We start from the raw sequence: 144,179 nt of genomic DNA, 5'->3' as shown, positions 1-144,179 counted from the left end.
GGATCTTATGACTAATTAGAGAATGTTTTTTTTTTTTTTTTGTTTAGCCATTTTACTCATGGTGCAAAATGTAAAGAAACACTAGAACCCTTCCCTGGACCTGCAGGCTATTACAGGCTGGACACACTGGATATGTGTGCAGTGCTGCTGCATGGCATCACGGCATTATCTATTTATAATAGTATAAATAGATAATCACCTATCAAACTTCCATTTTTAAGCGATATCCTAGGCTGAGGGATACCACTGATTGTCGTGCATAATTTGGGCATGTGAAGAAAAAAAATTTAACGTTTCTCGTGCTCACGAGAAAAGTTTCTCACTGCAATGCAATGTCATCACAATAGAAAAACAAAATGCTAACAGCTAACAGCTAGCTGCTGTAGTTAACTTTTTAAGGTAGCTGCTGCTAAGTGCTAGACAGAGTTTTCACACATTCAGAGGGGAACTCAACATAAAGTAAACATTAAATGACCATACCTCTCAATCGGCAGATAATAGCTTTTATCCGGTCGATGTTGTCATGAGACCAACACCATCAGAAACTGTATGGTCACCGTCCTCCTCTTAACGACCGGACCATCAGTAGCACACAGATACAGCGAGCTCTGATCTCAGACCTGTATAAACGCCCACTGACCACAAATCAGCTCTCACACAGCCTCAATCCCACCATCACTGTAGTAGCTGGAAATGATAAACTGACCCTAAATCAGCGACTCAGCGATGATTGATTGACAGGTGTTTTTTCTTATTCTTGTTTGATGAACTACCTATCAGATTTGGGGTGGCCACCGGGGTGGCCAATCAGATTTTGGGGGTGGCCCTGGCCCCCCCCTAAAATCACCATTGTTCACAGATGAACACCACTTTTGTGATAATCGAAGAGTAAATTGATTTGCTATAAGCAAAAAGCTAATGTTAGGCTATAGACATTGTGGACAGACTAGTGAGTAGATTAGTGTCCATGTTCGTCATGATGATGTTTAATGTTCGTCACAACCTCTGTAGTCTCATTTAGCTGCTTGTTAGCAACCGTTGTTTTTAAGACACTTAAGCACGTTATAATTAAATTGTGAGACATTTAATGATGTATTTAATATTGTACAGCAAAACGTGTAAATATCTTAAGCTTATGGTAACCACAGCCTTTATTTCAGGCGTTTAACCGAAAACCCATTCAAAAAACTCATTGACTTTGAGACGTGGGAACCGGAAGTGCAAAAATGCTAATTGATTTCCATGTTTCAGGACACATTACTACAGCACATACAGCGCAGATTACAGTAGCTTCACCACATTGTCCCTGTCCAGTGAAAACCACTTATCTAAAAAAATAGTAACTTTTCATGAGCCAAGAAAAACAGATATGTTTTCAGCATTTGTCAGATGATTCGTTGGCTTTCTAAATCATTTGTTTGGCTTAAGAAATAGGAGAATTGTTTCTTCTCATAAAGGACCACTCCCTTCAGTTTTATCGAAAACTTCAAAAACACCAAATTGCAGTTAAGTGGTTTTCACTGGACAGTAATGAAAAGAGTAGACACAGCCACAGTATATAATAAAAATAAATAAATGTCTCTACCTCATGAAGGTAACATGCTGAAGGAGTCTGCTCTTCTGCTCGACCTGGTCAATTATGTCCTCAGTCATTAATATCTCTTTCGCGATCGAGCATCAGCATGTTTTTGAAAAGGAAACCAAGCATTGCATTGAAACAATTCCTGATTTAAAAAATGAGAAAGCTGCAAAAACTCTTTATGTGTGCTCCTTATTTAATGTATTCATTTGAGAACTCCCCCTGGTTCTGTTCTAAACTTGTCATTTTATGTATTAGTGACAAACATTTAAAAAAAACTGTACAATTATACCATGTTCAATTGCTTTGGGCAGTATGCATGCATAAAATAGCTTATTGAATCAAAATAATCAAAGAAATGTGTATTTTTGACCTGACCATTTTAAGCGGCCCAATTGGCCCAGAGTCGTCTGGCCTTTCTGGCATTTGCCTAAATTCCAGATGACCAATCCAACACTGGGGATGATTGGAACTGGGTTACACTGACCCACAACATAAAATGGGAAACAGTAATCACCAACAATGACTTTTGCTTTTTTCTATTTCGTGAATTCCACAACTCACACTATTATAAAGTGCCCAGTTGTATCATCTAATGTAATGATAGCACTGCAGCAACAGTTAAAAAGTTTAAAGGTCCTATTCATAACAAAAGTAGATTTTTGAGTGTCATTCCCAACTTGTCAAATACTGACGCTTTGAGATCGTAGGTCGGTTTGGCCTCCATCCCAAAGTGTCAGTGTTTGACAAGTTGGGAATGAGACTCAAAAATCAACTTTTCTTACAAATAGGACCTTTTAATAATAATGATAAATGAAATCTAACATTTGATGGTCCTCAATTGTAGGTATTAGCTGATTTTTTTTTTCTCATTTTACATTATAGTACCTTGAATGTCTTTGGCCATTGGACTGTTGGCGGTATCCAAAGGAGACATTTACACAATGATCATCTTGGCTCTAATAAAATTATATATTTATTAAGTTATTATATAAATAAAAATGATAAATTATATAATATTAAGTTATTTTGACTGTTCTGATGTTTTATAGACCAAATGATTAATCTATTGATGGAAGAAATGTCAGAATTGAATAATTTTCAAAGTGCTGCTTTACCAGAGACACAAGTACATTCAGAAACAGAAAGAAATAGGAAGAGTGTTCATTTAATAAACTGATCACACCAACACACACATTATTTAGATCTACTTAATATAAACATTTACCTCTGACTTAATGAAAAACAATGTTCTTGATCATCATCACCAATAAAATTACAAGCACATGTTCACTTAAATAATACCACAAAACAGAGATGGTCTTTTGTAATGCAGCTTTATTCAGCAGGATAGTTTTCACTATCAAGCAATTTTACATTTTTCAACATCAATTGGAGCTGTGACTAAAATCACTACATCTCAAAGGCTTCATGTTTACTCATCCAATTATTTCTTGCTTTGCAAAGCACAAAGATATAGCTCAAACTATATCTTCAAAATCAAGAACAGACTCAGGCTTGATAGTATCGTCTCAATTTATCTTCGGCCACTTCATCTTGGGATGTTCCCGTACCCCCACACTTTCTATACCAAGTTAGAGAAGGGGGGAAAATAGAGAGGAATCAGTTAGTCAAATTATCAACAGAGGTCGATCAACAGAATCTTAAATGACAAATATTCCAATAATGTAATACTTTTGCAATATTTTTTTAAGCAAAAATGACAGAAATTCAATGATTCCAGCTTCTGAAATGTGTCGACTTGCTTCTTTACCCTCTATTATATCATTGTGAATTTAAATGGGTTGCACAAAATAAGGTACTTGAAGACATCAACTTGGGATCTGGTTAATACTGATGCTTGCTATGTTTGATAGGTTTGAGGCATTTCACAAAATCTTTTTATTCTTTTATTTGTCTGTTTGAAATCAACAGAAAATATTCAGCATTACTTACCTCATGCACTCGAACTCTAAAGGGACAAAAAGCGGAAAATGAGATAAATAAACATTAAAATATTATTATCATATTTGAAAATCTTTGTGTGGCCGGAGCACTGTGTACCCCCTCTCGCAGCAGGGCGCTGTGTTGTGTTATCGGGAGCACTGATTGATGGGCGGCACCGCGCCGCTATATAGAGTGTCCATACCTGGCGCGCCTCTCTCTCTCCTTTTCCGGATCCGCTGGTCCCTGGTGGTGGCTGTGGCCTGCCGTGGTGGAGCTTGGGTGGCGTGGCTGTGGTTTGGTGCTGTCGTGCCTGTTGGCGCATCTGCTGTCGCGGTGCATGTTTCCTCCCGCAGCGCACAGGTAAAGCGGACAGTTGTTTCTTTCTCCCATTCAATGTGCCGAAATGCGTAATGGTGACAGTCTTCTCTTGATGCAGACTGTGGTGGCGTGGGGCCGGGTTGTCCCGCTGGTAGCCCCTCTGGGTGTGATTGTGCCTCCATGTGGTAAGTTGGCGTTGTCCGCCTTTTCTTTTATAATCCGTTTCTCCGCTCCCGGCTGATTGTAATGATTTTATGCTGCAGCCTGGAGTATCCCTCCTCTCGTCCTCTGTGATGCTGTGCCGGTGAGGCCGAAGTAGTTTAACCCACTGCTGCAGCTTCCTGGACGGCACTGCTGTTTTGGCTCTGCTCTCTTCTCTTTGACCCGTTGTGGCCTCTTCTGGACTCTCCCTGTTTTAGCCCTTGGGTTTGTGCGGCGCTGTGTGGCCCGGTTGACTCCCCGTGGCCATTGCGCTCTTCAGTGAGCTGGCGCCTGGACTCGGAATTGCCATTAAATTTTATTGATTTATTAATTAGGTTGTTAATGTGATTTATTTCATATGTTTGTAGTTTATTATGTGTACTGGTATTTTGGTTTCTGTTTCTTTTATTACTTAATTGTTGTTTGGGTGTGTGTGTGTATGCGTGCGCGTGTGTGTGCGTGTGTGTGTGTCAGCTGTTGATCACTGAGGCCGTTTTCATTTTCCCTCTCTGTTTGTGGACAGGCGCTGTGGGCCCAAGGCGGTGACCCAACCCCTGGTGGTGGGTTTTTCTCACCGACCCCCAGTTGCGTGTGTGTGCATTGCCACGGGTGTTTTGATTTAGTTTCTCCTCCTCCCTTGATTTTGGTTCTGGGCCGCCGTGGTAAGCCTCAGCTCCGTCCACTCATCCATCCATTCCCCCTCCATTGGCCCAAATGTTTTCATGACGTGCAAACAGCTGTCAATTTGTGAATTTTATTGATTTGTAAAATAAAGTATTTTTGTATATTTTCTACAACAGTCTCTTGCCCTGTGGTAATTTTGGGACCTTGCGTGACCTTACAAAAATTATTATATTAGAATTATTATAACTATTCCCTGGGGCGCAACTCCCCAGGTGGCGTTGTTGGTACACACACCTTTTTCCACCCTCCACTTGCCACATTTGCATTTAGAACATTAATGATGCTCTCTTTACTAAGTTTTAGGTTTATTAGCTGAGATACCAGGACTAAATAAAAGATTTTAGCGAAACACAAAACTAAATGAAGTTGTATGTAGTAAGTTAGTACAGTCAAGTGTGATTTGTTGATCACAGACTAAAGTAGCCTGCTGTTTGTGTAAATCAGAGGTCAATCTGTTAACATCAACTCAGTATGTATGAACACTTGTGACTTACTGCATCGGGATGGAAAGACGATACCTCTAGGAGGTTGTCGTCCACGCTGACTCTCCCCGGGTTCAGCCATGAGGACGACCAGCGTCAACACCACAAAGATCATAACACACTTCATCCTGAGGAACAAATCACAGTGGCCACATCCAGAATCATTCACTGCCTTCATTCACCAGTGTCAAAGCTCATCACATCTCATCTAAAAGACTTTGCATTTATTAAAGTAACATCAGGATTAAATTGACTTCTCACCTTTCCACAGCTTGTTTGTCAGAACCAAAAAAAAAACTGGTGTCACAGACAGCAAAGTGAGCACTGTGAGGTCTAGAGGTGATGTGGACGTCTTTGCTGAGCAGTCGTGTCTCTTTATAAGGATGGAGATGGAATAATCTTATCCAGTCATTCTGTATTTCTCAATGTGTTTTGCAATCACTTTTTTTTAATTGAATGTGATGATGATGAAAGATGAAAACATAGTCACATAGTGCAATTTTTTTTAAACAATATCATAAAAATCTGTTGATAAGTTGTTGAAAACACTTAAACAATTATGCTAAAGGCATTCATTTAAATGTTAATTATATTTTGGTACAATTTAAAAATAGTTTTTTGTCATTTTCAATGACATTATCAACATATAGATTAATTCGATATAATTTTTATGTATAATTTTTAACATAAAATAAATAAATAAATACCACCTGGACAGAAAATGTACATGTTTTGTGTCTCACAAACGCAGGCTGAAGGAGTGTGTGTGTGTGACGTGATGCCAGGTTATAGAAATGGTTAGTTGCATACAAAGACCTTGAGTCTGTGTGACGCATAATTCAACATACGTCAAATTAGCAATGTAGCAAAGCAAACCACCAATAACCTGACTACACAGAGATCACAATAACACCCAAACTGTGACCAAACACATAGATGCAACCCATGTGCATTACAGCAACAAGAATTAAAAAGGCCTGTGCTAAACCGTGTTATGCTATGCTGTGTGATATCTAGGCCCAGTTCAACGTTACCAGTCTTTTAAGAAAAGGTGCTGGTGGTCCCTTGGCTGATGAGCCAAGCAGGTGAAGGTTGTAATTCCAATGTTGAACAATGCTGTTCTTGCTGTGCAGGGTCTGATGAAAGATGGTGGATGGAGGAAACTGGTCGCTCCTTTCCTTTGCAAGGATAGCAGCTCGGTGCTAACTTGCTTCGTGTTCCTTGGATTGTGTAGTTAGCTGGTAAGCTTTGTGTTGCAGCTGCTGGCACTAACTAAGCTGGAATACTAGCAGGACCTCATGCCGCTGCTGTGAGGGGAAGTTCTTTGGGCCTGCTGGAAATGCAGCTGGCAACTCTCAGCAGCTGTTAGGCCCAGAACAATCCAGGAGAAGAGAACTTGAGGGCAGGCAGCCCCGTAGGGAACAAGGTGGGGAAGAGAGAGAACAAAGGAAGGAGCTGGAGTTTTGACTATCTGGTGAAAGGGGGGTCTGACAACCTGACCAATAGTAGCTCAAAACTGAATTCGCACCTAGTTGGGAAGACTGGGGAATTCTGGAAAACTGAGTTCAGTTCAGAGTCCATTTTGAAATCCACAATGAACGACTTCATCTGTGGGTCCCAACATTAGCTGAGATGCCAGGACAGAAAATGTACTTTTCTTTTGGTTTGAGCCACACATGTTTGTAATGACAATGCATGATGTTTCCTAAGAAAGGAAGTGATTTATCAGTTTTATCAGCAAACGAAGAACAAACAAGGTATTTCAAAACTCTGTGTCATGGTGCTACTGTGGCAGTCCTGTTGTTTTTCTGTTTTTCTGTGTTCTGTTCTCTCTACCTGCTTTTCTCCCCTCCTTTTCTCCCTCACCTGCTCCTTCTCCTGTGTGTGTGTCTGTGGGTGTGGCAGCAGCAGCAGCAGAGTGGCACACCTGTTCCAGATCATCTCATCACCCTTTGGCTTTATCTACCTGGTCTCTCCACCATTTCGGTGCTAGATTATTACACCCCATACGATGACTGTAGTGCTGCGTTTTTGTGTTCTCCATACTCTCAGAGTGTTTTGTGTTTTCTGTGTTTTTGCCGTTGCGCTAATGCCCTTGCTCTTTGGCTGCAGAAATCTCCAGCGCCATTCTACACTACTTCCAGTTTGCTCTCCTGTGTTCCTCCATGCCGGCTCCAGCCAACCCTGCTTGCCTGCCTGCCTGCAAGCCTGGTCTTCTCCTCACCATTACCCTCTGGAAATCAGTTTGTAAAATAAAGTCTTTTATTCACTGACTTCCTGTCTCTGATGTCTGAATTTGGGTCCTAAGAAAAAACCCCACCATAACAGAATAATCTAGCCAGAATGGACCCAGCAGACATCAGCGCACAGTTTATGGATATTTGGGACAATTTATGGGCGGTTTTGAATGGGAGAATGGACGTGGTGCTAATGCTACAGGCTGTAGCCGACACCTGCCAGTGGTTCTCCGTCGGCGGCCCATCCGACTCCTGTTTCTGCTCCTCCATCGGCGGCCCGGCTAACACCTGACCCTGCTCCTCCGTCGGCGGCCTGGCCGACACCTGGCCCTTTTCCTCCGTCGGTAGCCTGGCCGACACCTGATCCTGCCCCTTGGTCGGAGGCACGGCCGAGTCCAGTCCCAGTCCCTCGGTCGGAGATCCGGCCGAGTCCCGATCTTGCTAGTGTTTCTCCATCGGCGTCTCGCCTGACCAGCCCCAGACTGTCTCCGTCTCGGCCAACACCCACTGGTGTTTCCCCACCCGCTCATCTTCCAGAGGGTTCCAGCCCTCGCCGCTGGCCCCCAGAGGGTTCCAGCCCCACCACCAGCCTTCAGAGGGTTCCAGCCCTCGCCGTCGGCCTCTAGAGGGTTCCAGCCCCCGGCGCTGGCCTCCAGTGGGTCCCAGCCCACGCCTTCCAATGGGTCCCAGCCCACGCCTTCGCTACCGGCTTCCAGTGGGTCCCAGCCCACACCTTCGCTGCCGGCTTCCAGAGGGTCCCAGCCCATGCCTCTGTGGCCAGGGCCACCCCTGAAATTTGATTGGCCACCCAAGATCCGATAGGTAGTTCATCAAACAAGAATAAGAAAAAAACACCTGTCAATCAATCATCGCCGAGTTGCTGATTTATGGTCAGTTTTACATTTCTAGCTACTATAGTTGTAGGAGTACATCTCAATGTGTTTCACGCCTCTACTCATAAATGTAAATTGAGGCCTTGTTCTCTGCAAGGTTTCAAACATTCCTTTCATCATAGGCTGACTTTGTTGTACCAGGAGGCGCCATGTAGTCTCGACTTCCTCCATCTAGCAAGAAGAACTTTATTTTCCTTTGTAATAAAGCCGTCAAATCGGACACTTCCCAGATACCACTTCTTCTATCGCGCTCATCTTTAGGGGCTCTTTTTAGTTGTAAACTGAATTCACCACTGATCCCCTCCGGAGACAGTCACACCTTTCCTTTAAGGGTCAAGCGAGGTTCAGTTGATCACAATTGAATCTATGCTTGCGAAACATCAGAGGACCGGAGGACTTCCTTTTGACAATTATATGTTGTAATTGAATGTCTTTGTATTTGTAAATGAGACTAAAAACTGCTATCATTTTGTTCTCTCCTATCTAATTAACAAACACACACACACACACACACACACACATACCCAGAGTGAATTTACTCCCCCCTTTCTTTACCTAATCCTAGGCTGATAGCCAGAGTGAGTTATGACTTTGACTCCCTTGCATTCCTTAGAGTTTTCAACACTCTTCCAGATTTTAACAAAGTTAGGATAACTATTAAGCCAGAACCTAATCTTCTGGATTTTACCATATTATTAACCAGGAAGAAAAGTTAATAAAACTGATTCTGCTCTCATTTCTCTGCGATGAAAATTGACTGAGATAAATTTAATGTGTGAAAATGTCCTGTGTATGGAGCCACAGTGTCCTCTAGCGGTGAGCCCTGGTATTATTTGGACAAGTTTCAAAAGACTTTTACTAACTCATTTGTATGTTACCAGTCAATGTCAATTAAAGTATTCCCTGTTATAATAAGTATTAGGTTAGAATTAAAAGAAGTGTATAAGTAATTAGTTCTACGTTATAATCAGGTGTGTTTGAATGTTTTGACCAAGTATTAATTTTCTTTTGAAGGTTAATGATTTAATGATTCATGTGTTTTGTGTTTAAAACTGTCCACATTAAGCCATGGTGACATTCTGGGAAAGGTGAAACATGATCTTGAAACAATAAAAATGTTTAGTTTTAGTTAGTTTCTGTGAGTTTTAGACTTATAATCTTCTCTAAAGTGCACACTGGCAGCCCTGCCCCTTTGAGTCATGCCTGATATCAGTGTTAATCAAACTGAGAGGCATTCCCCTCTCTCACTCTCTTTGTTGTTACTCTCCTTTTTACATTCTTTTGTTTTACATGCTCTTCGCTAAAAGACAGCACTCTCAGGAGAGTTGCTCACGCGTTAATTTTTCTTACTTTTATATTTTTCACCATATTGTTGGGACCGTCTACATGGTTCTGACATCAGATCGGCCTGCGTGTAGCTCAACGCTTAAATGCTGCCTCCTTGCACTAACAACGCCTGGTAAACAAAAGAAAGTGCACTGACCTTAATGTCCAGTAGGTGGTGCCTGCTTGTCACAGGCCCCCCAGGTTTGAAACTCCCATCTCCCAATTTCTGTGAGCGCACCTGAACGTGTCAGTTCCGCCGCCACAGGAGGAGAATAAATACAGCTGCAGACTCATGTCATCGCAGTCCCAGAGTTACGTGTTGCTGGAAGCATCAGCTTTTGCCTACGCAACTATTACTCTAATGGAGCATACAGATATCTATTACACCTCGCTGGACGAGCCAAAACTGCCCCGTGTTTACCAAACACGCTCCGGATCCAGAAAAGACGCTGTGCAACCAGCCACTTTCACCGCCTGCAGAAGGAGGATTTTTCCTCAGAAAACGCCCGCTTTTGCCCGTTTTCTTGCCCACGTCGACTACGCTGTTTTAACAGCCAATGCAGGACGCTGCAACTGCCTTTAATCCACGCCGAGGAAGCGAGCTGGATTAGGGAAGACACGACTACAAGCATGGGTTAATTTGTGCCGGAACAGGATCCGGCACCTCTTGGTTTTGGCCTGCCTGTGTTCCGGGACTTGTTTGGGCAGATCCGGTACCTCTCGTATAGAAAAAAATAATAATATAAAAATAAGGTTTAAAAAAATGTATACAATAAAATAATAATATTCATATATTAATTTAAAGAACAAATCCCAAGAATTTCATGTTGTTTATTAAGATTTAACATCATTTGAAAGAGTCGGAGATCTGTTGATGTACTGAAAAACTTACTGGGTCATCAAACCCCGCCTCTGACACAGAAAAAAACTTTTGAAATTTGCCGCATCTGGGGAGCAAGCAGAGAGGAACAAAAGGTTACTATTTCAACGCAAACAAAAAAAGCCTTGACAAGCGAAAACGAGAGCAGTTGCAGTGGTCATGTATACTGTAAGTCCCACCTGTGGTGATGTGGGCATTTGTCTGTGCTGTGCAGAGTATAGCCTAAAATAATTGTAAATTACTGTCATAACATTTATACCATGGATATTATTTGAAATTGAGGCTTGTAAGTTCCACAGCATGGTAAGTGGGCATTTCCATGTTGTTGTCAGCACCGTTTTCTGTATGCGTTCCGGGACCTGTGCCCGTCTCGTCATCCCTGCGCTGTCATATGTATTTTGCGTTCCGGCAACTTATGATTTACAAATTAAGCACTGACTACAAGTGAGGCTTAATTAGTGTCTGGGCAGATACTATAAGTTAGCGTGTATTGTATGCTTGTGAGCTACATTGTTTGTTTGTGAGTTTGTGGACCGCTGTGTCCCTTTTAATTGCTGTTAGCTTTACGTTGTAAAACATGCTGTTTGTTTCTCCTTTTCGCTCATTACAAGCTGATTTGAGTCCCTCCACTCTGTGGAGCGAGTTGTTCAAATCTCGCGCGTTCGTTCAATTGACTACCTTTAGGTGACGTATTCACGTCCACCATTTTTGGAATTCTAGACACATGAGTCAGCAAAATCATTATCATTTTTGAATTCGTATCCACGCGTGACTTCTCCAAGTCACGTTTCGGCCATTTTTGTAGTCGAGCGAACGTGAGTTCCCCAAAACCCTGTTTTTGTAGTGCTTTCGACGGACCACTCCGTGATGTAACCCTACAAGAGGGCGTGACCGCCATTTTGTCTCTCCGCCATCTTGTTTCTTTGACTATGACCGCCATCTTGGCTCCTCTTTCTTTGTCTCTCCGACACACACACACACACACACACACACATCCATGCTTGTTGTTATTTGTGCTTGACTTTGTCTTAGTTTAGTTTAGCTGCTTTAGTTGGGTGATTGATTTTTGTTTATTGGAAGTATTACTGATTTAATCAATTTGCTAACAATAATAAAGTCTATAGCAGTTTTCTGTGATTATTTTGTGCTAAATCTTGTGGTATTTATTGGTTGTGATGGCAGTGCTCGGATTCATTTCCTTCACTGTTCCTTTAATTGTAAATATTTTACAAGTATTTACATTTAAAGTGAACCCTTCTTTTGAGACTAATTTTGGTCTGGTTATTGGTCCCTGATTCCAGGGTGGTGCCCTGTTTTTTTTTAAATACTTTATTGCAAAGCTTCTTACCTTCACAAACATAATCAGTCATTTCATTCTCTTTGCGATATTGTACCTTGCATTTTTTTTCCAGGTATATATTCACAAAGTAAATAACAAACCATAAAGAAAACAGACAAACATATATACGAGGCAAACTGGTATTTCTCAAATGAGGATCTCAAAGAAAGAAAATTAACAAAAAAAAAAAAGGGTGGTGCCCTGTTTTTAACGATTTGAAAATGAATTGTATTATTTTTTATTGATTTAATTTTAATAATTATTATCAATAATTATTAATTTCTAATAACCACACCTGCCCTACCATCAATTCCCAACAGTATCGATCGATTTCTTTTAAGTACTTCAGCTTTTGTTAAGTTTCTACCAGAACAAAGTTCTGTTTTAATTTGTTTTATCCAGTTAAGTATCGTGACCTGACTTCATGAGGAAGTGAACTTTAATTTGAAATTCTCTCATGTTAAGTAACTAAGGATAACTCGATAGGCCACCAAAGCATCCTTCAGTTATTTTAGCGAAGAAGTTAAATTACTTTATCAGTCAGAGCCTAAGAACCACCACTCAAAGCGACAGAAGAAGATCATCATCATTAATAAAGACGTTACAGCTACCGGCTGTTTAAGAAACCGTGTGAGCGGTTTCCAACGAAAGAAAGACTCTTTTGCCAAGCCGAACTGACTCTGCCCCCAACGCTCACAAGCATTGCCATTCCGCTGGGTATTGGACCGAGACAGTCACCCGCTGGGTACCGGACAAGCTGTGTCATCCCGCCGGGTATCGGACCGAGACTGCCAGCCTGCAGTTGAGCGACAGAAAGGCCGCTGGAGACAAAAGTCGCAGCCTGCTAACTCCACAAAACAATGCTTCAAACTGAGTAGGCTTAATCATCAATCCTGCTGGTTTCACACATGAAATATGAGTTGGTGTCTTTAGCTGTGATTTAGATTCTTTGAGCTTAGGAGAAATTTGGTTAGTGCTCCGTTAGCGTTAAATTATTCTCGTAATATTTAAAGGCTTTTACCCAACCCGTAATTTCACCATCCGCACATATTTCATTCATAAACTCATTACATTAATCATTACAGACTCAGCATCTTTCTGTTATCTTATCATTTGTTTAATTTGCCATTAAATTTATTTACTCTAAATTTATTTACTCTAAATTTATTTAACCGTATGTCGTTGTCTGTGGAGGTTTGTTGTAATGTGGAGAACCCATGGTAACTGTGTGTAGAAGTCACTGCTTCATTTATGAGATTGAACAAATTGATCTGAAATTGATTAGAATTGATTGATATTGATTCAAGTTAACCTTGTCTAGTTGAATTTGATTAATTTCCTCCGGATTAGTCAAAGAGATAAAAGAACGGAGGTGGTGCCCCTATGTTACGAGTGCTTTATTAATTGCAAGTGATTAATAAATTACATTTATTAGTAGTGTATCTCCTACACAGTGATGGTGGGATTGAGGCTGTGTGAGAGCTGATTTGTGATCAGCGGGCGTTTATACAGGTCTGAGATCAGAGCTCGCTGTATCCGTGTGCTACTGATGGTTCGGTCGTTAAGAGGAGGACGGTGACCATACAGTTTCTGATGGTGTTGGTCTCATGACAACATCGACCGGATAAAAGCTATTATCTGCCGATTGAGAGGTATGGTCATTTAATGTTTACTTTATGTTGAGTTCCCCTCTGAATGTGTGAAAACTCTGTCTAGCACTTAGCAGCAGCTACCTTAAAAAGTTAACTACAGCAGTAGCTTGCTGTTAGCATTTAGCATTTTCTTTTTCTATTTTGAGGACATTGCATTGCTGTGAGAAACTTTTCTCGTGATCACGAGAAACGTTTACGTTTTTTCTCTTCACATGCCCAAATTATTCATGCCTTTGTTTCGTCTAGGCTGGATTATGGCAATGCCTTATTTTCTGGTCTTCCATATGAGAGCACTAAAAGTCTTCAGATGGTTCAGAATGCTGCAGCTAGACTCTTAACACGTAGAAGAAAATTTGATCATATTACACCAATCCTAGCCTCACTGCACTGGCTCCCAATACATTTAAGATCAGACTTTAAGGTGCTGCTAATGACATACAAAACTGTACACGGCATTGCCCCGTCGTACATGTCAGATCTCATTATACCATATATTCCAACTTGTGCATTACGCTCTCAAAATTCACGGCTCCTGACGGTTCCCAGGGTTAAGAAGATGTCAGCTGGCTGCAGGGCTTTTTCCTATCGGGCCCCCTTCCTCTGGAATAACCTCCCAGCTGACATCAGACAATCTGGCTCTATTGACACTTTTAAATCTAAACTCAAAACTCACTTCTTTGACTTAGCCTTTAATTAGTCCTTGTCTTCAATTGCTAGCTTCTTCAGTGGGTTGGTTTCAGTCTCAATGAGATACCTATAGTATTAGAATATACATTGTCCTGCCGACAGGAAACAATCTGTTTATTCTGATTAAATCACATTTCTCTAACTTTTGTTTTTGTTTTCTGTCCCCACAAGCTGCAAGCTGTGTCGCTCACTCTCTATAGCTTCCTCCTCCTCCTCCACCACCTTCTCCTCCTCCTCTCTTTTCATTCAGGCTCCCTTCTGATCGACCATGGGGCCCCTGGGACCATCTACCTCTCCTGGCTCCTGCTGCCTAGCATACTGTCAGATCCGGATCGTAACACCTTGGGCTCCGCTGGATCATTGCTCTCCTCTGTTTCACTATCTCCTTATATCTGTATTTCTGTAAAATTTGATGCCTCTTCAGTCTGATCCTCTCTGTTTTACTGCTAATTATCTTGTGTGGCCTGCCCTCTTCCAGGTCACCACGGTGGACAGGAGGTCGTGTGGCTCGGGCACCACTTGACGATGCCTCAGCCTGCTCAGTCATCTCCTGGATCCACACACTTTACATATATTATAATTTGTATCAGATATTCTGTCAATGCAACTTGTAAACTATGATTTTGTTGTTCTGTTCTGTACATGCGACATCTGTTGCATGTCTGTCCGTCCTGGGAGAGGGATCCCTCCTCTGTGGCTCTTCCTGAGGTTCCTTCCATCTTTTTTTCCCCCCATTAAAAGCGTTTCCTTTCCAATCAGCATGGCAAGTTTTTCCTCACTCGAATCAAGGGTCTAAGGACAAAGGATGTCGTTCACTGTACAGATTGTAAAGCCCATTGAGGCAATGTGATTGTGATTTTGGACTATATAAATAAAACTGATTTGAAATTGATTTGAACCCTGTGACATGCAGTCATTTAACTTCTGAGGTGCATACATGAGAATAAACTGAAGGCGAGTTCAAAGATGGATGTGGTCCAAGCCAGAGTACTGAGTACTCCTGTGATAATGTAGTAATTACTGCTGAGTAGTCACGGGTCGGAACGTGAACATGTTTACAGGCCTGCCATTGCAAGATGGTCACTAAGCTTATATTTAATTTCAGAATGTACTGTTATGTTGCAAGACTTAAGAATAAGAAGAAGAAGTTCAGACCCACAGATGAAGTCGTTCATTGTGGATTTCAAAATGGACTCTGAACTGAACTCAGTTTTCCAGAATTCCCCAGTCTTCACAACTAGGTGCAAATTCAGTTTTGAGCTACTATTGGTCAGGTTGTCAGACCCCCCTTTCACCAGTCAAAACTCCAGCTCCTTCCTTTGTTCTCTCTCTTCCCCACCTCGTTCCCTACGGGGCTGCCTGCCCTCAAGTTCTCTTCTCCTGGATTGTTCTGGGCCTAACAGCTGCTGAGAGTTGCCAGCTGCATTTCCAGCAGGTCCAAAGAACTTCTCCTCACAGCAGCGGTGCGAGGTCCTGCTAGTATTCCAGCGTAGTTAGCGCAGCTGCAACGCAAAGCTTACCAGCTAACTACACAATCAAGGAACACAAAGCAAGTTAGCACCAAGCTGCTATCCCTGCAAAGGAAAGGGGCGACCAGTTTCCTCCATCCACCATCTTTCATCAGACCTTGTGCAGCAAGAACAGCATTGTTCAACATTGGGATTACAACGCTCTCCTGCTTGGCTCATCAGCCAAGGAACCACCAGCACCTTTTCTTCAAAGACTGGTAACGTTAAACTGGGCCTAGATAGCATACAGCATAGCATAGCGCGGCTAAGCACAGGACTGTTTAACTCTGGATGATGTAATGCACATGGATTCAATCTATGTGTTTGTTCACGGTCTGGGTGTTATTGTGATCTCAGGTCAGGTTATTGGTAATTTTCTTTGCTACATGGCTAATTTGACGTTAGTTGAATTATGCTTCACACAGACTCAGGGTCTTTGCATGCAACTAACCATCTTCTCTAACCTGCCATCGTGTCACACACACACACACACACACTCCTTCAGCCTGGACCATGTCACACCTACGTGTGATATCAGTGAGCACATGATGCAAGAACCACCATTGTTTCTTTGTTCTCTCCTATCAAAGAAACAAGTGGTGATCCACCATCTTGGACCTGAGTCCAACCGTTCCATCAGCCATTGTGTGTGAATTTTGAAATACCTTGTTTGTTCTTCTTTTGCTGGTAAAACTGATAAATCACTTCCTTTCTTAGGAAACATCATGCATTGTCATACAATGCATGATGCACATTGTCAAACATGTGAGGCTCAAACAAAAAAAAAGTACATTTTCTGTCCTGGCATCTCAGCTAATAAACGTAAACTAAGTAAAGAGAGTGTCATTAATGTTCTAAATGCAAATATTTTCAAATGTGACAATAATATTCTAATGTTTATTTATCTCATTTTCCGCTTTTTGTCCCTTTAGAGTTCGAGTGCATGAGGTAAGTAATGCTGAATATTTTCTGTTGATTTCAAACAGACAAATAAAAGAAATAAAAAGATTTTGTGAAATGCCTCAAACCTATCAAACATAGCAAGCATCAGTATTAACCAGATCCCAAGTGGATGTCTTCAAGTACCTTATTTTGTGCAACCCATTTAAATTCACAATGATATAACAGAGGGTAAAGAAGCAAGTCGACACATTTCAGAAGCTGGAATCATTGAATTTCTGTCATTTTTGCTTAAAAAAATATTGCAAAAGTATTACATTATTGGAATATTTGTCATTTAAGATTCTGTTGATCGACCTCTGTTGATAATTTGACTAACTGATTCCTCTCTATTTTCCCCCCTTCTCTAACTTGGTATAGAAAGTGTGGGGGTACGGGAACATCCCAAGATGAAGTGGCCGAAGATAAATTGAGACGATACTATCAAGCCTGAGTCTGTTCTTGATTTTGAAGATATAGTTTGAGCTATATCTTTGTGCTTTGCAAAGCAAGAAATAATTGGATGAGTAAACATGAAGCCTTTGAGATGTAGTGATTTTAGTCACAGCTCCAATTGATGTTGAAAAATGTAAAATTGCTTGATAGTGAAAACTATCCTGCTGAATAAAGCTGCATTACAAAAGACCATCTCTGTTTTGTGGTATTATTTAAGTGAACATGTGCTTGTAATTTTATTGGTGATGATGATCAAGAACATTGTTTTTCATTAAGTCAGAGGTAAATGTTTATATTAAGTAGATCTAAATAATGTGTGTGTTGGTGTGATCAGTTTATTAAATGAACACTCTTCCTATTTCTTTCTGTTTCTGAATGTACTTGTGTCTCTGGTAAAGCAGCACTTTGAAAATTATTCAATTCTGACATTTCTTCCATCAATAGATTAATCATTTGGTCTATAAAACATCAGAACAGTCAAAATAACTTAATATTATATAATTTATCATTTTTATTTATATAATAACTTAATAAATATATAATTTTATTAGAGCCAAGATGATCATTGTGTAAATGTCTCCTTTGGATACCGCCAACAGTCCAATGGCCAAAGACATTCAAGGTACTATAATGTAAAATGAGAAAAAAAAAATCAGCTAATACCTACAATTGAGGACCATCAAATGTTAGATTTCATTTATCATTATTATTAAAAGGTCCTATTTGTAAGAAAAGTTGATTTTTGAGTCTCATTCCCAACTTGTCAAACACTGACACTTTGGGATGGAGGCCAAACCGACCTACGATCTCAAAGCGTCAGTATTTGACAAGTTGGGAATGACACTCAAAAATCTACTTTTGTTATGAATAGGACCTTTAAACTTTTTAACTGTTGCTGCAGTGCTATCATTACATTAGATGATACAACTGGGCACTTTATAATAGTGTGAGTTGTGGAATTCACGAAATAGAAAAAAGCAAAAGTCATTGTTGGTGATTACTGTTTCCCATTTTATGTTGTGGGTCAGTGTAACCCAGTTCCAATCATCCCCAGTGTTGAATTGGTCATCTGGAATTTAGGCAAATGCCAGAAAGGCCAGACGACTCTGGGCCAATTGGGCCGCTTAAAATGGTCAGGTCAAAAATATACATATATGTATATGTGTGTACATATATATATATATACATATATATATATATATATATATATATATATATATATATATATATATATATATACATATATATATAACAGTACAGTTTGTTTTTTTTCATTTTTGTCATACATAAAATGACAAGTTTAGAACAGAACCAGGTGGAGTTCTCAAATTAATACATTAAATAAGGAGCACACAGAAAGAGTTTTTGCAGCTTTCATAATTGACCAGGTCGAGCAGAAGAGCAGACTCCTTCAGCATGTTAACTTCATGAGGTAGAGACATTTATTTATTTTTATTATATACTGTGGCTGTGTCTACTCTTTTCATTACTGTCCAGTGAAAACCACTTAACTGCAAATTTGGTGTTTTTGAAGTTTTCGATAAAACTGAAGGGAGTGCTCCTTTATGAGAAGAAACAATTCTCCTATTTCTTAAGCCAAACAAATGATTTAGAAAGCCAACGAATCATCTGACAAATGCTGAAAACATATCTGTTTTTCTTGGCTCATGAAAAGTTGCTATTTTTTTAGATAAGTGGTTTTCACTGGACAGGGACAATGTGGTGAAGCTACTCTGTAAGGCCACAGAGCTTATTTTCTGCAATAATCAAAAATTTTTATTTACTATTCTCGTGAGCGACCGAGCGACACACAAACACAAGAGGGATCTGCCTGTACTAGTGATTTGAAACTTTGAAACTCACAGCAGGATGTAAATACCGGTGTGTATCTATCGCGAGTTCTGTTGATCTTGTCTGGCGCGGCTTCCGTAGTGCAAACGCTGTGAGGGAGACTCGCATGCACGCGGGAGTGTGCCTCCAGGCAAATATAGTATAGTGACTGTTTAGGCTATAGAAATGTACTAAATGACGCCGTTTCAAGTAAACTCTGGATGTTGCCACTTCAGGACACTTGGATTACAGCGGACGAGCAGTAGGGAGGAATATTACAAAGTTTTTGTGTAGTTTTATGGACCTTTTCGTCTCGGGCACATTGACGCCCGTTATATGGATTTTTGCTGCAGGAGGGTACCCCCGCGGGTCTCCAGCTGCACTTTGAGGAATAAGAAACTACACTGGACTTCTCATCAGCATGAGGGTGAGTTGATAATGACTGAATTTCGTTCTAGAGTGAACTATTCCTTTAACCTACATAAATGTGTCATCCCTACACCACTCTATTCCGGTGAAGCTGTTGTATCATTATGTGCTGTGTCTTAAAGGGGCAATATGTAAGATTAATAGATAGGTGGCAGTTGTACTGGAGGAACCAGTAACTGCTGATAACTAATTATTTCAGTTAGCAATGCAGCTAGCAGTGCTATCAGCTGACTCAAGTCTGTTGGAGCACCAGGGGTGTGTTGTATTTTATAACACTAGCACGAGATTCAGACTACAGGAAGGAGGAGGTTTTCAGGCGAGAGGTAGTAGGGGAACCATGCTGGGAGCTAGCTTGTTAGCATGCTAATTTTAGACTTCTTTGACATGATGTTAACATTCAACAACATCACATTCTGTTGATACTTGTGGTTAATTTTTTGATTTTCAGTTCAGTTCAGTTCATTTTCTTGACTGCTTTATCCGTGAGGGTCGCAGGGATGTTACCGCTTTATCCCCCTTTCGGGGGGTTGCGGGGGTTACTGGGACCAAATCCAGTGTTCATATGGGCGGAGGCCAGGGTATATCCCTGGACGAGTCGCCAGCTCATCACAGGGTCCTCTGACGGCAGAGGCTGCCACACAAGGTGCCAACTGCGCGTCAGGAGCAATTTCGGGGTTCAGTATCTTGCTCAAGGATACTTCGGCATGTAGCTCAGTTCCGCCCAGGGGAGCCGGGGTTCGAACCAGCGACCTTCTGGACCCACTGAGCCACAGCCGCCCCTGGTTGCCTGTTTGGGTGTTTTTTGCTTCAGCAAGGTCCTTTGTTGCTCTGGCCCTCAGATTCTATCTAAATTTCACTTGCTCCAAGGTCCTCTTCTGGCCAGACCCCATTGCATTTACATTCTGGGTGATTTCAACCCAAATGTCTTTCTTTCTTTTGTTAGTCACCATTCCACCCACAACAGAGCTTCCTACTATTGAGGCATAATGGCACTTAACACCCTCCAGCAGTGCATGGGTTTCTGCAACAGTGAAATTAGGTCCTTTTGAGACCATGGTTCCACCTCATCTGTTGTAGTGAACATAGTATTTAAAGGCCTTGGGCATGATTGATTTAATTGAACACAAGCCAAAGCACGTCAGCTAATGGGTGGGTGGGTAATTGACAGCCGTCTTATATTCAGCCTTTCTCAGAGGACTTAGAGAGAGGCACTGACATGGCAGGTATTGTCCATCGCTACCACCATTTTAGTGGAAGAGGATACTGTCAAAGCGTGTATGTTGAGCGTGCAAAACCACTGGAGCAATACACCACTGAAGAACTGTATGCTCGCTTTGGGAATGCTGATATTAAGTACATTGCAGACCTTGTCAGGCCAAAACTTCAACGGAGAACCCGAAGGAGTCACAGTCTGTGGAAAAACAGGTCCTCATTGGTCTGCGCTTCTATGCATCTGGGACTTTCTACCAAGTTGTTGGTGACAATATAGGAGTGGACAAATCAACTGTGAGTGATGTAGTGAAAGCTGTGTCAATTGCATTGGCCAGCCTGGTCAATCAGTTTGTTTCACTTCCAAAGGATGACCAGATTGCCCAGACCAAGCACAAGTTTTTTCTTTTGGGGAACATGCCCAATACTATTGGGGTTATTGACTGCACTCATGTGCATATCCAAGCACCTCATGAGAGGGATTGGGAGTACATCAACCGAAAGGGGAGGTGCAGCATCACGCCCAACTTGTGGGCGACGCTGACCTCATCATCACAAACTGTGTCGTGAAGTGGCCTGGGTCTGTTCATGATGCACGTATCCTGAGAGAGAGTGCTTTATACATAGAGCTCCAAACCAACCAACCGGATGGCATAATATTAGGAGACAGTGCCTATCCACTCCTACCATGGCTGATGGCTCCTTTTCTTGCAGCAACCACACCTGCGCAGGCACGCTTCAACACTGCTCATTGCAAAACAAGATGTGCAATTGAGCGTTTAAATTGGGTTCTGAAGAGACGCTTTGCATGCCTTAACTACTTGCGAGTGGAACCACAGGGAGCATGCAACATAATACTTGCGTGTATTGTCCTGCACAACATCGCTACCAGGCGCAATGTCCCTCTCTGTGATGATGTTTATGATGCACCTGAGCCTGCTGAAGAACCAGACCAACCTCTGGCGTTCGGTCAGAATGAGGGACTGACTGGACTTGTAGTAAGGGATGCAATTGTTAAAAATTATTTTTGACAGGTTCATCTCTGATGATTGTTTCTTTGAAATTAATATACAGTGATGAATGACAGAAAAAAATTAATGTATTATTTTTGTTTGTTATTGAAATCTGTTTGGGGGATTGTTTCATGGGGACAAGATCATTTTTATTTTTATTTTATTTTTACTTGACTATACTGAAAGGCTTAATTGGTGGCCTATGTCTACTTTATCTACTTTATCACTGTAACGGTTAAACAAGTCAAGTGCAAAATATAAATAAAAGTATATACACTAAATGATACAAATGTATTATTTGACCAATTTTAAAGTTTTACTACATTTTCTTCCTAAAATCCACCTTGAAATCCTACCCCCTGTTGGGATCAGAATAATCCTGTTTTTTTGGATCAAAGTTATCCAAATCCCACTGAAACGTTTTGAACAACACAAACTGAAGGTTTGATCCATATTAAAACTAGGATTGGATTCCGTGATCTAATCTGATTTCAGATTCCTTCTTTCCCTTTTGAACAACCCATTCTCAAGATTTGATCCAATCCGATAACCAAAATCTGATCAGATTACCTGAACAACTGGACCCTAGAGATTCGAAGTCTCGCCAATTTCTACTGCGACACACGCAGTTCTCAGCAAAAGTAGACCTGAAAACGACCTGTAGACAGTCATATCCACATCATGCCAGCGTTTCACTACAGTTTTAATGTCTGTATCTGTAGAATATGTCACAGACATGAAGAGAATACACACAACAGGTGAGGGGCAGTTTCTTTCTTTCACTTTCTCTCCCTCCCTCTCGTACCCCCTTGTGCTTTCTCGCTCTTTCAAAGAGGGTAATGGGAAATCACATCATCATATTTATTGATAATTATCCAAGTCAAACTCCATGTAAACAGATAGGGCAGGCAGGAGCCGCGCTGCAGCAGCAACGCAGCCTATGTTAACACAAACACGTGAGTGAGCAGCAGCAGCTCAGCAAGACAGCAGCCACACACTAAACAAGCAGCCAGTGTGTCCAGCCTGTAAGGGGTAACTATACCCAAAATCCCCTTAGTTAGTGCAGGTAGTTTCCTCATAAGATGATGTCAGCAAACATTAAATATATTTTTCGCACTTACTGTTATAGTATTCAACAACAAGCAGCCACTGCCTGTGAGAAGATCCACTCCATCACAGCAAGGCTGCAGACACAGCACCCTGAGGCATTTATGATAATTTCTGGGGACTTTAACCACGCAACTTTGGACTCTACTTTGGCTGTTTTTAGCCAGGTTGTAGACTGTCCTACAAGAAACAACAGGACAATTGATCTGCTGTATGCTAATGTGAGTGACGCATACAGAGCCACACCCCTCCCCCCACTAGGGAAGTCTGATCACAACCTAGTTCACCTACAGCCACTGTACACCCCCCTGGTCCAAAAGCAGCCGGTGACAACTCGCTCCATCAGGAGGTGGTCCCCTGAGATGGAAAGTGCCCTGAGAGACTGTTTAAACACCACGGCCTGGGACGTGCTGATCAACCCGGATGATGAGGACATAGAGGGGTTAACACACTGTCTGACGGACTACCTGAGCTTCTGGGCAGACGTGGTCTCCCCTGTCAAGACTGTCCGCTGTTACCCTAATAACAAGCCATGGGTAACGCGGGAAGTCAAAGCTGTCCTCAACAAGAAGAAGGCTGCCTTCAGGCGCAGAGACATGGAGGCCATGAAGGCCGCACAGCAGGAGGTGAAACACTGTGTGAGGGAAGCTAAGGACAGCTACAGGAGAAAGGTGGAACAAAAGCTAAGGGAGAACAACATGAGGGAGGTCTGGGAAGGTGTGAGGACCATCACAGGTTACAACACAAAGACCAGAGCTGAAGGGGGGACAATGGAGAGGGCAAATGAACTGAATGACTTTTTCAACAGGTTCAACCAGCCCATGTCCCCCCACCCCCACCCTCACCGCAGCCACCTCTCCTTCCTCCGACAACACCCTCCCCCCCCCAGACACCACAACATCCCCACCCCCCACCCCCCACCCCAACACAATCTCCGCCCCACATTACCACAGACCAGGTCAGAGGACAGCTGAGGAAGCTCCAGCCCAGGAAAGCAGCAGGTCCGGACAAGGTATGTCCAAGACTACTGAAGACCTGCGCTACAGAACTGGGGGAACCACTACAACGGATCTTCAACCTTAGCCTGCAGCTAGGGAGAGTGCCCACCCTCTGGAAGACATCCTGCATCGTTCCAGTCCCGAAGAAGAACCGGCCCAGGGAGCTGAATGACTTCCGACCGGTGGCACTCACTTCACATCTAATGAAGACGTTAGAGCGGCTCTTCCTCAGTTTCCTCAGACCCCAGGTGCAACACGCCCAGGACTGCCTGCAGTTTGCATACCAGCCAGGTGTTGGTGTGGAGGATGCCATCCTCTACCTGCTACACCGAGTCCACTCCCATCTGGATAAGGGAAGCGGCACAGTGAGGATTCTCTTCTTGGACTTCTCCAGTGCCTTCAATACCATCCAGCCCCCTATGCTTCAAAACAAACTGAACAGGATGGGAGTGGACCCCTACCTGGTGGACTGGATCTCCAACTATCTCACCGACAGGCCACAGTACGTCAAGCTGAAGGACACCACGTCTGACACTGTGGTCAGCAGCACTGGAGCCCCCCAGGGAACAGTGCTGGCCCCCATTCTCTTCACCCTGTACACCTCGGACTTCTGCTACAACTCGGAGCTGTGTCACATACAAAAGTACGCCGATGACACAGCCATTGTTGGATGCATCAGGGATGACAGAGAGGAGGAGTATCGGAGTCTGGTGGGGGACTTTGCTGTCTGGTGTCGCACCAACCACCTACAGCTCAACACCTCTAAGACGAAGGAACTGGTCATTGACTTTAGGAGGTCTAGACCAAAACCGCGACCAGTCCTGCTAGAGGGACCTGAGGTGGAGGCTGTGGACTCATACAAATACCTTGGGCTGTGGCTGGATAATAAACTGGACTGGACAACACACACCAGCCACCTGTATGGGAAGACGCAAAGCAGGCTGTACTTCCTAAGGAGACTGCGGTCTTTCAACATCTGCAGCAAACTGCTGTGGATGTTTTACCAGTCTGTGGTTGCCAGTGTCCTCTTTTACACTGTGGTGTGCTGGGGGGGCAGCACATCCAAGAAGGACACATCCAGACTGGATAAACTGATCAGGCGGGCCGGCTCTGTGGTCGGCATGAAGCTCGACCCTCTGGTGACGGTGGCAGAGAGGAGGACACTGGAAAAACTGCTGGATATTATGGACAATACCAGCCACCCTCTGCACACCGTCATCAGCGACCAGCGGAGCCTGTTCAGTGAAAGACTGCTCCTTCCCAAGTGTAGGACCAACAGACTTAAGAACTCCTTTGTCCCTCATGCCATCAGGCTGTACAACTCCTCACTTGGGGGGAGGAGGAAATAGATAGCCAGCAATACTGCAATATTGTGTCACTGTGCAATAACTTATTTATCTATTTACCTATTTATTCACATACATACATGGACATTCTTACTTTCGTGCAATAATTTCTGTACAATAACACATATACAGTCCTCTACATTTATATTTATTTTATTTTATTTATCCTATTTTATTTTATTTTATTTTATTTTTATTGTATTCTATTGTATTTTGTTCTATTCCTATCTTTATTTTCTATTTTTAGCTAAGAGTTTATTGTGAACTGTATGCTGCTGGAAATTCAATTTCCCTGAGGGAGTCATCCCAACGGGATCAATAAAGTGAAGTCTAAGTCAAAGTCTATAAGGTTTCTCAGTCATGGTGGATGGTGGGCATACAAAGTGCTGACACCGGAGTTAGCATCTTTAGTACCATGTTTTTTTTTATTTAGGTAACAGAAACCCAACTTTGCATGATCATTCATTCAAACTTTTTTACATTATGATTAAAAAGATTTCTTGAAAACATATGTTCTAATGTAATTCTTCGGTATATCAACACTGCAACAACAATTTCTAAAAAACAAGGTTGGTTCCATGGGTCTCCTGCCCCACAGCATGCTGTGAGGCTTCCTCATATATTAGCATATATTAGAAATATAAAAGACCAAAGTACACTGAAATACATGCCAGTGTGCTGTCATTTTCTTGTAAACACAAAGTAAAAGAAGATATATTACATGCCAGAAAAACTCGGAACCAAACCAACATTTCTGTTGGATCAAGATGTATATTATTGTAAAGTTATTATTTTTAATCTGTAACTTTGAGACATGATTCCAAATCCTGTTATGATGTCTGAAGGGTCAAGAAAGCTTTCTGACCTACTGTACATTTTACAGCTTTTGTTAAACCAGAAAGTTAAAGAATTGTTCAGTGTTGTGCTCTCCTCGTACCTTTTATCAGTTTTACAGTCAAATTACAGCAGTTGTTTATGTTGTCAGTGCTACAGCTCAGTTGATGTGGCAGCTGTTTGAGTTTGAATGCAGTGCTGAGACTGTTGTTACGTGAGATCAGACTGGAATTGTAAAGCTGTAAAGGGCTAAAAATGTGTAATGCATAAATTGTGAACTGCATGTAGGAATTTCCCTGCCCGCCTCTGAAGACGAAGACTATCAAATGAACCATAATTTACCACAAACTAAAGCACAGCCTTCAAAATGCTATTGATTTTTGTCCGAGGGACTACTTTGATTTGCATTGACTTCTGGGTACAAATTGCACAGTCAAATGCATTCTTACATTGTGAGAAGCCTCTCGACAAGATGGATATCAGGAGGCAATCATTAAGCGTAATGGAGTGGAGGTGGTGAACTCACAGCCAGGACTGATTGCACTGGAGCTGTGAGAGGGATTCCCTCCGTACAGATGCTCAGGATTTGGACTTAAACTAATTCTGTTTCACTGTTGGGAACGAGAGAGGTGATATACTATCACCTTTACATTTTCCAAAGGGGGGAAAAGCAATTCAGACACATCCGACCATTACACTCACAAGACGGAAGATTGATTAAAACTGTATCAGAGAGTGTATGAGAAAGAACTTACAGGAAAGCAGGAGGAAAAGATTTATTGCCTTGTGAGAGTATAAAAGACAAGGGAGTGAGTTAATCAGAGCAAAATGAGATGACCTTTAATATCATGCTGGATCTTCACTCAAATTCCCCTGAGACGCTCAGATTGTGTTTGTCGTGTTTTTGCTGCCCGGCGGCAGAGAGCCCGACTTCAGGAGAATGAGGTTGATCATCGATAAAAGAAGCGGGAAGATGAGATCTCATCCTTTCAGATAAGATCTGCTGAAGCTAAAGGAGGCTATTTGTCACCGTGTCTGCAGCTTTTGTTTATGCCTTTCCTGGTTCCAAAGTGTCATCTAATAGAGGGCTTTGTTTTTCTCATGAATACTATATTTCACCTTCAGCGGGTTTTGAGCGCCATGGTGAAGTCTAGTAAAACTGTGTCCACCAGGAATGTGATCAAATGTGAGTCCTTTAGAACCCTTTATTGAATCTGTTTAGGCAAAGCTTTCTACGTTTTTATTACTTGACAGCTTAGCTTAAACACGGAAAACAGCCAGGATCAGATCTGGTTTGAGTGGTTTCAACCCACCTTGCAAAATTGTTTTTGGTGCTTGGGTGCCAGTGACAATTTGCCAGGGATCCGGGCCAGAATAGGGTCAGCTAAAGTCATAGATTTGGCTGAGATATTGCTATGTCATAGGCACCTGTGTTCTGGCTACCAGATCTGGTCCACCTCAGGACTTTATCATATATATATTTGTGTTTCAAAGGATTTGAATCCACTTATTAAAAGCAGCCAGGTAAATCCAAATCTTGGGTTCCCAATGGGCCAATCCAATTGCCAGAATAAATGTTCTGCAAACCACGAACATGTTGAAACTTCACATTTCTTTCTTTAGCAACTTTACATTTCTTCAGGCTCAATTTTAAATTTAATTTTGTGACAATGCTGTGGTGTGGTTAGGTTTAGGCACAAAAATCACTTCACTAGGTTAAGGAAAAGATCATGTTTTGGCTTACCAGGTTTTGTTGCCACTAACACGGAGGGAAAATGTCCCAACATTATAATCAAAAATATCCGATGGTTTCATGCTACCAAATGTTGAAATGCCATCTGGAACATGGGTCTCTTGCTTTCCTTCTCCACCTCCTGACATGAAAGTCAGTTCATACACATGTAATGTGAACGTGCTATGACACGTACTATAGATGTTTATGTCATTTTCAGAACATAAAATGCCAACATTTTATTCCGGCGACTGGGCTGGTTTCCACTGTTTCCCATCTGAATGCTAAGATACACAAATAAGCTCCTACAGTAGCCTCAGCTATGTACTTAACCCACCAACATGAGAGTGATATTGATCTTTTATTTCATCACCTCACCTAAATATTCTTTTTTCTGTTTTGCCAGATAGATGTACACCTGACTACCTGAAAAGCAAGCGTAAATATAAGCTTCATTAAGGTTACGTTCTCATGCTGCTACATCCTGAGTTGAGGACCAAGTTCATTTATCTCAATCTGGCCCTCGATGCAAAGCTCATCCCCGCTCATCATTTATTGATAGAGTCTGTGCCATGAAAGAGCAGCTAACCCCAAAAAGTCCAAATGTCACTGGTGTTAATGAGAAATACACTCTTGAGTGTCTGGAGAAATATCACACTGTGGAGGTCAGATTGAAGCCAAGTACAGAGCGCAGAGGGCTTGATCTCATTTGCTCTGATAAAGGTGGAAAGTTTAGATTTTTTGAAAGTCAGCGTGTGTGTGTGTGTGTGTGTGTGTGTGTGTGTGTGCTGATTGTGCCATTTCACTGGGTTTTTCTTTTTTCTGTGGAAGTAAAAATACAGACATTATAGCAGTCCAGAGATAAACCACATACCGTTCTTCATTCTTCTGATTTAGAGTCTGTCCTATAATTTGATTAAACCCTGTCTGTAGGATGCTGGCTCAGCATTTTTCAGCATGAATAGATGCATTATTTTTTTTAATTAATTGGCAAGATAAAGTGTAAATTTCTCCCATATGATAAATGTACGGAAATGTTTGGGCTTTTAAAAAGGCTGTGTAGGAGATACACTAATAATAAATGTAATTTATTAATCACTGGATTAATAAAACACTCGTTAATGGGGCACCACCTCCGTTATTTTGTCTATTTGAATAATCCGGAGGTAATTAATCAAATTCGACTGGACAAGTTTAACTTGTATCAATTCTAATCAATTTCAGATCAATTTATTCAATCTCATAAATGAGGTAGTGAATTCTACACATATCCATCGGTTCTCCACATTAAAAACAAACCTGCACAGACAACGACATACGGTTAAATATGTTTATTGACTAAATAATTCAGGTTAAATAAATGAAATGGCAATTTAAATGAATAACAACAGGTAACAGGAAAAGTGAAATAACTAAGTAATGGGTTATTAGTGGAATATAGGCTGATGGTGAGATCATGAGTTAGGTTGAAGCATTTAAATATTACGGTAGTAATTTTAATACTAACGAGACCCTAAACTAATTTCTCTTAAGCTACAAGATCAGAATCAGAGCCATATACACCATCTCATGTATCATGTGTGAATCCAGCTGTTGTGAGTGATGGAGAGCCTACTTTCTTAGCAGAGCTGCGGAGTCCGCGGCAGCAGATTCCCTCGGGTGATTTGCGGCTCCAGCTGGCAGTCCCGGTCCAATGGCCGGGGGTCAGCTCGTCCGGTATCAGTCGGTTGGGCACCTCGGTCCGTTGTCTTAGGAAGAGGGCAGCTGGTCCCGTACCGATCCGGTGCAGATCTTGGCTCAATGCCCAGCGGGATGATACCGCTAGCGAGCGCTGGGGGCTTGTTAAAGAGTCTGTCTTTCGTTGGAGAACCGCTTGCACGGTCTCGGACACAGCAAGTTGCTGTAGTGTCGTGATGATGATTGTGATAAGGATGTTCTTCTTCGTTTCTTCGAGTGGTTCTCAGGCTCTGACTTTGTAAACTAAATTTAACTTCTTGAATAAAATAACTGAGGACGATACGTTGATCAGGCGGATCTTCCGTTGTTAGTTAATGTAAGGTAATCTAAATTAAGTTCACTTCTTCAAAAGCAGGTTACGATACTTAACGGTATAAAACAAATTAAAACAGAACTTTGTTCTGGTACAAACTTAATAAAAGAAGCTAATCAATACTGCGAAAAATATAAAGTGAGAAAAATCAACGCGTGAGCACTTCTGTTGAGATCGCTGTCTTGGAGCGTGTTTCAAAGTAAAGTAAAGAGCTTCAAAATAAGTTACAAAAGAAACTTTAAAACAAAACTTAAACAAAAAAAACTGAAAACTAAAAACTACTTTTAAAACTGAACGAAAAACCTACTCGAGAGACGTGATCTCTCCGTTTTATTATTTGCAAATCGAGGCGTGTCTAGGCGGGGCTTACCGGCTTTTGTCTCCAAGATTTAAACGTTACAAAACAGTACTTCACCTTCTCACAGATTCTCACCATGGCTCAATAGATGTACTTTGTCTATCATGAAAAGGATTATGACGTGATTAAACATTAATTATACATATTCAGCTTAATACTTGTTAAAACAAAGACATATCAGAGTCATTTACTGGTTATAACCATGAACATATTAAACAGAATATTTCTCGTCCAACTGTATCAGGACTCACCATCAGGAGGTGCTGTGGTTCCACCGAACACAGTACAGATTAAACATTAAACTTGATCTCAGTCAATCTTAATCGTAGAGAAACGGGAAAAAGATCAGTTTCATGAACTTCTCTTACTGTTTCTTAATGTGTTAGAAATAAGATTGTGAGATACTGACTTAATGGTTAATTAGAAATGGTCTGAAATCTGGAAGAATACAGAGGCCATTTGAATGGAATGTGACCAGATAAGGATACCAGGCATGTCGTAAATAATAGAAGACAGAGTAACAGCATAGAACAACACGTCAGAAGGTGTCCGATGTCCACTCTGTGAGTGTTTGTGGATCAGAAGTCATAGAGACAGAGAGAGAAATAGGTAGAAAGTGATCAGGCGTGTTACTTAATCTGCAAATGTAAAGACATTGTATTAACACATTCTGATGACCAGTTCGTTCGTCCCTCCTGGTGAACTGGCACAGGACTCAACATGACCTGTGGGAAGAGTTTATCTGTTCAGAGGGGAAAGAGAGTTCAGAAATGGGAGAGAAAGTTCATCCACAGGCTTTGGGTTGTAAATTAATTAAAACTGTCCTCATTTGAAGTCTTTATGGTCCAGGAGAACACTATCCTCTCTGCCAGGAGATAAGATGGTCAGCCTGGAAGACGCCTCCTTCCTGTAAATCTTCTTCATCCAGATGAAAAGGGTTAACAAGAACAACAGGGCCTCTGGTAATGCAGAGGCGATGGACAGATATGTTCCTACAGCTGGCAAAAAAGGGCTCTATTGTAATGACTTATAATACTGTATGACTTTAATCTATTTCATCTAAGTGCTGAAACACTTCCCCACCAGGCAGACCAGGCTTTGACATTCTGGATGTGTCTTTTACAGAAAGTTTCAGGGTTCAGACCATTAACACAGCAAGACAGAGCTGCACTGGAATGACCCCGACCAAGTTTAAAATCCACATTTGTTTACAAATTATTAACACTTAGAGGATATTAGAGATAGAGCAACTATTTCAGGATAAAGGGGAAGGAGCAGTAAGTGAAGTCCATCATTCAGTTTCTCTACATGCAACACTCAACAGCAGCTTCTCACCTTTAATCTGATGTAGGAATGTGCATCTGAGTTTGGTCAGTACACTGTGACATCGCATTTGGGTATGTCTACAGGTGCTACAGAAACACCAACACTGATTTTCCATCTGGTATTGAGCTGCATTTCAATATTATCATAAATAACCTACAGGTCATTTTACCTGACACTCATGGTCCCATCAAGCAGTTCTGCTAATTTCTTCACTTTCATGTAAATAACTGTTCAAATGCTGAGGCTATGATGACATGTCCAAATATTTCCAGGAGCTAAAGTGGATATTTTTGGCAGAAAATGTTCATCAGCAAAAACAGAAGAAACGTTTTCCTGTGTAAAGTGGTTTTATACTATTTATGATAATAGTTTATGTGGTAACTTGGACAATAACCAGGACCACAAAGGATGGTGTGCCGAGTGGTAGCCTTTATATAAGATATATTCAGAATAATAGTGTAACATTACAGAGCTCATGAACAGCAAGTTCTTCTAACAGGAGATGCTGATTTGTACACATCTTAGAAGGAGGAGGTGCAAAACTATATATCTCTATGTAAGAGCTCCAACTAGTGGTATGAAAATGTATAGACTTGTTGTAGCATTACAACACTCCTCCTCCACTAAATTCCAAAATTCTCCTAATGCAAATAAACTGGAAAATTTTAACTAAAGTGGTGTTATTTCTTTCGTACACCTTAACTCATTGTACCTCTTCAAAAACAAATAATTACTCTTTGGCATACACACTTACAACCTAGCATATGCATATTCCCTGTAACACATAAACTGATTAATTAAACAGTCAGTCTGTCTGGAGGCTTCTGAGCATGCTGTGACCTGTGCATCTCCGGTGCTGTAGTTGGCACAGCTAGTGTAGGTGTTTTGGGTGGTTCTGGTACAGGAGCCACAAGAGAGGTCTGTGTGTTCATGATCAATTATCCATCCTCTCCAGGGGGCACAGACACTTTCTCAAGTGACTTTTCTTCTGGTGATGCTCCCACAGTAGCCTGGCTCACCAAGGGCAAGTCTGAGGTGTTGATGATCTCTGGGCCTGCATTATGATGCAGGCGTACGTGGTCCTGATGTCTGCGGAACATTCATCCATCAGTCAGTTCGACAACATAGGAGAGCAGACCTCTCTGCGTCAGGATAACCCCAGGCAGCCATTGCTGATTAGAGCTATTGCTGAAATTCTTCACATAGACATTGTCACCTGGTTTCAGCTGTCTCCGTCGTGCATGTTGATCGTGACACTCCTTCTGCTTTTCCTGATTTCTCAGCACAGCGGCCTTAGTGTCTGGACGCAGCAGGTCCAACTTTGACTTAGGCCTACGCCCCATCAACATCTCTGCTGGAGTACATGCAGTAGTGGTCTGTGGCATAAGGTGGTATTTAAACAGGAAACGTGAAAGTCTGGTACTGAGAGAGTCACCTTTCATCCGCTTCAGACCCTCCTTCATCATCTGGACAGCTCGCTCCGCCAATCCATTTGAGGCTGGGTGGAAAGGAGCTGTACGAATGTGACTGATGCCATTCTGTTCCGTGAACTCACCAAACAGCTCGCTGGTGAACGTCGGACCATTATCCTTGACCACTGTGTCAGGCAACCCGTGTATTGCAAACACTTGTCTGAGCTTGTCTATGGTTGAGGGGGCTGTTATGTTGTTCATGATGTGAGCATCTATCAGCTTGGAGTGCGCATCTACCATTATGAGAAACATCTGCCCCATAAACGGGCCAGCAAAGTCCAGATGTAGCCTTGACCAGGGGTGGTCTGGCCACTCCCATGGATGCAAAGGGGCTGGTGGCGACGTGTTGATTTGACTGACATTGTGTGTGTGGCAACACAAGGGTTATTACTATGTTATGTACCAAATACCAACAACGCCACCTTGGGTTAGGGCCCAAGGACCCGTACTAAAGGTCAGTTATTACCTACAAAAAATGGACACTCAGGTTCGTTCACTCAGGGAGGGCAGGAGACGGAGTTCAATGATCACATATACAAAATTTTATTGTTAAAAAAAACCACAAGGTTTGGCAATGTAAACAGAAAAAAAGGAGAAGGGAGCCCAACTGGAGAAAAGGGGGGGGATACAGGCTGAGGCTTACCGGCTGGAGGAGGGGTTGTGACAGGGGAGGTGACATCCAAAAGAAAAAGGAGAACACCCCACTCACACCGCAAAAATGTGACGTGCAACAAAGAAAATCTTGAACAGGGATCACACAGCACACAAGGGATCACCACCACCCAGGGGAACCACCACCACCAACACCGTCGGCCTTCAGCACTAGGGAAAGAGGAGAAACACGATTAGGAGGGCCCACAAAGAAAACCAAACAATATTTCATAATATATACCAACAAACTATAGATGATCAATTATTAAACTGAAAAGTATTGAATTGGATTAATCATAAATCAACCAACCAAACAAGACAAGAAAGCGAGAGTGTCTGGCCAGAGATCAACTCAATGATTAACCATACTTAATTGGGTTTAACACAAATAAAGGAGGGCTCAAGCAGGTGCTGGGAAATTCCCCTCCCAAACAAGAAAAACTTTAATTACAATAAACTCGCAAAATAAACAAATTACCCCAACAAAAACAATAAACACCCAAACTACTAAGAAATTACCAAAAGAAATTCAACCATTAAACAGAAGATAAACAAATAAACAATAACACCAAACCTTGGCAGATTGCCTTTAAAGCACACCCACACACACACACACACACACACACACACACCAAAGCAGCACCACACGTAGCAGCGGTACGCAGAGTCAGCAGCAGGAAGCAGGCTGACCAAAGGCGGCCGACCGGACCCAAACCAAGCCGTCGGAGCAGCGGCAGCAAAGCAGCAGCAGCAACAGCACAGTGGCAGAACAGCGGCGAAGCAGCGGTAGTGACGTAGCAGTGGCCAAGTAGCCGTGATTGAGCAGCAGCACTTACTTAGCTTAATTAGCTTTAGCATCCATAACTCCGGTTATCAGTCCGGGTGTATTGGCGTCCCATCCAAAGAGGGAGAGGGGTGAAGAGAATCACACACAGCGGGGGAAGACAGCCACCATGCAGCACACGACCAGCAGACTGTTAGAGGGAGAGGAGCGGAAGGGGAGCTTAGCACCTGGCTACAGCAATAAACAGAAGTATGTCGTAACTCACCAATGCTCTGGTCGGCAGCGGTAAACATGCCAAATGATCGCCTTGACCGCAGTGGAGACGCCGGATCTATTAAAGAATCACAGTTTGATTTACATGAAACACGGACTAATGTATACAAACAGCATGGCAACGTGCACCTACCTGTGCTCAGATGCTAGCGGCGAGTACCACAACCCGGAAGTGGACGGGCTGAAGAGGCAGGAAGCGAGAGGTCAGGAGGAGGAACACGGCCTACTTTTATCCCCTCTGTCTGAGCAACGATTGGCTAATAAGCCAGAGGGGCGGTGGTGCAGCAAAACTAAGTTTGATATGGCAGTGATGCCTCATACCACTACAATCCACCCCCCCATTTTCATCGTCGACCCGACGATGCGCTTAAAAGATCTCGACTCTAAGACCATGGTCTAAAGAAAGCAGACACAGCACTTGACTGAACGGCTGAAGGCCCCTCCTGAGCCACCTCATTGGCAGGCCTGGGTAAGTGATGAAGGTTTGAATGTTGACCCGCTGTAGATCGGGTCGTCCGTCGCCTGACAGCTTCATCATTCCCTGGGGGAGGGACTGCCAAGGGAGCGGCCCTGACAGTAGGAGGTCGTGCCATCGAGTGGGCAGGAAGTGCTGAGGGTAAGGGTACTGTATGTAGCGCAGTGGTGTCGCTACTCCCAGAAGAGGGAGAGGCTGAAGGAGCTGAAAGAGCAGGGGGCAATGGGGCTGTCGAGGCAACGGGTGTCGCCGATTCAAGAGCCGGTTGGACTTCTCCAGCAGCATGACCAGCGGGGGGGAGGATGGTGTCTCTTACCACAGCCATCAAGTCCTCGTCATCAGATGAGCTCGCAGGCGCTGCTGGCCGGCCAAGTGAGATGGGAAGAGGAGCGTGGTTGTCGCCTGAAGCAGCCATCCCAACTATGGCTTAAGCAGTGTTCGATGTACCCGTTTGACCTTGGCAGGGTCGTCCTCTGGTGCAACTGTATACACCGCACCATTGCCAGGGGGAGCTTTGATCACCCGATGCACCACAGGATTCCATCTGTCTTGGATCTTATGACAACCCTTCCAACCAAACTCCTTTAAAAACACTGACTGGTCCACCACCAGTGGTTCTGACCGGACAGACTGGTCATGGTTTTCCTTCTGGCGTTGAGCTGCCTCCTTCAGCCTCCCCCGGACGCCTTCAAACGCCACGTGTAACCGGGTCTGATGCTCCCGGACCCAGTCATTCACCGTCCCGTCCACAGGATCCTGCACTCTTCCCAACAAGAAATCAACAGGGAGCCTTGCTTCACGACCAAATGAGGAAAAATGGGGATTCCCCAGTGGATTGGTGTGGTGTGGTGTTATAAGCGTACAGTATCTGAGGTAGACAGGAGTTCCAGCCACGCTTTCTAGAGGGAGGCAAAGTGCGCAGCAAGTCATGAAGAGTGCGATTGAAACGCTCGCACTGACCGTTACCTGCCGGATGGTGCGGTGTGGTGCGGGATTTCTCGATGGTGTAGAGACCGCACAGCTGCTGAATGAGTACACTTTCGAAGATGCGACCCTGATTGGAATGAATGCGGGCTGGAACACCAAACTTCGAAAACCAGTCCGTGACAAGCACTTGTGCCACAGCAGAGGCGCACTGGTCACGAGTGGGGATGGCAAGGGTGTATTTGCTAAAAACATCCGTCAGCACCAGGACGTTCTCCAGCCTGTTATGGGTGGGTTCAAGCAGGGTGAAATCCATTGCCAGGATTTCGTTAGGCTCTGAAGCAAGCAGATGTCCCATAAAGCTATGAGCTGGTGGCCGGGAGTCCTTAGCCACTTGGCACCGCTCACACGTTTGACACCAACGCTTCGCATCAGACAACATCCCCGGCCAATAGCACCGCTGCCAGAGCAATTCCAAAGTTCTGCCCACCCCCTGGTGGCCGTGATTTTGATGGACCTCCATGAGGACTTTGTCCCTCAGAGCGGCTGGCAAGAGCACCTGGAGAACTACTTCTCCCCCGTCGGAGCGAGAGGCTTGCCGGTACACCACTCTGGCCTGCTCAATCAATCGCTCCCACTGCTTGAGAAGCACCAAGGCTGATGGAGATAACTGCTTACGTTCGTCATGATTCGGGTATCGTTTCTGCTGCCAAAACACAAGGACTTCCTGGGTCACAGGATCAGCTCCCTGAAGTTCTCCAATGTCTGCCGGCAGATGCTGAGGCAGGGCCTGAACAGCAGCCTGACAGGCTCTAGGCCAATTGTCCTGGAGAACCTGTTTCAAGGGCTGAGGAAACGATGTGCCGGAGACAATCGTCTCAAGATCTATGGTTCTGGGAGGATGCAAGCGAGACAGAGCACCCGCATTCGTGTTACTTTTGCCAGAACGGTAACGGATCTCAAAATTAAATGACGCAAGTTGGGCTGCCTAATGCTGCTCCAGGGCTCCAAGCTTAGCCGATGTCAGGTGGCTGAGCGGGTTATTGTCTGTGAAGACAATGCATTTGTGGCCAAGCAAGTATTCGCAAAATTTATCCGCCATAGCCCATTTTAAGGCCAGAAACTCGAGCTTCATGGAGCTATAATTGGCGGCGTTGCGTTCAGTCGGCCTTAAACTTCAGCTGGCGAAGGCTATGGCCCGCACCTTTCCTTCTCGCTCTTGGGAGAGCACTGCACCCAGGCCTCCATGGCTTGCGTCGACTTCCAAAATAAAAGGAAGGGAAAAGTCAGCATATGCCAGCACGGGTGTGGTGGTAAGCTTAGATTTTAAGGCCTCAAAGCTCCGCTGATGTTCCCCTGTCCATTTTTCCACCATTTGTTGTTCAGACCGTCTGGACTTGGACCCCACAAGTTCAGCTACAAGGCCATGTAGAGGGGCAGCCAACTTGGCAAAGCCCTCCACAAAGCGCCGATAGTAACTTGCGAACCCAAGAAAGGACCACAGCGCCAAGATGGTGGTGGGGGGCTGCCAGTTGGCTACCACCTCAACCTTGCTTGGATCGGTGGAAACACCTTCGGTCGAAATGATGTGGCCCAAATAACGCACCTCTTGCTGAAAGAAGGAACACTTTGACAACTTCGCCTTCAGACCTTCATGTTATAACCGCTGCAGCACCACTTCCAGCCTCTCAAGATGTTGTTGAAAGGTGGAGGAGAAGACCACGATGTCATCCAGGTACAAAAGCAACGACTGACATTGTTGATCTCCAAAAACCTGCTGCATGAGTCGCTGGAAAGTCCTGGGTGCATTACACAACCCGAAGGGCATACGGTTCCATTCGAAGAGTCCGAAAGGAGTGCAAAACGCTGTCTTGGGTCGGTCGGCATCTGCCACCGGGACTTGATTGTACCAGCTGGCTAAATCCATAGTGGAAAACCAGCAGGCTCCCGTGAGTGCATCCAGCGGATCCGAGGAAGAGGAAATGCGTCTTTTCAGGTCCTGTTGTTAAGCTGCCGGTAGTCTATGCACAAGCGCAGGCTACCATCCTTCTTCTTAACTAACACAATCGGTGAGGCAAACGGACTGCAGCTTTCCCTGATGACCTATGCACCAAGCAGCTGGTTAATGTCCTCCTTGACCACTTCGTATTCCGATGGCGGAATACGCCTATAGCGCTGACATATGGGAGTGTCGTCCAGAAGCGGGATTTCATGCGCTATCAGGTTGGTGCACCCCAGGTCGTTGTCGTGGGAGGAAAAGACAGAAGCATATTTCCAAAGAAGAAGTCGGGCTTCCTTCTGTTTGTCAGCTGACAAAACAGATAGGTCAACCGCATCTATTTGGTCTTGCAGCGTGGGAACCACAGTCTGGGATGCAACGGTGGCCAGGTAAGATGGAACCTCCTTAACACCAGAAGGTAAGCTCACCACACAGACCTCACGCAAAGCACCAACCTCTGTACGAGGGTAAAGCAACACATCAGCAGTTCCCACATTTACAACAGGTATGTACACAGTACCTCCCTCATCTCGAACCAGTGCTGGGGATGCAAGCAGTCCAGCAGGAAGGCCCCGATCCGAGGGCTCAAAGAGCATGATAGTCCCAGAGTACTGGGCAGAACAGGTGGTTGGAACAAACTGCATAGTGCCACCAAAGATAAGGCAAGCTTTCTTGCCTCGCAGCTTAACCTTGCTAATGACATCAGAAGAGGAAGTCAGAGAGGCTTGATGGCATCTCTGCAATGCCCGCACCACAGACTTTGGTGCTTCAGTGACGGTGGGCAGATTAAACAGGGCAGAGCCATGTTGCCCAAACAAGGTGCTGTAGCATCTTCGTAAAATGTTCATCCCCAAGACACCCGGGGCAGGAAGAGAAGCATCAGCTGGAGGGTCCTTGACCACCAGTAGCCCACACCCTGGCAAAGTCCTATCACACAAAGCTCGACTTCAAGTTCCAAGTAGCCGAGGTATGGGATGGGCAATCCATTGGCTGCTTGAAGCTGAAGCCAATGGCAAGACTGAAGTTTATCTTGGTCCCAAGTCGCGAAGTGTTGCCGGAATAAGCTTTCTCTGATAGTGGACACCATGGACCCAGTGTCCACTAAGCAAGGAACTGTTACTCCCCCCATAACCACGTCCATGTGTGGACAAGCGCTGATTAGCTTAGCCTCTCTCCCATCCCCCAACGTGACAGGTGAGCCAGTAGCAGCTCCCCTCGAACTTAGGCTCTGCAGTTCGACGGGCGCTAGTTTCCCGAATGCTGAGCTGGATCCCGCCGAGAGGCTGGCCGAGAAGAAGCAGTCACTGAAGGTTGAGGAGGGACACGCTCTCCTCTACACTCCCTGGCGAAGTGGCCAGGCTGCTGACATCGCCGGCAGATGACCGGGCCACGGTAAGAAGAAAGATTACGCTGCTGATTGATTTGCAGCTGAGCAAGAGTGTCTGTGAGATGGTTAAGCTGTTCCTGTTGGAGCTTCAGCATTTGTTTCACCTCCTGCAGCTCCGAAGCCTGGGGTGGACTAGCCACGGAAGGAGCAGTCTGGACACCACACTGCAAGCCCATCAATGAAGGAACTGAATGGCTTTGCCCCGCACCCCCCCGGCAATCCCTCTCGCTCCCACCTAATTGCCTCTGCCCTAGCATCCAGCAGAGAGACGTAGGCTGCCTGCGTACTAATTGTTTTAATTCTCGACGGAGGGAACCATCAATGACGTTTTCGATAAACTGATCGCGCAGCAACACATCTGCATTTGGCATCTCGCTTGGAGCGCTTTGTTTCACCGCAGACATCAAACTCATTAACGCGAGGGAGAATTCTTGGAGAGTCTCCCCATCTTGTTGTCGCCTCGAGAAAAACGCCTCCTGTAAGGCAACGTACGAGTCGGCGCAACCATACAACTCTCGCAAAACCACAATAATTTTAGCTGGGTCACCTCTGTCAGCGGTCAAGCGATATTTTATTTCTTCACGCGCCTCTCTCTCTCTAAATGGTCAAAAAGAAAGAACGCTTGATCATATGTGGACAGGTGGCGAGCCCTCATGCAAGCCTGAGCTTCCTCAATCCACTCCTCTAGCCCTATACCTGATCTACCCCTAAACACTGGGCACTTCCTATCTCGGGGTACAAGGACCAGTCGCTCTGTTACAGGAGCAGTAGAAGTGGACGGTGCTGGAAGAGGTTCAGCAGGAATGGAAGGTGCAGCACTAGGACCAGGCACAGCCACAGCCTGTTCCTGCTGCAATCTATCATTCTCTGCCCTCAACTGTGCCACCAAATCCCTCAACTCTTGTAGCTCTCCCTCCATTACTATACAGTTACGGCTAAACCGAACACTAGAGCCACGACTACCAAAAGAACACAATGGACTCACCGCTGGTTCGACTTAAGCTGCTATTCATTCACACACAAAAGGCAATCTGAAAATCAAAGGACAGAAAGAAAGAAAACATGGAACACACATCTCCACCTCCACTGAGTTTGTCCTGCCAACAACACCAAGTTTGTGGCAACACAAGGGTTATTACTATGTTATGTACCAAATACCAACAACGCCACCTTGGGTTAGGGCCCAAGGACCCATACTAAAGGTCAATTATTACCTACAAAAAAAGGACACTCAGGTTCGTTCACTCAGGGAGGGCAGGAGACGGAGTTCAATGATCACATATACAAAATTTTATTGTTAAAAAAAAACACAAGGTTTGGCAATGTAAACAGAAAAAAAGGAGAAGGGAGCCCAACTGGAGAAAAGGGGGTGGATACAGGCTGAGGCTTACCGGCTGGAGGAGGGGTTGTGACAGGGGAGGTGACATCCAAAAGAAAAAGGAGAACACCCCACTCACACCGCAAAAATGTGACGTGCAACAAAGAAAATCTTGAACAGGGATCACACAGCACACAAGGGATCACCACCACCCAGGGGAACCACCACCACCAACACCGTCGGCCTTCAGCACTAGGGAAAGAGGAGGAACACGATTAGGAGGGCCCACAAAGAAAACCAAACAATATTTCATAATATATACCAACAAACTATAGATGATCAATTATTAAACTGAAAAGTATTGAATTGGATTAATCATAAATCAACCAACCAAACAAGACAAGAAATCGAGAGTCTCTGGCCAGAGATCAACTCAATGATTAACCATACTTAATTGGGTTTAACACAAATAAAGGAGGGCTCAAGCAGGTGCTGGGAAATTCCCCTCCCAAACAAGAAAAACTTTAATTACAATAAACTCGCAAAATAAACAAATTACCCCAACAAAAACAATAAACACCCAAACTACTAAGAACCAAAAGAAATTCAACCATTAAACAGAATATAAACAAATAAACAATAACACCAAACCTTGGCAGATTGCCTTTAAATCACACGCACACAAACACACACACGCACACACACACACACACCAAAGCAGCACCACAAGTAGCAGCAGTACGCAGAGTCAGTAGCAGGAAGCAGGCTGACCAAAGGTGGCCGACCGGACCCAAACCAAGCCGTCGGAGCAGCGGCAGCAAAGCAGCAGCAGCAACAGCACAGTGGCAGAACAGCAGCGAAGCAGCAGTAGTGACGTAGCAGTGGCCAAGTAGCCGTGATTGAGCAGCAGCGCTTACTTAGCTTAATTAGCTTTAGCATCCATAACTCCGGTTATCAGTCCGGGTGTATTGGCGTCCCATCCAAAGAGGGAGAGGGGTGAAGAGAATCACACACAGCGGGGGAAGACAGCCACCATGCAGCACACGACCAGCAGACTGTTAGAGGGAGAGGAGCGGAAGGGGAGCTTAGCACCTGGCTGCAGCAATAAACAGAAGTACGTCGTAACTCACCAATGCTCTGGTCGGCAGCGGTAAACACGCCAAATGATCGCCTTGACCGCAGTGGAGACGCCGGATCTATTAAAGAATCACAGTTTGATTTACATGAAACACGGACTAATGTACACAAACAGCATGGCAACGTGCGCCTACCTGTGCTCAGATGCTAGCGGCGAGTACCACGACCCGGAAGTGGACGGGCCGAAGAGGCAGGAAGCGAGAGGTCAGGAGGAACACGGCCTACTTTTATCCCCTCTGTCTGAGCAACGATTGGCTAATAAGCCAGAGGGGCGGTGGTGCAGCAAAACTAAGTTTGATATGGCAGTGATGCCTCATACCACTACATGTGCATGCCTTTACCTTGTTCTCTAGGTCTAAATCCATTCTTGGCCACCAGACGTAGGACCTTGCCAGGCTCTTCATTTGTGACACTCCTGGATGAGTCTCCTGTAGTTCTTCCATGATCTGTGAGTGACCTGGGGGTGGTATAACTACCCTTGAACCCCAGAAAATGCAGCCATCCTGCAGGCTGAGTTCTCTCTTGCGTTTGACATATGGTTTCAGTTCCTCACTGACAACAACACTGGGCCAGTCCTGTAGCGGGTAAGTCTTTTCTTTGGACAGTATTGGGTCTCTCTCTGTCCACTGCTTCACCTGGGCTGCCTTTTCAGGTGTCTCTGACAATGTTTCTATCGAAAAGACAGTCTCTGGAGGCACATATGTTGAGACAGGCATCTCCGGCAATGGCAGGCGACTCAATGCATCAGCGTTTGCGTTGTCTTTTCCAGCTCTGTACTCTATGGTTTACTGGTAGGCTGACAAGATGAGTGCCCAACGTTGGATTCTGGCTGACGCTAGCGGCGGAATGCAGCGCGTTTCACTGAACAGACTCATCAGTGGTTTATGGTCGGTGTGGATTTTGAAAACACTGCCATATAAGTACTGGTGAAACCGCTTTACTGCAAAAACAATGGCTAGACCTTCTTTGTCTAACTGTGAGTAACCTTTCTCTGCAGCTGTCAGCGTCCGCGAGGCAAATCCAATAGGTTTCTCTTTATCTGGATCGTATTGAACTAGCTAGTTTTGCTGAATGAAGAAGTTCTTTCACATCCTTAAACGTTTTCTCCTGCTCTGTACCCCACTGCCACTTTGTGTCATTGTGCAGCAGCTTGTACAGTGGTGCTAACACCTTTGAGAGGTCCTGCAGGAACTTCCCATAATAATTCACCATACCCTGAAATGAGTGGAGTTCAGTGACGTTCTTAAGGCTTGGGGCTTCCTTGATAGCCCTCACTTTGTCCTCCACTGGGCGGGGCCCCTCTGCAGTGATTTTATGTCGCAGATAGGTCACACTTGGTGCCATGAACACACACTTCACACTTCAGATGCAGCCCTGCATCTGAGAGTCTCTTAAGCACCTGCTCTAAGTTTTCAATGTGCCTCGCCTCAGTAGCCAAATGTCATCTAAATACACAGCTACCTGTGGAATCCCATGCAAGAGTGTGTGCCTTGTCCTTTGGGAAATGGCGGGACTGGATTCCACTCCAAACACTAGCAAATTGTACTTGAATAATCCTTTGTGTGTATTTATCATGACAAATTCTTTTGATTTCTCCTCTAGAAGAAGCTGCTGGTAAGCATGGCTCATATCAAGCTTCATGAACAGCTTACCTCCAGCCAGCGTTGCGAACAGGTCATCCACCTGTGGCAACGGGTACTCCTCTAGCTTTGAGACCTGATTCACGGTAACTTTACAGTCACCACATATCCTTGCGGCTCCATCGGGCTTCAAAACAGGAACGATGGGTGCTGCCCACCTTGACAACTGGACAGGCTCAATGATGCCAAGCACCTGTAAGCGTTCCAGCTCTTCCTCCACTTTGCTTTTCATTGCATAGGGAACCACTCTGGGCTTGAAGAAACGTGGTGCTGCATCAGGATCAACATGGAGCTTCACAGTCACTCCCTTAAGTGTGCCCAGTTCGTCTCTGAACACGTCACCGTATCGGTGCAGAATGTCCTCTGTTGTGTGTTTCTTGTGTATAGAGAAAATGTTCCATTGATATTTGGTACAAGTAACACTTACAAACTTATTGTCTCATAAAGAATAACGACTGTGTAGAGCCTTATGTGAGTATAATTTACATAAGACAAAGATCCCTATGTGATCAGTCACTTTCAGGAACCATTATCCTGGAGACTGGCAGGTTTAATGCTACTCCAGAGGAGAACAGACTTTTTTGTGCGTGAGCTTGGTGAAACTGAGAATGAGGTTCATTTTTTGTTTTGCTGTCCTGCCTACGGGGACATAAGAGATGTACTTTTGAGTGGAATGTCCTATATATATGCTAATTTCTTTTGGCTGGATGACTATGAAACAATTGAGTTGTGCTTCAGAAATGGAACCTTTTTTTGAAGCAGATTTTGTTTGCCAAGCTCGGGAGAAAAGGCAGAATATATTGTTCAAGACTGAGCTGCAAACTAAGCTGTAATTTTGTAATGAAATAAACTGTAATGAAATGTTGACAGCTGCAACTGCACTGTTGGTGTCTTGTAAACCTATGAGGGTTGGGTACTGTGTGTGCATGATATGAAAATGACAGACATCAAATTAAGGAAACTTTAATTGTTTAGAACTTTTCCAAACAGAGTTACAAAGTGCAATAAAACCAGCAGTTAAATGCTAAGTATCTGAAAAAGTTAACCATATATTGAGATGTACAATAATGATGTAATAATTAGGATCAAAAGTTTGAAATAAGAAAATTAAAATTTGAGAAACAGTAATCTCTCTCAGGAACTATTCTGTCAGACCAAACTGCTCCGGTGGAGCTGTTCAGTCAGTGTTCAACAGACTGCAGCATGCATTCATTCAATTGTGACTGAGTCTGGTCACATTAGTGATAGAAAGAATTCATGCTCAGTCAACTTTCCCTGGAGAAAGAAGATAAGATAAAATAAGGTTTATGGATCCCTGAGGGAGAAAAGACTCGCTTCAGCGGCAAAGAATAGAGACGTCAGTTCACAAAGAAAAGATCTAAAGATACTCGGAAATAAGAATGAAAAGGCAATGAGGGATATAAAAGAATGCAATAAAGTAGAAAATATATTAAAGATCTTCCTGATATTTAAGAACTACAGGGGAATAACTAAATGTCAAGGTATGATGTCATCTTATACTGACTAAGAGGGTTCATATGAGGAGACAGAGGATAGAGAATGTGTATGTGTGTAGAGGATGAAACCCAGATTCAAAATGATTCCAAGTTGTCCTCCAACACCTTGAGCTAATGTGATTGTAGAGGCATGGTTCCAGGGATGGCAAACTTCATCGGTCGGTCAGTGGACCACTCTGGTCCAGAATGAGATATCTAAACAAGTACACGATGGATTAACATTGAAATTTGGTTCAGATATTCATGGTTCCCAGAGGATGAATCCTGCTGACTTCAGTGATCCTCAAACTTTTCCTCCAGTGTCACCTTGAGGCTCGAATTTGTGGTTTTGAAAGAAATGTCTTCAGAACTACTGGATGGATTGTCATGAAGTTTGGTTCAGGCATTCATGTTCCCCTCTGATAAAACTAATTGTAATAACTTTATTATGATGTGACTTTTCTTCTAGTGCCATTAAATGGTCAGAATTTGGCCAGCTGCTCCTGGCTTTGGATCGCTGTTGTGCCCAGATCTTCACAGAGACCTGTCTCCACCACATCCACCGGATCAAGCTGTTGCACTCTGTGTGCGGACCGTGTTCTGAGCTGATGGAGCCCAGGACTCAAACACAGCCGATGGAAAGTCTTTCCTAAATGCTAAAAATGTGAGGATGATATTCATATTATCAACATCTTGTTGCTGCTGTTACTACAGAATTATTTTCTAGGTGTATACGTGTATATACGTATTTTACTTTCTGTATCCATCCCATTCTTGTCAACATAATAGTTTAAGTAGTCTCTGAGAAAATGTCTTCAAATTTCGCACAAATGTCCACTTGGATTCAAGGATATACTGATTGGAATGTGGTAGTCAAAGGTAAAAAAAAAAACATTTTTGGCCATTAATCAACAATTCATGTGATAATTATGACAATTCATGTGATAATTATGGCAACATTTTGAATCAATGTCTAGCAGGATAAAATGATGAAATTATGACATTTTATATCCAAAAGGCCAAAGGTCAACTTCAATGTCACATCATAATGCAAAATTGTTCTGGCCATTATTCAGCACCATAGCTCAGGAACAGCAACTTGAATGGTCCGCAGAGGCATACAACTGCGAGGCGGTAATTCTTCTGTTATTTCTTCTTATTCTATTTTTATGTATTTATTTTTACATTTGTTCTATGTTTGTTTTGCATGAAGGGACTACAACTTTCACTTTTTGTATAATGACAAATAAATTACCTTGATATCGGCCTCAGCAATTTGTGTTCACTGCAAAATTAGCAAATGCTAGCATACTAATATGCTAACTAAGATGGCGAACATGTAAATGTAATACAGACTAAACATCAGCATGTCTGCACTGTGAGCATGTTGATGTTAGCTACTTTTAATAATAAGAATAACTATTAATGATACATTTAAAAAACACATTGACGTTATTTTTGACTACAACCTGGGACGACTAAATGTGATCTCATCCTCTCGTGTCTCATTACCTGTGGAAACACTCTCTGCAGGAATGTGTCTGCTGCTGAGTCTTATCAGCTCTCCTGTGTTGGTTTGTGTGGGTTTTAATGTTGTATAGCTTTTTACTCCAGTGAATGGAGGTTTGGAAACACCTCTGCTCTCTGACATCATTCATCTCTTCCATTCTCCACGGCCACAAAAGACATTTCATGTTACATAATATCTCGCTTCAACAGAAGACGCCTGAGGATATTTTCTTCTTACGCCTCTTCTCAGAAGTAAATCAGGAAAATGGGATTGATAATGATTTTCAAAATAAATATTGACTGAAAGGAATGTAAAAGTCGCTTGGAGCAACAGCTCCATTTAATAGCAAAAGGCTAAAGGGATTCTGTAGAGCTCAGCACAAAGGGCAAAGGTAAAGGATTTGATTCAGTGTGTGTCTAAAAGTAATAATGTACAACATGTTCACATCAATAAAGGTCTGTTATATGGCAGTGATTCAACATGTATTCAATTCCTGACCATCTTGTACTTGTATGCATATTTACTATTCAAAACATTTTCATTAGTCGTGTCTGTTTCACAAGAAGAAGTGAAGAATGTCTTTCCAATTTATTAAAAAATTTAAGGGTGAACATAAAATAGCGATTGCTGAGTTGACAAAACGTTTTTGCCATTTATAGGAATTCAGACTTCATCCACCACAAAAAATGAAGGAACATATCAGCTGCCCTGGGTGACTGATTGTAGTTTTCTGTGATGTGCAGTGCAGAACATCACAGACATGACTGCCTCGCACCAAAGATAAGAGTCACAAACAGAAAATATGATGAACATGATTGATACATCTGTATGTCATTTTGGTTTAAATTGCATGTAACAGAAGCTAACTAGTTCTCTCATCACATTACTAGCTAAGTGAGGAAACTAGTTAACAAGCTCATCTGCAGAAAAAACATTTAAAGGTGAAATATGTAAGAATTTTACTTTACAAAATAGAAAAAAATAACAAAGTCATTGACAGAATGTGAAGAAAAAGAGTTTTGACATCTGTGTATTGTGTTGAAGTGACATCTACTGAAGAAAGCATGTTAACCAGCTAATGTCCTTTCTCATAATGCCACTCCAAGCTCCCAGTCCAGACGGCTAGCTGCACGGCTAACTGAGCTAACTAGCAAACGGCAGCTACAGTTATCAATTACTCTGGTGATATGCTGCCCCCCATTCAATTCTTACATATTGCACCTTTAAGAACACTGCAACACAACACACAGCCCCTCAGATGTCGCGGTTGCAACACAGTTTCTTGTTGATCGAAGGCATAAAATTACTCATCAAAGTCCTCCAAGGATCAAAACCTCCACAACGACTGACTTTGCTGATGTGACTAAATCCTCTGAATGTGACCATTTCCAATCTATGAACTAAATTTGGTGTAACATTTTGCTGTAATGACTGAAGACTCAATGATTCTGAATCAAGGACAACTTATATTATAATATGTTATACAGGATATGAAATACATTGAAAACATCCTGTACTCAAGGTATCAACCAGGACTCTGTAAATTAGTGTCTTATCCTCCACAAGTCCTTGAGCTTTAAATAAAGGCTGATCAGTTGACAGAGCAAAAAGAATTAAACAGTGAGGCACATCAGATAAAGACATCCTCTTAATGACTTTGTGTAACATTACACTAAATTAAACTGTCAGATATTTTCTGAAGCTTCAGGCAGATTCTGTCTTTCTATCAGTGATTAACATTCAAGCTGCAAAAGCTTGAAACAACAGAGCGCAGCCTGTTTCATCCGTTTAATTAGCCCACAGTCAAATGTTTATGCATCAGAAACGTTTTGATATTATCCTCATGCTTCTCATGACTTGGCCTGTGTTTCACCCCTCACAGATCACAGAGTAACACCCCCATCTTTCATGTGGAAAGCAGTATGTTACTTTTTTTTTTACTTGAATTAAATATGAATTACTTGAATTAATAGAAATAAACACAGGAAGAAAACCATGCATGATTCATAAACAATAATGCACAATCTCTAATACAAAATCTTCTGCAATACAGAGTTAAAAGTGATTGTTTCCAGTCAGCTCGGAGACATATATTAGATTTAGTGTAATGTGATGCTATAGTGTGAGATCACATCAAACAGACCAAATGTCTGCGGCTTCCCCGGCTGCATCAGACAGCTGTGGAGGATAATACCAAATGATGCTGCAGCCGGTAGTTCTCTTTCTCCTCACGTCCTGCTGATCGGGCTTTGAAGCTCAGCGATGGAGTAGGATTGACGGATGCTCACACTCTGCTTTCTCTGCTTCACACTTCAGTCCATCTGAGCATGTGTGTGTGTGAATCTGAGTGTCTGTGTGCGTGTGGATTCACAGGAGAAAAATTTGCAACTGTGTGCATGTGTCCGTGTTTTCCTTGGCAGGTGTTTCCTCTGCATCAGTGAGCATTCATCTCCATAATACAGCAAAGAAAAGTGTCTCCTCCAGTCAGCAGCTGATTTTACATTTCTGTTTTTGACAAAAATGGAGTCGTATGCTGATAGTGAATTCACACAATAGGACTTTTTTATATTAAAAGGGACATAAAACCACATTTATAGCCCTCAATTAATGACCGATAGGTTGTTGTGTCCTTGCAGATGATTCAATGGAGCTGTATTTTCAACTGGATCATTTTACCTTATCTAGTTGCTGTCAATCAGGAAAATTCGGAGGGGAAAATCATTCTTTGGCAGAACTGCATATGGTTCATAGACATATGTAACCCGTGACAATGGGTCCTACTGCTTCAGTACTGAGGACACAAACCAAAAAGGTCAGCATCAACTGATAGCACATAATACATCCAGTCTTAAAGCCAACTAGTCGCCACAATTATGTTGACTATACATGACTGAACTGATACACTTTACAAACGTTATATTTCTTTATGTTGCAACTTTACATTTATTTATGGTTAAATTGTCAGATGACAACGCTGTGCATATGCTCTGGTTAGGTAATGGCACAAAACCCACAACAAGGGTTATGTTTTAGGTTAAAATACCTGTTTTGCCGCCAAAAACTCTGTCTAAAACTGCGGGCACTGGCTTGTCAGCCTCATCACCTGTGACTCCACCACCATCCCCTCCATCTCCAGATATGAAAGTTCACTCAAAAATATGTAATGTGAACATGATATGATATGTTTTGTTGAAGTATCAATATGGTATGAGCCTATGGCAGGTACAAATTTGAACGTATCAGTGGTTTCCAGGGACGTTAACTGCCAACATGTTATTCTGACAACTGGGCTCTTCAAAGGTATTTCTATTGAAGCAACATTACATAGATAAAACTGTACCAACAAAAAAAAGAAAAAGAAAATCAAAAAGTTGAGTTATTGTCATTGATTGAATAGATTTTGATAAGATATTTATATGCCATGTGATGGACTGGCGACTTTTCCAGGATGTACTATCTCTTTTGTGTGCACTGTATGTTTCTGCAAACCATGGATATGAAAAACTTTACATTTCACACGTATCATGTCAACATTTTTACAATACATGTCATATGAAGTTCAGATTTCATCTATATGAGTTGAATTTATCGTCAGGATGGTGATAGGATGGCATTGGCATGGCAGCTCAAAGATGGCTGCCACGCAAGAGACCACTGTTTCAGATAGTGTTTCACCATTGTAAACGCAAAACCACTGGATATTTTTTATTAGATGTCGGGACAATGCAGAAGTGTACATTGCCAACATTTGTTCTGCTGATTTCATTGGAATCCAGCAAAGGTAGTAGGAAATGGATAATGGATGATATTGACAGAAATGTAGAAATGGCCTGAGATGACAATGGCAGGAAAAGTCAAGGGTTCACCTGACATAAATCTTAGGATTCATCCCTGAAGAATACAAAAAAAATCACTGCAGTGTGGACAGCAGTCACTGAGATATGTTATCAAAATGAGAGATTTTATATCATTCTAAATACACCATTAATACACATAATTAAGTTTTTATTAAAGATAATAGTGCCTGTAATAGCTCTTAAAGGGGTTAGACAAGAGGACACATACATTTTCTTTCTTATTATGTATCCGGGCTTTAAGGACTTGCTTGTGCATAAAGAATACATCCATCATGATATCCTTGATTAATATTATGTCCTACAAATAGTTGGCAGCAGCATTATTAATCCAGACAGGTTTCTTTTTTGACCTTTTCTTTGCACACTGGAATGTAAATGAGTAGAAGATCTTGCTGACAAATGTTGAATTTGAAAGCATGTGTTGGGAACAATGTTCATGTTACCAGAAAAGGTATTCACTCCTGCTCACTCTGCTATTTAAAAGGTACTTTCCACCAAATATGCAGTGCATCACCTAGGAAATTAAAAAATAAATACATATTTTAGTATAGTTCTCCAGTGTTAAAAATCAGACTTCAGGTCATTTCACCGTGACGGACACTAATTATATTTTATCATATCACACATCATAAATCATACATTTAAAATGCAGATATGAAAAAGGCCACCCGGCTCTCATTATCAGGATGTGACCTTTGCAGATGGGTCCTTCCTTTCCTTTCATTCAATTGTGTCAGCCAGCCCCATTCTTATAGAGACAAAATGCCACTGAAAAAGTCATATAACACAGAGTGGTGCTATAGGACAGATGAGGAGAGGCAGTGACATTTCAGATTTCTTGTTCTATTTCTGCAGTTGCCCCCTGAAGAACCCACGAGTGGTTTTCAGCCTGATCCAATATTTGAAAAGGAACCGTGCATGCCAGTCCTGCCTCTGAGGATGACAACTGCCATGGGGCACTCTGACAGTCCACGGCCCATTATTTCAGTTTGAAACAGGCCCCATGCTGGGACATCTACTGTTGAACAGTGAGAATAGCCCCAATCAGCAAAGAATGAAATGTCGAGGGCTTCCTTTTATCGGGGTCTCTGAGGCCAAGTGGACAGTTGACATGTATGCTAACATGCTTCAAAAAAGCCCCATATGAAATTCAGGTAGGGGCCTATGGATTTGAAGAATTAGGCTAATTTCTACTGAAATGCATCATACAGTATGTCTGTATTTTGGTCCTGAACCACCCAAACACCAGAACAAATTTGTTCATGTAATGTACAAATGTACAAATGTACACTGGCAACATTTATGTTGCCAGTGTACATTTCTGCAAACCACGGTTGTGATGAAACTAAATGGATAGATTTCTTTATGTTGCAACTTCTAATGTTTCTTTAGGTTCAATTTTATGTATAATGGCGTGCTCATGGTCTAGTTAGGTTAAGGCACAAAAAACACATGGTTAGGGTTTGGAAAAAGATCATGTTTCTGGCTTAAAAATGGCTGTTTTCATTGCCTCAAACACAGAGTACATGTCCCAATGTCTCGTCAAAATTATTTGGTTTCGTTGCAACAAAAATGGCTGGAAAATGTTCTGACGTCTCATTAAAAACAACCAGTTTTGTTGACACAAACATGGCTGGAAATGTTCTGACGTCTCATCAAAAATATTCTGTTTTGTCATCACAAACACAGCTAGAAATGTTCAAGCGCAGTATCAAACAGTGGTCAAAGTCATGACATGAAAGTCAGCTCATATACAAGTAATGTGAACATGACATGACACATATTGTAGAAATTTCAACATGGCATGTATAATGTACAAATTCGAACATATCCATGGTTAGCTCTGTTGCCTGGCCTGTCTTTTTCATGTCTTGTGTATGCTTATGAGGGACAGTACATTAGCTTGGGTGTATATTTCTCTTTAAGTGCACTTATGTTTCTGTTTGAGTGTTTGTGTCCCATCAACTAGCTTTGTTCCACCCCAACAGCACACGTTAATTAACCCACCACGGATGAATTTATTCTATTATTGGATTCTCTCTGCTTGTGAGTATCCCAAATGTGTCTGAGTCCTCTTTTCACTTCATGCATTGGTGCGGCTCAGTTCGGCATGTTGGGACTGTATAAGAGAAAACAATACGATGGTAATGCTTAACAAAGGATGAGAAAATTGGACCTGAATATGTTGCCCTCTTCCCCTCAGGACTACATTCCCTTCAGCAGCGTCTGACAGAAGATGGATTTACTTATTATCGTGCCTGTGCATGCCAATGAGAGAGACACGGAATCAATAACTCCCCTGGAAGAGTGTGAGGGCCATATACAGTCAGGCCAGGTTACAAACAGTAAAAGTGAGCAGAGAGGTCTAAGTATCCACATTCTTCGGCTACATAAATTATTAGACAGTTACTAAGAAAATTAGCACATTAATGAACTGTAAATAGCCTCCCTTTGTCTTCTATGTTTTGCATAATAACCTCATTTCAACCTGCTGGATCTGCCTACTCTGAGCTCTTCTGAATGGCTTTCTGAACACAATTAGGTTTTAATTGTGAGCCTCAATAGAATGATCAAAGCCTTTTTGTGCCTCTGCACCTTGGAGAATTTTACAGTGTCAGTGAGTGCGTAGTATGATTTCATGAAATGTGAGAAATCCTTACTGGCCTCCACACAGGTTTAGTTAAGATTACTTTTAAATGAAAGAAGAAACATAAAAACAAGGTATAACTCCTTACCCCTGTCCATATTGGCACTAGGATTATGTCCAAAACAACATTCCTGGCCTGACAGGTGATGTAAGGAGTCAGTCACTTAAAGGATGTCCCATGTGCAGTAACGTAAATTTCAGAAGTAACCAATCACAATGTTTTCCTTAACCTAACCAGTTTTAGTGCCTGAACCAAACCAAACTGCGACCACACAGTAAAGGTCTGGTATGTGTGTTGCTGTTACATTGCAATGGTCATGTTGTTTTGGGGATGGTGATACACGCCGTTCTGGGAGACACTGGCAATCAACTTATTTAGTCATTTAGATATGAGGATGTGATGCGTGGGGTTCTGCTTTTTTTGTGTGTATGCTTTTATTGCTGCTCAAAGGCCACACGGAGGACTTTACTCCTCATGCAAGAGGAGCACTTACTCAAAATGTTCATCTTTCATTCTCAGTGTAAATAAAAGGGATTAAAACTCTGCTATCCATAAGTCATCATTTAAAAGCAAGTAAAAGCAAATATTACTTTCGCGAGGTTGTCCAAGAAACCCTTTATTCTTATGAGTTAAATTGGAAAGAACTTAACCTTTCATGAATTCCAAGCATTAGTGAAAGTGAGGTTTACAGGGAACCAGCCTATATGCAGATGATGTCATTCTTTTACGGCCATTACACTGTGCAATCAGTATTTACTTCAGAATGATACATTTAAGCAAAAAAGTTGCCTTTTGCCAGTTGAATACAACATTGGTTATCATGAAAATGTAACAAAGTAATCCTTGACGATTTTTATTATTCAATTACACATTTTTTCAAATGTAATCTGGGCTGATTATAGTTACTTTTTATTTCGTAAATAATCCCGATTACATGTACTACGGTACTACCCAACCCTGCCTTCATGCAAGACATGCAAATGTACATAGTTCATGTGAGGTAAACCATAAAATTAAGAGTCTTAATCTTTTCAACACATAACATTGTGAGACCTAATCACACAAAATGCTAATTTCTACAGAACGTTGCTTAGAGAAGCTAACTAGAATGCTAAGGCCGACATCAAGGTGAAATTGTGGACTATGATCTGGTATCCTCATCCTCATTTCTGTTTTTTTCTGCCATGCTTGAAATTTTCCCTTGAAGGATCAGAAGTTTTGCCTGTTTGGTTGGCCAGAGGAGGCAGTTGCAGGTTTTCCACCCCACTATTGATTAGGAACACGTATAAAGACTATTATATGTGACAGCGCACTGAGGCCTTAAGAATTTAATCTAGTTAGTCTAAAGCAATAATGAGTTTTCTGCAGCCTCACAAGGACTCTGAAAGCTTTGAAGCTATTGATGTTTTTTGAGCTCTTGGTCCCTTCACTACTTTTTCTTTCTAGCCCATAACGCCTGCAACCACAGACTTCCACTCAAGCTTTTATTTTCCCTTCAACAACTAAGAACTGGCTGATATTTCACACCTCAAAGCTCATCACAGCCTTTGCAACCCTCCGAAAGCATGCTTTTCATCCGGCTGAAAAGATGCTGGTACGTTGCATGACTGTCCATAAAGCCCTCCAGTGAATTCCCCAACAACGTTACAAAAAGGACGCCTCAAGTTGTAGATGTCAGACTTACAAGAATGCAGACGCTGGAACAAGCAGAGATAGAGCGGTAATTGAAAAGAGAGAGCTTACCCCACTCAGAACCATCCACTTGTGTCAGCACTTTGTGGGTGTTTTTTCTTTTTTTTCTGTAAATACAAGCGGCCCCGGGAGCTTTTCAGCTGAGGGGAGGCAGCGGGCATTCACCCGGTAAGTGGATAGGCTCTATTTACATTGTCACGGGTAGAAACGTGCCCTGCTGAGTGGGCTTCCTCTCTTATCCAGACTGCTCAGGGACTAACATATATCAGTTCACATGTGTGCTGCCTACCAACACAATCCCATCTCCAGCTCAGTGCTTTATCGCCTTGATGACCCTTCATTTATCGCGCTCCAATGCAAGCAGCCACGGCTTGAACAGACACAATTCTGTGCCTCTGTATGGGTGTGTGTACCACCTGAATGCAGCTCTGCAGCTACAGTGTTGCTCGTCCTTCCTGTTTACAAGAAGATTGACAATATCAATAAAGGCTTCTCAATGAGTCCCTTTTGGCTCTCTAATGTGTCCATTGAGAATAATGGTAATGCCAATAGGCTCCTCCACCTGGATGATAACCGGCACCGCCACCCCCATCACCAATACCTCTCACAAACAAACACACACAAACCCTCCACCCACCACCACTCATGTCTCAATGGCTGACAGAGAAATCAACCATTATTGAAGAGTTGTGAGTAACTTCTCGGCAGCAAGTTAATGGACCTTTGCTCATTGTGTTTGGCCACCGGGCACACTCAAGGGCAAAGCTATTAAAGAGACAGAAACAAAACCAAACAAAGCAATGAGGCTTTGTTGCCTGATTTAGCTGTTTTTATTCAGTTTTAGTTGTCTGGTGTTCTCAGCATCAGCTGGTTATTGGAAATTTTAAATGAGCTGTATGAAAATTACCTTTTAACTTCATATAAAAAAGATATGATAGAAGCAGGAACAGTATGATGGATTGGTGGATGTATTTGCCTTCAAGTTCAACAAATAAGATTTCATTTTCCAGCTGCTATGATTAGTCTGGTGTGTGTCTTCCTCCAGCAACTTGCCTGTTGTCATTTTATTTATAAAAACAGCACTGATCATGTTTTCCTCCTGCATTTAAAGGAACAGTGTGTAATATGTAGTGACATCTGGCAGAACAGACTTGGCAGAAATGGAATACAATATTCATAAGTATGTGTTGATTGGTGTGTAATCACCCGAAAATAAGAGTTGTTGCGTTTTTATGACCTTAGAATGAGCCGTTTATAGCTAAATAGGGAGCAGGTCCCCCTCCACAGAGGTCGCCATGTTGCACCACCATGTTTCTACAGTAGCCCAGAATGGACAAACCTGGCACTAGTGGAGGCCTTTCACGTTTTTTTTTTATTTAGTGGGCAGTCACCAGAAATGCACCAGTTGGAAGATGAAGAAAAAGAACAGCAAGTGGCTGCTGTTTCCTGCTGAAGTTGTCTGCTTTCTGCTGGAGAGGTCAGAATAATGTTAAAGATTACAACTGACTGTAATATATATTTCCCCCCACTGCTAATGGTACAAAACCTAGATAATGTACAATGTTTATTAGCAGTACATTAGTTTCAGTGAAAAGAAATGCCGCCATGTGTAACGTTAATAATAGCACAACAATAGCCTCAATTTGTGCCTCTCAGAGAGCTGGTGGTAAAGTAGCGTTAGCAAGATTTCTTTAGGTTTATTGCTTGTCTGTTGCAGACAACACATGGAGCGATCACTAACTAAGATATTTAGGACTGGGAGTGTGCCAAAAACAGTCGAAGTAATGACTTTAATTGATCTCTCTAATGGCAGTAACATGTTTTTTTCCATAATTCTGCCATGGTACAATAATGTAAACTGCAGACCATTTGTACTCAGGTTAGTGAATCACGCTGCACTTGTTTGTGTTCCTCAGACAGTGAGTAGCCTCTTACCACAGAGAGCACTGATCAATTCTCTCCTTTCTGTCATCAATGCTCTACACAAGGTATGTTGCGTAATGCTCCACTAGCTGTTCACAGTGTACAACTCGGTTCACACAGCATGTGAAGGTTAATATGTTTTCTTCCTTTGTGTAACATACAAATCAGATAAGATAATCCTGTATTGATCTTCAGAGGGGAAATTCAGGTGCTACACCAGCAAAAGGACACATACAGATAAATTGAGAGGCTCAAAGAGAATAAATAATTGATTGTGTATAAAATAAGAATAGAATCAAAAAAGCGACTTCACAAGGTCATGTAGACACAAAACTACAGGCGATAGCTGTACACATCAGTACTTGAACTAACACTGTCTAAAGCACAGTGACATATTGGTGTTATTAATAGCAACAAACTAGATCTGATATATTCAAGTCCATCAATCCATCATATAGTATGAACTGGAAAATGCAGCATCAGGTTTTCTACTCTGTTCTATTTCTGCACGAATCAAACATCAAACATCTACTCCTGAATCAAACCAGTAATACAAGCTTTTATTTATTGGTATCTGCACATTAATGTTTGGTGATGTGCAGAGCTGAAAAGCAGCACACATGCAGAACGTCTCTTAATAGCCAGTGCATCCTGCTCCAACAGCACACCTGTAATCCTCTCTTTGGCTGACAAGACATCGCAAAGCTTCACTATTATTTGTAATTTATTCTTATCTGGTTTTATTTCCATTAAAAGTAATGCCACTGGATCTCAGCAACGGCGGGTATTTGTCTTTCCAATGTGACTTTGTTTGCATTTCTTTGTTATAATTGGCACGCTCAGAGTCCTCAGAGACATTTATTATGCGACTGGGTTGTGTCATTAAAAAAATATATATATACAGCTGTCTGATAAAAGTTGTGATCTGTCATACATAGGACCATGTCATGACAGATCCAGCCACATTGATCCCTGGATCCTAACCCTCTGCCTCACTCAGATTGACTCATTCATCTATTCATCTCTTAAACAACCTGCCCTTGGCTCTCTGCTTTGATTTGTTATTATTGTCAGAGCGATGAGTATTCAGTGTGGCCAAATGGTCATTTCAGTTAAGCATTTTAAATGGTTTCCATGAGAACAGAAGAGATTGTGATTGTGAGGATTGTGCCAGAAATGCAGAATCATTAATGTTTAGCAGAAATGTGAACACTTAACAGGGTTTAATTCATTAATGTCAGGATTTGGTCATTTTGTCCAGAGTGTAAACTAATGACACTCTGAAAGTACGTTCTCCTTTGCTCTTTGGCTGGAAAACATTGTGTGAATCTGAGCTGGGAAGTGTTTTGATGTCAGACATTAATTCATAACACGGTCCTCCATCACTGAGCAGGTGGAATTTATGCTTGTTTGTGCTCACAAAGTGTTAGTTTCCTTCCTGACAGACCAAAGAATGGCTGAATCTCTTTGTGGTGGTAATGTGTTCTAATTATGATGGAGACGGCTAACTTTATTGCACACCATGAATGGCACCTCACATAAAATAGGATTTTCTTTGTTTTTTTGCGGAAGGATGAAGTGATTACATTACAGCCTTTTGTGTCGCTGTCATTCTTCCAGTGTGGTGGCGTCTTCCTCATTGGTGAGCATTCTCCAAACAGCCTCTGCTTTGTCATGCCAGAGGATGGCCAAATTATATTGACATCTTTGTTCTGCTCTTATGTTAATATATTCAGAATGACTGTGGTGTTATGGAATTGTTAAAACAGCACTCCTCCCCTCCCCATCCTATGTGTGTCTCCTCATCGTTTCCCAATATATTTCTCCATCTGCAGAGACAAATGAAACCAAACGAGGTCTGCTCTGTTCTTGGTGCCAAATTCATTTCCAATGTGGACGGAGCTCACAGTGGAGTTGTGTCATGATTGCCCAAAACAATCAAACCCCAGTCGCAGGAATGCAGACTGAAGTGGTGCTGCGCTGAACATCATCATCATTATCATAACCTTGAAAGACCTTCACTGGCAGAGAGAAGAGAGTCAAGGGGCCTCTGAGTGATAGCTGGGCAGGGGGCGCCCTCTGTTGATCATCCTGGGAAAAAAAACAAGGAACAGCACCAAAGTAGATGGGGATGTTTAGGCACATTAAGGCTTAGGAGCATTAAAGGTTCATAACAATCACATTATAATGAAAGACATCTCAGTGAAACCTATCTATGCTTTAATTGATGTAGAAGGAGACAGAGAGAAAAACAATCCAATCGAACCACTATTGACTAAATGGTCATCCTGACAGGGTCAATTGTAGCCTCTTCTAGGACTCTTGTTAGTCCCTGGACCTGATTTTGAGAAATAACTGATCGCATGTGTATATTAAATCTACATATATAATAATATAATAACTACCATGAATGCTTATTATTATTACTATTATATTTCTTATTATACTATTACTGAATGAAATTAGCACCTGACACCTGCCAAATACAGGGTAAATGGCAGTGGCAGGTATGAATTTTAGATCAGGTTTGTGACCTAAAACTCTAATAGATTTTTCTTAGGCTATGTTACCGAATATTATTTTGAAAAAAGCAATCTGCAGAGATTAACGTATCAGTGACTCAGTGTTTACAATTCTTAAGCGTTGTACAGAAGTGGCAGCCAAAGTGAAAGTGAGTGAAATGAAATGTTCAGTCACCTGCCACAGTGGCAGGAAAGGAAAAAACTTAATTTCAGCCCATGTATAAAATACATACATGCATTAAGTTATATTTAATATTAAAAGAAACTCACTTCTCACTTATTGATATCAAAACAATTTCATAGTCTGGATTGAAATCAACATTTGACTGTCTAAACAAACAAGGAAAAGGTTAGTGCACTTGGTAACATTGCTTTGCACAGATGTTGCCATATATAACCTTGTGTTCATATATAATATGTAATATTTCTGTATACAGTAATATTTTTACCTGCATTCATTTTCGGAGCCTTTTTGTATGTATTTCAAAATAATTAATCCGCTTTATATGGTGAGAGTTTTATTTTGAAGGTCCCTGACTCTTCCCACTACTTCCGTGTTTGCGTGTGTCCTGCGTGTCGGTTTCTTGCCTTTGCTACAGACTCCTGAGTGTGTTGTTGCTTCTGTTTTGGGACAAATAATCATGTCTTTGGAGGTGGAATCCGCAGAGTAAGTAGTATAGTTAATTACTCTTGAAGCAGGGTAGTTTCTATAATATATTACCGGCTAATAACGCCACATTATATTACCGTTTCTGTCACTGGGGCCTACCGCATCCTTTGCTGCAAACTGCTAGCGTTAGCGCGCTAAGCTAACAAGCTACCTTACAGAAACCCCCATGGATATTAGCTTCTTTTAAAACGAAGTGACTTAGAGTAATTACAGTCTTAAGTGTTTCGGTGTTATTTTGAGTATTCTATGATGTTTCCATCTTATCCACAGTCATTCTCTATCGGATAAACACAATTGGAAAAACGGGAGTTAGAATAAGTTAGCATTAGCTAACGTTACACTGCCAGTTGTCACCGATTCAGCTCTCACCGGGAGTGTTACATTTTCCAGACTAAGTTAGCAAAAGTCAACTGATTGTCACTTATTATTGTTGTCAAATGAACCACTAACATCCAACTATGACTCCTTATTTAACACATTGACATTTGAATTGCTTCAGCTGGGTTATCTTCCAGTGTTTGTATATCTAGATAAAATGAGTACTTTGTGTTATCCACAGCGTGATCCGTCTGATTATGCAGTACCTAAAGGAGAATAACCTGCACCGGACTCTAGTCACCCTGCAGGAGGAGACCACCGTGTCGCTGAACACTGTGGACAGTATAGAGAGCTTCGTGGCAGACATAAACAGCGGCCACTGGGACACTGTCCTGCAAGCCATCCAGTCCCTCAAGCTGCCAGATAAGACCCTGATAGATCTTTATGAACAGGTGAGCTTTGCATAAATTGAGGTCTACAGCTTATGTGAACATCAACTTTACATTGTGCTTATTCTGGATTTTGATATCCTCCTGTATTCCCATTACATCCATAAGAACTTTGAGGAAACATATTATTGCCTTATTTTATTTTTCCCTTGTCTGCCTTTTCTTCTACTTCATACACTTAATACAGCAGGTTTTTGTCTGTTTAAAATGCCAGTATTTTGTAGTCATGGAACTGACTTTGCTATGTAGCTGCTCATCTCTAGCTTTGTCTTTTCTTGGTGCCTGTGTAAAGCTGTTTGTGTTCGTCATGTCTATGCAAGGTTGTTGTATTATTTCATTTCTTAAACTATATTCTGATACCTTAAAACTTTTTTTAGATAGAAAGGCCCAGCATTTGTTCTGCTGTTTTCATTGCTCATGTCAACAGATCTTTATATGAAAAGAACCTCGTGGATCATGCGTTCCGCTAAATCCGATCTTCTGTGTTGTTTTTCTGACCAGGTGGTGTTAGAGCTGATCGAGTTGAGAGAGTTGGGTGCAGCCCGTTCACTCCTCAGGCAGACCGACCCCATGATCATGCTAAAACAGACCCAGCCAGAGAGATACATCCACCTGGAGAACCTGCTGGCTCGCTCTTACTTCGATCCCAGAGAGGTGAGTCCAAACTAAACTACTTATTCTCCATCCTCACTAGAGCAGAAGAATGACATGTAATACTGTACAGTCTGCATCTGCCTTCAAACCTCAAATTGGTTAAATTCCAAATGTTGCGTGAAGAGGACCCCTCAAAGATTCCATGTGTGTGGAGTTTCTGATATTTGTGTCACTTGTTGTCCAGGCATACCCAGATGGCAGCAGTAAGGAGAAGCGCCGGGCGGCCATCGCCCAGGCCCTGGCAGGGGAGGTCAGTGTGGTGCCACCCTCTCGTCTCATGGCTCTTCTGGGACAGGTAAGTGATATTGTGACTCACCAATGTGCATTTTAACCTTGACATTTGCTACATATTTGCATGGCCGTGTCTCGTGATTAATATTCACAACGCATACAAGTTATATTACCACCAAAATAAAGTGCTAGTTATGATTTTGCTCACTGTCTGTTTTGTTTTCTTCTCCTTCTTCAGTCTCTGAAGTGGCAGCAGCATCAGGGTCTTCTGCCTCCTGGTATGACCATTGACTTGTTCAGGGGTAAAGCTGCTGTTAAAGATGTGGAGGAGGAGCGTTTCCCCACCCAGCTCAGCAGACACATCAAGGTACCCACACTGTCTCACAGTTCTAAAAGTTGTAATCAGTCATTTTAGATTTACACCTCCTGGAGTTATCATACATTTCATGGCATGAATGTTTTGAGTGTTCTGACGTGACTTGTGTTTCTTCCCTGGACAGTTTGGACAGAAGTCTCATGTGGAGTGTTCCCGATTCTCCCCTGATGGCCAGTACCTGGTAACTGGCTCTGTGGACGGCTTCATCGAGGTCTGGAACTTCACCACCGGCAAAATCAGAAAGGTACATTATCTTAAGTAAAAGTCATGCAAACCAGATTTACTACATTTACACATAGTGTTTCCAAATGACTTCTGCTGACTTTAAGTAATTGTATGTATTGTGTCCAACAGGATCTTAAGTACCAGGCTCAGGATAACTTCATGATGATGGACGATGCAGTGTTGTGTATGTGCTTCAGTCGAGACACAGAGATGTTGGCCACTGGAGCTCAGGATGGGAAGATCAAGGTAGACTTGAAACATTAGCACACAGACTCTTCATTTACTGTCATAAATGACAAGGAGTCCTCACATTTAAGATGCTACACCCAGCAAATGTTTCACATTTTTGTTCTGAAACAATCAGTTGATTATCATAATAGTTGGCCATTAATTTTCTTTTGATCGACTAATCATTACACCTCTAGTGTCATGTTGCAAAAACAAATTAAAGTAAGCCTGTGTCTATGTTTGTGTGTAGGTGTGGAAGATCCAGAGTGGTCAGTGTCTGAGGAGGTTTGAACGCGCCCACAGTAAAGGAGTAACATGCGTCAGTTTCTGTAAAGACAGCAGCCAGCTCCTCAGTGCCTCCTTTGACCAGACGATCAGGTAAACTCATATCTGACCAAACACCCTCACCCTTTTTTACGTCTTCCAAACTCCAAATACACCTAATAATTAATTATTTTAATTGACAGGGCATGTGTTCTCTATATTATTAAATCATTAATTAAGTATTAAATTCTTCTTTGCCAAAGAATCCATGGACTGAAGTCAGGTAAAACTCTTAAAGAATTCCGTGGTCACTCTTCGTTTGTGAACGAGGCCACCTTCACTCCAGACGGTCATCACATCATCAGTGCCTCCTCGGACGGTACAGTCAAGGTGAGAGAAGCAGCTGCAAAAATAAGATCGCTCTGAAATACTACTACTAGCTACTCAGTAAATCTTTTACTGGCATTAATGTGTTTGCACGTATGCTGTGTATCTCTGGTGTCAGGTGTGGAACATGAAGACCACAGAGTGCAGCAGCACCTTCAAACCTTTAGGTTCATCAGCAGGCACTGACATCACAGTAAACAACGTCATCCTGCTGCCCAAGAACCCCGAGCACTTTGTAGTGTGTAACCGCTCCAACACGGTGGTCATCATGAACATGCAGGGACAGGTCAGTACAAATCATTACTGCACTCATCAGTCTACAGCCACTTTAAGCTCAAAATGTTGTTTTTTTCCCTCTTAAATTCATAGTAGTAAACATGGAATATTGTCGTTTTTTTTAAAGATGTTTGTTTATGAAACTAACCCTGCCTACCTGCCGGACCTTTAACATATATGCTTTGTGTGTGTTTGAATGCACTTGTGACTCTCTGTGCAGATCGTGAGGAGTTTCAGCTCTGGTAAGAGGGAAGGCGGTGACTTTGTGTGCTGCACTCTGTCGCCCCGCGGCGAGTGGATCTACTGTGTGGGTGAAGACTTTGTGCTCTACTGCTTCAGCACCGTCACCGGCAAGCTGGAGAGAACGCTGACGGTAAGTCATTGCACTCGGGAGCACAGATCAAAGTGTCCAAAAATATAACGGCACATTTCCTCCTCTGCTCATGCTACACAATGCTCTCACTGTACAGTTTTTTTTAAAGTCTTGATGTTGAGGTTGAAGCTCTTTTGTTTTACTTTTTAAATGAGTCGATAAACAAGAACAGACAAAGAAAAATCTGACCTTTACGATCTTTGCTGTATTTTGCCAGTTTCTAGAAAGTCTGCATAAGTCATATAACATTCCGTATCTCTGAAGGAGTATACTGCACTAGTATTCAAAGTCTATGTATGGACAATTTCTTTAATAATGTAAGTGTTTTTATATAAGTTCACATCATGCAAGGAGCCCATTTTAAGGATATTACCAGATTACTTAGCAAACACTTTCAGTTTTAATAACTGTGCAGTTATTACTAGAATTCTACAACTGCTGTGTGTATGAACATTTGTTTACGATCCTGTTTGACTCAGGAGCGAGGAGCTAACACTGCCAGGGGCTCAAGCATAATTAGTTTATCTAGAGATGCACATACTGATGTTGCTCTTCTTCATTTTGAGTAAAAAATAATTACCACAAGAACAATGTTAGGTTCTTATGTGCTTTTTGCTTTGATGGCCAGAAATTCTTTTTAGCATGATCTTTATAGCGCCAATTTTCACGTAGCTTGTAACTTACCTTATATACCACTTGGAGGGGGGGGGATTCCACTTTCATTTTAAATGGATTAAATGGTTCTTGCTCTTCCTCCCTTCAGGTCCACGAGAAGGATGTGATCGGTATCGCCCACCACCCCCATCAGAACCTCATCGGCACCTACAGTGAGGATGGTCTGCTGAAACTCTGGAAGCCTTGAGATGTTGAAACCGAACTGAGATTGGACGTTCTCACACAGCAGCTGCTCTCCTCACTCTGGACACTGTTTTGTTATATTTCCTTTTCTATCACTGGAGGAATCTTTCCCTTTAGGTCACTGTGAACATGTTGATGATCTCAATACATATTCAGCTGAATGTTTCAATGTCAAAATGTGTAAACCACTGAAGCCACACAGCTGAATATTGGAAACTAACAACAATTTGGGGTTTTGGAGTGTTTGCACAGAAGAGCCTTAATTAGTTTAAAAAAAGTTTGAGTTTGTCCACTAGAGAAATTATTTAAAGTGTATCTTACACAGCCACATCATTTTCTTTATATGATTTTGTTAGAATTTGTGTCATGTTAAGTGGTTGGTGTGATTTTTGAAAGAAACTCTTGTGAACCAGGCATAGAATTATTTCAAATTCTCTGTAACTGTCCATTACGCATATCAAGAAAGGTACTGTCATATTTGTCCAGATTTTTTTTAAAAAGAAGAAAATCTAGTTCATTCATAATCCATGATATTAAAGTCACAGTTACAGTTTAATGAGGTTCTTTTGTGCATCACCTGATCTCTACAGACATTCAATAACTTAACTTCAGAGAGAGAAGGGGAGTTGTCAGAGTTTGGGGGGGGGGGGGGGGGGGAGGAGTGTAGATACTAGACTCTGTTCTTGTTTTGAAAATTACACTTTTTTGTAAATATATTTTTTATTTTTTTTTGTTTTTTCCAAGAAGACCTGGTTAAATAGTGTGTTGTTGTTGGTTTGTTTCCAACAAGACTTGAACAACAACTTATGGCATATTATTTTATATACATGTATTTGTTTCCTGAAACTATTCAGATCTGTCAACTAGGAGAAACCAAATAATACATTAGGTCTATTAACAACATCATTGTCAGGCATTTTTTCCTACATTAAGCTCATACATTTTGAACTTTTCGGATGTACACATTTCAAATTAATGTAGATCTGTCTGTGCCATTAAAGCTGTTTAACCAGAACTATGTGAGCATGTGAGCATCTTTAAATTGTGTTAACCTTTTGTGTTGGAGAACTGGAATATGGACACAATTGAATATAAACATTTTTTAGACTGTCAATAAACAGGGACAACCAGATGTCAGTATACAGCCGTTACTAAACATCTTTGTATTTGGACGTCAGACTCTTAAAAACATCTGGATTACTTAATTTCCATCCATGCATGCTGCCTCTGTGTAATAGAAAGATGGAGAGTTGACTGAGCTTGATCCCTGAACAAACTGTGGTGTGATGGTTGTGAGTACAGCAGCTCTGCAGAGAAGAGCGTCAAGTCAGCCAGAAAGACAGATACCAGGAGTTTGAGTATGTCTTCAAAATAAAAGCTTGCTTTGGTCACTGATAATAATTGTATGACTTGGCACTTGAAACTGGTATGCCTCAAATATGTTTTCTGAATTGTTCTTCATGGAGGAAATCAATCATACTTTTTACTTAGGCTGCAACCAATAGCCATTTTCAATATTGATGAATCCACTTATATTCTCATGTAAGTGTTTTGTCTATAAAATAGTAGAAAATACAGAAAAATTCCTAGTATAAGTCTTTAAATTCCTTGATTTATCCAACCATCCCTCTTAAACTTACATATGTTGAATTTGTATCATGTATAATTAATTAAAGCAGCAAATCTTCACATTTGAGAAGCTTGAATCAGAAGATCTGGGGCATTCTGATTAAAAATGAATTGACAATCAAAGCATTTAGGCCAGTAATTCATTGTCTGGTGGTCAACTAATTTTCAACTCAACCTTTTCCGCACTACAACACAGCTTTTATTTTCTCAATCTGTGATGGGAAGTTGTTTCCACATTGTCGGTAATGTGACAGTTGCAGCGCAGCAGGTCAGGGAGGTTGAATTAGTGTTTAGTGTTAGAGGGGCTTCTTCTGGTTGCAGTTACTATGGCAGGAGTTCTGTACTTCAATCTACTTTTATTCCTGCATTGTGGATCATTTATCCTCATTTCAGCCACACCTGATGATGACGGGACTACTGTGAAATCACATGTAGCTTTTACTACAACCAAGAGCCTTTTTTCTACAAGGGAAACCAACACCACGGAGGTTCCCACCACAGGATTCACAGCCAAGTCAACAACTAAACCTCCAGAAACAACCACAACTACTGAAGCTCTGACCAAAGACACTAAAACAGCAGAGAGAACAGAGTCCAGAAAAGTAACAGAAGAAGAAGAAGAAGGTCCTTTAGAATTGGGTGAGTTTAGTCCCCCAATGGAAACAATATATTTCTGTGGAACTTTGCATTGTGTGTTTGGTATATATTTGATTTATATATAATAATATATAATAATAATATTTTATTCATTTTTAATACGGTGATTATATTGTAGCCTTGTGAAGTTGTTATATGATTTCTACTTCTTTAGAAAGAAATGTCAAAAGCACTTCTTTTTTTTACAACCTAACTAATTGCTCACTAGTTTTACATGTCTCATTACTTTTTTCAGAAACAGCCTTGCTGTTAAAGTTGACAGTGTTGTTTATCTGTGCAAACACTCATAAGCTCTCATAAGGAGTAAATGTGCAGTTGAGTTTGAGATAAATTAAACAAGCCTGCAAACTCAGGGCTGGTGGTGTTCTGGGATCAAGAAATGCCCGTCTGTATGTCAAAAGTTCAAAAAGTCCAATACCCATTGATTAAGGAGCTGCCATTAAAAGGGAATCCAGTTAAGGGTTTGATAAAGCCTGATAGATTTTCAGTGTACAGAGAGCTGCGTTAGTCTTTGCATATGTGCGGTCAGGGAGTCAGTGTCCGAGGGTTGGGGGAGGATGTTCCACATTCTAGCCTGTGTGCACTGAGACATTTAAACTGTGTGTTTTCTGCTGATGAAAACCAGATGGGCTGCGTGATGCCTCATACCAAAAAACCAAGAACAAGACCCCTCACACTCCTCAAAACCAACACTCCCTGAAGCTGTGGCTGCAGCCAAATGGCTATAATGTAAATACATGTAAAGCTCAGCAGTATTTACATGAATCCAGTCTCAGGTTTTTAAAGCTGGTTTGTGCTGCTAGCTGTAGCTCTCTATGGTATTCTCTGTTAGTGGCGATAAAGATGTCTGCCTTCTCTCAAATACAGTATAAAGAAAACAAGATGGCACTTAGCTAGTTGTGCTAAAATTGCAAAACATTTAAATAAAAGAAACTGGAAAACGTTACAGCACAGCCTTTGTGCTTTGATCACCACAAGCTAAGTGCCATCTAGTTCCATTATATCAGAGAGAAGGTAGGCATCTTTACAGCTGCCATCTCCAAAAACTCACACCAGAACAACCAAGATGGATAAATAGCACAACAGATGAGAGGAAAAATATGTATTGCATTGCATTTGCATTTGATTTTGGGGTGAACTGACCCTATTTCCCAAAATGTTGAATTATTTTACTTTAAAGTTGAGTTTTATGGGTTCTTCTTGGTATTTCTGTTTACATCATGTTCTATGAGGTATGCATATTTCCTACTATGCATGAAATGGTTTGCAATTTTGTAGAGAGAAGGTCCACCAGGAGCGTTAAGGTAGCAAAGAAGAAGCCCAAAACAATCCAGAGGAAACCCAAACTCATCGCCAAGAAGCCAAAGGTTGTTAAGAAAGCCAAACCTCAAGTCAAACAAAGAGTGAGCCCGCCAGTGGCCACGGAGACGGTTCCACGTATGTATAGGGGTCAGCCCTGATGTATACAGTATGTCAATCAGACAAGGGTCAGATATTAGTGGCAAATAGTTTTAAGTGCTTTCAGTGTTCAGTTGTTGGGTTTGCTGTGTCAGGACAATCAGAGTGGCATCCGGTAGCTTTTTGATACTTACTACACTCATTGTGGTTGAAACAAACCCACCCAAGAAAGCATCAAATAAAACTATTTGCTAATTTAACACTAGATTCAGACCCAGATCTGATTTTTGTGGGCCCCATGCTGAGGCAGCACATACTGTATATCTAAACTTGTATATCATGAGTAAATTAATCCAATCTGCTGCTTCAAATCACAAGCTTCACTACTGTCTTAAAGAGTCTGTACAGTCTGTTTGGTGTGCACGTCTGTGTTTCAGCCTCCAGAGACCTGCAATTAGTCTACCAGCTGCTTTGTGTGCATGCCTTCTCAAATATGTGTATGTATACATATTTGTGCTGGACCAGAAATTGAGTCGACTGAGGATGTGTGTGTACAGAGTGTCTGTATATCTAATGTGTGTATGTAGGCCTACAGCTGAGGGAAGCAGAGAGATCAGCTTGTGGAGGTCAGCTAGAAATAAATGCTGAGTAAGCAACTTGTCACGTCATGTCAAATCAGAGCTGATGCTCATTAAAATCCACTCAGGCCTGCCAGACACTGCTGGAGTTAGTTTAACATTGAGTGATACATCATGTGTGGAGGTTTGGTGACCACAGTTCGGCCTTTTTGAGAACACCAAGTCACAAAATACAGAGTGCCAGCGAGTCAGTGACAGGCATACGGGACCTTCGCTGTCATGTGGTAAACACTGTGATAAGGTTGCAGTTTGGTTAGGTTTAGGAGAAGAACACAGTTTGAGTTAACAAAAGTATAATACTTATGTACAAAACTCATGTTAAGTTACATACTGGACATGAGTTAAATTAAATCAGCATTGACTTTTGGTGGTCTCCTGGGTGAAAGTCTGGGTGTGTATTAATCCACCCTAATTTCCGCCCTGCACAGACATTCTTGCTCTTTATACTACGTCACCTGACTTCCTCCTTTGCTCCTGTCATAATAACTACAGCCACTAGAGGTTGCCATTTCACAATCAACTTCAATATCGGTCATAAGAAACGGCTTGCACAGACGACCAATAGGGCTGTTTTTCTGGTGAGGATGGCCTGGAATTGGAATCATTAAGCCAGGGGGGTCATGTCTAGAGACCCAGGGAGATGAGACTGTTTCTTTGATGACTCATCTCAGGGCTCCATCTAGCCCTTGTGGTTCCTGTAAAGTAGGCAAAAGGAAATGAAAAAGGTTTTTGGGGGGGAACTGATGTGAGAACAGAACAAGAGGGAGAGAGTTAAGCATACCTTACGTAGGTGAGTCATGGGCTTTGTTCCTTTATAAAAAAAACTTTATTTAGAGGAAAAGGCAGGATCCTCAGCTTCAGGCAGATAAGAATCAGAAGACTGACCATTCTTCTCCCCACTAAACCACATTTTTCTTTATTTGTATTTCAGGACCATCAAGTGCTTCAAGGTTTTGCCCCCATGATTTATTTTCTCTCACAGTGGACTCTTTTATTTATCCAGATAATCAGCTGGGTTGTGGGCCACTTTAATGTAAAATAAATTGATTTTTTTTCTTATTTTTTTTTTTTTTTGCATCATTGTCAGTTCGCCAAGTCTCTCTGGCTCAGCTTCAGTTGTTTCAAAAGTTTGGTGGTTTGGCAGGAATCCACTGCCTCAACAGCAACAAAGAGACATTAGTTTTTAGAGCTGAGCAACATTTTGAGTCACAAGTAGCTCAGCAGAGATGCAGCTGGACTACAAGGCAAAAGGGGGATATGGTCTTTAAAGGGAATTCCACCTACATTTAGCATCCATTTACCCTGCCTCTATACCTCCGCCTGAGACTTTTTAGCAGCCAGTAAAGCTTCCTGGCAGGAAGAGGCAGTTTGAACCGAATTGAACCCTCCAGACAATGTGAGTCTGTCTGAGGTGTTAATACAGCAGCAGAGGAGCCTGGACAGGTCTAAAGAAGTTGGGCTTTCTCTGTTTCCTGCTGGCACTTTAACTTCTCCTTCAGTTTGTTTCTTTAGCTCAATTTGTAAATCCATCAGTGTTGGTGGACGTATTTTAATTAAGTAGAAGTCACAATATTTCAATATGAAAAATATGAAGTTTTTAAACTTTCATTCCGTTATCATGTAATAACCCTTAAGCTGATGGAAAGTCAGGTAAAGTTCAATTCTCCGAAACAACTGAAGTAGATGGGGACAAAACAACTCACCCTAACCCTAACCCTTACCCATACAACCCAGTCCAGCGAATCCAAGTCTCGGGAAGCCCTGACATCCCAAACTAATTTACATTATTTACATCCTTTTACAAAAGATTTTGTCTCTATGATGGCCACTGCATATGATTTATAATGTTCATGCTCTTCACACATTTAAAAAACCCTCATGCCCTGTATGGAAGCATCTAAATTTTTTATGTTTCGACACTCATTTATTCATCTTTTTTTAATATCTCACCAGGCATTTGTCACATTGCTCAGATATGAGAAATCTTTTAGTGTTATATAATGTATGCACATTATATAACATCAAAATGTCTTCTTTCCTCTCTCCTGAGTGATTTGATTTGCACTCAAGTGCTTTTTAGAATTGCTCTTGTGATCTTTCCCGTCTCAAGAGTTCAATCATGCATACATATGTCAATATATATGCATATGTGAGTGTGTGTGTTTGTATAACTGCCGTATATGTTGTGTACATACCTGCATACACTGTGTTACTACAGTTTACCGAGGAGCAAAGTGGGTAGAGATGCTGGTGAGTTTTTGTTCCCAGACAAAGCTGGAATTTGAAAGTTAATTCAATAATAAAAACTGTATCATGCAACACAGACAAGAAAATCAATATTTCCAACAGGGTGTTATGTCTAATGGCACCAAGTTCCACTTATATTTGAGAAAGGGGCCGGTCCAAATTTTTTTAAAGCATATTCAGAATCAGGAACGGAACACTACACCAGAGGTGACACAAACTTACACATGAAATTATTTGAAATGATTCAAGCTGAATTTATTTAACAAATTTCACTCTGCAATTCAAGACACATGAATTGGATATTTTGTAACCTTGACTTTTTTAACTCGACTTCTCACGTTGTAATGATGACTCTGATGAATTTCACACTCAATTGGCTAGTCTTTCAACACTGTCCGTGCAAAAACTTATCCAGAGTTTTACCTCTGGAATACTAGCTTCTTCTTACTTTGCTCCTCTGCCCTCTAATGTCATGTTATAATCAAATTAAAATGTTGAATAAATCCCTGTTGACTATCTCAGAATGTCCTCCGCTGGGTCTGGAGTCACTGAAGGTCAAAGACACTCAGCTGAGAGCGTCATCATATAAGCGCAGAGGACTGGGCCCTCACAGAGGCCGACTCAACATCCAGGTAACAAGCAAACCAAAGACATAATCTATTACGTGTTATGTACAGAGCAGCAATATCAGTGTTTGTTTTTTTGCCTGTTTCCTGTGTGTGTTGCAGTCTGGTATAGAGGATGGTGATATCTACGATGGAGCCTGGTGTGCTCAGTACAGAGACAAGAATCAGTGGCTGGAGGTCGACGCCCAACGACTGACTCGCTTCACTGGGGTCATCCTTCAGGGTCGCAACTCCATCTGGAGGTCAGTGGTAAAGAATAAAGTTAATATATTGTCTGGGCAATGTAGTTTTATAGAGATGAATGAAAATATGTGTTTCAGTCCACTTCTTTCTGGTGATATTCCTCCTAAAATCTGTCTTTTAATGTAAATACTTTTCATCTGATGTGAATATTAACACCTTCAAATTAAAGTTAACAAAATTCAACACTGTATCTTTATCTATCTCTAATTACACAAAATGTAGTATTTTTGTCTTGCACTTTATATTTTGGTATATTTTCAAGATGCATAAATACCAGCAATCTGAAACTCAGGTTGAATAAATCCGATTAAATAAAAATATATAAATGAAAAATCTTTAATGATGGGGTTCATTTTTGGGACTCTCTTGCAAGGTTCTTCTGTTTTTTACAACTGATATGAACTAAATGTTTCCTGTTCCCACACAGCTGGGACGTGGTGCACACCTACAAGGTGCAGTTTAGTAACGACTCACTGGTGTGGAAGCCGTGTATGAACGGGACTGAAGAGGCTGTGAGTAAACACTGGACATTCAAAGTGAACTCCTGTCTCTGTATTCCTTTGCACATGTTACCGAGCTCGTCTGATATTTAAACCATTAACCTCATTGTCAGAAACCCCTTCATTTGTCTCTTAAGGCTATTGTTTTCATGGTGGTAACAGCTAGTGGGTGAATTTACATTTGATGATTTTACCGCTCTCATTTTCTTCAAAAAAAAGGATTGAATGACTTGTAACCCTAGAAATGTCGCCTAAGACAGAGAGTGTAAAAAAGGATTTTATAATTGGAATGCTCGACTGAAATGGACTAAAAGCCATGCGGACAGGATGGATATCCGAAGGGCGAGCTGCCCCTCCATGAGCAGCCGGGTGGCAAATGCTGGCTTGCTGAAATTAAGTTGTTAAAAGATCATTTTCAAGTCAATAAAGTCACAGTTTCTCGTAAATTAAGTAAAATATCATCCAGTTTTGTGTTAACTGCTTAGTGAACTACATCATCTCACTCAAAATACCTCATCAGCACCAACATGGCCGCCAACTTGACACAGAAAAGGTACTAAAAAAGATGAAAATTGCGATAAATCTGTCCATATTGACAACTGCAGTTATGTGAAAGGAGTTTGTCAGACCTGTGAGCTGCTAATATACAGGAGCAGCTCTATAATGTTTAAGTTAACATTAACTTTGCTAATGTTGCTTACACCTTAAACTTTAAGGCTAACTTTTTACATTTTTTCCCCCACAAACTACCAAAACTCTGACGAAACATGGATACCACGTGATACCAACAGCGTTATACTATTGGCTGACAAACCTTGTTAGAAGTAAGAACCTACTGTCAGAATATTTACATAGAGATAAACAAAAGTCAGTCATTTTTGACCCGGCAAAATTTAAGAATTATGAATTTACAATCATAAAAATGTTTTAAAGGAAACAGGTACTTTTATTCTGCACTTTTCTACAAGCCGTTATAAATATGACCTTTAAAAAAAGCATGGGAGGCCGTCATCGCCATGATTATAGTCAGAGTATCGATAAGAGTAATCGTTGAAACACACATGGTAACACATGGTAACATCCACCATCTGATCGAGTTAACTGTCCACCAAAACATTTTGCCCCCATTATACAAGATGATGGCGGACAGCAGTGATTTAAACACAGCAGTGACCCGAAGCACCACCAACACTGGCTCAATGTATTTACCAACACCCCGGGCTGAGTGCCAAGCAGCGGTTCTTGGCGGAAAACATACTGGACGAGACAGCGTGGGAGGAAGAGGATAAGTCGGATTTCATCACCGTCATCCTCTCCTCCTTTATTGATGCCCAGGAGCAAGGAGACTGTGAGATGTTACGAGAGAGGATGAGACAACCAGTGAATGTTACACCTGTTATCTTCACAGATAGTGTTTAGCAATTAAAAAGTAGCCTGTTAGCTTTAGCTGCATTTTGTTATTGTTTAACGGAAGATAATTGTTAGTTATAGAAATTCATTTCAGTTTGAATCCCCTCAGCAGCATGGCAGAACAGCATTTAAATAAAGTAGTTTTTAACAGAACAGAGCTGAATATGTGCTGGGGAAAAGTTGGATCAGTCATAAAAAGTTTATAAGATGGTAAACATCTTTTAAAATTGCCCTAACATTCCATAATACAAACACCTTTGCAACATAAACCTAGGCTGCTCTAAATCTGAAAATTTAAAGGCTTTAATTTCCCTTAATTTGCAATATTAGGGGGGTGGTTTGATTTCATAAAATCATAACTTTATATGCTAAAACCTTTATGGTTTCACTTCGTTTTGTTGTGATAAAATTCAGTTGTTTGAGGCTTAATTTAAAATGAAAAGTTTGTGCTCAAAGATATCAAATTCAAAGATTTTGTTAGTGAATTAGATTAATAAAAGACACATGCTGCAGTTTAATGTGTCCAGTACAGTCAATATCAAACAGCTTCTTCCTTTCAGCTGGCAAAGGCTCACCTGGCCCAGGTGTCTGGGAAAGTCATCAGGGTCATGTATAAGCTCGTCCACCAGCTCCCGGTCCCTGTCCTGATGGTCCGACTTCAGCCCGAAGGGTTTTCAGAGGCATCAGCCAACAAATTAGACAAGTTAAACAGTCACAGCGACTCAGAGCAAAGGCATCTGGTAGGAAGATCCAGCTGTCACAAAGATACACCTCAAAACAGGTCACTGCAGGGGGACTTTTCTTCTATTTGTTTATGTGTTAGAAAAGAAAAACCAAGTAGTTTCAACCAAAACTTTTTTGGGTCCTAACTATACCTCAAAATCCCATATTATCCTACAGTGTGTCTATTAATACTGCTGTGTAATTTAATAACACGTGATAAGAAAAGAATATGCGTTTCATTATTAAATGCAGATATTCTCTGTAAGTGTAAACTCAGACATTCAAAATAACAGTGTTGTGTAAACTACCACAAAGTCATACTTGATTATTAAGTATATGATAATTAAAATAAACCTCGCACTAGGGGTTTTTAAAATGAATTAATTGATAAGAGAGAGAAGTAGAAATGAGCATTTTAGCTTTTTTTATTGAATCACTATTCATTGATATTTCTTCTTCTTTTCCTCCTCCTTATTATTATTATTATTATTATTATTATTATTATTATTATTGTTATTATTATTATTATTATTATTATTATTAGTCTATAATTTAAAGTTTCCAATTGTCAATTTTTTTTTATGTAAAGTGGGAGGAAACTGGACCACCCAGAGCAAACCCACAACCACATCAGTAAACAACACACACATTTTTTGAAAAGTTTTTTTAAAGCTAACCTGGACATCAAGGTAGCCTCCTGCTCCACTGGTCTCCGTAATTGACAGAGGCCAGTGGGGTAGGAAGTAGCCTGGACATCAAGGTAGCCTCCTGCTACCAATTAGCTTTTGAGGGCAATTTAAAGCCCCCAATTGGCTTAATGGTTGCGAGGAAAGTGGGAAAACCGGAGCACCCCGGAGTAAACCCTATGTCACCACAGAAGACACCTCAAATTCAGAGAGGTTCAGGTCTCAGGCAGTTACGGGCCACAGAACCTGCAGATGGCGTTATGTTGTTTTGGACATCAATCTTTGCTCTACCTCTGAAGGGCTTGGAGATAAATTTGCCCACAGAGGAGAAGAACCTGCAGATGGCGCTAGGTTGTTTTGGTGGGGTTGTCAGGTGATCTTTAAAAATCAAGGCAATACAATTAACAGATCTTGGGTCTTTCGAATTCATTGTAAGCAATAGCCTCTCTGCACTGCCTGACATTGCACACAGGTCTTTAAAAATGGCCTTTTTCAGGTTTTTTAAAGATTTGATGTTTAAATCTGCACCTTCAACCTTAGCCCATATGGTTTCAAATAGTTGTGAATGATGTCATCTTTGTTTTCAGGAAGCACGCGGACTTTGAGGAATGTCTCCCAAACCACCATCTCGATGAGTAGTTGGACAGACAATTTTTCTTGTACTGTCTGTGGCGTCTCCTCAAATTTTGAGGCTGTCTCGGGAGTGTTCGGCACATGGTACATTAAATCTAGTGTCACCCTTTGACTGTGGCTGTCACTCTGAGTATACAGCCACCAGCTCATTAGGGCTATAAAATTCAGCACTTGGATTTCTATGTCAGCATACGTGCTAGTACATGAAATGATGGCAACATCACTGTTCCAGCAAGTTTGTCTCCCTATTGTTTTTGATTCTGGGATAACCTTGGGGATGATTCCATTTGTGATGTGACTGTAGAGGACAAAACTCAGTTCCTTTATGACTTCCTGGGATTTACCACTGGAAATTTTTTGGAACAAAGGAATCAAAGCCAGCTCATTTCCCCCATCACTTTCACCATCTTCTATCTGAAGCAGAGAGTCAACACTATCTATGAGCGACTGCATTGACTGACTGCTTTCATCGCTGGCTTTTTGGTGGACTTGTGCCTTCAGCTTTGCAGCAATGCGACAAATGCCGGCTTTGGCAAGACACTTTGCAACAAAGGTTTTTATCTTGCTGCCCACTGCTTTCTGTTTGGGTTTTGGACTGGGACTTGCAATGTCGGTCTCTTCCAAACTCATAGCCTTTTCTACAATCAACTCGGCGATGTCATCTGCAACAGCTATGATATCCTGAGAGGTTTCGGATTGCAGCATCTCATACGCAGACACATCATCCAAAACAGGTTCTGCGATGTCATCCAGCTCTTTCCTAGTTATGCTCAGTGCCGCTTTAGATGTTGCTTTCACAAAGCTGTTCTCGGATGAGACCTTCTCTAGGCTTTCTGGTTCCACTGTTCTGACTGGTAACTGATTGACTGGAGACGTCAGATCGTCTTCCGTCCTCCATCTACATAATCCAGGCATGGAACAACACTTCATCGTGGCTGCCAATGCCATTAATGTTTTGCTGGCATGTTCAACCATAGCATTAAGTCTGCTTGGGGGAGTGATGTGCTGATCAATTGCAGGCTCCTCAGTGTCCAAACTAGTGGAGAGTGCAGAGTTGACGCTCTCAAAACCAAATGCAATTTCATATGAACTCATTCAACACACAAGATTCACATGGACAACTAGGATTTAACACAGTGGATCTGGAAACCAGAAATGACGTTCTTGGCATCATGAGGAAACAAAACGAAATAACAACATTGCTAATGCAACAGTAATGCCTCTCAGCTCTACCTAAGAGAGAGATCCCAATTTATGATGGTGATCCATTGAAATATCACACGTTCATTAAAGCTTTTGAGAATGGAGTTGAGAGGAACACAACTAACAGCTGTGATCGTTTATACTTTTTGGAACAACACACAAAAGGTCATGCCAAAGAGCTCGTAAGAAGCTGTCAACACATAAATCCAGAACGTGGATATGCAAAAGCAAAAGCTTTATTAAAAGGAGCAGTTCGGGAACGAACAAAAGATCGCCTCTGCTTACATGGACAAAGCCCTCTCATGGCCTCCAATTAAAGCAGAGGATGTAAAGGTCCTGCAGGACTACAGCCTCTTCCTCAGAGCCTGCTGTAATGCCATGGAGGATGTGCAGTATCTTTGGGATATGGATATGCCTTCCAACATGTTGATCATCACTAAAAAACTTCCCTACAAACTCAGAGACAAATGGAGAAACCGTGCCTGTGAGCTGCAGGAACGACACAACCGGAGAGCTAAGTTCACAGGTATTGCTGACTTCATTGAAAGGCAAGTGAAAATTATGACGGATCCTGTGTTTGGCAACATACAAGACTCTCAACCAATAACCATAACCAAACCACTCTTTTATATATATTCACGATGTCATGCTTCAAAAGGGGATCCAATGGAGCTTTAATCCACCCTCTGGCTCACATCAAGGGGGAGCTTGGGAACGGTTGATACGGTCTGTTCGAAAGGTTCTTAATTCAACCCTGAAAGTACAAAACTTGGATGAGGAAAGTCTTCACACAGTGCTTTGTGAGATTGAAGCCATAATAAACAGCAGACCAATCCCCAAATCCTCCATGGATCCAAATGACCTGGAAGCATTGACGCCGAACCACCTGCTACTGTTGAAGACCTCACCAATATTGCCACCAGTGCCAGAGTGTTTGAACCCTCAGACATTTATGCATATAGGAGGTGGAAACAGGTTCAATATATGTCTGACTTATTTTGGAGGAGATGGGTTAAGGAATACTTACCTCAGCTACAGGAGCGTCAGAAATGGTCAGAGGGAAGAGGAATCTTGTCGTGGGAGACCTTGTCATCATCATGGACAGCACGGCAACTTGAAACTCTTGGCCTGTGGGACGAGTGATACAAACCTTCCCGGACCGAAGAGGATTCGTCCGTCATGTGCGGATTAAAACCCGGAGCGGCTGCCTGGACCCGCCTATCACGAAGGTTTGCCTGCTGCAGGAGGCTGAAGCAATTTGAGGACATACTGGCTACAGTTGTGACTTCTTTGACTTTTTTTAGGACTGTTACTAGACTCACTTTGCTGGATTTTGACTGTTTGACTTTGACCGGTGACACTGTGGACCTTTGAGTCATATAGATATGATTCAAGAAGAAAGAAGATTTGAGCATGGATTATTAATGGACATTAATTGTTGAGCTTTATTGTTGAAAGTCTTTTCATACATTTATGTCTCCTACTTGGTATGTGAGTAATTATTGAAATTAACTTAATAATTAGGGGCTGGTGGTGTAGGAGCACATGTTTTGCTGAGGATTATTTGGGTTTCGATTTGTTTGGTCTGGTTGCCACGGTGATATGTGGTGTTTGGGTCACATGGGCACCATAGTAGGTTACAATAGGGGCTGAATCACCTGCACTGGGAGAGGAGAGAGGCAAGTAAGTTAGCCGTAATTTTTGTTGACCGCCTTTGTTCAAGTTTGATCGTTTTGGTACACGTTTTCCATCTGATATGCGTGTGTAATCTGAAAGCCGTTGTAGTAGCTCTTTTGTTATTAAATACACTGAAACTTACCTGGACTCAGCGTGCTTCTCTGTATCGGCAGTAGTGTGTCATACAAATATACAGGACCTATTCTCTACCTCTCAAGCGACTTTAAGGGATTGGAAAGCCGCAACAGAGTATTTACTATTAAGGAACAGTCAAGAGAAACTGTGTGAACATTCAGCCACGTTTGAAGCCGATTGAATAACCACAGTTTCCAACTGTTTCATGTTGCTCTGCGTGCTAGTTAATAGAGTGGTGTAGTTTGTAGTCCTAAAATCCGGAAAGATTATCTTGATGAATAAAACTTGTAAGTATCTTAAACTTGTGTTTGCGACAGATTATTTTCAGCAATATTCTAAAATCCAATTTAAAAAAAACCCATAGGCTTTTTGTCAATGGAACCAGGGGGAAGCTAACTTCCGGGTTAGCCTACAATAAGTGTTTCCCACAGGATTTCGAGTGACCTCGCACTAGGGGGTCTGGGGGCATATTCCTGCACACCTGTCTTCTGGCTGCACGCCCGCACTCATTCTGTCCTGTCCCGTCCTGTTCTGTCTGACACTGTGGAGGGAGACAAGAAAAAGAAACCACTTGCCCTCCTCCCAGAGTGGACAGGTGTTCCCAATCTCCTCATTGTCACAGCGTATGTGCGGCCACACATCTTAGAAGGGGAGGGGACCCACACCCGCACACACACACACACACCTGTGACAACATTGTAGCACAAAGTGCAAATCCACTGTGCCAGCCATGGCCAAGGAACTTGGCAACGGTCTACAAACACCAGAGTGTCTAAGGAACAAGTAGCATCCACAGCATTGAAGCTAAAACTCATCTTGCAGGAAAAACTGCAGTTTTTTCAACCTCCACAAGGAACCTTTGGATAAACTGAAGGTGGCTGAAATGCACCTGAAAAACCTCAGCAGTCAACAGAGGGGACCAGACAAGTCTTTTTGTGGCGGTACTGGCTGTAATTTAATTGTAATTTTTAAAATTGCCTACAGGCCAGCCCAACCTACATAAAATATAAACAAAAAACATGTAAAACTAGGGGAATGCCCAATGTCTGCTACTTGGACAATAAACAATAAATGGACTGCTACAATTTTAACATTTAACCCCCTACCCCCGTGTATCCCCTTATTCCACTGTACCCTAACACAAAACCTTACCCTACAGTTTGACGTCTTTCTGGACATAATTCATGCATGAAGTTGCACCTGTAATTTGACATCATAAAATGAAGATACAAACAAATTTACTGCATTTGTCTTAAATACTCATCATGTTCCTGTATATTTCTAATCATGTGGTTCAGTCAGATGCTCACAAAGATGTTGGTTTAGGAGAAAAAAGATGATTTGAAAGTGTGTCAGATTTGATGTAATGAACAGAATAGAAACAAAAAAGAGGTGATTACTGACTTTGAGACTGTGCAGAGTTATGAGTAAGCAGTGTCTGGCCCTGCCAATTTAATACATTTTGAGGTAATTATCGTGGTAATTTGGGGGCAATTCCAAAGAAATTTTAAATACATTGATTAATCAGAATCAGAATCAGAAGTACTTTATTGATCCCCGAGGGGAAATTGCTTACGTTACAGCTACTCCCATTCAAAGTTCAGAATATGCAGAAAATAATAATAGTAATAATAATAATAATTATTATTATAATTATAATATCTATATATAAACAAGAACAACAAAAACAAAACAAAAATACAAGAAATGTACACTCCACTAGAATAAATGTACATACAGAGCAATAAATAGTGCCAAAGTTGAAAACACATTTGCCATTGCACATAGGAAATATCCTAAGAATGAACAACTATGTGACAAGCAAGTTATTTAAATAAAAATCCACAAAATTAGTAGAAACTAAATGGTCCATAAAACGTCACAGAGAGATGTTACGATATTTTAAATGATCAAATATGAACACACCCTCTACTGTATTTCAAAGTTAATCCTTCACGTTTAAACTCCTGCAGCAGATGCTTAATGGAAGCTCTCTGGAAGAAAAAAGCGAAAGGAAAAGTCATTACAGTGTAATTTGCCCATAAACTGTTACCACCATTCCAACAAAAGCCTGTAAAGGAAAGTTTGGTCATCAGTGTGTATTGAAAGACATGAAAGGACAATCTAACAGTAAACAAATAGTTGTCAGTTTCTTCTTTGTGTAAGAAAGGAGAAAGTGCTGTTTTGTTTTCTCCATATCCTCAGTCACTGGGCTGTAGGATCTGGTTCCATTTTTGCCAAGACAGGTTTGGAAACACGGCAGCATTGGTGTGGTTTGTTTAGCCGAGTGGTTTTAAAGGCATGTGTGCCACAGCCACAGCTGACCATGAAGTGTCAGTCATGCAAAGATTTTTTTTCCACAGGGTACCAGACTGGTTTAAATGTTCCATAGAGAGAAATTAGTAAAACATACATCGTCAATTTTTAGGTCTTGAGCTTAATACAAGTGTTAAGAGACAAGAAAAAATGTGCATCAACTGACCATTGTAGAAAGAAATAGATCATAGCATGATCACTCATATTTTGCAATGATATTAAAGTAACTTTTGAGGCCAGTGTTTAACCTCACAGCTAGATCCTAAATCTGTCTTTTCCAGAGCCAGTTATCACATTTTTTCAAGGTCATGAATGTTTGCGTGGGTGCAGTCAACAGTGCAGGTGGGCAGGTAAGTTTAGGCAGGTAGAAAGAGAGATGACATCATGACAAAGATCCCTGCCTGGAGTTAAGCATTGTGATTTCATGTTTTTCAGATTCCTTGTATTCAAAGATCAGTTGGTCATGTTTATAAAAATGTAATCTTTAGGATTTGTGTACATGGACACGCTGACTGTCAGGAAAAAAATGGACAATTTGTGCCCATGTACACAAATCCTGTAGATTAAATTTCAGAAACTGCTGTGATATTGGGTTGTGTCTTGTGCTGCAGGTATTTGAAGGAAACCAGGATGCAGAGACGCCCATCCTCGCCCTTTTCAACACTTCCACGGTGGCCCGTTACATCCGGATCAACCCGCACACCTGGTACCAGAACGGGACGCAGGGTGACATCTGCCTGAGAGCTGAGGTGTTGGGCTGCACACTCCCAGGTACAGGAGGCCAGCTTCTTGGAGCAATGTTTTTATGTAGATTTAATTTGAATTAAATAATTTGAAGTAATACACACCTCTCCCATTTTACAGATCCGAATAATATCTACGCTTGGCAGACCGAGCCGACAGCGTCCAGAGACAAACTGGACTTCAGACACCACAACTACAAGGAGATGAGAAAGGTAAGACAAATCTTTGTGTGCTGTGTGTAACGATCCTGATGATTTTCTTCAGTCAGCTCAATGAGATGTAAGTTTACCAGCTGAACATTTTTGGCCTATAAATAAAACTCCAGTCCAGTGTTGACAAAGCCACCACTTTCTTGTTTTTGCAGTGAGTATAGGAAGCTCCCACAGTGTGTGTGTGTGTGTGTGTGTGTGTGTGTGTGTTTGTGTGTGTGTGTGTGTGTGTGTGTGTGTTTGTGTGTGTGGTCTGGTCTCAGCCTGACCTAAAAACAAACATAATGGGAGCTTTCACTCCTTCATGGCAGCATCCTCACTGAGCTGCCACTACCAGCGGTCTGTTTGGAGACACCGTGTTGCATCTGATGGTCAGAAAACAGCCCACAGAAACAAACAGAGATCCGCATTCCATATGTGGAAATACATCTGCATTTTAACACAACATTGATAGGTCTGGGGACACATGCCACCTCCAACAATTTATAAAAAATCATTAAATCATTTGTCCCCTTTAGTTACCTCCCTTAAGTGGCGCAAATCTCTAAATGCCTTAAAGTAATAATAATGACAATTTTTTCTCATGTTTTTTTTTTTTTTTTTTTGTCAGGCTCATTTTTCAAAGTGTTTGTTTTTGTACCTCATGTTCTAAATAGGACTAAAATCCTTCATGTTTACTTCCAGGGGAGTTTTCATTTCTCTGTGCACACTAAACACTGGGTACACCTATTGTGTGTTAGCAGGTTATGTAACATTACTGTCATGTCTTTCTTTTGGCGAAGAATGTGTTATAATTGGTGTTAATCTTCTGTCAGTGTATTATCAGCAAGTCAGATCAAGCAGGAACATTTAATGGTCCCATTTTGATATATGAGCCTTTTCATAGAACATGAGGTAGTGGTGCACTTCAGCCTCTTGCGGTAAAAATGAGTTTTACAAAAGCAAACACAAATAAGCCTGACAAAAAAATGGAAAATAAATTAAGGAACTTTCCATCAGTTATCAAACACAGGAGATAAAACAATGTAAATCAGACTAAAAAAATGGATCACCAGAAAAAAAAAAAAATTCCTCACTTGCCCCTCAGGGCTTCCGTAGAGAAGAAACAGTTCAATAACTCAGGGTGTCCCAAACCTTGTAATGATACTGAAGCATCTTCACACTGGCAAAAGTGGTAAAAGATTTTAAATGCTGGGAATTTTCTTTGCTTCTCACAAACTCCATTCTCAGTACACCGTTGTTTTAGTGCCTTGAGCAGTTGCCAGTAGATGACGCTCACAATCTGACATCTCTTTTGAACTGTGTTGTCGTTTCCCAGCTGATGAAGTCGGTGAACGAAGAGTGTCCTGACATCACCCGCATCTACAGCATCGGGAAGAGCTACACAGGCCTGAAGCTCTACGTCATGGAGATCTCGGACAACCCTGGAAAACACGAACTGGGTGAGACACACTGGAAACGCATGCAAAGAGTAAACGTTCAAAGTGTACCACACCTATTTGAAAGGAAAAACCATTCTAAGGTGCATCATGGTTTATCTGAAAATGTTCATTCAATTGGTAAAGTTTCATCATTTTCATCCACCAAACGCTAAACAATGTTGTCCTGACCTTACGAAAGTTGAAATCTTTGTGGTTAATTCAGTGTTTTCAGTGTCTTTCACAATAATGCATAGTTTCAGGGGAGCTTGTTATGTATTCTTTTGAAAATTAAGGGTCAAAGAGCAGTTTAATCTCAAAGAAATGCTTCTTGAACCAAAACTGCAGTCATCCACATAATGTACAGCTGCCAAACCTGCAGACAGCCCAGCACTGTGTGGACATTAACCAATACAGACCAGAGTCACTCTGCGCTGGCTCTGAGGTGTACAAATGTTTTCTTTGGCCTCCTCCGCTCTGCCCACATGGCAGCAGACCGGAGAGGTTTTCCCGCTGAAAACACATGGCAGAGAAAACAGCACTAGAGAGAGAAGATCACGTGTGTTCATTAAGTCTTTCAAATCTGTATTTAGATATCGAATGTAATCTTTCCACAGGGGCAAAATAATTCTACCAGAGGATGTTTTAGCTCGTTCCAATGCAGTTAAGGTTTCAAACTACGATTTATGTGTCATTTTCTACCTGCAGAGAAACACATGATCCTTCAACATCACCAAAACTGGCTTTTTTCCAAGACCTCCTGTCCACTATTGTGTGTTGTCAGGATACATGGTAGTCTATACAAAGGAAAATATCATTTTTTCCCCCCGTTCAGTCTGTGCCCTGATTTATTTTTTTTTCATCCACCTCATAATCTGTTTTTTTCCAGGGACCAGTGTTGGTTTGGTGCCATCTTATGCTCCACGTGTTGGAACAATCTTATGCGATGAGTTTCTCAGTATTTCTTGCCATCTTACTGGTTACAGTTGGAACATGCAAACTGGGTTCAATGTGGTCAGACGTCTTCCTCCTCCCCAGATTTCCTTTTTTCACAGTTATGTAACTTGTGTGAATGTTGTTCTCTCTGTGCTTCTATGTGTTTTGTTGGACTGTAACTTTCATGTTACTATTGATGCTGCTGTCTCGGCTGGACCATTGACATTTTTACGTATTTCAATGTGTCTAATTAGAGATTAGATAAATAAAATAAACGAAACAGACGAATTGTTCGAGAAAATACTGCTGTTTGCTGCTTGGGATAATAACAGTGGCCTTTCAATTATGAAAAGCAAACCCAGACAGCGTTTATAGCTGCTTTCCTTCTTAATGTTATTGAACACTTTATTTTATTGAGCGTTTTGTCCTTTCTTGCATCAAACCCTCCTCAAACCTGTCCCGCCAAGACACACATCAACTAACAAGGAGCGCGGTAGACATTAATCATATGATGATTGTGGTGATTTTGCAGTTGGAGGCTTGTCTTGCACCAAAAAAAAAACAGAAATTCTTGCCAACAAAAACATCACCTCGACACTCCTTGAATGTGTTTCCCATCAGAATGGGACGCACCTAATATGTGTGCATATGTAGCCTACAATTCCCCAGAACAAACATACCATCAATCTGAACACATTCCGGTTAAATTCAGAAGATGGCAGTAATTTATTCCAATAGCCCCATTTTGTTTTAATTACTCAGTTTGGGTTTCTGGCTGTGATGATTCTGAGGCTAAACATCCATCATACAGTCCCAGCTGCTCCTGAGCACACTTTAGAGTCCACGTGGGTCAAAAGTTTAAAGTTTGCCACTTACAGCAAACATCAGTCAAAGTGTGAATAACAGATTTGTGCCGTTTGCTGCTTGTTTTTGTTGGCACAAACCAGAACACTGATTCAATGTCTTCAGTCATGTTTCCAGCTCCAGTTTTTGAGGTAAACTCAAAGTTACTCAAGAAAAACATCATTCCTGCTCACTAAAGTCCAGTCTGTTAATCAGACTAAATTGCAATTTCATTTATTTGAATTTTTAAAACATGGGCAGTGATTCAGAGCTTCTGAACACAGATTCAAAGCTCCTTGAATATTAAAGTTTTCAGCCTCCAAACCAATGACAGACTTAAAACCTGTAAATAAATATTAATTTTCTGACTGTATGTATCTTGCCAATTAAAACTGTATCATTGTTTGCGAACATGCTGATTGTTATACGCATAAAAATCCAGACAAACATAGATCTCCGAGCCAGCGTGTGTTCAGTGTTAGAAGGAGACTGAGCTGAAGCTTCTCCTCATAAACAGTTGTGAGGAGGATGTGTGAGATTTCGGAGCTGCCTGTCAGGGCAGTGTATGCATACCAAACAGGAAACAGGTCAGTGAAAGAGGTTATCTGTACGAGAGGTGTTTGAAAAGCACAGATGGTGTAGGAGTATTAAAGGTTTTTGAGGACTCATCATGAAAGCTGCTGCTTTCTCAAAAAAATATCTGACTTCCCTTTTGGTGTCTTGTGCTGTCTTGCCTTGGATGTTCAGATAGACGTTTTCTATCTCTGTTGACTCATTTTTGCTCTGGATAGCATTATTAAAACAGAACCAGTGCTCTTGACTCAGTTCCCGTGTCTGTGTTTTGGCACCCCCCGCAGGAGAGCCAGAGTTCCGGTACGTTGCAGGGATGCATGGCAACGAGGTGCTGGGTCGAGAGCTCCTGCTCAATCTGATGCAGTACATTTGCCAGGAGTACAAACGTGGGGACCAGCGCTTTGTCCGCCTGGTCAAAGAGACTCGCATCCACCTCCTGCCCTCCATGAACCCTGACGGATATGAGATGGCCTTTAAAAAGGTGCATGGAAAAGCATTTAGTCCCAGATTGTGTGATGGCTCCATGACATAACAGCAAACCTTCATCGTGCTTTCTGTCATCCGCAGGGCTCAGAGTTGTCGGGCTGGGCTCTGGGTCGTTACAGCCATGAATGGATCGACATGAACCACAATTTCGCAGACCTTAACTCAGGGATGTGGACCGCCATCGAGCTGGAGACAGACCGGTCCAAACTTATCAACCACTACTTTCCTATCCCTGAGCAGTACACCTCAGAGGAGGCCTTTGTAAGTTTCATACAGACACGTCACACACACTTTGGAAAGAGGGGTTTGTATTCAAAACCAAATCTTCATCCCTCTGCTTCTTCTCTGCAACATATCTCGGATTCTTAAAATGTCTCCGTATTTAATAATTAGGCTGACAGTATGGCTTTGACCCTTCAACTTGTCACTGTTTCTGTTAATCACAATAACTTTTTTTTTTACTTTTTGAGGGTATTCTGCTCTTTATTGTTCTCTTGTGATGAAAACAGCAGCTAAATGTAAATGTAAATGTAAAAAATGTGTATAAACTGAGTTGAGTCGATCCTCTGTCCCTACTATTTCATTAAATCTCCAACTCTAACTCTAGGTGGCGTCAGAGACCCGAGCTGTCATCAACTGGATGCAGAACATCCCATTTGTTCTCAGTGCTAACCTCCACGGTGGAGAGCTGGTGGTCACCTACCCGTATGACATGACCCGGGACTGGGCTCCTCGCGAGCACACACCCACTCCTGATGAGAGCTTCTTCCGATGGTTGGCCACAGCATATGCCAGCACCAATCAGGTGAATCCTCTTCCTCCTGTCACTTCCTGCTTTCATTTGTCAAACCTCTTCAAGAAGGTGACTGAATGAGGGGCTGGATGACACCAACTCAACATGTTCCTGTATCTTATTTAACCAGGTGATGTCCAACCCAGACCGGCGGCCCTGCCACAACAAAGACTTCCTCAGGTACAACAACATCATCAACGGAGCCGACTGGCACAACGTACCAGGAAGTAAGAAAGTCTGTGTTTTTCAGAGTAAAATTAGAAATGGAATCTAATATTCCTAATTATGTTTTCATTAGTGTATCATCACCTGAGACTAAGAATTGTTGTGTTTTTGTTACCTTAGAATGAGCATTTTATATCTACAGATGGAGCAGGTCCTGTCATGTCATATATATACACGTTTTCACAACAGTAACAAAAATGAGCATTAAAAAAAACTTGTTCACTTCAATTTTTTTAAGAGAAAAAATTATCCTGGCCCAATGTTTTCCACATTTTCACAAGACAAAAAAAATTAGCCTCACCAAAAAAATTCTCCGGCCAAAAATACTTTTTTCCCCACTCGGGGAAAACTTCCTCCTGAAATTCTGTTTTCTCTCAGCTTTTTCAAACATTTTCACAGATGGAAAGATAAATGAAGGAACGATTATCCTGGCAAAAAAAGTTCTCAAATCATTCCTCTGTTGCCCCTCAGACTATATATTTTTATTCTAATTTTAATCCCTCTGTTATTCCCACTGTTAGTGTGGGTCCAGCAGACTCCATTAAAGAAGAAAACTAAACTGAAAGTATTGAATAAACTTAATGTATTTTTCTTTCCTTGCAGGTATGAATGACTTCAGCTACCTGCACACCAACTGTTTCGAGGTGACGGTGGAGTTGTCCTGCGATAAATTTCCTCATGCCAGTGAGCTTCCCATCGAGTGGGAGAACAACAAGGAATCTCTGCTGATTTACATGGAGCAGGTCAGGCTGCTTTGGTTGAGTTCTGATAAGATGTTGAGAATTTTAATAATCTCATTCTTTTTATCTTCAGTCTCTCTTCTTTCTTTTCTCTCGTATCTCCTTTTCCCTGCTATATTTTAACATCCTTCTTCTATTCTGCTTCCTATAATTTCAAAACTATCTTCCCTCAAAAGTGAGAATATTTCTTATACGTTGCTTTTGACAATACATTACTGTTTTATATCTACAGCACCAGTACAACTCTTAATGTCTCTCTCTCCTTTTTTTTTTAGGTCCACAGAGGAATTAAGGGTGTGGTTCGTGACAAAGATACAGAGGCTGGTATCGCAGATGCCATCATTAAAGTTGATGACATTGATCATCATATTAGATCAGGTGCAGTCTCCCAGGCACCATCATCAGCATTTACTCATTTTACACTTTATATTTTTACTCTATTGTGTTTTTGTTGATCTTATGTTACTATAATTTTCTCTGGAATGAAAATGTCTATTTGGTTTAAAAAAGTTCTTTCTTATCCTATCTTCAGTTGCTGATGGCGACTACTGGCGGCTGCTGAATCCCGGTGAGTACAAGGTGACAGTCAGCGCAGAAGGCTACCTCCCCTCCTCCCGCACCTGCCAGGTCATGTATGACCACTACCCCACAATCTGCGACTTCCACCTCACCAAGGTGCCCAAACAGAGGCTAAAGGATATTTTGGCGAAGGGAGGGAAACTCCCCAAAGACCTTCAGCTGCGGCTGAGACAGCTCCGCCTGCGTAAGCTCCGGGTCAGCACCAAGGCCATGAACCAGAGGCGTGCTGCTGCTGCTGCCAAACAGGCCAAGAAGGTGTGGTGATGAGAAATATGAGAACAAAGCAGGACTTGGTTCAGTTCACTCTGGGTTCACAGACGCCCGTCTTCACTGGATTCAGAGAACTTAAAGTGCTGTTATTATGGAAGATAAAGCAGCTGGGCACCATATTGTTCTACACCTGAGAAATGAACAGTCTCACCTTCTGCTGTGGAGCAGCAGAGCAACTGAGGGAACAGTTGCTTTTTTTATGGACACATTTATGGTTGATGGTAAAAGTCAGTGTAGATGTCTTTTCCATGTTTCCTTCAATGTTTCAGGTAGAATTATTTTGTTGTCAGCAAGTTCAATTTCCACAACACAATAAAAGAAACTATTGACAACAATGTCTTCACTTGTAAAGCCAAGTTGAATGAGAATCACGTTGACTGGAGCAAAACACGTGTTCTGAATCATTTCCTCACAGGTTGGGTATCTTGACTAGTTGATGGTGAATATGTCGTTGAGTGTCTGAACTCCAGAGAATGAACACTTTTGGTAAAAGGAGACATTAACGATCTTTATTTGATACATAATTACCATTTGACTTTACAGTTAAAAAAAAAAAAATACATCAAAACTTATTTATGTAAGAACAGTGAGCTTCCACTTGACACCGTTTCTCATCTTTGGTGGCGTCGGGACCTCAGCAGCTACGAAGAAAAAATGAGAAACGGAGAAATTATGTTACATCATCTGTAGTGTCTGAAAATGATTTTACATAGATTCTTACTGTCTTCACACTACAGAAGCCCTCAGTGAAGAATGTTTTTTCTGGTGATCTGTTTAATAAGTCTGATCTAAATTCTTTTCTCTCCTGTATTTATGACTTCAGAACTGGTGGGAAAAGCAGGTTTTGCAAGGATAATCTTTCGAAGTTTCTTCTTTCTTTATTTTTTTTAATCTGTGAAAATGTCACAAAAAACATTTCAGGTGAATTATCTTTTGTGTGAAACAATGTGGGAAAACACATTTTCAGTAAGAAAACAAAAAGTCATGTGTAACAGAGTGAAAAAAAAAAAATTCCACACTTCCCACTTGACAAATGAAAAAAAAAATTCTCTTAAATTTTTTTTCCGCTCGGTGCTCAAAATGAGCTTTACAAAAGAAAAAAAATTCTCCTGCCAACATTTTGTTTTTCATTCAGTTTCACACATGGAACAAAAACTTGTTTTCCACCATTTCTCAAGTCATTAACACAGAAGAGGAAAACAATTCAGACCAGACTTAGCAAATGAATCACCAGAAAAATAAAATTCTCGACTTGCCCTTCAGGGCTTCCGTATCACACGGAGAAGAACACTCATTTAACACGGCTCACCTTGTTGTGAAGCTGCAGGTCTCTGCTGCTGCTGCTGCTGGAAAGAAGCCATGATGCTGTTTGCAGTCGAGTTTGGCCCAGTGAGCTGAAAAGCAAGAAGGAGACCACAATTAAAGCAAAACATTTAAATGTATTTATTTTCCTTTGCATGTGCACGATCACATTCCTTCTTTTCGTTAAAAAAAAAAAAGGAGAATCTTTTAAATACATTTTTTTTTTTTAATTCTGATTTTTCATGTTTGTTGCTGCTTGTCCAAACAAATCTATCAATTTTAAACAAATCACAGCAACAGACCTAAAATTACATTGAAACAAGTGTGACAAAAGCATATTACTGAGTATACAAATATGATTGTTTTATATTTACCGGAGCTTGACTGTTCTGCAGCCCTTCAGGCCACACCTCAGGGACTGCTGCCTCCATCATCTGCAGAGCCTCCTCGTAGGTCAGCTGTATCTTCTCCGCCTGTTTATCAAACTGGAACAGCACCAGGGCCTTCAGCAGGCTGTGTACTTCCTCTGCAGGCGGGAAAGGGGGCAGACGAACCACTTGAGTATAGTTTTAGTTTTGTGAACCACATCTCCCATCATCCCTGGCTGCTTACTACTATTACTATTAGTGTTATTAAAAATATCATGTAAAGTAAATAAATGATTAAGAGTGTGTGTACCTCTCATCTTGTCCACAGTGATGATGATCTCACTCAGAGCATACATCAGCGCCCTGTCCTCCATCGGGCTTCCTTCCTTCAGACTCAGCTTCTTCCGCTCTGCTTTGCGACGGTTCTTTGATGATCTCCTGCAGGCAGTAGCAAAATTAAATCATTCATCACAGAGACTACAGAATCTGAACAACAAGTTTTAGGTGTGTGTGTGTGTGTGTGTCTTACGAGGAGACGCGGGAGTTACTCTGGGAGTATTTGGAGCCGGTCATCACACTGCTGGCTTCAGAGTAAAGCTCAGCATCAGGACAGTCTGGACCATCCTCATCTGATCAAGAAGACACATTTAGGTTTTAATCATGCTTTCAGCTGCAGACTAAAACATGAAATATCTTTTCTACATAATCCTTTTCTTAATTCCTTCCCTTTTAGCTTCCCTTTTGACCTGCACGCTATACTGTTGAGAAGGTACAAAGTAAGCCAGTTGGCTGTTTACAGAGGTTGCTCACATATGCTGTATAATAGCACTAGTGTGGTGGTAATAGGACTGGAGCACACATACGCTAAGACTGATCTGAGCGATTTTTCTGAATGCTTTGACCTTTCAAAAGAAATAATTAAAAAATCACTCTTTTAGACCTACAGGAGGTGAATATGTGACACTATAAAAAAAGCAAACCTGAAGAGACAGGTCACACAAAAGAAGAAGAAAAATATCAAATCAACTAATCAAACATGTTGGCTCAGATACTGTATGTCCTGTCAGCTCTGACTTATTCTCACCCAGCATGTCCAGTCTGGCCTTCTCTTTCTGCTCTCGGACCACAGCCAGTCGGGTCCGGTGCCGGCTGAATGTTGCTGCTTGAGCCTCCAGAAAGGCGGCCTGGGCGCTGACAGCTGACACAAGAAAACATGATACATCATAAAAAGACAACTCAACAAGAGTATCTATGACTTCTGTTTCCTTCTTTTATCTCTGGTCTGTACAGCAGAATAACAACAGTCCGTCTGATTTCTCCTTACCTTCCAACAGAGCAGGTTTGAGGTTGGTTTCAGTGATGTCCTGTCTGTTGTGCATATAAATCTGAAGCAGACACAGAAAGCAGATCATAGAAACAGACTGTGCTGTATTTTTAAGCACACTGAGTCTACGTCTGTCGTATGAAATGTGCTATATAAATAAACTTGACTTGTAAATTAAGTATTTTTACTTTATACCTGGATGCTTTTAAATGCGCTTTAAATGTTGTATTAATGTTTGTAACTTTTTACAGAATGGTAATGTCAAAAATAAATAAATAAAAGTTGAAACAAAGAAAATGGTAGTGTTCTTTACTCACCAATCGGAGCGCCTCCTCCCAGATGGCACCTGTGATCAGAGCTAAGATGGCCTCCTCACAGTCCTATTGGAAACAGAAAAATGCAGACTTTCAGCGTCAACAAGCAGCAACAAACAAGATGTGAACTGTTGCGAGCTTCATAGGATCATTTTTAATATTTTATGTTCTGCTTCATTAGAAGCCATTTTGTTGAGCAGCTTCTTTTTGTGGAGGATCTTACTTTGGCATACTGGTCCAACAGCAGAGCAGCTTCTGAGTACCGTCGCTGTTCAGTCAGCTTCTCTAGAAGAGAAACATACAAACTATTTTAGGATTTACATGCACTGACATTCTGTCTCACCAGTTGACCTGTCTGCCTGACTGTCAACCTCTGTTTTCATCAACAAGTTGTCACGGTTACCTGCCAGGTCTCTGGCGAGCAGCGCTAACTGGTCCGGTGGTAGAGGCATTTGCTGCGCCACACAGATAGCGTTTCTCCAACTGGAGCTGCCGGCGAACGCCTGCAGGGCGCTGGTTAACTCTCCACATCGCCATAGCAACAGGCCGGCCTGCTCCGCCTGTTGCTGCTCCACCAGGTGCTGGGCATAAGCACAGCTCAGAGCCTAAAGTTTACAGGTCAAAGCAGGAGTTCACTTGTTACTGTCGAGTTTTCCCTTAATATTTTCAAAACCTATTTGTTTTAAAGTATTTTAAATCCAGCATTGTTTACATCCATACGTAGGATAATGAAAAAAAGGACATTGGAAAACTGGAAGGAAATTTCCCATCATAACTTGATGGAGCCAAGGGGTATGGCTTTAAATAGAGTAGATATTTAGCACTCAAATAGTGTGACCACCAGCTGGAGTAACTTCTGAGTGAAGAATGTGAGCGGTGTGTGTGTTTGTACCTTGTAGTGAGGTCCGTCTGCTGTGTACAGTCGCAGAGCTTCACTGTACAGTTTCTGCTCCTTCACGAGTTGCAAAGCTTCAGGGAAATGTTCATCTCCTGAACACACAGTACAGCAGAGATTCAATCACAGTTATATTGTGCTCAGCTCCAAAACACAGCTGGCCTTTGCAAAAAATTAGCACATCATTTACAGCTTGCTAATCCACTTTTTTAGATGAACAGGTTTTACTTGACAGATCAAAGTACTTATCACTGATTGGTCATTGATAATGCACATTTCTGAGTGTAAGTGAAGATCTTCATTCAGTGTTTGCTTTCTTGTGATGATTGCCATCTCATTTTTTCATGTTAGCCAGGAATCTTTTATTTCATAAATCATGACAGAAACATTTGGACTGACCACACTTGCTGAGGTGCTGCAGGGCCTTCCTGTAGCGTTTCAGGTGTTTGTCGATGGTGTAGCGCTGGTAGTTTGGTTCCAGACTCTTCAGCATGTTTAGGAAAGGAAGGTACTCTTTAGGGTCCTGCAGGGATAGTGGACAAAAATTGGCTGATAAATACGGAGAAATACATCCACTAATCACAGCTTAGTTACATGAAATGCGTTTTGCTTTTTAGACTGTCTGAAACGATGAAAATTCATCAAAAAATTCTAGATATGAAAAAGGACACAATACAATACAATACAATTTTTGGGTATGTGTTATGTATTTATGTGTATATATATATCCCACACATATATACACATATGTATATGCAAATAAATGATGAGATGCACTTAGATAATCAGCTGTGATGGGAGTAAAGTTTAGAAAAAAAATTCTAATTAGATTTTGGAGCACCTTGCAGTGCATCTTAACATATTAATGTGTAAATCTGTGTGATATTTGGCAGCTTGATTGCCTTATTTAATTTTTACTCCACATGTGGTGTTTTTGTGCATAAATCTGCATGTTAATGAGGACAAAATGTTTCCTTGAAAACTTCTTGATGCTTTTAGACACAGGGGTCATGAATATCACAGGTGGTATGTGAATAGAAATGAGGGCTTACTTAATAACCTCATTTACATAACTGACTGTGTCTGATATAAAATATCAAGCGACACCATGAAGAGGTTTGCGGTACCTTCTGGGATTTCTCGGCCACCATGAGCACGAGATCAAAGTCGTATGTTCCCAGAGAGTGTTCATATAGGTCGTTCACATTGACGAGGAAGAGGAGGTACTTCAACGCCTCTTCGGCACTCACAGCACCAGGACTGTCAGGGGGGTTCACTGGACAAACACACAATCACATAATGACCAACTGAAAAATCATCTGCGACAGTGTGTTGCGAGAGAGAAGAAAGGTCCTCAGTGTGCTCACCTCGAAGCTCATGGACTTTCTGCAGAGCAATCTCCAACTCTGGAACCGTCTTCTTCACGTGAGCCGTCAGGATGGACAGAAAGAACCTGGGCAGTTGATAAAATCTAAGTTTTATACCCGGTTAATGCAATAATGTGGTCCAGTTACTCCAGAGTTGCTTTTAAAGTGGAACTCCGCCAACTTTTCATATTAGAGTGTGTTTACAGGTCGTGAGGAGTACTACTGCATGTGTGAAGAAAGTTGTAGAAAGCATTTTGTGGCTCCAGAAGAAGCTGCTTTAATCTGATAAATTGCTTTCAGTGATGTCACTCATTGATTAAGTGGCATTGTGGGCAATGGAAAACATAAATGAAACAGAATGTGATGATTTTCAAATCCTTTTTAACATGCAGTAAACTCAATTTACGCAGCGTCCCAACTTTTTTGGAATCAGGTTTGTAGAATTATTTTCCAAAAACTATTAGAGGGGTTGGATAAAATTAGCTGGACACCAAACCTTTGTTAGTGAGATAATTAACATTAAGCATGCAATGTTTAGAAGTTATTCTCAGTATCACTGACTTGTTTGGACCCATTGATTCCATGGTGCTCCGTAAAGCATCACAAACTACATCCACCTTCTTCTGCCCAGAAACAGGCTGGGTCTGGACCGGGCTGCCTTCAGGACGGGGGTACATGCTGCTGGTCGTATCCTCCTCCCTGGGTACCAAAGACAAAACAACTTACAGAATGTACAAGGAAAATAAAACAAGAGCTGTTTTTCCATTGCTGAAAATGTACTGCAACAGATCTTAAGAGTCTTACTTGAGCTCAGTGAGGAAGAGGTTGATGTGGTTGATGGAGCTCAGTTGTGTGATGAAGGTCTCTATGTTCTCCAGGAAAACCTGCAGGAAGAGATGGACATTGAAACAAGACCAGCCAGAGAGACACAAATCCAGTGCAATAATAAAGATTAAAACATGAAACCAAGCACTGTCTTTTCATATTCTACAACAACAACAACAACAACAGGTCAAGGGCAGAGACAAAAACAGTCAAAATACTGAAAGAATACTATGACACACTTTACTTTCCAATTTTCTTTCCTGTGACATTTTCATAAACCTGAGAGCAATGTATTCTTTTGTCACTCAAGCACATAAATTACTTGCATCACATAAGAACACGTTAAACCCTGTAAGTACCTTTGGGTTGTGGTCGTAAATTAAGTTCATGTTGATCCTCAGCTTCTTCATACACTCAAAGGCATCTCTGAACCTCAAACTGAAAAAACAAACAAAAAGCAAGACTGAGTTTAAAACCCAGATAAATGAAAGTGCAATTCTAACACTTTTTCTCACTCTTTATTTCTATCCGACTTCAATCCTGACATAACACAATGTCAAAAAGATAACAGATCAGTGTAGGTACATATGATGGAAGAATATCAAACTCACCTGTCTAACCACTTTCTGAGCTGAGCCAACAACAGTGCTCGATGATGCACAGTCTCCAGGTTACCACGAGGCATCTGGATGAAAAAAACAAAATATATCAGATAAACACACACCGCCAAATTGATTTTAGACAATGTTTAGACATTTTTAATTTACTTTTACAAGAAAATACACAGTTATAGATGTTCAATTTGCAGTGCTGATGTGATGTTTACTGTGTGTGTCTGTGTGTGTGTGTGTGAGAGAAACTGACCTGTAGAATCACTCTGGTGTCTTGTGGGACCACAGTGACAATCCTGGATCCTCTCTCCACCCGCCGCAGTGTCTCATCATTCTGACCTCCATCTGAGGCCAAAGCTGCCTGCAGCCCTGTGGGGTCAAAGGTCGTTCAACTCAACTGTACCATGAAATATACCAGCAGTAACACCTGAAGGAGCAAGCAGTCAGAGGCCAGCTAACAATGCAGCTCATGTTAGCATCTAATGTGCTACTTCCAAAAACACTGTACTTCACTGCTTCAGATCAAAGTTGTTGAAAGCAATAACTGAAGCATAACCATATTTATTTACATGGGTGCGAAAGTGTGAAAAAGCCAAGTTTGAAACAATAACTTCACTTACTTTTCTTCACCACTGTTGGTTTGACAGTAAACACAATCATTGGAATCATTATTTGTCACTACTTGTCTTTATAATTTAATTACTGCCAATCAGAATTCATCACGTTTACTAAATTATAAATATCCAACTGTCTTCAGTCTGAGCTAACTGACAACCACTTTGAATCTCACTGTAGAAGCTCATCATAAATTAAGCATTTTAGTCTGAATATTAGACCATGTATGGAAATGTTTTTTGACCAGAAAAGATACACACTGCAGATTTTTCTGTGTGTCTCCATCCTACCTTTGACACTGAGCGTGCTCAGTTGGAGGCAGCGACAGGTGTGGGAGTGTGTGGTGATGAGGAGGAAGTCATTGCAAACCACAAAGGAGGAAATATTGGAGGCCAGCTGAGAAAGAAACACATATAAATTAGCCTTGTCTCGTGATGAACATATTGATTAAGCTGGTAAAAATAAAAGGAGAGAGCATACCTCTGTGTCTCCGGCGTACAGGTGGGATCTGTCTGTGAGGCCGAGTACACATTCCTGAAGACGTGAAAGCAAAGAGAAACATTTAGGCCTAAACAAACGATCTCACTTGTAGTTAGTTATGTAATTGTATGAAGTATATGTGTTTCAACCTCCCCACTGATGCTGCACAGGGCCGTCTGAACGCAGGAGACAGGGAAGTTGATGCTACATCCACTGGAGTCACGCCAATCCTCCACTGACAGCTCAGGACAGTCTACACAGTAATAAAACAAGTGTTTTATTTTCCTGCAAACAAATGTATTTTATAAACTTCTACGATGATCTCCTCTGTATGGAGGCACTGAGGAGGAAATGAGGAAATTATAGTCTGGTCAAAATAGTTTTCTCTCCTGTGTTTATAACCTGAGAACTGGTGAGGGAAAAAACAGTTTTTACCAGGATAATCTTTTAAAATTCCTTAATTTTTTTTCCCATGTGTGAAACTGAGTGGGGAAAAAAAGAAAATCAGGGGGGAAAAAAATTAATTAATGTGAAAAAAATGAGTGAATTTTAAAAAAAATTCATGAGACATTTTCGTCAGACTTTTTATTTATTTTATTTTATTTATTTCATGTGTGTAACTGAGTGAAAAAAAAAGTTTTTGCAGGAGAAAAACTTTTCTTTGTAAGGTTTATTTTTGTAAGTGTTTTTGTAATACTCATTTTGACCACAAAAGGGTGAAGTGCACCACTCCCTCATGCTCTAAATAGGACTAACATCAGTCATGTTTTCTTCCAGTTTTGTAACTTTACTGTCATGTCTTTCTTTTGGTGAGGAAGTGTTATATTAAGCAGTAATCTGCTGTGCAAGTCAGATCAATCCGCAACATTTAATGCCCTCACTCTAATATATGAGCCTCGTCATGTTACATCATAGTTTATGGTTATCATGGTTACTGTCAGGTGCAGCAGTTAGAGTACAGTAGTCTGTGTTTTCCGATGTTTAATGTTCAAAGTTCCGTTATAACAACATCAGTAGTAGTTACTACAGGGCAGCTGCATTGCAGGAAACCTGGCTTCATCCTTTCAGTTATTATACACTTGATCTGAGGAAAGTTTGTGTCCCTGCATCTTTCATTCAAACTTTCCTCTTTTTTCTCGGTTTCACACATGAAAAAGAAAAAAAATTCTATTCAAAAATGTTTTTTATCCCAAATTGTTTTTGTTTTTTTACTTGGTTTCACCCATTAAAAGAAATTTCACTGTATCAACAGAAAAATATCAGAAAAAATGAACCAAAAGACTCCGAAGACATACCTCTCACATAACAAGAAAGCACAAACAGAGCTTTTTGCCTTTGCTGCAAAAATGACATTTGAGAGTTCAGTTTATTTAAGAACTGTGCATACCCTGTGAAGGAGCATGACTCTACCAGGCAAACATTATTATGCTGTTAATGGTAATCAGCTGGAAAATTACCTCCTATTTGGGAGGTTGTAAGTTAACAGCCTCTGGAAAATCTCCATGCTGTGCAGTGTGCTTTTGAATTATCAAATAGTGCATCTAGAATTAGTACATTTCCAACAAAACATCACTTAGCAAAACATTTGTTTCAGTAGCGGAAGAAGAGTGTTGGTGACTGACCCCAGAGCAGCTTCCTGATCTGTCCATCCTCCAGCTGTAGAGCCACAGTGCCGGACTGGAAGCAGTGAACCATACTGACCACAACACCGTCCACTTCGATCTCAGACCTGAAACATAAAAACTCTGAACTGAGTCCTGACTTAAAACATGGCCATGAAATAATTCAATTTAATGGATTCAATGAATGGATTCAAAACTGCTACTGCTGCTCTGCTGACCTGACAGCGAGTGTGTCATCAGCATCTTGGGCAGGGTGGAGCATCAGCAGGGTGGAGGAAGTTGGCAGCAGAGCAGAGCTCACACCCACAAACAGCTCGTCCTCCAACCACAGCAGCTGCCGCAGGGCCAGAGGCTGTTCCTGGTCAACCTTCACTCTGCAGGGAGATGGCAGGAAAATCAGAGGAAGCGGAGAAACAAATAACTGAGAGAACACTGGAGAAACATGAGTAAACCATGAAAAAAACAATGAGCATTTATCAGACTGCTAGCATCTTTAGCCTTCAAGCTGGATACCAGCAGCACTACATATTGCTGTGTTACCTAAAAGTTTTGTGGAGGACCAGGGGACGAGACACCGTCCGGAATCCATTTTCTATTTTGTCAGCCTTTTCTCCTGTATCTGGACAGAGTGGTCGGTGAAGTAAATAGAGCAAATTGATCAGAATAATAAACATCAGTGTTAACGTCAATTTAAAACATGAAGTAAAAATTCTGAATGTGAAAAGCAGCCCAGACTTCATGTTCATAGATTCCTTGTGTATTAAGCTTGTTCCTTTTAGTTAGTCTGGATTTTGCACTCATATTCTCAATTCTTAAGTTTAGAGTTTAGGGCTGTAACTAACGATTATTGTCACTGTCGACTAATCTGTTGATTATTTTCTTGATCATTAGTTTGTTCTTTGATCAATAGAATGTCAGAAAATGCCCAAGATGCTGTCCTCAAATGTCTTTTTTTTAATCCACAACCCAAAGATATTCAGTTTACTGCCACAGAGGAGGTAAGAGACCAGAAAATATTCACATCGAAGAAGCTGGAATCAGAGAATTTTGATCTTTTTCTTCTTCTAAAAAATTATGCATTTGATCAATTATCAAAACACTTCCGACTATGAATTACTCAAGTAGTCGTTACTGCTCTACTCAACTTGTGACATGAGATGAAGGATTCAACAGATTTCATTTTGCTCATATTAATTCTGAGGATTGCCATCTTTATGGAAACAATGTATAACCCACCTGGGCTGTAGACTGAGATCTGTCCATCAGAAGTCAATGCTGCCAGCTGATTGGTCCTCTGAGGTTGGCAGAGGAAGGTCACCTGGTTGACTGGCGATGACAGCTGCAGCTCAAATGCACACATGGGTGGAGGAACCACACACTGCCTGAAGGATGTCACCAGGATTTTATCTGAGGGGGTTAAAATGAATATTAACATCCCGTTGGAATCAGCATACAGTTTCATGTCCTCTCGTCTCATCGGCTCTCACCTCCATCAATCACAGCCACGCTGGCGTTGTCGGTGGCGTCCAGCCCGGGGCTCCTCTCAGTAGTCCAGCCCCAGTCATAGGTGATGCTGGTCCAGCCGTGGGTCACCACGTGGAGTTTTAATGGGCGCTCAGGGTCCCAGTAGACACAGACCGGAGCCTTCTGAGAATCTCTGCCAAAGTCCAGACTCTGCTTCAGATACCAGTGATAGTTCCCCATCGTCCACAGCTGGACTAGAAGGAGCATGGACAAATGTGAGGCGGATTCATGTACTTGTTCATTTATTTTAAAAACACACATTTAATTTCCTGCTTTTTACCTTTTTCTTCCTTCTCTCACTGTGTTGGAATAGGGTTTTAGGGCTGAATGCTCTAACATGCAGGGTCCTCTTCAACTATTAATTAGACTTTGCTTTTTAACTTTAAAATGAACTGTAAACTTAAGAATAAACTCCAAAGTCAAATTACTGCACTTCATGTAAACAATAGAGGAGAATCAATGAATTGGCACAGATTTATCAAATTCTGTTTGATTTGAAAAAATGTTATGTGTGACTGGATTAACTTCCTTGGCCTGAGGGACAGGCTACAACTTTGGCTGAACTTACTGTAAGTGTTGACTTGTTTGTCTTCTCCAGCGGTCATGTCCTCCAACCAAACAGCTAACACAGTGGAGTCACTGTTCCACAGCAGATCCTTCACCTGAAACACAAACACATCAATCAAAGTGTTTCTAAAAATAAAAAGCACTAACTGAAGTTTATTATTCCATATTTATAAAATGGTACGAGTGTCAGGTTAAACTGAACATACAGTACCCTGGCCTGATCTTTGCTGAATGGGAGAGTGAAGTCGCCGTGCAGTAGTCCGTTCTTCTCCATGAAAACCACACTATGTTTGTTGGGATGACGCTGAGTGCTCGCTATCAGGCTGCCTGAGGGTCTGAAACACCAGGAAAACATTTAGCATAAGCTCACACGTCCAGTATTCTTTGTATTAATTTGTAAGGCAAATCCCTCTGGTGGCTCTCTTACTTCCAGCAGAGCGCCTGCTCCAGGCCATTGATAGTCTCACTGGTGGCCTGCAGGACACCCTCTCTGTTCCAGACTCGGACCTTCCTAGCTCCGGTTTGAGGACAGACGGCACTGACAGCAAACAGCTGACCATCACCTCGCCACGTCACCCGAGGCCTGCGGTCGTCCCAGGCTGCAGCTGGCTGCACCTCCTGAGGGTGCATATTTTTCATTAATTTTGAACCATTTCTGTTATATTTTTGTTTGTTTCCAAGCTATGATGTTTTTGTAGTTGAACGCTGACCTGGATCCTCCTCTGTGCTGCCTGTTTACCCTCTGAGCCATGGAACTGAGTCTCCTTCTTTCCCCAACCAACTGTGATGAACTTCCCTGAAAAAAAACAAACACCAAAAAACGTAGTTGATGAAAATGGTTAAATAAACATTATCATCATTCAGCCATAATTAATATATTTCTACATTCCATGAATCATCTCATGACCCTCTGGGAGCCACCGTACCTTCACCAAAGTCATCCTGGTGGATTCCAACCTCAGTGATCGGCTCAAAGTCTTTGGTCATCATGATGATCGTTTCTTGACCTGTGAGCACAAATTATTATTAATTTATTCCTTTGTAACACTCCATACTGTTTAACTAAGAATAAACTAATCAAGCAAGTATCTGTAATTAAGGTTATACATGTATATCTAGAACATACTCATCTTATAAGTAAACAGAAAATCTTGTTCATCTTTAACAATTTCCAAACAAAGAAATGGTGCCACCTCCGAATTTCTAGAACCACCACTAACTACCTCTACTTAATAAACTACCTCATACGAGGACAAGTAATGGTTCATATTTTTGGCGCTTTGTTTTGTGTGCAGGTATGCAGAGATTATCTGACAATAAAACTAAGACACTGACAACTCCACTGGGGGCTCTCTTTTTGTCTGACAATTCAAAACATTAAACTTGAGATGGAACAGTGACGTAACATTTGTTTTATATATAAATAACACGTTTTGACATTTGTATAACATACTGACCAGTAGTGAGAACGACAAGCTCTTCATCAGGACTCCAACTCATCGAGGTCAGACCGCTGTCCACACTGCCAACACACTCCAACTGCGGAACATAATTTGACATATTTTGTAAGGACCCTCATTGGCAATGCCCTCAACTTACTAACTCTTCTAATCTTTTCTGTGTTGCTAACCTGGCAGGTGTTGAGGTTGAAGAGGACAACATCGCCACCAGCTGTGGCCAAACACGCCGACTCGAGTTCCGCCAGGTCCTGCAGTCCAACCACTGTACCGCTGCCATCCTCTGGGAGGAAACTCTCGGCTGTCAACGAGGCCTCACTCACCACCTGCAGAAGAGAATGGAGGAAAGTTGATGATGAGTGAAACAACTGTCAGTTCCACATGTGGTTTATAATCAAGATTCATAATAGAAAGCATAGACCTTTCCTTTATTACTTGTTTGAAATACAAATTTGGATTCTAAACATATTGCTATCCTCAACGAAAAACAAAGAGACAAGTACAGTACGTCATCAGCTCACCTGGCCAGTTCGTGGGTCATACTCTGTGATGGAGTAGTGAGAAGCGACCAGCAGCGAGCCGGTGTCAGCCCGCACAGCCAGACACTGTGGTGAGCCTGGACCCTGCAGCTCCGAGCTCCGCAGGCTCTTCAGCAGCTTCAAATTCCGCATTTTACCTCAAGACCGGCTGAAAATAGACCGAGCCCAGGTCTGGATGCAAAGGCTGCAAAACACCTGAAACAGCAAAATTTAAGAAAAAGCTCAGAACCGAAATCACTGTTATATACCTGGGTAATATATCAGTACAATATTAATACTGTGATAAAAACAGCCATTTTTGTGGGGATTTAGCTGTGGTATTGTATTGAAATCTATTTAATATTGTCTTTAATGGACTTTCACTATTGCAGTTGGTTTAAATGACAATCTGACTGTCTTCTACACAGATCATCTATAAAAGGCTGCTTTTAACTTTTTCCTGTGGACCAATTCTGGAGGATTTGGGTCTGAAAGTTTCGCCTGTATTTGGCTGCTGCTGCTGCTGTTGCTGCTGCTTCAGTTTCAACTAAAGAGACATTTGTTGACCTCTCCTGCTCTTGCAAAACACTGCATGTTGTCTTTCTTGTCCCATTATCCGAAGCCCTGTCGTAATCTTATCCATTTTAAACCGCAAATTGGATGGCAACACTCGTATTAAACTGGCTAACAGCTTAAAAACAGATCCTCTATCATATTTCGAGGCAACGCAGCACTGTCAATTTAGTATTTTCTGTATATCTTGTTAGCTAGTTTCTAAAGCCATGTCTCCGTGTTCTTTACAAGGGATAACTACATCAATCTGGCGAACGTGAGATAGAGTATATGAACCAACAATAATAGTGTAGCTTTAAAAGTATTTCTACAGTGTAAATAACTAGCCTGTTAGCAGTTTAAGAGACCAAACTGGCAGTTGTAGAAAGAAAAACTAAGTTAGCTTCAGCTTGTCCGAAAATGGAACTGGCTAGCTTACTTTTAAACAAGAACGAGCGACATTCTATTCAGCGGCAGTAATTATATTTACCAAAGGGAAAAAGTCAGCTTTAAAAGTTAATTCATGTCTCAAGAGAACTGTAAAACCTACCGAGAAGAAACAGCTTGAAATAACGCTTTTAAATGCCCGGCATCAACAACACAACATCACGCATGTGGTGCTGTCAGACTCGTAAACTTTCACCTCTGATGCAGATACGTGTGATTACAGCAGTGTCGCCCCCTTGCGTCCTGGAGTAAACTTACATCTATGGGAGTAAATAGACTATATACAAAAAATGATTAGTCACCTACCTTCTTTCTCTCTTTTATTTGTCTGTAAGGACCCGAAGTCTCTTTCGGAATTATAAAATGCTGAAGGAAAATGCCTACTTTTTCACACCTCGCTTAAAAAAAATGTGTATGTTGTTTGGTTGTATTCCTTTGGCACTATGTTTTTCTCTGTTCTTTTACATTTATATTTATATCTACATTTATGGCTGTTTTCAGTAAAGGTAAAAAAAAAAATCAGTAAATGTAAGCTGAGTGTAACTGAAGCACTTAGATATTCCTCAATATCACTTACCAACTAATTAAGTTGGTGCTATATAAACATTTGCGTCAAATACTAATAGGCTATTATTTTTACATGTCATAATATATATTTTTTACACCATGCTTGATCAAATTATGTATATATGAAATATGTACATTTTATAAATACTTGATCCAGATTCAGAATATCATAAAACTGCACCATTGTTTTTGTTCATACATTACATATATGCACAAATGGATGAGGGTAGGCTAATGTTTTCTCTAGTTTCCTGACATTGATCTATTCATTGTATATATTTATTTATATAAATCAATATAATAAATATCTTTCCTCTCATCTACATTCAGTTATTATTATCTTGCTGTTGTATTACTTACCACTTAAAGCTCTCCTTCACGTTTACTCATATTCTATAAAATTGCCACCTCCTTAATCTTTATTAAAGTGTTATAGTTAAATTGATAGGAAACGTATTGGTTGCTCGTCTTTTACTCTGAAGACAATACGGATGTCGCTGCTTTTATAAGACTTTTATTTTGTAGAAGGGCGACCGGACGTCGCGTTCGTTGGTTGTAGGTGTCGCGAGATTGACAGGCTGCTGACTTGACAACAGGTGAACGTGAGTTCAACGTCAGAAACACGGCGGACAGGACATCACAGAGGGGGTGAACATGCGGGGAGAGGACGGTCACAGAAAGGTAAACGTTTTATCTTATTTCTTTGTCTTTCTCTGTTGTTTTTAACCAAACGTGGCAGCAGACAGACCGCATTATTCCTCAACCTTAAACCAAACAAGGCTTTTATCCCGCCCTGCGGCAGTTTGCTAATGAGCTTCTGTCCCGCTGGTTTAAATCCTTCGACATGTCTTCTAAAGTGATAACGTTACACATGAAAACTGGAGTGAAGAAAATGGTTGAAAACATTGAAATCAATGTATCGTGTTGAGTGGTCCCCGCCCCCCTCTCCCCTCACTCATAATGTCATCAAAACAGGCAGGCTGGATGTTGTTTTGGTGTCACTTACTAACCCAAAATATAATGTGTTGCTATCTTCTTATGTCCAAATCAAAGCGGTCACTATTATGTCAGACTAATGTATTCTTTGGTGGACATGTTGAAGATATTGGGGAAGGACAGTTCATCTACAGTAAGGGTGCTTTAGGTTAAAAATGGCATTCCTATATGTCCACCTGTTGCACATGGAGCTAAGACTCTTATGGCAAACATATCTGCCATACTGTATTTAACATAGACTTCTTACGTATATATGAGTTGTTTCTGATGTTGCACTTATATATTATATTTATACTTTGAGAGATAAAGTCAACCATAAAGATGTATATTAAAATCTGTTTTAATGTAAAGTATATCATCTTTATTCTTAGTTATCTGTGAAATATGTGTATATAATATTTGTCATGTGAAGCTACTAAATCAATCTACATCCTTCCTTTCTTGTTGGATATAAACCATGTGGGACAGACAGGAAGGTCAGCTGTTAAACCTCATCAGAGATAGCTACCAGTTATTCCAGCCCAAACACAAACAGACCCAGAGATAGGCACAGATACGAAAAAAAATGATGTTTAGTCCGTCTGCATTTGTTTATTCAGGTTCTCCCGTGATAAGGAAGTCGAGGTTGCCATGATGTTTTTTTCTTCTTCCGCTGCTTTCGGTGTCCTGAGTGGAACTACGCTGAGGGACAAAATCTAAGGCCTATAGGTAATACTACAATCTATGATCAGTTTAACTTCAGTTCTGTGAAAGATATTTTTCCCTCTGTGTTTGTGGATCATTTGGAGTCATATAAGTTATAAAAACCTTTTATGACTCAGTTATTGTATATTTTGCATAGCTTACTTGCATATATGATCCATAGTGAGTTGTCAGTGGCGTATTTCTTTCTTTTTTTTCTTACTGGAACATGTTTCTTTTAAGATAGGATGCCTTTAAATACTTTAACTTCTTTAAAATAAGGATATCAGATCTTCCAGCATTTTCATTCACTGAAATTTCTTCACTCTTCACTGCCACTTCCTCCCCTGTATGATGCCAAGATATCAAAACTCCAGTTTTTTAAGAAAACTCGAGCAGCTTGTGAGTTAATGACGTTCAGTACAGTGTGAAAAATAAAGGAGTCAAATGACAACAGAAACTGACCCACTGTAGTTCAGAACTAAGAAAGCAAAGTGCAGGTGTGATTACACCTCTAATCTCACTGTCATCCTAGACTAATACTTCACTCATTGTGGTTAATGCTGCTGCAGCAGCTTGAGGATTTGTCAGGAAGGGTGTTTAACACTGACCAAACAGACAGGATGCAATCATCACAGCTTTTGTTTCCAGCTGTGTCATCTTTCCTCAACTGTTTGTCACTCAGCCAGAAACCGTAAGACCTTCAGTATGTGCTGTTAGCAGTCTTGGTGACTTCCAGCTCAGGAAACGACAATATTGCACTGATGCAGAATCAAAATGCTCTGGTATCTTGTAGCTGGTATAACATGTCTGGTCGAACATGACTGCCGAATAGTTTTCTTTTAGCACACAACCAAAGTCAAGTCCTGTGTTTATGTGAAGACACAAATTTACAGAAGCCAGAAACTGGACCAACCCCTCATTTACCGTAAACATGTTTCTATATTTAGCCTTTTTCCTCGCTCCTCACTCCACCCAGCTCTGAAAGTTCTTTCACTTGGCTCTTTATTACTGTCATGACCTCTCCACTCCTACCATGACATCATGCTAACTCATAAACTTTCCTGAACAGGAAGAACTCGACACCTCATGTGTTAAGTAAGGTTTGTATTAATGCACTGATTTATAGAAAGTCCTGAATCAAATCTGTGAGATGTTTTTTAAATTAATTTTTGCATTCTAAGACGGGACACCTGTAAATCCTACAGTTTGCAGGACATCTTTAAAACATGCTGACAAAGCTAATGAAATTTAGGTGAAAAGTTTTCAGTATTTTGGGGTGTTTTTGAAAATTTGAATGCAGGTCAGAATATAAAACATTAACAACAAACTATAGTACCAATAATACTATAACATAATATAATATTGTTCTTTTAGAGAATTGTGACCAAATACATACTGAGTGGAACCGTTTACTGTTGAAAACTTAACTCTGCTCTCTGCTTGATAAAAAACATAATGGTGGCAATGTTTCTAAATGACCTCAAACCTAATGTTCTCAATCACAAAAGTTGTAACAGCTTCAGAAACGTGCAGCCTTGGCAGAGAGAATGCTTTCCAGGAATCAAGCTTTTTTACCACAAAGGCAGATGTTGGCTCTGAGAAAGACATTTCCCCCATATGTCATGGAGAGAGTTAGAGAAATGCCTGAAGTTTGTTGTCACTTTGCAGAAACCTTATTCCCTGCAGCACACCTTTTAGTTTCAGATCGACAAAAGTCAGCTGATAAAAGAATCTAGTCCTGCAGCATTCCTTCCCAACATGCTGATCTGATGAACCAGATTAGCCGGTTGCTGCCTTCCTGCCTTCTTCATTCCAGACTCATTGAGTCTGACAGCAATGAATTCCTTCATTGTCTCCGGGTTCATGTTATTCTCATTCTCAGGGCTTATCAGCACATACTAAGATGGCTCTTTCAGCCTATGTGTTTGCTTCACCATTTTAAAAACAGTGAATGATTGCTCTGTTGAATCATCTGGAAGTGAGGAAACCTTTGCGTAGGAAAATACTGAAATACTTGTGTTTTTAATCAACAAAGTATTATAAATGCTATGCCTATAAAACGGTCATCAGTTATCCCGGTATGGTTGACGAGTCCAGTGTTGACGTCTTCCTCAAAACATCTAATCATCAACATTTGGGTTAAACAGAGATGACAGAGTTTAAGATGAAAGAAGACATCACCTGTCGTCACGAGATGAGTCAATGAATCTGTGTTGAAGGACGGAATGTGTAGCACAAGGACTTTTTTCAAGTGTTTCATGTCATGAAAGCAGCATTTTACCAGGCTGTAGGCCACATTTTCGCAATTCCTTAATTTTCAGTCTAGGGCCAGCATCAGGTTGGACCAAATACCAGCAAAACAAATTACATTCCCATCAGTCTCAGCTGTACTCTGTATTTAATGCAAGTTAACACATTTTAGCATTGTCATTTTGAGCGTGTTAGAAAGCTGATGTTATCATTTAGCACAAATGGCTCTGGTGTTGACAGCCCTATGTGTTTTGATTGTAGAAATTATGGATACTACCGCAACAGGCTTCAGGGGATTTCCCTTTCTTTATCTATTTCTCTTTTCGTGCATGGAATTTCTCGTCTGAACAGCTGATCAGATTGATTTCTCTTGCCAACATTCAACATCCTCAGTTGGCCAAAAAGCTGCCCTGGCTGGAGATATACTTGCTGTTAAGCAACACGTTTGCATAGTTGTTCACATACTTGCCTGTATACTACGCATTTTCCTGGATACCACTAGATGGCACGCGTTAGCTAGTTATCCCGTTCATTTCACTTTTGCCGCCGAATCGCTTACTGAATCCCAACCCTGTCATATCTTCATACTGGTGCTACACTACTCCTGCTGTCCTTGTGCATATTGTATCTTGCGTACGCGTAGCCTTAATTTTTGAGGACATGCACAAACGATGCTCCAAACAGGAGGCAAGATATGCGAGCCAGCCCTCATGCATACCACAACGCGTTAAAAGAAAGTATATCTTCGGCTGTACTAGTGTATAGATGCATTGTTGAATTCTTTTGGCACCATCCTCTTTCACTGTATTTTGAAAGGTGTGTCCATTCAACACCAGATAAAACTAATTATGTATGCACGGCTGGACACTTTAAAGTGAAATTTTAGGTGAACTCATCCTTTAATGTTGAATGAAAGGGGATGATTGTGCTGTGGACTAATACACAGTACTCTCAACTTTTATCTGGATACCTTTTAGCTAACCAGTTAGTTGCTCTATACTTACCTTGTTTGTGTGATTGTTTGAAATAAAGTAAAACACACATAAATCTATTATTTCCGACTGAAAACCCCCAAAGGAGGAAGCTGTAAACCTCTTTTTGTCTCCTTCCACCAGAAAATCAAGACAATCCCTCTGCAATTGGAAGAGGATGGGCCGTCCCGCGGTGCTTTTGTTTCCTGTGAGAGGAAAACTTCAATCACTTCAACAGTCAGTCCTCATTGGTCCATGCAGTGTTTCATGAAAACCCTGTAGGTGTTGTCTGATTGGTCTTTCATTCCACTGCGAAGACTTCGCAGCCAATTGGTGTCTGCCTGGGTGAGTGCCACTTCCTCTTCCCACCAGCTGCTGCAGTCAATCAGCTTATTCAGCAGCATGAGTGTGTGTGCGTGTGTGTGTGGTCACCCTTTCCTCCCCCTCCCCTCTTTTTCCTCTACAAAACAGCCGGCCCACCCTCCTTTCCACTCCCATCCCCCCTTTCCTCACATACTCATACACTGTGTTTTTCTCTCACACGCACACACTCCTGAATAAACACTCACACACTCCTGCCACATGAGGCCCAGCAGCAGCCTGATGTGTGTGAGTCACTGGAGAAAGTTACACCAGCGTGTGTGTATGTGTGTGTGTTTTCAATGCAGCAGCGTCTCTGCAGCAGATTTCTGCTTCACTTGGGACGGAGCACAACAGGACAGGGAGAGAGGGGAGATCGAGGTTCATTGCAGCTGAATCAGGGATTTTGCACAAGGTAATGACAGCCTGATCTCATGTAATTGTTTTTTAATGATACTCTGTTACTCTAATACACACTGCTATTGTCAGGCGGTGAAGTTTGGTATGGTTTTGGTTCGGCTTGTGGACTGCAGATGTCTCATCCTGGAGCTCTGACACAGTTGTTTTGGGATTTAAAGAAAGTTTTTTGCGTCAGGTTGTGACTTAAAGTCTCCTGTTGTATGTGTGTTTGTGAGCCATAATTGTTGTTATGGTTTATAAAGAGCTTATAAAGAGTTGCAGTGTTATTCCTGAGTTTCGGTACCAGAATGATCTTCTGAATACCTTTTAGAAATGTAAACATGTTTTTCTACATGCTTCTTTTTTCATTTAAAACATTTTCATTTAAAAGTTCTCAAATGTTGAATTTTATCTGAGCACAAGCAGCCTATCAAGAACTTCTCCTGATGACAAAATGTTAAACACAAGCAAAATTTTGATTTAAATAGGAACTATGTGATCAGACAGTTATACAGTGTCAGTTTTTGATTATTGCTGCAAATTGATTTCCTTTAGTACTTAAAAAGTAATGAGGTTTGATGCACAGCTCTACTTGTAAATCTCAGTTATCCCCAACTCTGGGTCACCATATGCTGCTAAACCCCTAAACCTTTTGTTGGAGGGAAAAGATAAGTCTGTGTTAAAGAATTACATCAGAATGAATGACAACAGTCACAATGACCTATTTCATAAGTGATCCACAATGATGGACACCCAACAAATACAGTGATATCCAGTGTAGCCATGCAGATAATGATAACCAAAAAAGAGACTGAAGAATAGATTAAAAACATTTAAAGGTTTGGAAAATGTTTGAAACACCTCTCAGTTAAAAACCCAATAAAATTTAACAAAACAATTGGACTTCAGTCTTTAAAGCAGTCGAATTAACAGCAGTCAAACACAAAAACTGAATATTTCGCGTCAGGCTGAACAATGCCCCGTGGCTTGATATATAATCACAATATATCATAGCCTCAATTATAAAACATTAAGCTCAAGTCAAGCAGTCTGATCCTGGACGAGCCCCCAATTATGTTACAACCCAGCTTGCTAGGGAAAGGGAAGCAACATAAAAAAACAGATGGCGTTGATAAAAAGTTATTTATTTGTAGGAGCACGAGTCCAGTCTGTCATTAAAACAAAAGGGGGACCAAATACTCTGATACAATTTTCAAAGATTCAACATTTCACTCAAACCGTTCATCTAATATTATCATTTGTAATTTAAAAAAAGAGAAAGGTAGACTTTTTGTTAAATCAATAGTATATTTATTTCATTCAAGGTCATGCCATTTAGGACTGTGTATTAAACATTAATACTTTTTGATAGTCATCAAAATACAGACTTAAAACCTATAAAGTACCAAAAGTTTCAATGAAATGTCATATTCATATGTTGCAGTGGTGCAACATGTTTATAGGTAGTTGCCCAATATCTATGTTTTGGTAGTGACCGAAATGTGTCTGTGGAATAGTATACAGCGTATGAAGAGTGTAGTGTAGAAAAAACACGTTCATAATTCACAAAGTAATCACACAGGTATTGTTTTGGTATCAGTCATGAAACTCGAGTATTAAACTGACGCTAGTACTGAAAAGTACAGACTACACTACAGACTGTGATGCATGGAAGAAACTCTGAGCCTTGTTGTCAGGAGTAACTCCTCATGCAGACATTATAATTAAATCAGCCAAAAATAAAACATCAGAGTCAGTCCTTTAAAGCCACAGCCAACTGTTCAGCTGGACCATGTAATATAATGGCTAATTGTCACAGCGGTGGCACCATTAGTTGCTCTGTAAGCGGCTTGCCAGTCTCCCGGTGAGCCAACATGTGGTGTTTCAGCTCAGACGACCCATGACAATACTTTTCCCCTCTCTGCATGTTTGTGTCGAGTACACAGTGTAAACAAAGCCATCTTATCTGCCGCTGTCTGATGATTCATGGAGTTATAAAGGCCATCTTTATATGAGTGCACATCACTTCTAAGTGATAAACCTTCAATCAAAAGCAGGAATGTTTCTTTATCTGCCCTGAAATTCTTGGAATGTTCCTGTGGAGGATACATCTGGCACCAGATGTTTAGAAACATTTTTCTTTAACTCTTTCTTCACTGTTGTGTTCTGTGAAAAACAGACAGAGGGTAGAACATTTAAATGGTCTTTTTATGACAATAACTCACTCACACTACATAGATCTTAGTTTAGCCCTAGTAAACCGTTACTACACTGATTGCAGATGATTAGGTCCTCAAACTGAAAAGGTTCTTTATGTAATCCTCAGTGTCTTCAGCAGCATGGCAGTTGTGTTCAGCATGTTTCAAGGTTCTCCAATCAGTTTTTTTTTTTCACTTAGTCATGTAAATATGCCACTTCTGACATGTCTTTTGCAGTGATAATATAGGAGATAACATAGGAGAGGTATGAGGTATGTCTCCAATGTCCAGCAATTATTTTTACTTTTTAAAGTATTTTTTCATGCTGTTAGAGGATAAAGCGGCTTAGTCAAGTTGATATGTCACCACAATCATTAACTGAGATACCAAATTTGTTATGGTTTGATTGTTAAAGGAACGGCTCACCCAAAAATGAAAATTCAGTTATTATCTCCTCACCCCCATGCTGATGCTGATGGGAAGTCGTGTAACGTTTTCCACAAAATGTTTCTGGAGCTTCACAGCAAAACAGCGTTGCAGCATTCTCCTAAACAACTGAAGTAGCTGGGGACCAAAGAAAAACCCCTATAAGGCTCCATACAGCTCATCCGGTGTAATCCAAGCCTCTAGAAGCCCCGAGATCCTCATCCTCATCCTTATTTACACCCTTGATACATCGCTTTTAGCGTAGCAGCTACTGTGAAGATTCTGGCTTAAAAAGAGTGTAAATACATTTTTTTCAGATAAATTTGAGATCTTGGGGCTTCTGGAGACTTGGACTGGAGACTACTTTGGACTAGCTCTATAGAGCCATGTTATGTTTTCTTTTGGTTGTTTTTATGCTTTAAAACAAGTCCCCAGCTTATTGAGTTGTTGAGGAAAATGTTGCAACACTGGTACACTACGAAACTTCACCCAACTTTCCATCAGTATGGTGGTGAGGTGATATTGACTAAATGTTCCGCTTTAGCTGAACTGTTCCTTTAATGTCTGAGTGACCCTTCTTTGTAATCCAGTATTATTGTACATCCAGTGTGGGCCATCTGTATCCACAATGAAATGAGGACATATGACACCCTGCAGCTGTTGCCCCCTTACACTGATATCTCAGACACTCAAGGGCAGAAAACTTTTTTTCACTATTTTAAGATGGGTACACTTTGCAGTGGGTAAGGGGTTGCTTTTCAGATGCTTAACATTGACTGTGAGAAACATATGGTAAGCTATTACTTATGAGGATACTATTTAAAACACGACAACACGTCTTTGTCTTTGACAGCGATCTCCAACATGGAGGTGCCCAGGAGGCCTCATCCCACCTCCCTCACACTGGCTCTCCCTAAACCGGCCTCATCACCCCTCGGAGCTGTCGAGAAGGTCACCAAGAAAGAGCCAATGAAAGAGAAGCTCCAGGAGAAGAAGGATAGAACCACAGAGAAAGATCAGTTTGAAGAAGAAACATTCAGTACAGAGGAGGAGTCGGTTGTGTCCTCAGAACTTAAAGATTCAAGTACTTCCACTGTGGAAACAAAACTTTCGTCACAGGATAGTTTCTCAGATGACAGTTCAATGTCAGAGGAGCGGTTAGCAGAGGAGGCAAAACAGGCCAAAAGGAAGTCTGAAGAGGAGGATGCAGCAGCTAAAGAGAGGGCAGCCCAGAGACAGCTGATGGCCATAGAGGAGCTGGTCCAGTCTGAGAGGAATTATCTTCACTTGCTACAAATGAGCACTGTGACCATCAGGAGCAACCTGCAGAAACTACAGGTATCATAATCATGTTCTATATGGCTGCAGCCTGCAGTTATTTTCAGTATTATTTCATCTGTGGATTTATTTTTCCTATGAACTGTTTCATCTGTGAAATATCAGAAATTAGTGAAAAATGTCCATCAAGTCTTGTGAGTCCAAAGTGAAGGTCTTCAAATTACTTGTGATGTCAGTTGCAGACAGTCCAAAATCTCATTAACTGATTAACTGTACAATGATAACCAAAGAGAGGCTGCAAATTTTATAAACAGAAACGGATTAAAAACTAAAGGTAAAAGGTGTTAATTTACCACCAAAATCTCATAAATGGAATGAGTAGTGATTGACAGCGTGCCACATGTTTTAAGTCTTTCAGGAAACAAAATATCTTGTTACAGTTTTTAGACTTTAACTTACTTTACTTACTTCAGTTTGCAGCAAGCATGACATGTTTAGCGTGTTGATACCATACCTGATATTGGATGGTGTACATAAGGGCTATTTTGAAGTTGTGTTTCAAGGTAATAAATTCCCTCTTTTACCCAAAAATGAATATTCAGTCATTATCTAGTCATCCTCATTTGTCCACAAAACATTTCTGGAGCTTCGCAGAAAAACATTCTCCAAAACAACTGAAGTAGCTGGGGACTTCAGGCCTGTAATGTAAATGTGAAACAACAACCGAAAAAAAAAACCCATAAATTTGCTCCATACAGCTCATCCAAGTAAGTCTCCAGAAGCCCCAACATCCCAAATTGATTTGAAAAAGGTTATTTACACCCTTTTTTCAGCCAAAATCTTCACTGTAGCTGCTTTACCCAACTTTCCATCAGCATGGGAGGTGAGTAGATAATGACTGAATTTTCAATTTTGTGTGAACTGTTCCTTTAAGAGGGAATTTAGTACACTTAAGCGCAACCACAAAACTGCCCTAACTTTACACCATTCAATATCAGGTACAGTATCAACACGCTAAACATGGCATGCTTGCTGATAATACTGTGAACAGAATTATACAGAAAAAATGTGAAGTATGATTTTGCTATGAAAGAGGCAGCAAGTTAAGATCAGTTTTGTTACCCACACAAAAACAAGCATACTCTCATGTACTGAGTTTGTGTGTCATGTTAAAATCTAATGTAAACAAATCTTTAACAGCATCAGGAAACATTGGTTTGGTTGTTGTTTAGTTTTACTCCCTGTAATATATTAGAAGATCTTCCAAATTTAGCTCTGTGTTCTGAATTCAGTGAAATTGAATTGGTGCTGCAGCATCACTGCAGAGCAACTGTTATGCGGGGGCTGTCTGGTGGTTTATCACCATTAGCTTTTCATTACATCTGAGTATTGTTTATTACTGCCAAATAATCATTTATTATCGGTGCGGTAATGAAATGGGCCCTCATAAAACACAATGGAATCAGGCTTTATGGGTTGGAATGACTGAGCGCTGGATGAGCATGAAAATGATAACACGCTGAGGGAATGGGAGGTGAAGGGAAAGAGAATGAAATGAAAATAGAAAGAAGGAATGGAAGAGCTGAATTATGGTCTGATGACCTGTTGAGGGAAAGAGATTAACCAGTGAATAGGGGAATGGTTGATGAAAGAAACATTAAGAAAGATATTTGTCAGTGTTGTAGGGCATTCGTCCAATGTAAAACTGAGAGACAAAATGCAGATGTGTGGAAATAAAATGAAAGATGGAGGTGAAAGAAGATTAAAATATGGATGAAGTGATACAATAGATGGAGGAAGGACAGCGGGACAAAGACAGAGGGAAGCAGCAGAGTTAAGCAGAGAAATAGAATAAATATGTGAATGAATGAAGCCATTGTGAGACAGGAGAGTTGGTGATTTGTTTTCTGTGGCAATGTGCTGATTGTTCCAGCAGTGCCCACTGTCTCTCATTAGAATAGAATGGAGCTAAACAAAATGGTTGTTTGTCAGCTGTGCATTTGTCTTGTAAGGGAGCAGAAACACATGCACATGTTGCACAAGATAGACATTTAATTTGAATATATAATCTTACTTTTAAACTCTACACGTTCTGATAATAATAGTTCGGATAGAAACCTCAGTTTTGGAAGCACATGATGCTAATAATGATAAGCTATGTAGCCATCACAGTTCTGTGACAACAACCCATAACAAGTGCCTCTTCGCAGTACCTGCAGCCAGGTATACACAGGAATCCACGTGTTCATATATTCTCATGCACACAACCTCACAAACATTGGCCCTCCATAGCAAATTTCAACCTCATTTACAGTATAGAAAGTTGCAGATGCTATAGGGTGGACACAGCTTTGTGTGGACGAATCAACTGATTAACTGAGAAGGAGGTCGAGCTGCTGGCTGCAGTTAAAAATCACATGACAGTATAAACTTCCAGACGCATCATAAATTAAATTTTTTATCTTTTTCTCAAAATGTAGTGCATCACGGTCAGAATACTGTGTTAATAATACACTATATATATTTGAGCCAGTATATTTTTTTATGTTCACATTTTGGTTTCATTTGTACAAACGTTTCTTTCTTAATATATCTCTTATTTTTTCTGTTAGCATGTTGGTAATAAGTGTTCTCACTTTAACCTGCCATTCTTTTAATTCAGTCTGTTTTACTTCTACAAATCGATCAAATTAAATCAGAAGAATTTATTATATTTGGGCAAAATTAAAGAAAAAAATGTCCTCTCACTTGCTCTTGATTTGAAATGAGAGCTCATTAAACATATACTAATAACAATGGGATCTAACTTTATGGGGTGCATGGACAGAGCTATGGATGAGCACAGAAATGGTAATTCTTTGAGAAAAGATGTGAAAAATTTCAAAATAAGTGGAAGAGTTTTGGCCTGAGTGACTGGTTTATATATGTAAGAAATTGAAAAAAATGATTAAAAAGGAATTTTTACAGTACTTGCTGCCAGCACACCCACTGTCAGCCCAGGAGAAAAGACTTCTGTTGGAGGAAAAAGATTGTGTAACATAAGCTGCATATATAAATAGAATCTTGGTCCAGTCTGCAAATCCAGAAAATTAATTTGTGTGCCTTTCTGTAACTGCAGCCGCCTCCAGCCAACCTGGACAGCATGTTTCTCTACATAGAGGATGTGATTGACGTGTCCAGTCGACTCCTCAGCCTGCTGGACCAGAAGCTAGTTCAGCCCGGAGACCCTCACTTCCTGGAGACACTCTGTAAGGGACAGGACTTAACTTTTACTTTCATTTATTTCTGTTCATCAGTATTAGTCCCCAAACCTCCTGTTGTGTCACTTGACAACATGAGCGTATTGAGCCTTCTACCAGAAGAGGTGGTAAAGTTGCTGCTGGTTTCACAGAGGCTTCCCCTTTCTAGTTCAATTGCTGTGATCACACTTGTTGACAGGAAACAAGAAAATCTTCACACGTCCTGGTCTCAGATGTGGGTTTCACATTGATGTGAGAAACTTAACGAGTTCACACAAACAAATTCATAGTGTCAGCAGGGTCTCTACAGGTGGTAATGGGTGCATCTACAATTTAATGCACACATGTTAGAGCTGATTGTTTATTGGAAAAGTCTGCTATACATTTTGCTGGTGGTGATCTGGAAAGGGTGCATTGAAAGTGAAGGATGTTTTTTATTCATGTCCTCTTAGCCAAGACAAGTCTAGACATGTCTCTTCCAATGACAACTGTTTGTCAGTTGTCAGTTGTCAGTTAGTTTGTCAGGATGGAGGCTTTTGATTAAATCTGGCTGTCTGTGTGATGTCCATGATGACTTTACTCAACAACAGTGTTGTTGTGTTAACCAGAATGGTGGGAGAATCACTGAAAGCGTGGATTGTGTTTCACATGATTCCAAAATGTAATTTTCTTATTTGCGTAGAGTACTCAAATAAAATGAAAGGTACAGCTAATTTGATAAAAATGAAATTACAATGAAAATACCTTTTTGGTGTCAGAATTATACTTTACCCCTTTGTTGTGGTGTATGTATGTATGTATGTATGTAAATGCATATTTTGTTTTACTGACAGGTGATTCATTCCTCAGCTTGTCTTCGGACATTGAGGCAGCCTATAGGGAATACTTAGCCAACTACAACAATGTTACAGTGGTGGAGAACAGCTACAAACAGAAGGATGCACTTTGGAACGACATCGTCAGAGTCATCAAGACCTCAGCGTAGGTTTTATATCATTTTCTCTTGTTTCACACTGGGACCAACACTACTAAATATTGAAATGAAAAACAATCACACCTGGATAACAATACTCTGACATGTTCTTCATTTCGTTCCTGAAGTTATGTTCATTTATGCCATTCATCTCTCCAGGCCTGAAATAAACGCCACCTCTCTGAGTTTCTTCCTGGTGATGCCGGTGCAGAGGATTGCCCGCTACCCCCTCCTCCTGCAGACCATCCAGAAACACACGGAGAAAACTCACCCAGCATATGCACTTCTGGAGCAGACCGCCCACACCTCCATCACCTTGAACTGTCGCATCAATGAGTACAAACGCTTCAGAGAAGTCGGTGAGCTGATAATGTAGAATAATTTTATCACCTTTTAGGACATGGTCCTTTCTGATCCAATTCCTCCCAGAATCAGGGATTCAATTCCTTTTGTATGGCAAAAGTTAGAAGAAGGCAGTAATTCTTCTATGATTACTTTATTAACTGCCCCTCATTCTGTGATTGTAGCTGACAAATACAAGAAGACAGAAACCCTGACCATTAAGGACAAAATCAACCGCCTCAATTCCCACAGCATCGCGAAGAAGACAGCAAGGCTCAGCCAGCACATCAAACATGAGGCTGGAATAGCACCTAAGGTAGGACAGAAGCTCAATGGCCCTCGTTTTAATATAACCCCTTTCACACTGGAGAAATAACCCACCAACACCCTCTTACATCTGCCTTCTGCCTTCAGTGGGAAAGGTACAAACAACATTTATTCCCAGGTCGAAGGAGTCTGCAGTAGTCACAGTGTTTATTGACTCCGGCTCTGATGGTGTGATGGAAACATGACACCTGGGTGGACGTGCTAATTTTCGCCACTTTCATAGCATGATGCTGTGATGTGCGTTGGAGTTCAGGATGTTGGCACATAAAAACTTTTCCATCCGTTTCCATTCAAGCAGCACTCAATCATCATTCATTTGGCATTCAATTTGAAAGAGAGACTGAAGTAAAAGATTTAAAAAAAGTTACAAAGTGTCCACTTTAACATTGTCACTGGCCCTCATGCTTCTTTCTACTGTTCCCTGTTTTTCCAGCGTGTTGGTGACGTTGAATGTCACACACCCGAAAAAAAAACAGAAAGGCAAACTCATCCACTGACAGTGGGAAAGGATTCAATCATCCATTTTTGATTGGTTTACCTGCATTTATGTGCAAAATTTGGTGTAAAATGATATAACTGGACCTGACAAATCACCTTCCCTTGTTTGAATAAAACATTAGAAAGGAGAACCTAACCCATAAGAATCAAAGAGGCAACATGTTAGTTATGCTGAAGGAAGGATGCTTATGTCTCAAGGTAACCTTTCTAGGCAATAATCTTCCAGTTCACTATCTCCCTCCAGCAGCAATGCAGTAGTTAATAATTGATCAAAGAAGTGTTTAAACAAAGACGATATGACCGTTTATTGAACCTGCTGTTTGCTCTGGCCTGCTACGTTGTGCTGTGCAATGGTTACAGTTGTCAATCCAATGAGGATTTTCAGGTCTGATCAAAGAGTTCACCTCATCCTCACATGTTTCCTGTTGCTTCATTTCTGGTTGCTGCTGACTGGATTACATTTTCCTACTTTGCCTTTTGATCCTTTTACATCTCTCATACAGTATGTAGGTCACAGCTGCATTGCGTAAAGAATATAAAGAAATCAGACTTTGAAGCTCTGCAAAACCTACATTTCTGCGCTTTCACTTATCATTTAAAGCTGTTCACTATAACTTGATGATTAGAAACAAGTGCAACCACTGCCTTAGAGGACAGAATGGACTAGTAGTACCTTTCCCATGTGTGTTTTACAGAAAATTCAAGATTCAAGAGGGTTTATTGTCATTCCAGCCATATACACAGTAGAAAGTGCAATGAAATAACATTTCCCAAGAAGCTTCAGTGCAAACAAACAACAACAACATAGAACAACAACAACAATACCACATGCTACATGTAACTGCTAGTGTAGTGCAAAAATACTTGTAAAGTGACTGTATGATTATTATTATTATTATTTACATGAGGTGCAAGAGTGCATCAGACTAATACAAAACAGCGACACAGGACAGCATACAACAGGGTAACAGGTGATCAGATCAGTCCCTGAGCATTGAGGAGTCGTATGGCCTGGGGGAAGAAGCTGTTTTGTAGTCTGGTAGTGACAGACCGTATGCTACGGTACCTTCTGCCAGGTGGAAGGGGGGAGAAAAGTCTATGTGAGGGGTAGGTGGGGTCTTCCACAATGCTGGTTGCCTTACGGATGCAGCGTGTGATGTAAATGTCTGAGATGGAGGGGAGAGTGACTCCGATGATCTTTTCAGCCGTCCTCACCACTCGCTGCAGGTTCTTGCCGTCCAGTTGGGTGCAGTTTCTGAACCAGGCGGTGATGCAGCTACCCAGGAGCCTCTCTATAGTCCCTGTGTAGAAAGTGGTGAGAATGGGGGGTGGGAGGTGGGCTCCCCTCAGCCTTCTCAGGAAGTGGAGACACTGCTGGGCTTTCTTCACGGTGGAGCTGGTGTTTAGGGACTATGAATGATTAACGTTGTAGGACTGAGGACAGAGAATAAGAATGTGTTATGCATCTAGAAATCATGTTGACAAGATGCACCACTGTATACTCGTGTTGAATTGCTGCATGTGGAAAGGAGTGTTTGCAGGGATTCTGAGATTTGATACAAGTAAATTAAAGTGATTATTCAAATTGTAGGTTCCTAAACTATATATAGCATCAGTTCACAGGTGCTGATCCAGCAGCTAAAGAAAGAAAGCTGACATTATAACCAAATTTGATAAAAAGCATATAGAAAATGTTTTCTACTCACATTATTATTTATAGTATATTTTGAGCCCTCACCTGAAACTTTTTTGAGACGTGTAATGCGTCTACAAAATATGCTTCAAATTAAACATCACAAGACAAGTCAGAGCCATACCGCCCTGAATGTATTCTAATAAACACCAAAAAAATTGTAAATGTGATCTTCTATTTGAGCTCCATGCCTTTTTTTGAGAAATTAATAATAAAGTGTTGTTTTAGCTCATTGTATGACAAAATATATGTCTCCCTGCGTGTTATAGCTGGTGGATGAGGAGTTTGACGCCCTGGAAGGTTTCTTTTATGTTCTGGAGCACGGGATCCTGGAGCTCCTAGAGAATGTGGAAACGTACCTGCACCACCTACAGGTATGTTATGCTATATTATGCTAACTGATAATTTTGTGAAGCTCTTTTTTAACACTTAGCTGTTAATATGTAACACCCAATAACTTAATTTCTATTTTTTATAGTTTAAATTATGTTTGAGAATCACAGTAGACTTTGCAGGAAGAGACAATTCTAGAGTATTTGGTGGCAACATTGTCAGTTTCTTCTTTGTAGCTTTGACTCCTTGCTGTTATCAGGCTTGTGTGCAGTTTTTGGTTTGAGTACTGTCCTTGACTCTTTCAGGAAGGAAACAATAAATATCCTCTTATCTGTAGGGTGTGTTATTTGCCTTTGTGCGGGACACCAAACACCAGATGGCTTCATTGTAGCTGCTCACTGTAATCAAGAAACTGTGAAAGTAAATATGTTTTTCTTTATTTACATTCACACTGCAGACAACAATATCACACTAGGTGTGAATCTTCACTGGCTTCACGATTCGATTCGATAACGATTCAAGCTGTGAACGATTTTCGATCATCTCGGTGCATCTCAGTGTATGGCATCCTCAGTGATCTATATTACTGCAAATGGCTACTTCTTCATCATTTAAATTCTCCTTTTATTCAGAAAGTCCTTCCAATAATCAGACTATACCCATCTGTTCTTGCTGGAACAGTTATTATTTATGGCTGCAGAAATCCCTCCTACATAAGTAACGTTAGCCTAATGTCCGCCCACAATTCAAAGCATGGGAGCATCGTCGAGACGTAACTTTATTGTCCAGCTGAGGCTGGACAATCAACATAAGCTGCAGACTCTCGATTATCCTCTGTCTCTGCATCGATGCAGAATATTCCACATCTGTATTGCGATGCATCTTATAATCGAGAAATTTCCACACCTCTACATCACACTGTCCACAAACTGCAGCTCATATCTCACTTGAATGTTTGTATTTATTGTTGATGAAGGTTCTCAGTCATCCAAGTCAGGTTAGAAGTTGTATTTATTCTAGGAAGTGGCTTGTATGTAATAGCAGTATGAGATCACAGAGATGTTTTGAAAAGACATAAATTAACAACGGAAGATGCCATCATGTCTGTGTAACAGTGCTTCTCCTGTTTGTTTCAACAGTTTATACATTTGAATATTATCTACTTACTGTTTTGATAGTTTTGTCTTGTTTTCCATGCTGACACATCGCGTTACCTCAATTTCTAAACCATTTCTAAAATTGGGATATGCTGATATGAGCATCCCTTTTCATGGGATTGAGTCATTGAGCAAAATAAATATAAAAGGAAAAATCAAATATGTGTGATATTTGAGGGGACAATCACACCTTGGACACTTTCAGGCTCCATGAGAATTCATTTTACACTTTTCTTTTTCAGCATTGTATTTATTCAATTCCACATATTCACTTTAAGCGCACAAGCAACAAGTCAGGGGGTTAAGTTCCTTCCTTAAGCGCACCTGCTGGTCTCAAGTGAAGGATGAAGAGATTATATATCCCCCGTTCAGATTACGCTAGCCCAGACTTGAAATGATAACTTCCTGGTCTCTCTTGGAGAAGTGGAACATAACTGGATATTTATTCTTGAAAATGTTTGAGTCACGCTGTGTAAACTCAGAGGCTGCTGAAGTCCCTGAGGTCAAACACATGAGTTTCTGTGTGCGTTTCCACAAATTATCATCGGTTGAAGCAGTTTTTTCCTCTTTCTATTCCCAAACCAACCAACCAGGATCAGCACTGTATCCTCCTTCTTTTTCACATTTTCCTACTAATATAACGGCAATTTATTTTTACCAGGCCAGAAAAGATGACCTTTTGCTGGGAAAACTGACAATTCTTTTCTATATTCACAAAGCAAGATCCCTTAACAGCCTCAGTCATTCAGTACTCCAGAATCAATCAGCAGAAGTCACAGACTTTGACAGCTCCTTTTTCTTTGTTGGTCTGCAGGGCTTCCTGGCCTGCAAAACAGAAGAGTTTGACTTAGATATGGACGGAGAGAAGGCACCTATTTGCTACAAGGAGATCACTACCGCTCTCAGACAGTGGATTCTTCCTACATTTGTGAGTCTACCTAACATTCTCATCTGGATACCAGTAGTATTTCAGTTCTTTACTTCAGTTAAAGCAGCAATACCACAGTAAATGCACCTAAGAAAAAAAGTACTGAAACCAAAGCCTACTAGAGTATCAAAGCAAACACACTTGTGAAGACTGGACCCTGCCAGTGTGAAATGATTGATGCATTAACCAGTACATGTCTGACGATAAGCATCATCTCTGCTTCCATATAGGAGAAGAGGATGAGGACGTTAATCCACAAACCACTGTGTGCGCTCCGTGACCTCCTGGTGGGCCCGAGGAACCTGATCAGGAAAAGGCTGGACAAGCTGCTCGATTATGAATTGATTTGTGAAAAACCCAGTCTGAGCTATGATGAGCAGGCTGTGGCCAACACGTACAGGTAGAGGGAAAGAGAGAGAGAGGGATCTGTTTAAAATTACAGACTAGACTGACTGATGCATGGAAAGCCTGTTGCATAATTACAATTAAAGGCAATGTCATTATTTAACTGAGTTTTTGCAGTCATGTTAATTTGATTGGTTATTGCTGACTTGTCCTCTCCTCACAGGACGATGAACACGTTGCTCCTCAATGAGCTTCCTCAGTTTAACGGTTTGGCTCTGCAGATGATCTGGAGCATGTTGGGGACATTCAGCTGTCTCCATAAAGACCTCGCCTCAGATATGGAGCAACTTTTCCAGAGCTTTGCACAACAGGTAATCTCATGATGTGTTATCCACTCAAGCCTCTGCACTGATGACCGGATAACGTAGAAAAGAGATACACATTTTGGCACCAGTTGTAATCCGTGTTTTCTCCAAGATGGTGCTGAGATTTCTTGAGAAGTTAGCAGGGTTTTTAGTCACGTAGTGAGGCGGAGAGAATGAATAACTTAGACCCAATCAATTATCCAAATAAGTAAAAAATGTGGTAGATATAATCCAGCACACTAATCAATCAGGATATAAACAGTTCAGTTTCAGAGGTTCAATTTAAATTTTGTTTCTTTCTCTCTGTGTCTCTTTTTTTGTTCTTCTTCCAGCTCCCTCACAGTTCCCTTGACCCAAGTGCATTCTGGGGGTGGGCAGAGTCTGCAGTGTTGGAAGGTGCGAGGAGGTTAGAAACTTTGTGTCGAAGTGTAGAGGACACGCTCAATGCTCCTGTCGTCCAGGTTGGTACAAACAGAGCTGAAATAATTTTGTTGCATTGTTGTTTTGTTGGTATGTATCTTATACATAATTTATTTAATTAACCCAGATCAAGTTTTATAAGTCAAAGATCTATCAAATGTTAACAGACAGGAACGGTGATTAACAGGCCGTAAATTAACAATATCATGAAACAACACAGTCAACACAACAAAGAGTCACTGGACACCTGACCTCTGTCACACTTTCTTGTTTCACAACAGGTGCACAAGAAATTAGAGCTGCTTAACTGGCATTGACACGCTCAGTACAAAACATTTACACAACACTACATGTTCTGCTATATAAAGATGTTGAGAAAGGTGCAGGACAGAATGTCACAGGAGACACTAATGTCCTTTATGAGAGTTACTAAAGATAAAACACTGCATTGAGGGATGTTTAACCCAGCTAACATGATTTTATGGACCTTTTATTATTCAACAATTTTAACAGCTGCGTACAAACTGTCTGGCGCTGGTTGTGACAACCACCGCCTTAAAAAAGTGGCCGTATAAAGTATTGAATCATGGGGTAAAATTACCAGAATGTGAATGTAGATGCAGCCGGAATGCTTGTACTTGCTTACAAGCGATTGTCAAAACACTTGTAGATAATGTCCGTCAGTATAGAAATGTTAACTTCAGACCAACAAACCTGCTATTATTACTTATCTTTCACAAATGTCTGCAGAAAGAAAGCTTACTTAGTCGTTTGAATGAAAGTATAAGCATTGAATTCCTTTTGATTAGGTTTTAAAGGGGCCTAAAAATGCATTTAATTAAAACTTTCAAAATATATGCTATTTTAACCAAAAGCATGGTAAAAACTTGGTTAAGTGCTGGTAAAAGCACTTAACCAAGTGAGGCTCTTTGGTCTCAAATATCTCAGCAGCTATTAGATGGCTTGCCATGAAAAATTTGATCCCCTAACTTTTTCATATAGCACCAGCAACAGGTCAATTTTGGCATTGACGTGTTTTCTGTGGCATATGTCCCGCTGCCTATACAGTATATCCTGCTCACAGTGTTGGGGAGACTTAAACTACATGTAGTTGAACTACATAGCTTAACTACAATTTGCTGTAACTTGCTGGTAGTTAAACTACTTTCATATTTTGTGCTGCGTCAAGTATTTCAACTACTTTTTGGGTCATTTTTTGTAGTTTAACTACTCAATTTACAAACTACAATTTTGGCCAATAACATGAAATATTTTTTTTATAAAATAAAGACCTATATAATATAAATTTTATTTTATTTTTCTTTGAAAAAAGGCATGAAACACGTCATGACATGCTAAGCCAACGCTGCCTCTGATTGGCTTGCCCTGGCAGCACTCAAATGCTTCACAGAGTGGGTGGGTCTTTATGCCAAGGAAGGCAGTGCTCGTCGTCGGCACAAGCACGTCATGGACACCCCTCCCGCTACCCCCGATGCGCCCCCAAACGCGCCAGCCCAACCATGGCCATATTTGAGCTTGTACATGTTGGATATAGATGGCTATTTAGTGTTGGTAAAGATGTTTTTAGTGCCAAACGGAACCAGCTGTCTGATAAAAACTTTGAGAGACTGCTCATGTGTCGTGTCAACAAGCGAATCTGCCCTGGCATCTAGTTCTAGTGCCTAAGTGTTAGTGCCTCTGAAGTTCCTGTGATGTTGACCAAAAATGTCAGCTTTTGTTCTTTAAAAAATAAAACTTGAGTTGAGAGGCATATTTCTGCTGGCATGTGAATTTTTTGTAGGCTATTATATTTTGTTTCATGTACACCATACAGTCATGGAAAAAATTATTAAACCACCCTTGTTTTCTTCAATTTCTTGTTCATTTTAATACCTGGTACCACTAAAGGTATAATACAATGAACACGACAAAAAATGCAGCTGATCACATAATACTTTATGTCCTATTTGACATTCTTAAGCTTAATTGTATTCCCAGGGTATATAAGAGGCCATTTCATGTCATAAGCAGCACTGCACATGCAAAGGCTTAGAGTGGTTTCCTGCTTACATTCAAGCCATAGCACAACTCAGAAGTTGTCAGCTCTCACATAATGCCTCAAACAAAAGAATTATGTGAAGCCACAAAGGCAGCCATCTTGGCACTGCTGGAAATTGGCATGAGTGAGAGACAGGTAGCAAAAAAACTAAAGATCTCCAAGACAGCTGTTCATTACAACAAGAAAAAACAAGCCGAACACGGCACTACCAAATTGCTACCTGGCCGCGGCAGGAAACGTCTCTCTACCCCACGAGATGACCGTGCACTCGTCCGTTCCTGTGTCAGGAATCGTCGTCAGACCTCCAGGGACCTTAAAAATGAGTGGGCACTGTCGAGAAATGTGACTTGTTCGGCAAGGACAGTTCGAAACCGACTTGTTGAAGCTGGTCTGAAGTCACACAGAGCACGGAAGAAGCCCTTCATCAACGAAAGGCACAGGAAGGCCCGGTTACTCTTTGCTAGGGATCACAAGGATTGGACTGTTGATGATTGGGCTAAGGTTCTCTTCAGTGATGAATCCAATTTTGAGTTGATGCCCACTCCAGCTAACTTACTGGTTAGGAGGAGGCCTGGAGAAGCCTACAAACCAGACTGTCTTGCCCCTACAGTAAAACATGGGGGTGGATCAGTGATGATCTGGGGTTGTTTCAGTATGAGTGGAACAGGGCAAATGCAATTGTGTGAAGGGCGAATGAACCGGTCATGTACAGGGCTACTCTTGAAAACAGTCTTCTTCCATCAGCTGGAAAACTCTTTCCTGCCTCGAATGACTGGATTTTCCAACAAGACAATGCCCCTTGCCACACAGCAAGGTCAGTTAAAGCCTGGATGGAGAACCACAACATTCGCACCATGCCTTGGCCTGCTCAATCACCAGATCTGATTCCAGTTGAAAACCTATGGAAAATCATCAAACTCAAAATGGAGAACCACAAGCCCAAAAACAAAGCAAATTTGTTTGAATTTGTGCAACAGGAATGGGCTGCTGTGACAGCAGAACAATGTCAGAAGCTGGTGGAGAGCATGCCAAGACGCATGGCTTCAGTCATCAAAAACAATGGTTACGCAATCAAGTACTAACTCCTGTGTGTATCATGTGTTTAAAGCAAACAGAAAAGAAAACATGGAATGCTTAAAAGCAGTGTTTTTGGCAGTACAGTGCCATAGCTATTGATGTAAGAACTTAAGTGATTTTGGTTACTATCAAGAAAACCATGGAAAATGGCTAGATATCAGCTCTTAAATTAAACTCTTACGAGCTATTTTTGTTGTTATCATTATATTTGTCCAAACAAATGTACCTTTAGTTGAACCAGGCATTAAAATGAACAAGAAATTGAAGAAAACAAGGGTGGTCTAATAATTTTTTCCATGACTGTATGTTGATTTATTTAACGCTGAGTTAAATGAGTATAATGAGTATAAGTAGTTGCTAAAGCTACTTTTTTTAGCTGTAGTTTTACAAACTACATTTCTCCAGGGGTAGAAATGTAGTTTGTTCAAACTACTGCCAGGCTGAACTACATGTAGTTTTACAAGCTACACTTGCAAAGTAGCTTCCCCAACACTGCCTGCTCAACTACCTGTCAGATGTCTTGAAGTGGGTCACATTCCTTTAACCTGCCAGGAAACCTGCTTTAGTAACCTACTGAAAGAGCAGGTTGGACAGTCATGTCATGTTTTGTTATGGGTTATAATAATGACCCTAGATTAAATATCAACAGTTTATGAGAGGTGATGATTTTGTACTGTGCTCATACTGTTGTCATCATCATATCTTCAGATTTACACCATTCATGTGTAACTACAAATCAGTTATAGATGAAAACACTCTGCATGTGCTTCATGTTCTGTAACTTCCTGGTTTGTTCATATATTCAGTGACAGGAAATGTAACATTTTTCTGCGAAGCTGGCATTCTGAGTAGGACTGTGATCTGTGATGACAGCATTGCAGGCTGAACATGGTTCGACATGATTCATGACTCAGGATTTTGTTTTCCAGTATATTTAAAGCTCTTTCCTCAAACTAGTGGATTCTCATTGTTCAACAGCAGGATCTTCTCTAATTTAAATGAGATAAATCTGCAGAATTAAGACTTGAAATCTGCAGTTAGACAGTCCTTCCAGAAAAATGCGGAGTTTTTTTGTGATTGTTGCGAGCAAAAATCCTTGATTATGCGGCACGTTTTCTTAAAAAATGCGATGGAATATGCGGGATATTTATGCAATTTCATGCGATGAAATTGCAGGAACTTGCAAATACTGCAGTTTGATGAATAAGAAAAAAAAGTGATTCCCCTAATGCTCTGTTACTAGGCTCACTAGGCTACTACCTTAATGTAAAGAGTCATTTCTAATGACTTCCTATGATAAGCAAGCATAGTACATCACAGAAAGTGCTGGGAATAATTAAGTTCTCAGCTTTCCGATGACGTCACTTCATAACGTTCCCAAGGCAACAGGAGGAAAATGGCTGCTCTTGTGTGAAGTAAACGCAACATTTTTCAACTTTAACTTTAAACGAAAATGCAGGGATTATGAAATCATGCAAGCCCCACATATTTCGCGCATTTTGTGCGGAAATCTGTGATTTATGCGGCCAAAGTGCGGCGTCTTTGAAAAAATGCGGCCCCTGCATAAATGTGCGGACTTTGCCTGATTATGCGTTGAATTATGCGATCGCATAATCACGTTTTTCTGGAGGGGCTGGTTAGAAGCTTAAAATAAAGATTTTCTATTCTCTGCTTCGAAACTTGTTCAACCCAGTTTGGGATGTTACAAGAAATTAACATGTAGGCCCACACCATCAACTCTACACTCTCCTCTTCCTTGTGTTATTTTTCTGTCAGCCCCTGAGACCATCCTCTCAGCGCCGTCTGAAGCAGCTAACAGATAAGCACGGTTCTGGAAAGATCTACCAGGTGATGGGGACGGTGGTGGGCAGCCGGGACCTGGACCTGAATCTGGCCAAAGGGGAGCTGGTGGCTATTATCAGTGAGGCAGACAGCCGGGGAGACAAGCGAAGGTGGCTGGTCGACGCAGGAGGTAAGAACCAACATCCTCCTACTAAATAACTGGTAAATGGTAATCAACAAGAAGCATTCATAAAAAAAAATAAAAAATCTTTTGTCTCAGTCTTTGATGCTTATTTCACTGAGACCATGTTGGCTGTACTATAATCTATTTGTCTTGGATAAAGTTAATTAACTGGATCTCTTGTCTATTCATTCATGCAGACTTTTTCTGCCCATGCTAACTACAGAGTTCTTCTTCTAATTATTCATTTGTCTCTGAAATTTAAATGTAACTGAAATTTAACTGTTAGTCTTGCTTATAGGAGAATTTTTGTTTAAAATGAAAGTAAAGTGAACCTGAAACCTGCAGACATATTTATAAGAGCATCATTTGTGATCGTGGCCTTCAAGTTCAAGAATACGTGCTGGCAGTCATTATTAACAAGTGGAGATTTGAGATCTGGATTAAGATGCACTTATTGTCTATATTAACAGATGTGGAGCTTGAGAAACATTAACTGAAGGGAGGTTAAAAGAGATGTGTAGTATGTAGAAACCCAGGGATAACAGAAGCTTCAGGTACTGCTATAGAATATATTTTGTTGATGAAGGTTCTCAGTCATCCAGGTCATGGTCATTCTAAGTGCTGTATTGTAGGCTGCTGGATTTGTTTCAGTTTGTTGAAGACGTATCACCTCTCATCCAAGAGGCTTCTTCAGTTCTAACTAACTGGAGGGGAGTTGCAGGCTTTTAAACCATGTGTGGGAGTGTCCTTACAGAGCCGTTAAGGACACTTGTGAGCTCTGAGTTTCAAAGACGTTAGGGCCACTTGTGGGTCATTGACTTAACCGGCCTTCATGTGGGTTGCTAAGGCTAGGTGAGCCCAGGTGTGAATGGTTGTTAAGCTGTCTGGGGAGGGAACTCAGTACTGCATTGTAGGAGGGTGATAAGTAATGTCTTAGGCAAGAAGCCTCTTGGATAAGAGTTGAAACATCTTCAAGAAACTGAAACAAGTCCAGTTGCCTACAATACAGCACTTAGAGCTATAGAATATATTTTTATGCCAAAGCAGTTTTACCTAAATGCAACTCTTTGGCGCCATCTTTTGGGTGTTCTTGTTATTGCAACCACCAAAAACTAGTCTAACTCAAAGGAATTACACTGTGGGTAAGCCTGCATCGGCTGACTATTTCAGTTGGAATTCTCCTCCAATGAAATGTCCTATATGAGAGTAAATTGAGTTCTTTTCTGTTTTGGACTGTTAGTGGGACAAAACAAGCTATTTAAATATGTCAGCTTTGGCTCTGGAAAAAAGTGATGGCCATTTTGCACTATTTTCTGATCTTCTGTAGTCCAAGCAATACATCCATTTATTTGGAACATCTGCAGATTAATCAACAGTGAAAATAAATGCATGTTTCAGCCCTGATATATAATGACATGGTAGCTTTTTACAGCTTTTAAATGAACAACACCTTCTTTATCTGTGATTGTTGCACACAGGCAGAAGAGGTTACGTTCCCTCCTCGAAGCTGCTTCGCTATCACCAGCCAACAGAGGACCCGCCCCCGTCGCCGCACCTGACCCTGCCTGATGGCATGGCAGGAATAAGAAGACATTCCTACACCCCAGAGGGCCGACCACTGACTGTCATGAGCCAACCGTGCTTCCAGGTGATTGATTGATTGATTGACCTTATTTACGTGAAAGAAACTTCTCACTCGCTACACATAATCCCTCTAATGTTTAGAGGATCAGGTCAGATGCTGGAGCAACTTGCTGCATACATTTGCATGTTAAAGATATAGAGAGTGTTTTTTTAAAAACTATCTTAATCCATAGCGCACAGTGCTTTAAGATGCAGAGTTCAAATGATCACGCAAATCTTGTTTGAATTAAATTAGTATATTGCGAGGTAGCTCAAGTGTTTCAAGAATACAGGCCATTCATTAGACTGACTGACATCTCAGCTTGCTGCTCTGAGTTTTGAATCTGTGTGTGTGTGTATGTGTGTGTGTGTGTGTGTGTGTGTGTGTGTGTGTGTGTGTGTGTGTGTGTGTGTGTGCATTTGCGTGTTAATTTCCCAAATTAAGCGTTACAGACTCACCGTGTGTCTGAAGCTTTAACTGATCGATGTGACAGCGTTCTGCTCCGGAAGCATCAATCTGTCACAAGTCTGACTCTGTGTGTGTGTGTGTGTGTGTGTGTGTGTGTGTGTGTGTGTGTGTGTGTGTGTGTGTGTGTGTGTGTGTGTGTGTGTGCGCGTGTGTGCGTGCGTGCGTGTATGTGACAGCGAGAGAGAGAATCCTTACTTATCCAGCCATGTTTTGGTTTAATCATGTGTGTACCCATATCTGTAAAAGGGCATACAGGAGTGTGGGAAAGATAGTGTATATGTGTGTGTGTGTGATAGATATGTGTATTTGCGTGTTATTAATTGAAAGGTCCATAATTAGCTGTTTAACCTTGTAAGTGGGTTACGGTGTAAAGAGAGTTAATTTATGCGAGGCAGGACTGCAGGCTGAGATAGAGCGTGTTCCTGTGTGTGTGTGTGTGTGTGTGTGTGTGTGTGTGTGTGTGTGTGTGTGTGTGTGTGTGTGTGTGTGTGTGTGTGTGTGTTGTGAGATTGATTTACATTTGCAACACATGTGAGTGTGAGAGGGGAGTGTCATGGCTTGTAAATTTGCGATGGTTTATGTGGGTGTGTACATGTGAGAGAGGGAGATTTAGGTGAGTGGATGAGAAAGCAGGATTGCATTAGGTGCCAGGTGTGTGTGTGTGTGTGTGTGTGTGTGTGTGTGTGTGTGTGTGTGTGTGTGTGTGTGTGTGTGTGTGTGTGTGTGTGTGTGTGTGTGATATGGCTCCTCACTGCCTGTTAAAGTGAGTGATTGCTCCAGTGACCTTATAGAGGCGGGTTTTTATGCCCCCTCCTCCCCACGCCCACCCCCCATGACCCTGAGTCGGCTCATATACAAAATATACACACCCTCAGCCTTGTCCTCACTACTGAAGATAAAACAGTGAGTGTTCTTTCATCCACACTAAGCTGCTGTTTTCCACTACAGGAAACGTATCTTTTGAAAAACTCTACCGTTCTTTTGTCAGTGTCTGAGGAACATAGGGACCATGTATCACTGTCAACCTATAGAGACATGACGGTGTAGGAGAATCATCGATGTGCCACATTCATCTTTGCTGTGACTTTCTCTGTGACAGACAGCATTCAAGACGATGTGTTTTAAAATTATTTTCTCAGTAGAATATATACAATTCTTGTTTTTAGCTTCTAATTGACTGCAGAGGCTATAATTCTACAGTTTCATCTCTTTCATTTAGAGAAGACTCTGTTGACCTGTCCAGAGTGCAGGCTTATCCAAGGATGGATTTCAGCCTCTTGTGACCCTGCCTGATTGGATCATTTTAATAACATAACAGCCTATGTTATAACAAGAGATTTTGTTTTAATTAGATAGTTAATAGTTAATAACAAGTTTTATGATATAACAAGATGAAGTGATGTGTTATAACTAGAAGGGTTTCTTCTTAAGATTATTGGGTACATACCTAGTATTAAATAAATGAAAATAGTGCCATAATAACATGAAAAATATCCTGTCATGATGCGAAGAAGGGCTTGTTAAAACAAAGACTTGAGAGTTTTTATAGCGTTAAACACAATGTTTTGTCATGGTGGCTGCAATACGCTGCAGCAAAAATAAAATTATATATATAATGGCTGCACTCGTACTTTGTGATCAACTATTTTTGAAAAATAAAATACTGGTCACAAAAAGTCTGAGGTGAAAAAATAAATGTTTAATTTGCTCTGAGCAAGCTGAGGGTCCAGCCATGTCTGTTAAAATTATTTGACCATTCTATCCCACAACACTTCTTGAAAGACTTGTTTACACTTCAATCCCTGGTATATATCCAGTTTTAAAGAGCTCCCGTACCTTTAAGCAGGTGATCCTTTCACCTTTGTTGGAAATGATCAAATATAGATCCATCAATTCCTCACATTAATAAACATTTCCTGTCTAGCTTCTGTAGACATGTCTCTGTCTTACATTTGTGGCCCCACCATGTTGTCATGACAATATTCAAACACACAGAGGCGCCGTTTGGCTACACCACCCTCCTCAACTCTGTCATTTCCATCAGAGACGCTGCATCTTATATTCTCTCAGCTCCTGCAACATGAATCACTCTGCAGCCGATAGCCATGGTCACTTTACTTTTTTTTTTTTTTTCCCCTCCTCCATGTCTCTGCCCGGCAAAATGCTAATTAAATGCTAATTGGTGTAGACCGTCAGGGCAGAGCTAATGTCGTAGCTGAGAGGTGAGCTGAGGTGAAGGGTTTGTTAATGACACCGAGCAGCCGGCTGAACTCGGCTATTAGCACTGCTGGGGCACTCTGTCATACCAACACCGGTCTCATTAGGAAGCCTTCATTCTGTCTGTGTGTGTGTGTGTGTGTGTGTGTGTGTGTGTGGTGATGAGATGGGATTTGTCAAGACATAACTAGTGGGCTTAACCTTTTCAGAGAATATTACAATGATTTGTGCTTGTGTTAGTGTCTGTGTGCGTGTGTGTGTTCGCATTTGTACCTGTGTGCATGCATTCTCTTTAGCTTGCTCTTTTTTGAACACTTTTGTGTTGTGATATTTATTTAATTATTTAGGGATGTCCCAGCCAAGTTATTTGGTCCCAATCCCAATCAGAGTCCTTTAGTACTGGGTATCTGCCATGAACTGTATAAAACATGGACGTAATAGGTTTCTGCAGATGTTCCATAGGTTTCTGAAGAGCCTGTGAAGCTCAGTGTGGTGGCTCTGGCCGTCGCCGTCCAGGCAGTGCCTGCTCCCGAAAATGTTCTAAGAGAAGCGTGGTTAAACTTAGGCAGGCTGAATGAAGCCTGGTTGCTGACATCTAGCTACACAGCTCACCACTAGCTGTTACTCAGAGAGGCCACGCCCTCAATTATGCATAACTTTAAGTTAACTTTAACTTAAGATAATTTAACAAGTGGGTTATATAAAAATTCACCCCTGTACAGTTGACATGAAGGGGGAAATGAGCTATAAAGACCAAAACAGTTGCTGTACTGGGTTGTTTATTTTTGCCTTAAAGTAGGGCATTTTAATATGGGGGTCTATAGGGATTGACTCGTTTTTGGATTGAGCCTCAAGTAGCCATTCAAGGAACTGCAGTTTTTGCCGTGCCAGCTTCATATTTCAGCCCCGGGGGTCAGCACTTAGTATCTGCGGAAACCAAGTCCCAAACGATACTTAAATTCACCTAATTTTCAATTAAATATGTGTCGCTTAGACACATAGGCTACTAAATCTGTCATACCATATTTTCCACAAATTACTTGATCCAAATACTGGAGGTCCTGGTTAAACATAGTTAATACACCTTGTCATTTTATATGATAAATGAAAGATCAACTAGAGAATGTGACTCCTGAAACCGATGCAGCTTTAGGAGTAGTTTTAAATAAAGAGTCAGTCTGATTGTACAGCGGTGTTATAGAGTGGAGGTTCTTCCCTCCCAAAAGATCTTTGGCAGTGTACAGGTGCCAGCTGCAGGGAGCAATTTGAGCAGATAACTGACAAATTAAATTTTAAAGTTTAAATTGAATTTGAAGTTGTCAGGTTACTCAATTTACTGAACGGAATTAACATTAATTAGAGACAGCTGATGTGACACGCTGCCGGCAACATTTGTCAAATTAAATGGTGAAAGTGAGTGAAAGTGTTTCGTAAAAATTAGAGGTTTTGCTTTGTACTTTGTTCAACCCTCTCTGCTGATGATGATTACCATCTGTGTTTAACAAAGTTTGTATTTTGCCAACTTCAGTGGATGAATTCAGGGTCACTCACCAAATAATTTCTCACCTTCACACACAGTCTAACTTTCACACACACAGGCAGTGAAATGTGCTGAGAGAGCTGTGCTGCGGCATTAGCAGACTGAGGTGACAAACTACAGTAAATTTCAGCAAATGTCAAAAGACAACTTGAGCCTGAGATGTTTTAAAATTTAAAATGGCCACTTTAGAGAAGATAAACCCTGTAGAGTTATGCAACAACATGGCCTTTTCTTTGATGCCTCCTGCCACATTTGACCTTTTCCTCTCTTCTATGGATGTTCGAAAAGAATTTGTATCTACATTTTCCTCTTATCACATCATTTTGTTCTCTGCTATGGAATGAGCATTAAAGCTTCACAGACCACCTTGCATGGCTGACTTCCAGTCTTGTTTTTGACTCAGCGTCCTGTCTTCCAGGTGTTTGCGGCCTATGACTTCACAGCGAGAGGAAACCATGAAGTATCTGTTCGGACCGGCGAGCCAGTCCGTGTCCTGGAGCCCCACGACAAACGAGGGAATCCTGAATGGAGTCTGGTGGAGGCGAGAGGTGGGCAGAGAGGCTACGTGCCCTCCAACTACCTCGCAATCATGCCTGTTGGGACTGGACCAGCTGGAACACACCAGCCCTACTGAAGGGAACGACGAAATGAAGGAGAGAAAAAACAGCAGCTTCTACAGTATCAGCATGTACAGTACGATAGGGGTTTTAGGAGGCTTACAGCAGTATTTTTGTAATGGAACGGCACCTGCTTGTAGCATGTATTACAAAGTGACCATCAGTTATTTTGATTTTCAATGTCAAAATCAGTGTTTTTAAACACATAATTAAGATGGTTTGACGGCCACAATGTGAGCCAAATTCTGTTCTCTACTTTTTCAGTTTTACAGCTTGAATTTTTAAATGCAAACCAGTACGGTCACTTCCCTCTATCCTTAGACCCTGATTGGATAACGAAAGAAAGAGAAGGTCTTCCAATTGTTACCTTTTTTTTAGTAAGGGCTTATTGGCCCTATTTTTTAAGCCATTTCTGCAACTCAAACAAATTTGAAAATGTCATTTTTAGTCCACACTAAGAATGTATCTTTCCAAAATTGCTCTCAAAGCCAGATAGTGCCAACACAAATTCAAAACACTGAGATCTAACAATCTGAAAATGATGGTGGTCGAGAATTACCTGTGATATATCAACAGTGTTTTAATTTTTCTTATTATTTTTACTGTGGACCTGGCCCTACTGGAGTTAATCTATGTGACACACTGGAAAAAAATAGGTGTGGTGTCTTGCTCAAGAGCACTGTGGCAGAGCAGATGCTTACTGAGATGGAATTTAACTTTGTGTTTATAGGCTGAGTTGCACTGCAAATTTTTATTGCCATCGCTACAAAGCCCCGGAGATGAAGAATAGTTTTAGAGGTGTATTGGGGTTAATAGACATGTATAAACAAAAGGACACTTGAATTTAAAACAATAGACTGTACGTTCTCATTAAAGTGTCCATGTGTTAGTGAGCTAAACTGCAACACACAGAGAGCACGAGTTGGTGTGTGTGCGTGTGTGTGCATCTGCTTGATATGAAATTGAGCTGACAGGTGAGCGTGTGTGTCCGTGTGAGAGTGTATGTGTGTTGAGTCTCCTCCCCCTCACCTGGAGGCAGGAGCAGTACTGTATCGAGACTGACAGGTACACAGCACTCTCATCATCTCAGACTGTGTAATGTGATGTAAATGTTAAATGTCTCCAGGGCCGAGTAGGAGAGAAACTGAGAGGAGAGAGGAAGAGGAGAAGGAGGAGATGTAAAGACAGAGGAAGGAACAGGGAGACAAACTGAAAGAGTTGGAGGGGAAATGTGAGGATCAGCAGGCGAGCAGGAGACTCAGCAGAGTTATCCTGTTAGTGTGGATGTGTCTTTTCTCTCAGCCTCCTTCCTTCTCCTTCTCTAACCGTAAGCTGATTTAAATTCACTCCTCTCTTCCTGTATGTGTAAAGGCGATGTGTTGCTGTTGTGCTTTCGTTCACTCAGCTCCTATAACAGTGACGACTAAATTGCTCCTTCAGGTTTTGGGCTTGAAAAGGTTTTAATCATAGATATAAAACATTACAGACACGACTGAAGCAGCCTCCTTCTGTATTCATAGGCACCTGATGATGCTTGTTGCCATGGATACTGTTCAATCAATGCAGGCCACGTCTTCCTGTGGCAACTCGTCAAGTCGGCTGGACTGTGACAAAACATTTAGGAACAGCAGAATTTAATTGTTATTGCCAGTTTACCAAAAGTTTGCTACAGGTGTACTGACCTGAATGACAAGAGGAAGCATTCTGCACCATGGCCTCAGTGACGTTAAGTCTTTTCTATACATTGCTCACTGCTCTACATTTAGCTTTTAAAGTCAGCACTTTTTAAATTTTGTGATTTAGGAAGAAAATCAATTTTCCAACTTACTGCAACATCACAAACATCATTCCTATCGCTTTCCTGATCAAGTCTTCATCTCTCATCTTTGTCCATTATAAATAATAAATAAAATTTAATGGGGGAAAAAAAGATCCAGATGTTGAACAGAACAACAGTCATCAGTTGGCCCCTGATATTGAGCTATCGCATATCTGTCAAACTAATAAGCAATAAAACATGCTTCATATCTCAACATGTTAGTCAGAAAGACAAAAAGCCTAACCAAAACCGCACAAACTGCTAATGTGGACGAAAAAAACCAAACATTTTTTGGCAATTAAGCCCCACCCCTTACAATTCAGCACTTTCCCTGGAGTAGAACAAGCCCTGTTCATGTCTTGACGAGGTTATGTTTAGTAATAGTTTTTGACTTTTAAAGGTCCAGTGTGTTGGATTTAGGGAGATTTAGGGGCAGAAATGGAATATAATATTCACCAGCCATGACGGCGTCAGTGTTTGCCAGGTGTTCATATGTCTGTCTGTCTGTCAAACGTATTTCTTTCCAGACCCTGACCTATAGCTGATTAATTTTATTGAGAAATATAAATCTTGACTTGAGTGTTTCTATTTCAACTGGCTTAAGTTTTCTAGCTTTTGCGGCACTAGCAGCCCAGCAGCAACTCACCCACCAATTACATGGATTGTAATTCACTCATGTGATGCTACTCAGCCAATCAAATCTGTCTATTGAGTTAAGCGCCATGATTTGAATGTACGACAGACACACAGACGAGAGAAGTGGGAGAGACAACAGATGGAGAAGTCGATTAAGATTAGACTTGCATGTTTATTCTTCCCGCAGACCGTTCAGAATTAGTATGACTCATATCTGAATCTGTGGCGTGGCAATACGAAGCGCTACGACCAGACACAGCACAGAGCATGTTCGAAGCAAACTTACCGCAAAAATCCAAACTGACGGCACAGGAGAGAAAATATTTTATATGGACAAATCACCTACTGTTGTAATTATATGTTATGAGCCTTATACTGTGTATCTACAGAGGGAGCGGGTCCTCTTTCACGGTGTCTGCCATTTTGCACCGTCGTGCTTTTACAGTAACCCAGATTGGACAGGCCACTGTTTTCAGCAGCCACCGTGGGGGAGGGTGAGATCAGGGGGATTTCATTGGTTGCATCTACAATCTCACAGCTAGATGGCACTAAATCCCACACATTGGACCTTTTAATTGTTGCTTGAAGTTTGTCTGTATAGGTAGACAAGATTGGTATGAAGTAGTAAGTGCTCATCAACAATCTACGAGTAGACTTTGAACCCTTCACAGCAAAGAAAATTTGACTTTTTTTGAGAGAGCAGCAACAATCAAATCTTTCAGATAATTTCTCCAGCATGGTGGCGCCTTCTTGACAGCAGTTGCACATGACATGCCTGAAAGTGGACGAGAATGTTTTTGCATAAAATTGAGTTGGTGCTGTATCAGCTGCTGTGGGTGTGAAGCAGAGGGAGGGAGGCTGCTCAGCTGGAGCTTAGCTGTTCCCATCCATCTGAATGTCAAGATGTAGCAGAGCAGCAGGAGGGACAGAGAGAGAGAGAGAGAGAGTGTGTGTGTGTGTGTGTGTGTGTGTGTGTGTGTGTGTGTGTGTGATGTGACTAATATACCAAAATACCAAATGTCCTCAAGGTTAGTAAGAAGGAGGACAATAAGGAAATCCCCCCTACCTGACAACATTTTACCTGCTTTCACCTCTTCATAGGCCAGTTTGAAAGGAACTGGGAACAATTCAGCCGTTAAATGTTAAAACAAGTAATGGCATTATATTTGGTATTTTTGGATCTATTCCGTAATTCAGTCTTCATTTTAATTACCATTATTAACAGCTTGAAGCAGCTACTGTTGAACTGGCTCCTTCCAATTTGAATCAGTTTTGTTTTTGAAAATATTTTCTTACTCCCTGTGAAAACTTGGCCAAATATGTAGCAGTAATATGTAGCAACTAAACAACATTATTTCACCACACACTAATGGAAAAGATAGAGACGATGTGCTTATTATATATGACCATGTATGGGTAGTAAAAGGTGGATTTTTCCATCAAAATCAGGACAGAATCTCAGCTCGGTATAGAGGTTAGGACATCAACATTCGTCCTTCTAGGTGCATTGGTGTCCTTCCAGAAATCGTGTGTGTGTGTTTGTGTGTGTGTGTGTGTGTGTGTGTGTGTGTGTGTGTGTGTGTGTGTGTGTGTGTGTGTGTGTGTGTGTGTGTGTGTGCTTTTATTACCAAAGAGGACAGTCATTTTTCAACTCTCCAACACTAGAGGGAGTAGAAGACAAAGGATGGTTGATGAGGGAGCCTGTGTCTCAGTGTGCAACTGGAAAGTGTGTGTGTGCGTGTGTGCGTGTGTACCTGTGTCAGTATTGGTGCTTTCCTGAGAGCAGCAACTGAACATTAACCTGTACATTCTGTTCATATTGTTCAGTTTACCTGTCACTTATTTTGTATTAACCACCATGTGAAGTGCAACATGTTTAACCTGCTGATGATCTGGTTCTACAGTCTGTACAGCATTTCTGTTTATAACTTATTGTTTTGTAACTGTGTTTCGTCATATTGTTGTTTTTAACTTATTCGATGCCGTGGGGGAATATGACCTGAGATGAGTCACGTAGTCTTTGAAGTGTTGCCAAAGTTCTGATGTTGAACTCCCTCTCACACACATGTATTCACACAGCAGATGGGATTTCTGCAGTGCAGCAGTAGTACCTGTCAGTGCAGCTGCGAGCTGACTGTGTGGCTTCAATAAAACTAAACAGAAAACCTGTCGAGTGTCCTCAAGTCACTTCACACTAAAACAATATCCAAAACACTTATAACACAGCCTGCACCAATGAAAATCAGTGTATAGGAGACACCAGAATCATGGGAAATGATAAACTCTCTGACATGAGATCAAAACAGTTTCCAAATCTTTTAATGTGGCTAGTTTGGGTCATCATTGCACCTTCTGAGCCTATAACTGACTATTTTTGTTATTGATTAATGTGCCGTTTGTTTGTTTTTATTTATTGTTTAATCATCTAGAATATGATTGAATAAAACATACTTTAATGATGAGCCAAGATGGCGTTAAAAGGGAGGTTGGGCATCAGGGGCAGTGGGGAAAAGGGTTTATTTTGACCAAACCAGAGATGACGATTGTCGGAACGGAGGAAAGACGAACTCAAATGGTTTTGATGAGTTTTATTTTCTTTCTGTTGAGTTTCAATTAAGTGTGTCTTAAGAATAATTATTGTTTTTGTCAATGGAGTTTGGTGGATGAGACCAACATATCTACTGTTTCTAGCTAAACAAATAAGATCCTCTTCTTTAAGGTCTATCTCTGGATCAATCCTTTCCATAAAGTCTGACACTCCAATCTCAGCCTGTCGGTGGCAAAAACAAACACTTTCAGTGGCAGCAACCACTTTAGTGGTTTATCCAATTCTGTGTAGGGGCATTTTGGTCTGTGGCCGTTAATAACACCATTTGGAAATGCTCTGAGGGGGGTGGTATGAAACATTACAAAGGCGATAAAGTAACAGCGATGCACAAGTACATTCAGTACTCCATACAGCCGTACATGCTATTGTGAAAACCTTAGTCCCACCTGCAATTAGTACCTTTACCATTTTAAGAAACATATCTATGTAGTGACCAACTGTTACTCAATTTATGGGGCCGATACTGATATGTCAGCCAATGTACATACATTTTTTGCAATCCCTAAATGTGGTTATCAAACAGTTGTGATATGGAGGCAGGATACTTTACTTTGTACTTTACTTTGTTTTGAACTTATAATTACTCATAATAACTCGAGCATCTTCTTCAGCATTATGATCTCAAAAACATTTTCAGCGCATTTTGGATAACATTCAACGACATGATATATCTGTGATAGGCCAATACCGATCAAACAATATATCGGTCTGGCTCTGTCTCGAGGTACAAAACAATGTTTGGATTATAATTTACACAGAACAGCTGAAGTAGACTGAATTATGACAACGTTTATCTGAAGCTGAAATGATACATTACAACAGTTATTCAAATCAAGTAGATATCTAATCTTCCAAAGTTAGTCATTTTCGATTTATTAAAGATTTCACCTTGCCTGTTGTTAGTCTGAATCCCAGACTAGTTGAGAAAACCATGACTCTGGAGTCAACGACAAGAGTTTCTTTTTGTCCCTCAACAACCACCACTGTGGTGCTTTAATCAAAGCACATAAGCCCACAGACGGTGTGTCATCTGAGTGGTTTACTCTCTGCAGAAAGTAGTTCTGTCAGATTCTTACAGCCTGAACATGTTTGCAGAGTAAACAGAGCTCCTCACAGGTTTTGGGCTCTGCAGTGTGAACAGGCCCGTTGGATGGGCTGGATTCTTTGCACAGCAGCTGTCACTACAGCAGCTGTCACTACATCATCTGCAGCTGATCTAAAATATTGTGTTGCCTAGTGCGTTTGCTTTGTTCACATCCTGTCCTCAACTCTGGTATCGACTCAAAATCACAGCCATTCGACTTGGTTCTTATTTTTCACCACTGTGTGTAATAAAACAAAACTTAAACTTCCATTTTTCTCTGAGTCATTTTGTCTTTTCCAGAGCAGCAGGTGTGAGTTTGAACTGCTCACAGGCACCTCTTTCATCTTCGTACACCTACAGTGCAGCCGAGTGCAAAATAAATGCATAATAGAGCGCTGCAGCAACACACGCACGCACGCACGCACACACACACACACACACACACACACACACATTTATATGCTGCGCTGTGTTTAGCTTTGTTTCTGTTTTGGGTGAGTTCAGCGTTGCCTTCAGTGAACCGATCACCTGCTGTGTGAATGTAAAGCAGCTCAGCCGCAGCAAATAGTTCCCAGAGAAGTGGGAAAAAAATGATGTGACAGTGTTTATTAAATTCCAGACATACTATGTATTTTGTCGTGAGCCAAACCGAAACACCTAGTTTGGGTTTTTCTCTGCCTGTCAGATGCTGTTTGGTCTGCTTTTACCTGTTTTGTTCTCACAGCAAACAACCAGCCACATGTGCCCTGATGGGTTGTTTGTCTCTTATCAGCATAATTTCTGTTGACTTTTAGGCGGACTTCATTAGAGTTATTGATGAAGCGACAAATAAAGAAATGCTAAATGGAGGAAGGGAGACAAATAACTCCCAGTATTGATTTGTGCTGAAAGAGACAAAACACAAGATGACGAATATCAATGACATGAAAAGACAAACAGGAGGAGACAAAAACTGACGCAGCAGTTTGTCCCTGAGTGGTTTCAGTGGACTTTTTGGAAAACAACATGACTTCCAGGAGTTTGGATTACAGCAGAAAGAGGTTTGGACTGATGAATTGACGTTTATCTGATATGGCCGCACTTTCACCCAGGAGACTGTGTCGTTTATGTTGTCTAATGATAATCTTTTAAACTTGGTTGACATTTTTTCAGTCTTCTGTCCTAGTTAGATTTAGGCAACAAAACTACTTGGTTAGGTTTTTGGAAAAGATCATGGTTGGGTGAAGATAGGCCCTTTCACAACGTTAACCATGTGTTAGAAAGGCCAACTTTTTCTATATGTGCATATCTTTCCTAGTTGCCAAGCAATTAAATCACAAAAACATGATTGCTCAGGTGGTTTTGTAGCAACATTAATTGGGATTAAGGCTAGCTGTTTCCTCTTGCCTCCAGTCTTTATGCTACACTAGGCTAATGGCCTCTGGCTCCATGCTCAACACACAGACATAAGATTGGTATCAATCTTCTTATCTTGGCAGTAAAGTGACTCAGCACATAGCTCATTTTGAAACCTGCATTGTTAACTTGTAGCTTGACGTCCATGTTCACATGGACTAACAGCCTTTCTCCTCCCACCTTTGCCGTTGCATTTGCTGCATGTCTTGACACGTTTGTGCTACCAACTGTCAAATGTGCAAAATTTTTAATAGCAAGGCAATTATTTTTCTTAGAAAGAGCAGCTGACACCCAGACACCAATCAATAAAGCACCTGCTTTGACAAATAAAAGAAAAACATCCTGTAACTATGGATGTAGCAGACCTCCTATACGACCATCCAGTAGTTTCATATATCCACAAGGCTAGATGGATGTATCGCTAAAGCTAATAGCAGGCTAGTTGCACAAAAATGGCAGAGAAAGTGCAGCCTAAATCCTACCTAAATAAGCTAACACTAGCTTGACAGCGGTGAGTACTAACAAAAGCCATGTTTGTTGTTTATGTTTATTATGGTAATGTGTGTGTTTTACATGCGAGTGAGACATGGGGAAGCTGGATACAGTTAGCAAGGACAA

The 144,179-nt window shown here is 41.1% G+C and overlaps 4 protein-coding genes across 5 annotated transcripts; 3 read left to right on the top strand and 1 right to left on the bottom strand.

The window, feature by feature from the left end:
* The first annotated feature begins 59,622 nt into the window (after positions 1–59,622).
* smu1a (SMU1 DNA replication regulator and spliceosomal factor a) lies at positions 59,623–65,392 on the top strand. Its single transcript, XM_073487564.1, has 12 exons — positions 59,623–59,735; positions 60,298–60,508; positions 61,007–61,159; positions 61,344–61,454; positions 61,629–61,757; positions 61,891–62,010; positions 62,121–62,237; positions 62,470–62,597; positions 62,747–62,873; positions 62,989–63,156; positions 63,367–63,519; positions 64,283–65,392. Exons 1-12 carry the CDS (start codon positions 59,710–59,712, stop codon positions 64,379–64,381), a joined length of 1,542 nt encoding a protein of 513 aa, XP_073343665.1. The 5' UTR covers positions 59,623–59,709; the 3' UTR covers positions 64,382–65,392.
* A 6,885-nt stretch (positions 65,393–72,277) lies between these two features.
* Positions 72,278–88,932, top strand: LOC141013388 (probable carboxypeptidase X1). The gene is made up of 11 exons (XM_073487095.1): positions 72,278–72,327; positions 81,710–81,869; positions 81,963–82,054; positions 83,370–83,493; positions 86,106–86,302; positions 86,389–86,568; positions 86,915–87,112; positions 87,231–87,327; positions 87,929–88,068; positions 88,341–88,443; positions 88,598–88,932. Exons 1-11 carry the CDS (start codon positions 72,307–72,309, stop codon positions 88,906–88,908), a joined length of 1,623 nt encoding a protein of 540 aa, XP_073343196.1. The 5' UTR covers positions 72,278–72,306; the 3' UTR covers positions 88,909–88,932.
* A 470-nt stretch (positions 88,933–89,402) lies between these two features.
* elp1 (elongator acetyltransferase complex subunit 1) lies at positions 89,403–103,888 on the bottom strand. Of its 2 annotated transcripts, none has more exons than XM_073487508.1 (36): positions 103,746–103,803; positions 102,707–102,919; positions 102,359–102,511; positions 102,186–102,267; positions 101,655–101,735; positions 101,439–101,524; positions 101,156–101,346; positions 100,940–101,063; positions 100,730–100,823; positions 100,125–100,355; positions 99,874–100,044; positions 99,178–99,256; positions 98,856–99,011; positions 98,638–98,744; positions 97,165–97,268; positions 97,016–97,069; positions 96,826–96,931; positions 96,174–96,289; positions 95,921–95,994; positions 95,669–95,747; positions 95,289–95,368; positions 95,046–95,183; positions 94,485–94,570; positions 94,245–94,393; positions 93,517–93,640; positions 93,115–93,212; positions 92,626–92,827; positions 92,446–92,507; positions 92,226–92,288; positions 91,909–91,969; positions 91,669–91,782; positions 91,114–91,213; positions 90,895–91,022; positions 90,591–90,742; positions 90,224–90,308; positions 89,403–89,555 (listed from the first exon to the last, which is right to left on the bottom strand). In XM_073487508.1, the coding sequence occupies exons 2-36, from the start codon at positions 102,854–102,856 to the stop codon at positions 89,488–89,490; spliced, it is 3,948 nt and encodes a 1,315-aa protein (XP_073343609.1). In that variant the 5' UTR covers positions 102,857–102,919; positions 103,746–103,803; the 3' UTR covers positions 89,403–89,487. The 2 variants fall into 2 exon arrangements, with proteins under 2 accessions (XP_073343609.1, XP_073343608.1); XM_073487507.1 differs by lacking the exon at positions 103,746–103,803 and adding an exon at positions 103,806–103,888 and having other exon boundaries at positions 89,405–89,555.
* A 1,981-nt stretch (positions 103,889–105,869) lies between these two features.
* Positions 105,870–140,632, top strand: arhgef37 (Rho guanine nucleotide exchange factor (GEF) 37). The gene is made up of 16 exons (XM_073487664.1): positions 105,870–105,973; positions 109,315–109,515; positions 109,839–109,945; positions 113,407–113,891; positions 116,950–117,079; positions 117,904–118,051; positions 118,203–118,402; positions 118,571–118,701; positions 121,173–121,277; positions 123,208–123,321; positions 123,552–123,721; positions 123,890–124,037; positions 124,364–124,492; positions 129,364–129,559; positions 131,032–131,201; positions 135,821–140,632. The coding sequence occupies exons 4-16, from the start codon at positions 113,418–113,420 to the stop codon at positions 136,034–136,036; spliced, it is 2,331 nt and encodes a 776-aa protein (XP_073343765.1). The 5' UTR covers positions 105,870–105,973; positions 109,315–109,515; positions 109,839–109,945; positions 113,407–113,417; the 3' UTR covers positions 136,037–140,632.
* The last annotated feature ends 3,547 nt before the right edge of the window (positions 140,633–144,179 follow it).

The sequence above is a fragment of the Pagrus major genome, chromosome 18 (genome assembly GCF_040436345.1).
Source record: "Pagrus major chromosome 18, Pma_NU_1.0".
Taxonomy (NCBI): Eukaryota; Metazoa; Chordata; class Actinopteri; order Spariformes; family Sparidae; genus Pagrus; species Pagrus major.
The sequence above is the reverse complement of the archived record's forward strand: the minus strand, read 5'-3'. Positions and strand labels throughout refer to the sequence as shown.

Coding starts and splice junctions, on each gene's coding strand:
- elp1 (XM_073487507.1), bottom strand. CDS start 102,856: ATGCGGAATTTGAAGCTGCTGAAGAGCCTGCGGAGCTCGGAGCTGCAG. Junction 101,736..102,185: donor GCTTGTCGTTCTCACTACTG/GTCAGTATGTTA, acceptor TTGTGCTCACAG/GTCAAGAAACGATCATCATG. Junction 94,394..94,484: donor GAAAGTCCATGAGCTTCGAG/GTGAGCACACTG, acceptor GTGTTTGTCCAG/TGAACCCCCCTGACAGTCCT.
- LOC141013388 (XM_073487095.1), top strand. CDS start 72,307: ATGAACGGGACTGAAGAGGCT. Junction 72,328..81,709: donor TGAACGGGACTGAAGAGGCT/GTGAGTAAACAC, acceptor CTTGTGCTGCAG/GTATTTGAAGGAAACCAGGA. Junction 81,870..81,962: donor GTTGGGCTGCACACTCCCAG/GTACAGGAGGCC, acceptor CCCATTTTACAG/ATCCGAATAATATCTACGCT.
- arhgef37 (XM_073487664.1), top strand. CDS start 113,418: ATGGAGGTGCCCAGGAGGCCTCATCCCACCTCCCTCACACTGGCTCTC. Junction 113,892..116,949: donor GCAACCTGCAGAAACTACAG/GTATCATAATCA, acceptor CTGTAACTGCAG/CCGCCTCCAGCCAACCTGGA. Junction 123,722..123,889: donor GCTGTGGCCAACACGTACAG/GTAGAGGGAAAG, acceptor CTCTCCTCACAG/GACGATGAACACGTTGCTCC.
- smu1a (XM_073487564.1), top strand. CDS start 59,710: ATGTCTTTGGAGGTGGAATCCGCAGA. Junction 61,455..61,628: donor TCATGGCTCTTCTGGGACAG/GTAAGTGATATT, acceptor CTCCTTCTTCAG/TCTCTGAAGTGGCAGCAGCA. Junction 62,874..62,988: donor CCTCGGACGGTACAGTCAAG/GTGAGAGAAGCA, acceptor CTCTGGTGTCAG/GTGTGGAACATGAAGACCAC.